At 36.8% G+C, this 144,179-nt stretch overlaps 7 protein-coding genes and 1 long non-coding RNA gene across 8 annotated transcripts; 4 read left to right on the forward strand and 4 right to left on the reverse strand.

The window, feature by feature from the left end:
* The first annotated feature begins 6,054 nt into the window (after window positions 1–6,054).
* LOC140162948 (uncharacterized) lies at window positions 6,055–9,644 on the forward strand. The gene is made up of 2 exons (XR_011860383.1): window positions 6,055–6,856; window positions 7,939–9,644. It is a non-coding gene; the product is annotated as an uncharacterized lncRNA (long non-coding RNA).
* Window positions 9,645–26,314: 16,670 nt separating this feature from the next.
* On the forward strand, window positions 26,315–32,497 carry LOC140161932 (alkaline phosphatase, tissue-nonspecific isozyme-like). The gene is made up of 6 exons (XM_072185227.1): window positions 26,315–26,518; window positions 27,145–27,349; window positions 28,009–28,149; window positions 29,598–29,792; window positions 30,164–30,301; window positions 30,992–32,497. Exons 1-6 carry the CDS (start codon window positions 26,315–26,317, stop codon window positions 31,222–31,224), a joined length of 1,116 nt encoding a protein of 371 aa, XP_072041328.1. The 3' UTR covers window positions 31,225–32,497.
* A 10,371-nt stretch (window positions 32,498–42,868) lies between these two features.
* Window positions 42,869–55,071, reverse strand: LOC140162949 (alkaline phosphatase, tissue-nonspecific isozyme-like). The gene is made up of 7 exons (XM_072186266.1): window positions 55,043–55,071; window positions 53,791–53,966; window positions 52,967–53,171; window positions 47,515–47,655; window positions 46,927–47,118; window positions 46,106–46,243; window positions 42,869–45,582 (listed from the first exon to the last, which is right to left on the reverse strand). The coding sequence occupies exons 1-7, from the start codon at window positions 55,062–55,064 to the stop codon at window positions 45,359–45,361; spliced, it is 1,098 nt and encodes a 365-aa protein (XP_072042367.1). The 5' UTR covers window positions 55,065–55,071; the 3' UTR covers window positions 42,869–45,358.
* A 1-nt stretch (window position 55,072) lies between these two features.
* On the reverse strand, window positions 55,073–58,014 carry LOC140161934 (alkaline phosphatase-like; the record flags this gene model as incomplete). The annotated part of the gene is made up of 3 exons (XM_072185228.1): window positions 57,821–58,014; window positions 56,276–56,502; window positions 55,073–55,168 (listed from the first exon to the last, which is right to left on the reverse strand). Coding segments are annotated over exons 1-3 (387 nt in total), but the record flags the coding sequence as incomplete, so codon positions are not given.
* Window positions 58,015–61,415: 3,401 nt separating this feature from the next.
* Window positions 61,416–79,822, forward strand: LOC140162950 (snake venom 5'-nucleotidase-like). Its single transcript, XM_072186267.1, has 8 exons — window positions 61,416–62,011; window positions 67,069–67,282; window positions 72,059–72,256; window positions 73,037–73,255; window positions 73,973–74,233; window positions 75,519–75,668; window positions 75,881–76,087; window positions 77,203–79,822. The coding sequence occupies exons 1-8, from the start codon at window positions 61,670–61,672 to the stop codon at window positions 77,544–77,546; spliced, it is 1,935 nt and encodes a 644-aa protein (XP_072042368.1). The 5' UTR covers window positions 61,416–61,669; the 3' UTR covers window positions 77,547–79,822.
* Window positions 78,856–79,353, reverse strand: LOC140161935 (uncharacterized). The gene has a single exon (XM_072185229.1). It carries the CDS (start codon window positions 79,351–79,353, stop codon window positions 78,856–78,858), a length of 498 nt encoding a protein of 165 aa, XP_072041330.1.
* An 8,946-nt stretch (window positions 79,823–88,768) lies between the features above and the next one.
* LOC140162951 (snake venom 5'-nucleotidase-like) lies at window positions 88,769–106,012 on the forward strand. Its single transcript, XM_072186269.1, has 8 exons — window positions 88,769–88,934; window positions 93,718–93,946; window positions 95,855–96,052; window positions 97,635–97,838; window positions 99,071–99,340; window positions 101,880–102,026; window positions 103,337–103,540; window positions 104,699–106,012. Exons 1-8 carry the CDS (start codon window positions 88,908–88,910, stop codon window positions 105,034–105,036), a joined length of 1,617 nt encoding a protein of 538 aa, XP_072042370.1. The 5' UTR covers window positions 88,769–88,907; the 3' UTR covers window positions 105,037–106,012.
* Window positions 106,013–121,581: 15,569 nt separating this feature from the next.
* Window positions 121,582–123,747, reverse strand: LOC140161936 (metabotropic glutamate receptor 4-like). The gene is made up of 2 exons (XM_072185230.1): window positions 122,295–123,747; window positions 121,582–121,682 (listed from the first exon to the last, which is right to left on the reverse strand). Exons 1-2 carry the CDS (start codon window positions 123,745–123,747, stop codon window positions 121,582–121,584), a joined length of 1,554 nt encoding a protein of 517 aa, XP_072041331.1.
* Window positions 123,748–144,179: the final 20,432 nt, after the last annotated feature.

Below are 144,179 nucleotides of genomic sequence, written 5' to 3' on the forward strand. Positions count from 1 at the left end.
ATGGCATTTTCCATATACTCGGTAAGTTGTGTGGGGTTCATTATCGAACCCCGACGGTTTTAGCTTGTATTTACATTATTTATTAACATAGGCCTATTTGTTTGTGATATTTCAAGCGTTTTAAAATTTCAAAATAATCCCATTCAATTACACGGTTGACGATGAAAATTTACTGAATTTAGAGGATGCAATGCGACCACCACCTGGGATTAACGATATCAAAGCAATGTAATAATAAGTACATACCTGCACGAAAATAAAAGCAACGATAGACAGCTGAAGACATAAGATTTCCCTTTAGGTGTGTCCCTTGTCAATTATCAGTCGTTAATGATGTGAAATTGTTCGGACAGTTAAATAGCACTTGAGACCTTTTCAACTACGTGGGCAACAACAAAGGAGCTGCCCACCTAGATGAAAAGAATTTCACTTGTTATTTACCTCCCTGACCGTTATTTAAAACAATAGTGACAAAAACAAATTACGCAAAAATCCTGCGATGCGCTTATTGCATATCATGGGTCAAGTGTTGTAGGTCTTGGTCTGGAGAACATCTCCAGTACCCTTTCTTGCAGGTTCCGGTCACCGAGACCTCGAGTCTAAAGCCTTGACCAAAAATAGCATATTTGCCTATTGTTTTGTCATTTTAACGAGCAATCAAATTGAAAGCTTACCTTTTCAATGTTTTTAACAACAATTTTGTCTAAAATTGTGTTATATTTTACTATGATGTGCATGGTGTGGGTCTTGTAATCGGAGACACAGTTAAGAATTGTGAACTTCTTAAGATAACTTAAGGGTTTGGACAGTGACGTTATCACGTTTTTTGTGGGACCTGTGAGCACATCAGACATATCGAATTGCATTTTGAATAAGAGTGATGTCCTTCTGATATCAAATAATTTTGATCCTCTTCTCCGTTTGATATGAAATGAATTTCATGGAAGTATGATTTATTTACGCGAATTTTGATACCTCATTCGCCCAATGCCGTTAAATATTAAAACACAGTAATGTTTTTAAAGCAAACTACCCGAATTCAAAATTTACAGTTTACAGCGACCAATGGTTATTACGCAAGTATTGTGACATGTAATACCGACCCGTCATAAATTCCTGAATTCAAATCAATACAAATAATTGCAACTTTTAAATTCGGGTATTTTTCTTTAAAACACAGGCTGTGTTGTTATTCCATATCTATTATATGGTCTTGCATTTCATACACCATTAGCCATCCCAATACTAGTTTTCAGATGTAGTTCGTTCTAATTGCGCTTTAAATATTGACCGCAATTGAACCATGTTAACACGACTTTCATAATAGAATCCTTATATTAGGGATGACCATCAAAATTTCATGTTGCCCCTATTCCTATTTTCTGGTAAGAACTCATCAGCAGAAGTATTTTGGTGGTTAAATGGTCAAAATCGGTCAAAAACTTTTCGAATTATGAATTTTCAAAGTTTACCATTCTGACCGGTCATTGGAACGAAATAAAATGACAAAGTCCAAAAATAGCAATGGGAGCAAAATTGATATAAGCATATGAATACATGAATACAAAAGCCACCTAAGTCCATGCGAAGTTATTTTGAGAGAAAAACCCGTGTATCATTTTAATTCCTTCAGTTAGATTTACCTGGTCAATATGGTAAGTTTTACGTGCAAATGAGTGGATTAACCTGTATTAGGTATGACGATTAGCATTTCGGGGACTTCGTGGGGTTCATTTTAAATTTTGGACTTTTTTTTTTTTTTTCTTTGGTTTTTTGAATCATATACAAAGACAACAATGTTAGAATGAGATTACCACTAGTAAGATAATACAAAATAAAGCACACAGGTATGAATAATGTTGATAAACATTCTGCCATGTAATAGAAACCACACACTTTCCTTTATTAAACCCATTTTTTGTTCAAAAGTCATTCTCTAGCAATGAATGTGTTACAAGTGGACTTTTATACATACTGGATTTCAATCAATGTGTTACAAGACTCAAATCATGGAATTGGGTGATTCTTTCATACATGCTATTTTTCACATGCCCAATAGACACAGAGAATGAATTTGATTTGTTCTTTCATGCATATGACAGGCCTATGTATAGCAACAATTTCCCATGCTTAACTCAATTTGGCCAAAGTATGGACTTAGGTGGCTTTTGTATTCATATATTCATATATTTACCTTTTATATTTCTTGATTTTAATATATATGCAAACATGAAACAAGCATATTGTGAAAGTATCAAAGGGTTTCTTATGAAATGGCACTTTACTAGTCAATAGCATACATTATTTCTTCAAACCGAGGCACTGAAATCATGCTTTTAGAAAACATTTGCTACAATTCATCCAAAATGGCTGAAATGGCACAAAATCAAAAGTCCAGGTGAACTTTTTTTCCACAACCATATAAATTATATACTAAACATAAAAAAATACTACTACAAGGGATTTTCAACATAGGAATCCAAACAATCAAGTACCAACATGCACAGCTTTGTCCTGATATCACTTTTGGGGTTTTAACAAAATGTTTAACCTCTACTGTGATTGGCAGCTGCATAAGGTATCTCTTTGATAGCTGATAATGCCCAGCCATTCAGCAAGTGGCTAATAACTGACCTTGATAGGCTTGAATGAACACTGTCATCTGCTTCAAAACCATCACAACTAGGACCTGGTCACTCCATAATGCTACAGGGAGCACAGTACGTTAACAATGGAGTGAAAGACTCATTATTGATTAGGCGCGTATTTTAAAAGTACAGCTCCTGTGCGTGTATAGCAGCAAGTCAGTGTAGATGGTATAAATATAAGAAAACGTTTGGGGTTGAAATCAGGTGAAAAATACATCAAATGAGCACGAAACTTCACATTTATGTTCAGAAAGGTATCTATTTAATATGACTCGAAAGATGTATGGAAATTCCAAAGGGAAGCTGGTGATTTATTTTCTAACTCTTTTTACAGAGGGTATGATAGAGGTAATAACGGCAACTCTGCCAAATTACAGCTCAGTAGGTCATGGTTTTCATCTGATCTTATTGATCTGAATATTTTGTGCCATTCTGAGCAGTGCTGTACTTGGCCACTGGCAATTAAGCGCACTGTGGCGATGGACCAACTTTGACTCACACTTACAGAAAAACCAAATAAGTTATGTTGTTGTAATTTACAGGATAGTTACAAAACATATGTGCCATTAACATCCCTAATTTTTACAGATGTTGAAAATAAAAGAATGAGCTCAATTTAGATATGTCTGTGCAAGCAGTGCACAGTTGAGCTCCCTGCATGTCTATGGGAGTGTTCTAATCAACTTGATGGTTCATTGGTCATCCCTACTTATATAATGTATGTACAGAAACAAAATAAAAAACCTTTTTAAAACATAAATGATATATGCTAAACATTACTAAAATATTATTATTTTATTATTTTGCTCATTTATATAGCGCCTCTTCAATAGATCGAGGCGCTTTACAAGATAAATACTAAAATACACAATTTAAAAACACGAAAGAATATACAGAATAATATAAAATACAATGCAAATATGATATATTAAAATTACTCATAAATAAAAGCATCAATTCAATATTACCGAATCAAGCATTAATTACAATCATTGTTACACAAAAGCAACAATATTTAAAAACATTATATACAAAGAAAGCTACTCTTTGGGGAAAAGATGAGTTTTTAATAACTTTTTGAATACTTTTACACTGGCAGCCTAACGGATCTTAATGGGAAGCTGATTCCAAAGCTTGGGTCCAAGAACACAGAAAGCGCTATCGCTAATGACGCGTTTAGTAGATGGAACTTCAAGGCGCAAAGTATCTTTAGATGATCTAAGGCCAGCTCGACCAGGCTTATAACTACGAAGAAGGTCTTGGAGATACATAGGAGCTAATTTATACACACAGTTGTACACATGCAGTAGGAGCTTGAAGTCTATTCTCTGCTGGACTGGCAACCAGTGAAGTTCGCGCAATAACGGCGAAGTGCTCGTGCGCCTATCAACACAGTAAATCAGGCGTGCCGCACGATTTTGAAGCCTTTGCAGCCGCTGTGCATTGAAAGCTGAAATGCCACCTAACAAAGAGTTGCCATAATCCAGCCGAGAGAGAACAAGAGATCGTACTGCATGTGCACATGTATTTTGATCTATAAAACGACGAATACGTGAGATATTGCACAAATGAAAATTAACAGTACGACAAAGTGAAGACACCTGTAAATCCATTTTGAGACAAGGATCAAATGTGACACCTAAGTTCTTAATAGAAGGCACAGGAGCTATCGCAGATTCACCAATCTTCAGGTCAACGCGCTGAATGGAATTTCTTTGTTTTTGAGACGAAATAATAAAGAACTCTGTCTTAGAATCGTTCAGCCTAAGTTTGTTTTTCAACATCCACGCTTTAACCTCAGCAATGCAATTTGTTAAGCGAGCTTGTGCAGCTTCCCTATCACCGGACACCTTAGGATCATAGCTCACATACAGCTCACATGAGTGTCGTCAGCATAGATATGATATGCAACACTGAAGCGCTTAAAAATGCTGGTAACAGGCTTAGAGTAAGAGGTGAAGATCGGTGGACCTGCGACTGATCCTTGTGGAACGCCATATTTAAGCTTATGTACAGAAGAGTAACTACCTGAGACACAAACTTTACTACTACGGTCTCTGAGATAAGAATTAAACCACTTTAAAACACAACCCTCGATACCATACTCATTTTGAAGTCTATTTACAAGAATGTTATGATCGATGGTATCGAAGGCTGCAGACATATCTAACAAAACAAATAATACAATTCTACCACAACAGGCAATACATATCAAGTGTGTTTAAGGGTATACGAGGTATTGTTGGCCGAAGCAATATCTGAATCAATATATTATTGAAAAATAACACTTTGATGTTTTTCAAAAGTTCATTCTACAAATCATATATATACTTTGAAAACTTGCCTAATTTATTGTTGGTAATGAGTTATGTACGTTTTACAAAAATGTTGTTGTTTCAGCGCTCTTTACAACATAACTCAAGAACCACAGGACCTACAAAAGTATATCTGTGATATTTGAATTCTCCTACACGCTCGCTATGAATTGAGCAATGCAATTTTTGCTAAAGCTCACTACCATTCGCAAGATGCTGTGAACTATATTTTTGTTTGCTGCTTCGACCAAAAATACATTGCCTTTTAAAAACATCAACATTTTCTTCTTCTTTTTTTCCACTTAGAACGCGAGTGTCCTGCTGACTAATTGTTATAAAAGGCCCAATAGATTCCTTATTCAAGGGCGTCAATTATATTTTTCATGGGATCAAAATTCCCCCCTAATTTCATGACCACGAATCGTTGATAGAGGATTTTATGGCATGTTTATGCCACATACACAACAAAAGAATCGGAATGTCTTGCCATGTTCATCGCATCAACATGACATGTTCGTGGCATGATTTGCATAGCAACCAGTAGTGAGTGAATTTTGGGAATACCCGTGATTTTTTGCCTAGTACAGCACATTCCCGTAAGAAGTAAGCAATGCATTATTGGACTTATAGTCAATGAGAAAAGATAATATTCAATCTTTATCAACAGCTAAAGCAGGTAATTAATTTGTTGTATAAAAGTGCAGTAACGAATTCTCGTTATGTTGTCTTCGGTGTATAAACACCTATATACTTATAATTCACACCACCTCAATGCCTTCGGCGAAATATTTCCCTAAGTTCAGGTGTGCCATTTGCGCATGCGCGAAAGTAGTTTGATTGACAGATTTCACCTCTGACCTCGATCAGCTGTTTTTGCGACAGTCATAACACTGACAGAAGTATCCAGTTGCGAAAATCGAATTATTTGCCTCATTTTAGCGACGTGCTTGGACTAGTTTGCAATAGTAATATTAGTATTCAATTTACTGAATATTTAGAGAAGCAAATGACATGAAAAAAAACACAAAATTGGTGTAAATAGCCATACTTAGAGCTCAGTGTTTTAGCATATACAATAATGCCTGGGAAAAAGGAGGAGAGTTACACCCCCTCAAATGATCACAAAACCTTCCTAACGTGTTTCTTGTATCTTAACAAGGCTATAGAAAGCATCCTAACTTCCTAGACATATATTTTGAAAAGTTATAACCGAATTTCAAAAAATAAAAATATATTTGAAGAAACCTCAAAAAAGGAAGCGGGAGGGGACGTGAAACATGTTTATTTTTTATTTGGCCTTATTAGGGTCCCTGCATGCACCAAACAGGTGTTGTGAGTGCCCAATTGGGTGGATTAAACCCGCTTAAAATTTGATGTGAGATTCTTTTGTGTTGTAAACTGTCATCATTCTTTTGTCTGCGTGTAACACGGGTGGTAGAATGCAGTTTAAAATATCCTTCAAGGGCGCATCATTTCACATTTTAGGTGAGATAGTTTGGTCCCCGTCGCGGCTATGGCCGCCATTAAGGTGCAGGAATGCATGAAATTTGATTCGTCTATAGGAAAATATGATTTTGACTTCATCTTCAGTCTCAATCCCAACCCACAGCAAGTGAGCAAACATAAAGTCTTGATTTTTGCAGAGTATGTAGGCCTACTATATGTTTACAAAGCAATCGTGTAAAAACAGAATTTTGAAAAATATTCAGGGCTTTACCCTTAGCAAATGTTACAATGGCTTTAATTACAATGTCATACTGTATTGTCTTTCCAGAAACTGGCACACGAAAGGTCCATTCAGCAAGGCATATCTTCCAAAAATCTGAACTATAAACACACGCTGAAGCAAAGCACCTGCAACCGAACAGCACAGCTTTCCTTATTGAGGAGGATGTAAGTAATTTCATTTACAAAGTTGTATCCAAGGGGGTGCAGCACACCACACAAAATGCCAATACCTTATTCCTATGTGTTCCTATATTTAATTCTCAGGCACGACAGGTATATATGAAATGAAAGTGCCCCTCTGACAAAAAATAAAAGAGAAAATCAGAAGGGCAAAAGAAAAGAAAAGGGACAAGGAACCATTTTCTACCGAAATTAACCTGATCATGACCGAAAATAGTGTAAAATACATGTACGAAATTTTTGCGTGCTACGTCCCAATAAAGCCTTTTTTAGAAGCTCAAAGACATACCTCTCTATGTATAATTGTATGATGCAACTTTTTTTGCAATGCAGAGTTTTTTTGTGTACCACCTAAGTTTTATTTTGCCCTCCTTACTAAAAAAGATGGCTATGCCCATGAAACTATGCACGACTAGTAGACTTAGTAAATTACAGATTAGTGCTTTAAATCTGTCTCCGCTCTCACAGTTCATAAAAAAATTAAAATTGCAAAATGATTGCAAGTGACTACTTTTGACTTTATGACCTTTGACCTCACACCTATTGAAATAGCATATCATGACTCTGCTACAATAATTTATTATTTTGGAAGGAAAATCTAAAAATTTAAAAAGATAGTACATTAAGGCTTTAAGGAGTACTACACCCTGGCCAATTTTGTGCTTATTTTTGCATTTTTCGCAAAATTATAGCACATTGGTGACAAGTAAGATATGTATAGGCAAGGACTCCCAACTACTGTACTGAAAATTCAGCAACTCAAAGCAAGTAGTTATTGATTTTTTGATCAAATATTGGTTTTCCTCATTTTTGACTGTAACTCCACAACTGTTGTCTGTGTTGATATAAAATTTCCAGTGCAGTAGTTGTAGTCCTTGCCCCTATAATATACATATCTTACTTGTCCCCAAGGCGCTATCATTTTTGAGAAAAATGCAAAAATAGGCACAAAATTGGGCAGGGGTGTAGTATTCTTAAGGCACACAAACAGCCTAGATACCATAATCCTGATAATAATGTGTAATAATTAATCATTGGCTATTATTTTATTTTATTCCAATTTCCAGGTGCAGCAGTACTACTGAGGATACTGGTTTCGTGAAAGACAAAGAGGATGATGGTTTGGAAGTCAACAGCTGGCATCTGTTATCTGTCGCATCACTCGCTAGCCGTACTATAGGGCTTTTTAAACACACTATATCCGAGAACTGCTAAAACCCACTAACCGCTCCACCCAAAAGGGGGAATTAACAGTCTGGGTTTAGCAGTTCTCTGGATATAGCCAGGTTTTACGATAAAGCATGGTTTTGGACCACCACAGTCAAAAGGCCGTAGTAGGGCTATCACTCGCATGCATTGAAAACTTTCCCAACATTATGTCAACAATTAAATTTTTTGAAGAAAATCTTTTCTGGAGGGTGAACATTTGATGAGAACTTAAATACTTGCATAGTAATTTATGTGGTGCATAAACTAACTAGTAAATGTTTGCTCCAATTATTAAAATAATAAGGACCTCAACAAATGACTCTGACATCATGTGATGTAATCGTAATGCATAGTTCCTTACAGGCTGTAAAAGTTGCATGGAATTATTGGAAATGTTCTAGGCACTTTTCTTTGGTTTGCCTCAAATTCAGCAGTGACGTCAATGTCTTTTCATGGCTGCGCCACACGAACCACACTTTTTTGCTACACAATTAACTATACGCACACGATTCAATACGGCGCCCACTAAAATATGCACCTACGTCACTACTGAACTTGAGGGGAACCAATGTATAGCCAAGGTTCCCTAGTCCAAAAATACGGATCGCTAGTCCGAAAAAATAGGAAATGGTTCACAAGTCCAAAAATAAATAAGGTTTACAAGACCTTAGCAATGGAAAATCTGCAGCCATTAGGACTAGCGACCATTTTTTTCTTGGACTAGTGACATTTATGACTAGCGCACCTTAGGATTAGCGGATGCAGGATAGAGTAATTGTAGACCAAATTGTTTAGTAGCTGCTACTGGTTTACCTTCATCCCCGTAAATATGATGAGTATCCAGTCCACTAATCAAGGGTTTAGGACCAGAAGGCCTAACTGCAATAGCTGCCCCATAGACATTTTGATAATTTATCTAAAATATGACACTTGGCAGCTATTGCAGATAAGGCCTCGTTAATGTCTGTTATTTATTAAATAAATAAAAGAAGACCCTACATGTAAACCCTTAACATAAAACTAAAATAAAAGAAGGTCCTACATGTAAACCCTTGACTTATAAATGCTTTTAAAGGAGTGTAAGTGTTCATAGTTTATTATTGGCAGACACTGTTTCTTTCATGAAAGCTGTGACTGTGCATCAATGCATTCACACCCAAAGCCTTCAGGAAAGACTAGCCGATGTCAGTCAATGCTACAATGTAGTCTTTTGTGAAGGCACCATATTAACACACAAGCTGGACTCGAATTTCAGTCAGGGCCATTGCCTGCAGTTTTTCAGTTTTGGCCTTTGTGCCCCTGATCTTTGTTAACTTCAAGGTGTTCTTCATTCCTCTTGACAAGTGGTGCCAAATGGCCTTGACAAAGGGTCCCCCCCCCCAAATGAAGGTCTGAACAAAAGCCTTCTCAAAAGACTAGTGGCTGCCAATAGACTGTAAATAAATGGTCTTTTTGCACTCATTATCTCATACTTCATTACTAAATGTATTTTTACACCTATTTCTCTGGTACATAATTATTAGAAAGACAAGAGTTCATGAAATAAACAAAAATGCATGGTGAATATGTAGCTTTGATCATTGTTTTAATTTATTTTGAGATCTGTAAGGAAGTGAAAAAATAAAAGCACTATTTTTTCATTAAAAAGTATGAAGAAGGAAGTCCAACAAACCAAAACAGTTGAACACACCTACTTAATAGATAATAAATGATGGGGATTTTTTTACTACATGTATCCTCTATTGTGTGATGGAAGATATCCAATAAAAAGTCTGCACAAAAAGTAACACAGCTGAAATATGCCTATAAGTTCAGAACTAGTAATCGTTTCCACAATATTTCTACATAGAAAGAAGGATGATTTATTTACGCTCATTTTGATACCCCATTTGTGAAATGTCGTTCAATACTGATAACACAGTACATAGTACATAGTGCTTTTAAAGAAAAACCACAAATTTAAAAGTTGCCATTTACAGCAATCAATGGTTTCAATCAATGACTTCATATCAATACAAATAACCGCAACTTTCAATTCGGGTATTTTTCTTTAAAAACACTGCTGTGTTGTTATTATTGAACGAGATTGGACTAATGGGGTATCAAAATGCGCGTAAATAAATCATCCTTCTTTCTATGTTGAAATATTGTGAACACAATTATTAGTTCAAACGCTACAGGCATGTTTATAACAGCTGCGTTACTTTTTGTGCAGTCTTTATTTTTATAATACAATTCAGCATATTCCCTCTAAGTGATTGTGATCTGGGACAAATCCAAAATTGGATCTAATCTATTAGAAATATTCAATCTAGAATTCAATCTTATTTGATTTTTAATCTAAAAACATTTGGATGGATTTTTAAAATCCAATTTGAATACATCTAATTTGATTTTAATCTAAGGGGTTAAAAATCAATCTAAGCAATTTTAATCCCATATATTAAAATTGAATTAGATTGAATTCTAATCTATTGGATTGAATATTTCTAATAGATCTTAATAAATTTTCACACATTCTGTTACACCTAATTTATGAGTCCCGACTTTCAACACAAGTATTGTTCTTCAATTAGTGAGATTGAAGTGCGTTTCTGAATCCGGTCATTATTTCAGTCCTTTTTAATATTTCATTATTTTGTTCCATGACTTCCATCTGCCTCCGCTGCAAAATGTGACATGAAATGGCTCACAGTGGCATTGGTTAATGGTGTCTGGCAGTTGGTTGTTACTTGTACAGTGTAGCTCTGACCTTTTAGTAGGCCTGAAAAAGAAAAAGAGGATTTTAGAAAATTTGTCAGGGTAAAGCTGGGACAGTGGCACAATCCCCCGCATGGGGCTGTTACAGCGGCTTGGTTTGAAATCCTTGCCCACCCACTTCCCCCAAATGAGCACATGCATCTGTATTCCCCAGCCCCCCCCCTTGGCGGTGGTGGCAGATTTACCCCAGCTAGCTGTTCCCTTGATTGCAATGAAAGTGTAGTTTTGCCACTGGTGCCCCAATCCCCCTCCACCATCGGTTGCACACCACAGGGTTCATTTATGTGCCATATTAGGGGCTGTGCAATAATTATCGGGGGTAATAAAATGTCCGAACGACCCACCAAAAATAGCTTGCCCCCCTCTCAGCCTGCAAAATAATCGCTTTCCTCCCTCTTTGGCCTGCCAAAAATCTTTGCCCCAACACATGCCAAATTTTTGGGATCCCAATTTGCAAACCTTAAAAGGTCTAGATATGTTGCGAGCACAACGAGCATGAAAATTTGCATATTTCAGCGTTTCCATACTGTTTTCCTAAGCCTTTTTAGAGCATTTTATTTAAAAGGCACCCCATGAATGTGTGCCAAAATTGCTTGCCCCCCACCCTCGGATCGCTTGCTTGCCCCCCCAATTTTACCCTCCTTCCAGGGCTCATAATTATTGCACAGCTGAGCCCCTTATAGGTATAAGGGGGCTATCATTTTCTTCAGAAGGGGGGTCATGAATATACTGGGGGGGTCATAGAATTTTAAGACCAAAAATAGGGGGGTTATAATTTTTGTAGCAATCAAAATAGGGGGGTTATAGAATTATTAAGGGCTGGCGACTGGTGTAACTTTTCTTACACTTTTTTTGAACAAAATGTGCACACAATCTATACAATGCAAGATTTTTGCGCTCTCCGTGCGCCTTCTTTACGCTTATGGTCAAAAATTTTAACGCGTTTCGTGTACTCCGCTCTAAAATTTTGACAGAAGGGGGGTCCTAAAATTTTTGACCCACGATAGGGGTCGTATAAATTTAGCCCGCGATCCGCGATGGAGGGGGGTCATAAAAAATTGACTTCAGTCACCGACATATTCATGACCCCCTGCCGAAGAAAATTACATCCCCCTGAAAGGTGAATTCAGTCAAATTTTGCCATCAAACACTGCATCATTTTATATCAAATTAAACTCCTTGATTATAAAGAAAGCCAAAACTGAAAATCGTTTTGTCATAGCACTTTCCGTAGCAAAATTACATCTTGTCACAGATTGACTTTCATGATATCATCAAAAACATTCAGCCAACATTAGAAGCTTCAATTGGCAAAACAAATCAGGATCTAGGCTCATGATGGAATTTCCGGCTCATGACAGAGCAGCTTTTCTACGGTGCGGGAACTGCTATCAAAATCCTCTAAAATTCCATGTGCGATTCTCTCATTACAAAAATAAATCATATATTTGGGTCAAGTGAAGTATTGACAACATATTCATATAGGTTTCCTTGACCGATCTTTTCTTTACGAGGAAAATTTACAAAATATTGTTGTATTTAGCCTAGTCGTAAGAGATTCCCATTGAGTTTACATGTACGAACCTGTTATTCCCACCTAGACCATGCCAAAAACATGCCCACATTTCAACTCGATTATCTACCAAACTGGTCATAGATCTCCAACAATTTTTTGATATGACATAAATGAAAGTGTTACTTACCTAATGTATCCATTTTCAGTCGAGATCTATGACTGGAATTCCTGTAATTCGTTGCCAAATATTGGTATTTTCCTCATTTTGCACCACACAAACCAATGGAAAAAGTTACTTCCGGGTTGCCGAGAAGGCAGGGAAAGTAGGCGGGGCTTGTGAGAACAACTTCTAGAATCGTTTGAGTCGGGACGGTAGAAACACCGAGTGCATTAAAAGTAACGAACCCAATGTGGTGGTGTGCTTATAATTTATAAAACAAGGATTAAAATCAGGTCCCCCACTGTAAAAATCGGACCAGCCAAATTTGCACGCTACAGAGCCTGAAAAATAGGTTCCCGCGAATCACAAATTGACACACGTATGGGAGCTGCCATGGGGTGCTAACGGCAACGCGGGGGTCGCTGGGGTGCTAACGAACGCGTCGCCAGCACAAGCGTCCTACGCGATCAATAACGCGTATAGGGCGCATTCAAGTTCGCCTACGCGACCGGTAGATCCTGGATACGCGATGACAGGGTCAATGGCCGCTTCCACGCAGTAACATATACTTCTGAACTTGCTGTCAGGGTCCTGTTAAAATGTTAAACTTTCTCGCACCTCCCGCGAATCAGAACGTAACTTCAATGAAGGTGTATACACCAGGCACAAAAAGAAACTCGTCAGTTATATTCATCCTTGCTGTTCAATAACTTCATAATTTTGGATTATTCTGAAATATACATTTTGTTAATTGGACTTTGCTTTCTCATGTGACACCCTGTTCGTGAAAAACAAACAAGAATTGACCAAGATATGCGCCTCCAAAGCCTCAAACCCCAAAATCAAAAGTTGCATTTTCAATGTGAACGCATCGTTGTATTGCACACAAGCACGGGCCAATCAATAAAGCACACAGTGTAACAGGCACAATTGAATCGTTAAAATTGTAACTTTTCATTTTGGGGTTTGAGAGTTTGGAGGCGCATATCTTGGTCAATTCTTGGTCAATGTTCACGAACAGGGTGTCAAATGAGAAAGAAAAGTCCAATTAACAAAATGTATATTTCAGAATAATCCAAAATTATCAAGTTATTGTACAGCAAGGATGAATAGAACTGACGAGTTTCTTTTTGTGCCTGGTGTATATACGTAGATAGCCATACATATGACTGTCATGTTGTTAGCTGTAATAAATTACTGTTTTGGTCCGGAGAGCAAGTCTAATAAATGAAGAGTTTGGTTCCAAATGGCGCTAACTCCAAAGGCTGCTTTGTGTAAAAATTTAATAACATTGGAAAACTGAATTCTTTGCTGCTGCATCCCCTCGTGCCATTAACTCCATTTCCAATGTTACGCTTCATTTGAGCAGCTCAGTCATCATCGATTTCTATCCGGAATCTGGGAATCATATTTGATCCTACCATGTCTATGCGTGACCACATTACCACCCTCGCAAAGTCTGTCAATTTCCATCTTCGTAATCTTTACCGCATCCGTAAATTCATTGACCAGGATACCTGTCACCATGCGGTTCGTGCTACATACTGTCCCGACTTGATTATGGCAATGCAATCCTCTATGGTATCACTCAAGGTGAAAGAAATAGACTGCAGAAGCTGCAAAATCGTGCTGCGCGTTTGATATTCTCTGTCCCTCGCTCAACTGGTACCTCCAACCTTCTCATTCAATTGAATTGGCTTCCAATCCAGGACCGAATTCTTTTTAAACTTCTGCTTTATGTTTTCAAGTGCTCTCAGGGCCGTGCCCCTAATTATCTTTGTGAGCTTCTTTCAGCCTATGCTCCCGGAAGAGAAGGATTGAGATCTTCATCCGATAAGACTCTGCTTAGTCAGCCTAGGGCACATAGAGCATCTGGTTTAAATACCTTCTCTGTCTCTGGCCCGAGGGAATGGAACTCCCTAAATCCATCAGGGAGTCTCCATCAATTCCAGTTTTCAGAAAGAAACTGAAAAGTTAGCTTCTTTCTTGTTCCTTCTGTGTTTCTTTCTTTTTTATTCCATCCTTTCTCTCCTTGTTCAGCGCTTTGAAATTTTTTAAAGGCGCTTTATAAATATCTTTATGTATGTATGTATGAAGAATAGTTATAACAATTTTTGGGTTATCTTAAAAAAATAATTGCAAGTCTCTTTAACCTCCCACGTGCAAAGAAGAAAATAATGGATATAAAAGATTTTTTTTATTCCGAAAAAAAAACCCCGCAAAAAACCCCCGCAGTGATTTATAGTGCGCTACGCACAGGCACAACACCTAGACGTTTATCCACAAACCTCCACAGGTTGTCGCTGACCACTACGGCCCCACATCATTCCATAAACCATTTAACAACAACTCAGGGACTTTGCTGCTACAAGAGCGCACACCCTAGACATTCCACAAATAACCATCGCAACCATGATCAGCTCCACGAGTTTCGTACGGGTTACAACGAGACAATTAGCAGTAAGTTCCTTGTCCAGGGGAATTTCAAGCTAACTCAATTTTCCACGAGAGCATACTAGGCACCGCCAGGGTTCGAACCCGCAACTCTCGCACCATAGTCGAACGCCTTAACGATTGAGCTAACTTGACTGCTAATAAGATAAATCCAATGGCAGTCTTTTTAAAACTTGGAGAATTGGTAGGGGATAAAATAATGTTGAAAATAGTTAGAAAATAAGCTAGAGTTACGAACATATCCATTCCAATCGTTAAATAACATCCAAAAAATTAAAATGTTAAAATATACCAGAAATATGTGACACAAAGCAGCTAGCGCCTTTTGAAAACAAACTCTTCAAATGTATGCCTCTGTGTATTAGTGGCCTTATATTGGCCTCATATAATGACTTAAGTTTACATCACTCATTTTGGAGATCAAAGATTAATTAACGAAAATATTACCTGCTTTTCGACTCGCAAATGTTCCCTTTCAGTCGTTTGGCTACCTGGCTACCAATGTCACGACTGGTTATACACATTATACTGAAAACGTGTAAAGCACAATGTGATTATTTGGATTCCCCGCTCCAAAGTAAAGCACATGCAGCACAAAAGATTTGTCAAGTTCAGGACAAGTTCAAGTTTTCCACGTTTCTTATGAAACATGGAATAAAACATCGAGTAAAACCCATAATAATTAAACTTTACTACGTGTCCTATATAATAAAGACAAATAGTAAACAGTTGGGCAACACAGAATCTATTTTTAAAAAGACCGTTCGGGACCAGAAAAATATGTTCTTTCCCAAATCATTCTATATCTACATCTACCAGGATACTCAGTAAAGTTGCCAAAAGGCAATATCAGACTGATGAGAATATAATACTGACGCCGGTCATCAGACACGAATCAAAAATAGACAAATAATAAAATTACACTTAAAGCCATATTATAACATTTACTGAGGAGAACGCCCTCAAAATATTTTTAAATTCTGGTTTTTAAACGATTGTAATGTACTTTAGTCAATAAAGATACTCTGCAAAAATCAAGACTTAAGGTGATGTAGTTTTGTCAAAATCCGAGATTTGGAATAAAACGATGGAACCGGCGTTTTATTATTACAATGGAAATATTAGTCGAACACGTATGCACAGTACGTACACGGCGTGCGGGATACACACACACCCCGAGGATCGTACCGTATTACAACCGCGGAAGTAACATGCATGGGCGCTAGTAGTAAATACCAATTTTCTATGCTTTACCTCACTTGTTCGGCTCAAAATTATAACATGGGGGAATGTTATCTTGTTGTAGATTATTCATCCAGTTGGTAAATCAAGAGTACATAAATAAATCAAATACTGGAACTTACGTTTCGTTAACACGACGTTTCGTCCGAAACCATCGGACATCATCAGGTGACTGAGTTAGGTCGATTGGTCACGTGAGAGACGGCAATCAAAACAGATTGTGGAATTAGTCACGCTTTGTCTCAAAACCACGTACTTCTCACACAATGGCAAATTTGGTTGTGCAATGGGTTCAAGTGTCAGTCCAATTGTTGTGAACTTGTATATGGAAGCATTTGAGCAAGAGGTTCTGAAAAAGTACCCCGGCAACCCCCCTAAGCTGTGGTTGAGATACGTGGACGATACCTTTGTGGTGATAGCAAAAAAGTGAGTCTGAACAGTTCTTCAAGTACATCAACAGCGTTGATCCTAACATTAAGTTTACGCAGGAAGAGTGTGAGAATAATCAGTTGCCTTTTCTGGACCTCCACAGTATACAGAAAGCCTACTCACACGGACCATTACCTTCAATTTGGCTCTAACCACCCCCTCATTTACAAACTTGGGGTTATAAGAACCTTGCAGTACCGCGCAGACACCCTCATTAGCGAAGAGGTGCACAAAGCTAAGGAACTCAAACACATCCAGAAATCTCTCAGCACCTGTGGCTACCCAAACTGGGCTTTCCAGAAAGCTAAGACAAAAAGATCAGACCTTGGCAAGTGCGCAGAACACAAATCAAATCACCAACTCAACGCACGTTACCATACCTTACGTCGCTGGCCTTTCAGAGAGGTTAAAGAAGACCTTAAAGACCTTTGGCATCAACACATCTTTTAAGCCCACTAACACCCTCCGCGGCAAATTAGTCAAGGTCAAAGACAAACCTCCAAAGGATAAACGTAGCAACATCGTTTATGGTATCTCATGTGCGGAAAAGGACTGTAAGGACTATTATATTGGAGAAACAAAACAATCCCTTAGAGCTAGGATTGGCCAACATCGCAGGCCTAGCTCTAACGAAGCCCAGAACTCGGCTGTTTTCACCCACAACAAAGTCACGGGACATACCTTTAATCCGGAAGACGTCGTCATTCTGGACAAGGAGGAACGCTGGTTTGTGTAGCGAAGCTGTCTGGAAGAGAGTCGAAAGCCCGTCGCTGAACAGAACAGGAGGGCTACGCTTTCAACTCTCGCACGCGTGGGACCAGGCACTGAAAGGAATTGATCGCCGTCTCTCACGTGACCAATCGACCTAACTCAGTCACCTGATGATGTCCGATGGTTTCGGACGAAACGTCGTGTTAACGAAACGTAAGTTCCAGTATTTGATTTATTTATGTACTCATGGGGGAATGTTGTTTGTGAATAAATTAAGGAGAGATACTCTAGTCTCTTGGTACAAATGCGAACATTTTGCTCGTAAAAAAGTGCGTACCTAAACTTCCTTTTTTATATGTTAAAATAGTGTTAATATGATTAATATAATTCTGAGTGTATAGGCGTATTGGTAACGGCTGAGTTACTTTTTGTCTTTATAAACATGATAAAAGCATCAACATCATGCATACGCATCAGTCGTTTGTTGTGTTGTCTTCCACATCCTTTTGCGTATGATCAACAGGACTCTGAAAGTACAAAATATTAACATTTTAAGTCCGTACAAATTGTATTGTACAAAACGAGCAAATGAGAGATTTTAATTTTTAGACCTAAAGTTTGTTCGGCTTATATAAGGAGGAAATTATTCGGCTTTTGTTACTGTGCGTGTCAATGAAGTTCAACTCTCGCTCGCGTTAATTCACAAAAGCGTGCGGCAGTCACGCATTACGCAACGCACAACTAGCGTAAGCATTGCGCCCAACTGCGTGCATGCCATTCTATATCAATACACGGTGTTATGAGTCTTTTTTCCGCCTTATATAAACCGAACAAACTTAAGGCCTATGCAAATAGGGACGCACCATTAGATATTACCAAGGGGGGGGGGGGCAGTTTAGGGAGTTAGGGCCAGGCAGGTTTTTTTTCGCTGCTGGCTACAATTTTTTTTTCGCCGCCGAAGTTGCGAAGTTTTCCTTTTTCAATTTTGTCCTTTTTCAATTTTAATGTATATCTTTATACAGAGATGGATTTCAACAGGACTAGTAAAATCTAGGACAAAGCTGAGCACACGTGCAAAAGATTCCTTTGACCCAAAACCAGATAAGTGGAGTTACATGTATTAGTGAATCCTTATTCATAATCTGAACCTCCTAAACTATTCTCCAGACATAGTCATACCTTCTTATCCGGGTTTGCTATCCCAATACATATTGGTATTTGTAGCATTCGTAAGGCGATATTAATTCCAAAGAGTGCATAGCGAATTTTGACGATATCATAGAGCCAACAAGCGCCACGTTCACCGCATGTGTACTGCCAGCCCGGACTGCCAGAGAGTACAAGTAGTATTGACTATTGCGCCAAAATATATGGGAGTTGGGAAAAAACCTGAAACATTAGGATAAGTGGAACAAAAACAAAAAGCACTGGGTGTAAGCAATGTACTAACTGTTCAACTTATATAGATAACATCAAGGAAGTAGTAGCAATACATTTCAGTAAACTTTGACCAGAAATAAGATTGGGATGTTTGCAAATTACCTGAATATGGAAGACTTCCTCTGTGTTTTTTTTTTATGGCTGACGGTATCTTATCCCTATTCCCTAACATAAACAGGGTTATCGCAGTTAAAATCCAGTTCATAACCATAATATCACACACAGGGAGTGAAGATTTCAAAAGAGTTGTCCATTCAGGTAGCTCCATTTGAAATTCACACTCCCTGTATGGGATATTAAGGTCCTATTTCCATATTGGGTGTACGATTTCAACTGCAATAGCCCAATATCACAACCATGATCTGACAGTCAATGGTCCATGGTTTAATCTGCGCATAAACATTCTTTACCTTTTTACTAATTTCTTGAATTTTAAAAGAATGGCCATGCAGTTATCATGGTAGCACTAAAAAAATGATCTAAGGTGTTGGGACAATTAGTATCCTAATGCAACAAGCTTTAAGAAGGGGCAGGGCATATTTAGAGAATAAATGATAGGATTTTGTCTTTTGCCTATCCAATATCGTGTCATAATGGATGGGCTGACCAATATTTTGAGTAGTGGATGCCGGCGCAGCCGGTATCCACTACGATAAAAATATTGGCCAGCTCATCCATTATGACACGATATTGATAGGCAAAAAGACAAATCTATCTTTATTCTCATTCTTATTCAGTTTTAATATAATTTTTGCGAGAAAAAAATGCCCTTTTTCAGAAAAAAATAAAGTTACTTTTGTGAGGACATCCCCGTTGTTTTAAATGAACGAAACCATTACGAACATCTAAGCCGCCGAATCGCGTTCTTAGTTCTCGCACGTGTATTACGCGAACGCACTATCGCGCGATCATTGAGGAGCAACAAGCGTGCCGCCGTTGCGTGGCGGCGTGCGTCCTAACTAATATCACTATCAACTATTGTGAGATATTATACACCAGAAAACCAATCAAATTACGTGAATTCTTTACAAGACGCACCCATTGAATAAGAATTAGAGAATAAATGATAGGATTTTGTCTTTTGCCTATCCAATATCGTGTCATAATGGATGGGCTGGCCAATATTTTGAGTAGTGGATGCGCTCATTCTTATTCAGTTTTAATGTAATTTTTGCGAGAAAAACTGCCCTTTTTCAGAAAAAAATAAAGTTACTTTTGTGAGGACATCCCCGTTGTTTTAAATGAACGAAACCATCACGAACATCTAAGCCGCCGAATCGCGTTCTTAGTTCTCGCACGTGTATTACGCGAACGCATTATCGCGCGATCATTGAGGAGCAACAAGCGTGCCGCCGTTGCGTGGCGGCGCGCGCCCTGACTAATATCACTATCAACTATTGTGAGATATTATACACCCGAAAACCAATCAAATTACGTAAATTCTTTACAAGACGCACCCATTGAATAAGAATGGTTATTATATTGGTCACAAACCTAAGAACAATATGCCAAAAATACAACAAATCAAATCAAATTACGATAAAATACAACACATTATAGCCAAAAACAATGGACAAAAGAAAAAATAAAGTAATAAATAGATAAATAAAAATTGAAAGAGGAAGAATGAAACGCAGAAATTGAAAAGAGAAAGAAAGAAAAAGAAAAAAGAACACATGGAAACAAACACACATACACAACCAGAAACAAAAACACAAACACAACCAACAGAAAAAGTTGTATGAATGATATTTACCAAAAATGCTTTGAACAAACGTGGTTAGTCCTAATGTTACAGTTCCCAGCAAACACAAAACGTTTTCGACATCATTCGCAAAAGGTTATAAAAGGTTTGTCAGAAAACGTTTAAATGTCGGGTTATATAAAGGGTACATTAATGGTATAAAACGTTTACATAACATTAAATAACATTTGTTGGTAATTTACTGCACAGCAAACACAAATGTTTTACAGAAAACATTTAAATGTCGGGTTATATAAAGGGTATAAAAACGTTTTAATAACATTCCAAAAACATTTTGAAAACTTGGTACAAATCATTCTAAACAGAATGTTATTTTGGGGTTGAAAAATATTTTACAAAAAAAAAAAAAAAAAAATATTTACAATAACGTTTTTAAAATGTTTTCACGACCTTTATATAACCCGACATTTAAATGTTATTAAAACGTTTTGTAAAAAACATTTTAAGAACATTTCTGTGTTTACTAGGTGCAAATATTTTAACATAATGTTATTTAAGTGTTGACAAAATATTTGGCCAAAAATGTTTGCAAAAATAGTTTACAATGACATTTCGAAAACATTTAAAAAATATTGTTGTAGTGTGTTTTCATATAAAACGTTTTAAAACGTTTTCATGATCTTTATATAACCCGACATTTTAATGTTATTAAAACGTTTTTACCTAAACCAAAAGCCAAAATATAACTTATTTATAACGTTTTAAAAACGTTTTTGTGTTTGCTGGGATGTTACAGTTCTTATCTCCGTCTCAGTGTTTCTGAAATATATAAACAAATAAGCAAATTAATTCATGACGTCAAAATTCGGATTTTTACACGAATGTAATGTATCATGATTGACTGAAATACCCTCTAAAACCAGGAATGCCTAAGGTACTGTATCTGTGATAAAATCTGAGATTGAACAATAAATAATCTTTTTATTCAACCAGATTTGATGATATGCATTCACGATCAATGATCAAAGCGTTGGAAAGAAACAGCTAATATGAATTATTATCTTCACTCATTATTTCGGGTTAAAATTAAAAGGGAACGTATTTAATATTGTGGCTAACTCATCAGATAAAAACAAGACCGAAAATTAATTTACCCCAGGAGAATCAGACTCATAGGCGCATTATCTTGGTAGCGACAAAAAGCAAGTAAACCAAACAAAAACACAGCGATTGATTTCACAACTACTCTCTCTATCACACAACCCAGATTTAGCACTGCCGAATTCGGAATCATTGTCAAATGCAGACACTGGTGGAGTTTGTACACATGTGCAGTCGCTGTACGTTGACGAATACTATCAATACAATAATAAATAAGAATAAGTAGAATAGCATAATGCGCCACGAAATAAATGCGTATAATGTTCCCAATCCGATTATTTTGCGTTAATTTGCAAAATAAATCATGACATCCCATTATCCATTATTACCATATGTCCCAATTGACCCTCTTCATGACCTACACTACGACCTCTGACATTGTTGTTGTTGTTGTTTTCCTACAGAATTACAGGATAGGAGATCACCCATTGATAAAATCAATTATAATATATTCTATTACCCCCACGACCCATTATTCAAAATCGCGCACTGTGATTTGTTGAAACGCATCACGTGAAAGACCATTAATTAGCAATAAAGTGGCCAGAGCAACGAACTTTATGTTCTTCTCGCATCACATCGCACAACAAAGCGCGATGCAGTGTATTAGCGTCGTTACGCATTCTACGCAAAGCGTTACGCTTGGTTACGCGTTCTGCAATACCTGATACTCACTATCACTTATAATATTTCGTCAAGGCTAATATAATGAAAGACAAAGATAAAGAGAATTTATCGCGTCTGACGTCATCTGTCAATCAAACTCGAGCACGGTTTGTTTGTGATGATGACTTGCTGAACGCGGATTTATAACCGGGCGCCTTATTGTTAATTTTGCACCTTTCGACATGCAAACCATCTCAAAAGTTAGGTCTTTATAGTAGGAAATTTTCTTAACCGAAGGCACCATATCCACATTGCCTAGAAAAGCTGCTTTTTGCCTTGTAAAAGTACGTAATTTTTCGCCATTTGCTGCTATTCCTTTTCTCCGATCAGCACCAGATAGATCGGTCTTCCTTTTACGCGCTGATTAACCTGTGTAAACCAATCAAGGATCGTAATTGACAGTGACATCAGACGCGATAAATTCTTTTTATCTCTGTCTTTAATTATAGCTTTACTACAGAATGTCGCACCAAAACTATAGGCCTATATTCAACAACAGCCTCTCAGCCTCACATGACAATATATCCTACGGATTGTATTATAAACCAGGTTGATTTTGATTAAAAAAATCACCTGCTCCGTGATGAATCCACTTTTACAGTAGCGTATTCGCGAACGCAGCGTGAGCGCATATAATTCGTCATGCCTGGAAAATATGTTCGCATACACGCGCATGTTAAGACTTCCAGGAGTCTATTAGAGACCATGGACTAAAGATATAGAGCACGTTGTGCGATGAACTTGAGACTCCGTTCATCGACGTGAGGACAGTGACAAAAAATAAGTCTTTATAAACACGCTGTTTACGTAGCCTATATCGCTGGTGGCAGCAGCATTTTTCTTCAATTATATATTTATTATATTCATTACAAAATGGCGGACCTTGAGTCAGCTCGCGCATCGTCTGCTTCGGCTGCGATGATTTTACAATTAAATACGGATCAAATGTGCGATTATTGTCGAAATGAGAGTCCATATAAAATATACTAGTGTTATTTAACATATAAAGTATTAATTATCATGAAATTGTACAATTTAAAGCTACGATATGGAAAAGACGACATAGAGTAAGTTTGATCAGTACTATGGAGCCTGTCATGGTATTACAGCAAATTTTCCCATAGCCTTCCGGTGTCAGCAGCATTTTTCTTCACTTTTCTAAAATGGCGGCAGACAGGGTTTAATTACACATTCTTCAATTAATCAATATTTCATGAAAATTTACCAAACAAGCGGATACAGTCATGACAGTTAATATTTAAGGTACATGTTTAAATGGTCATAGTTATATAAGAAAGAATAATAAGAAACATAAACAAATAAATTGTAGCAATATTCAATATTAATGGCAGCGCCCTGACTTATTAATGGCGCGGGCCTATAGTAATACACGGGGGAAGCCGACGGTGTCCACACCTTTTTGCATTGCTCTGGTATATGAGTTGCAACGGCCTGTAGAGACTATGATCACGTCTAATGTCAAACAGGTCCTCCCTGATGATACAGATCACAGTCTCACTCTCGCTGAAGAAAGATGAAGTATATTTTATTTGTTTGTTTTTTAATCAAAACTTTAACATTTCACAATTATTACAATACTTTCTGATTATAATGCTCCTACGTTAGCTGTGTGGTTAATGATTAGGCCAAAAAAATATTGTTGTGTTGCCCTCAAGTGGGAAAATGGGAAAGTTGGGTCGGACGGTCGGATTTTTTTTTAAGCCTTCAGTTTTTAAAAATCCCCTCAAATATTAAATAATGCTTATATTCAATTAGGTGACATTTGTGTCAATTTTGACTTCTGGATACCTGTTAGACATCAATTAAAGACTAGTCTTTCAATAAAATATTAATTATAAGTGAAAAACATTGCTTTTTTGAACAAATCTGTAAAAATCATCATTCAAAAAAAAAACCGACCCTGATTTTTCAGGATTTAGGGTCGGACGGTTGAGGGCAACACAACATTTTTTTTGCCTTATGTCCAATTTCTATATCCTTGTTAACATTCCATACTTATCACACATTTTGTTACGAGGTGTATTTGAAGACCTGAGCGCAAGACCGTAAGTCCACTTGGCCCCTCAACATATACACTTAAGTTACGTATAGTTTCTTAGTGTTTGATAATGTGTAATACATGTTTCAGGGTCAAAACCTCATGAAAGGCTGTGAAAGATCTGTTTTGGCCTCTGAACATGTATTAAACATTATCAAACTATAATAAACTATACGCAGCTTTAGTGTATACATGTTGAGGGGCCAAACGGACTTAAGGTCTTCTTGCGCTCAGGTCTTCATTTTATCTCATACCGTGTTGTTGGACAAGTCTTCTAATTGACACCCAGCGTTACAAGGCGACAGATAGAAAACGTCATCAGCGCCAGATACTGGACGAAAAATATTCGAGTTGCAGCCACAGTTGAAGTTGCAGTCCATGCCATCCAAGCTGTGAACATTGAGGGTTCATACCACTAAATCCGCATGTGAAGCGGTTTCCGGTAAAAGTTTATCACGACTATAGTCCCAAATTTGCATGAAAAATGTGCAAAATCGGTACAATATTAACAATTTTAGTATTGCAAATCGTGTTTTGCTAGAACTGGTGCATGTGATCGCTACTAATTTCAACAGAAAACGCGAAAATTTGAGTGATGTTTACGATGATGAGCGCATGAACACACGAGGTCAAAACGCGGTTAGCAGTCGGACGTAAACACGGGAAAATCGGGTCTTTTTATATAGCGCTATTTTTCTCAAAAAGTAGACCTAAAATATGGTGTCATTTTCAGATATGTTATGCAGAATTTAGTTCTGATTAAGATGATATCAAATATATATTTCAAAGTAAGACCTAACTCGACTTATAGCCTAAAACGTGACCCCTATTTTGCACGTAAAGTCTATGGAGAGCTATTTTGTGGCATGTACCCTTGAGTGAAATCGGTGATATGCGGTCAGAAAAATTTAAGTAAAATTGATTTGCAAAATTATTACACATTTTGCAATTCCGAATTTGTAATATCTTCCAGTGCAGTGCGCCCTCTCCAGGCTGAATGTCACTTTTAACAATTAAATCTAAAGATGGCAGCACCCACTACAGCACGCTGCCGGAGGACATATAATTTCCCTTTTAAAATATTTATGAAACAATGTTGTGGAATGTGGACAAGCTAAATATTAGTCAGGGTGTTAGTATAATACCTGTAAAACACATGGAACACTATTTTGGATAAAATACATACAAACATATTTGGTGTAGATTTTTGGTGTAGATGTGAAGGATGTGTTTCTATAATGAGTGTGGGGGTGGGTAGGGGTTGGGCTTAGGATGTGTTTGGGTATGTGGGTGAGTGTGTATATAAACATGTCTTTTACGCTATAACATGTTTAACTCTGATATCTGCATTCTTCACCTTTTTGTGTGACCGATCTGACACAGTGTTATGCTCATCCGGAGGATCGTAAAAATCATCAATATTCTAATTTTGTCACCTTTGTTAGCGTCACATAGATGTGTTAACATGGCCTGCTAGTGTTAAGACATTTCACATGAATCTGTATTTTTTCTATATATATACTTAAGCAGCGAAATTAACTACATGTTTTTGAACAGGCCTTCAACTTCAAAATTAGTTGATATCAGAAGGACATTCCTCGTATTCAGAATGCAGTTCGATAAATCTGGTGCACTCTCAGCTCCCACAAAAATACTGTGCAACGTTAATTAATATCCGATTCCTTAAATTACAGATATTTCATACCATGAAGTACATTTTTTCCGCCCTTTATTCTGCATAGACGGTCAATACAAACACTTCCAATTAATTGCAATCTGAGGTCCCGGGTTCAACCATCTCTAAATTCAACAAACTGATTGCTCGTTCAAACCTTTATACTTCCATCACGTCCATGAAGACAAATCAGTCCACTTCAATTTTGACAACCTCACTCAGTGACTGCTTTTGTCTTTCCATTGATAAATAACTAATGTTAGTAAAATATTCTTTTTTACCAGGAAAATCTGCTGGAATTGTGACGACGTCTCGTATAACGCATGCTACCCCGGCTGCTTTGTATGCTCATCTTGCGTCTCGTCGATGGGAGGATGATACCGATATCCCTTTACAGGAGAGATCTGAGGGCTGTATTGACATAGCACGTCAACTTGTTCAGGAAACTGCAGATGTAAAGGTATGACACTTCCATGCAGTTTTACAGTAATGTGCAACCCCTTGGTATGCAACTTCCTTTTGAAAATTGAAAAATTGATTTAATTTGGCGTATAGCATAGAAATTTTACCATTATTTACCAGCATCAAGCCACCACTGCAATTGAATAGCCTACCTAAGTGGAAGAAGGCCCAACACTTTTTTTGAGATATTAACAGAAAACTTTTAATGTTAAAATATTTGGAAAAGTTTTAGAAACAGACTGTTTTCATCTTTAGTACCGGTACATGAACATACATTATAACATGCATGTGATGTGATATATGTTTGAATGTTTCAATGGCAACGGTACAGCATACGTCCATGGGTACAGGTATACTAATACCGTACGATAAAACTCATTTGTGTAAAATGGTGAAGTTGAGCCGTTCTTCCACTTAGGTATTCAATTATAAATGTGAATTGTATTTATTCTGACAGGGCTAAAGATAGAGTAGCTTAAAGTGTGATAATTGACAAATGCGCATATACTTGGTGAAAAAAAATATTGTGCAGAATTCTTTTTTTTTTGTCGGCCCCAAAAAAGGACGTTGTAACTTTTGCAACTACTTCTCAAATTAGTCAGGTTTCATCTTTTTCTAAAACAGGTGATATTAGGAGGTGGTCGACAATACTTCTATCCTAATGATATCTCTGATCCGGAATATTCTAACCGAAATGGAAACAGAGAAGATGGTCGAAACCTAATAGAAGAGTGGTTGGCGTCACATGATAACGATTCTACAGCCCGATGTGTGTGGGACAAAGCAGGATTCGATGCCATTGATCCAGCAGAGGTCGACTTCCTTTTAGGTATACAAGCGTTGGTTTATTATTTGATGTGGACCAAACTGAAATTAAAACAGTGATACATGCCCAGGCTATTAAATCTTAGCTTGGTACCCATGCGGAAGGATGCAATGCAATGCATTGCAATGTAATTGCAATGCATTGCAATGTAATTGCTCTCCCCGTGGCTCATCTGGTAATGGCGTGGCAGATGACCCATGACAAAAGACCTCGTTACAGTCAGTTCCGATCAAGGTAATAAGCCTGATTGTTGGCTACACTTGACATTTCTACAAAAATTCCCCCGTTCCCCGACCAGCTATCTACGATGACCCCCTTCGTTCACCAGGTCACTTGTGCCTGGCCGAAGTTTCGTTTTTTAAATGCAATGAAATAAAATGAAATGAAATGAAATGAAATGAAATGAAATGAAAGGAAATGAAAACACAGTGCAGTGCAATGCAATGAAATGAAAAATGAAATATACAAAATAATGTCTTTCCTTAAGAAATCACAAATAAAGTATGAAATGAAATGAAATGAAATGAAATGAAATGAAATGAAATGAAATGAAATGAAATGAAATGAAATGAAAATGAAATGAAAGTTGACCACAAAATATGTCTTTGCTTAAGAAGTCACAAATAAATAAAGCATACTTTATATACAACCTTCTATTGCAGGCTTATTTGAACCCAGCCACATGAAGTATGAAACAGAACGTGAAGACGACGAAGCAGGAGAACCATCGCTTGAGGAGATGGTTGAGAAAGCATTACAGATGTTGCAGGAGAACCAAAACGGATATTTTCTGATGGCTGAAGGTATATAAGATTTATCATAAACTCCTCAACAAAAGTTTGGAAAGTTTTTCCAAGCATCTGTATCTCAAATTATTTGTGACATATTCATATCGTGTTGCATATCAATGGATAGCTACAATACTCCCGCTTTACAATGACACCCTATTTGAAACAATAACATTTTTCACGGCTGAGTACACGCCTTGTGAATGTAGTGGGATCTCAAACAGAATTCGCCAAATTGACCATTATTCTGTGCTCAAACAACCCTAGCCACTAACCTCAATAGCGGGTGGAAAAACAGGCAGCCACAATAGTCAGGCACCTTCTCCTCATGCTGCTCACCGACCTGGTTACACGTTACTGTAGGATGGCATTTCATTCTTCAACAAGGATTCGTCGCAGGTCATTCAATGTGGTTGCATATGGGCTTCTCTGGCACGCACAGCACGATCAAGCTGGTCCCACAAGTGTTCAGACCGGGTCTGGTCTGATGGCAGGCCATTTCGGCTCTACTCCCATGTTCTGAAGGTAGTCGTTGACTACCGTTGCTCTGTCAGGGGCGAGCGGTGCCATCTTGGAGGATTGCATTAGGTCCCAGATTGTGAAGATATGGGATTGCAGCTGAGTATTGTAGCTATCCATTGATATGCAACACGATATGAATATGTTACAAATAATTTGAGATACAAATGCTTGGAAAAACTTTCCAAACTTTTGTTGAGGAGTTTATGTAAATATAAACAACACAGTGAAGTGTTTGTATTGCATGCAAGACATGCTGTTTTTTTGCCGATTATAGTTTTTCCGAAGCGAGAACTTAGTTTATCAAGAAAAAATATTGCTTATCGAGTGAAAAAAACACACAGTTAATCATCAATAAACTAAAACTTACGTTTGCATAACCCGAGTTTTAAGGTTTGCTAACTACACCAAATAATAAATTGAGTTTCGAAAATTAAGTTCATCTAAAACCATAAGTTTTCGGGAAAATAATTTATGTCGGTCGAACAATATCTGTCGAATTATTGAGCAAGCAGTTGCAGGTGAATTAGAGTTATTCAGGGTGATGTGAGCAATACGTGGTAACAGCTCCAGTGGAAACGCATCGGGTGAACACTGAGTGGTGAAGGTGAATGCGAAGTGACGCGACTTACATGCGAGTGAACCTCACTGTCAAGGCGTCAACCATCTTTGAGGTTGTTTATATATAGTTCGGGTGAAGATTTGGCGGGTGACACGGGTGACACAGGAAGATACAACAATCAGCAGAAGCATTCAAACGGGCATTCAATCTCTGACGGCCATGAAAAATATTTTCTGGACTTCGCCTTTTCCACTATACATGAAAACACTAATTGAATTGTATTGTATTCCTCATGATCATTATACAAACATAAGTCATATGAATTCATTAATGTGTCGAACTATGACCAAAATGTTAATAACATTCGATTGTATCTTTTCAGGAGGCCGGATAGATAACGCCCACCATGCAAACAATGCTTATAAAGCACTTACTGACACGTTGGCATTTGAACGAGCAATACAGAAGGCATTGGATATGGTGAATCTCAAAGACACACTCATCATAGTCACCTCTGACCACGCCCAGGCAATGGGCTTTGTGGGAGCCAACACCGGAATAGGAAATCCTATATTTGGTAAACTTATTTATGTTATTGAAAACAAATGTGTTTTTTAATACGTTTAACCTGTTTTAAGATTCAAACATGCAATCTGCGTTATTTGTAAATTAAAAGAAAAAATGAAAAAGTATAACAAACTGCCCTAAAAATTCGTTCTTGTCCGAGTAACTCGTTAATAAGCACATATGTTCATTAACGAATTTGCTAGGAAAGAAAGAAATCGAGAGAAAAAAATGAATGAATGAATGAATTTGTTGACTCTTGGTTGACTCTTATAATCTTCGTGAGTTCTTCAAGACATTAACCTGTACCAAATCATGTTGAATTGTTAATGGAATTTCAACTTATCATCTATATAACAATCTAGTTATATTTGTGTTACACAGGCCTTAATAATAATGAAGTTGACGATGAAGGGATACCTTGGTCTACCCTTCAATACACCGGGGGACCAGGAGGAGCTATAGAAAGGGACACCTTCCGAGCAACTGACAGCAGAAGAGATCTGACCAATGTTGACACCGGTTTGTACACATAACTGTTTTATCTACACACTCTAAACATAAATATCGCAACATTTCCAAAATCGAGATTTTCAGTTAAAATGCACGAGTTAACACTCAATAGGCTTATATCAAGTCTACACTACGTAATATATGTCAAGATGCTTCCCATGAAACAGTTAACACTAGCCTAGTCGCATGGCAAAGTGGTTTTCAATTGGGGGGTTACGAGAGCGTAAGTCCAAGAAATTGTCTAATACAGAGAGGGTGGAGCTTTAAGTTCATAGAATATCCGGAAGGCTTCAGTATTATATAGGAGTCAAAAGGTTTGGCTTGGATAAGGTATCCATGAAATAGCAACGTTAGAAAGTTGCACTGGAAGAGGTGGTCAGAAGAAACAGACATTGAAAGAAGACAGAAGTATTCCAAAGATTGCGAGACTGAAAATCAATCTCCGGGACACTACGACCATGCTCATGACGTCATTAAAATCATTTGTGTGGTACTCACGTGACCTATATCATTGCATTAACTAATATGTTAATGGTGAAATAAACTTAACTATTGCAGTTTTCAGGGAAAAGGTTGTGTGAAAAATACTCAATAATTAATGGGGCTCTTTCAAGGATAATTTAGAACAAAATGGGTCTTTCGGGGCTATTGTATTAAATGTCATCATTCATTACCCAACTTGTTTCTTTTCTTTTTTAGCTGATCCAGATTTTGTGCAACCCGCACTTTTTTCCCGCCGGATATCCCCTCACCATGGGGAGGACGTTCCGATATATGCTATTGGTCCTTTGGCTCATATGGTACACAGCACTCACGAACAAAGCTACATTGCTCATGTGATGCGTTACGCAGCATGTATAGGAGACTATGAAAATGACTGTTCCCGTCAAGCTCCACGTAGAAAATTAAGAAAACAAGATTTAGATGAATAGTTGAACAGCCCTGAAAATAAAGAGACATAATTTGTACGGGAACCATTTGTTGCAAATTAATTAAGTTAAAAGAGCACATTTTCTAAGTTGTTCGTAGGAAATCATCATCATAATGAATTGTAATTTTGAACGTATTGCAAAAGATAATCATATTGACAATGCTCCTTGCATTTGAACATATTTTTTCCTTCAGAATTGTAGTTGTAATATCACAATGTTACTGATAATTATTAATATTACACGGTTCCTTTGGGTTTGATATTATTTATACTGATGATTTGTTTCACACTGTCTTGGTTAATGGTAAAGCTCTCCCTATATCTCATGGAGGCACTGAGATGACAGCTTTTCTCTCCCTCCCTATAAAGAAGTCAAAAAGTATTTTCCTGTATATATTTCATAAATAGATCAACAGGTGTATAAAGATATATAAAAATATATAATAATGATAAGATATAAATGATCTGTGTTAAAGTGTTGGTATATATTTTTGTATCCGGCCTTAAAGGATGTCTCCGGCAACCACAACATTATGCCTTACATGATAGAAAATTAATTATCAAGCACGAATCACGTGGTTTTATATGAAACCACAGATCCTGGAAAGAAACAAACTCATATTGACCATAAAAACAATTAATACAGCCGTCTCTCAACACGCGATATTCAAAATTCCCGGGCGAAGAAAGAAAGAAAGAAAGAAAGGCCCTAAATGCTATCTACAGAAAATAGCAAGCAAAGCAAAAAACATGCAAAATGATATTGTTTCAAAAAACATTGCCTAACACGCGTTCTACATGATGATTTTTTGCACTGCACACCAAGCTTAGGAATTCAAAGGTCAAAACCTCTGTTGAGATGCAGGTACCTGCTTATACCATGTATACGGAGTAACCAATCCAGATCTAGATCCAGATGATTCAGTACGCAAAATCTGAGGATTCAGTACGCAAAATCCCGGGGCAAATCGGCTATAATTGGTAGCCTTGTTCAAGGCCTCCTAAGATGGCCTCCTATGATTTCCTCCCTGCTCAGAACTATTTTTGGGCTCGCGAAGTCAGTGAAAAATCGAACTTGGGCTTAGTCTACGAACCGCCAAAACGAACCCCTACCCGGGCTCGCAGGCTCAACCCGAGTTCGATCGTTCAACTTACGCATGATTATAAGCAGCCGCAGTCTGTGTCCCTCATATCATGGACTTGGCGAGCCCAAAAGTAGTGATCAAGTGCTGGTCATGAGGGAGGAAACTTAGAAGGCCTTGAACATAACATAACATAACATAACATAACATAACATAACAGAATACTGTTGGTGCGCTGTTCCTTATGACAAGCTCGTAGCGCTTATAAAGTAAAAATAAAAACATCTTAAGGTACACAAAGCAAAACCTTAAATAAATAACATTATAGAGTGCAAACCTTTAAATTTACATAATACAAGTCATAAATATAAAGATCAACAAAGTAAAACACATCATGGAAAAAGATAGGTCTTAATTGACTTTTTAAAACTCGCGATGGAAGAGGATTCTCTTATTGTGATAGGAAGTTTATTCCATTCCCGTGAAGCACATAAAGTAAATGTCCTGTCGCCTGCTCTAAGGTGAGCCTTGGGGTAATCCAAACGAAGGAAATCATTGACCATGTTGACGGATCTGAGATTACGGGTTGGATAATAAATATGAAGACAAGTATTCAGATAATCTAGTGCTAAGTGGTTTAGAGTCTTGTAGACGTAGAGGAGCAGTTTGTAGATAATACGCTGTTGGACAGGAAGCCAATGAAGAGCAGACAACAATGGTTGCGAATCGTGCTTGAGAGGTACAAGTCGAGCTGCCCAGTTTTGAAGACGTTGAAGACGAAGGACATGTTTATGTGGAATTGAAGACAAGAGACCATTACAGTAATCCAAACGGGACAAAACAAGTGATCGAGCAGCATGATTACAAGTATCTTTATCAATATATTTACGTATTCTAGTTAAATTACGTAGATGAAATGTAGTTGTTTTGCATAAATTAGTGATGTGCGTTGTCATAGACATATTTGTATCAAAAAATGAACCAAGATTACGAACTGACTCGGATGGCAAGATGGTTGAATCTCCCATTTTGAGCGAAACATTGTTGATAAAGCGTGTGTTATGAGGAGACGATGCAATGAAAAATTCAGTTTTATCATTGTTGAGTTGTAATTTGTTTTGGATCATCCAAGTTTTGATTTCATATATACAGTTTTGAAGTTTTGCAATAGCATTATCTAATTCACCAGGTATCTTTGGATTACAGGAGACGTAGAGTTGGGTGTCATCAGCGTAGACATTGTAGGACACTTTGTGTTTACGGGCGATATCACCGACAGGTAGTGTGTATATTGTGTAGCCAATAGGCCCAACAATTGAACCTTGTGGTAGTCCAAATGTTGCAGTTACTGGTTGTGAAAGTTCTCCTGCTACATCAACGCGAATGGACCATCCAGTGAGGTAGGACTCAAACCATTTGAGAGCAACACCTTTGACACCAAGGCGATTTGAAAGGCGTGAAAGTAATATTCCATGATCGATGGTGTCATAGGCGGCAGAAAGATCGAGAAGCACCAATAACACAACTTGGTTCGAATCCAGCGCAAACATAATGTCATTTTTTACCTTAATTAAAGCAGATTCTGTGCAAGAATGTGATCTGTAGGCTGATTGGAAGGGATCAGCAAGGTTATACAAGTTCATATGATCGGTTAGTCGGGAACATGCAATTTTTTCAATGATTTTGCCAATGAATGTCAAATTGGCAACAGGTCGGTAGTTCTTAAGGACATTCCTGTTGAGTGATGGCTTCTTCAACAGTGGTTTGATTATAGCATGTCTTGCTGCATTTGGAAAAGTACCGGTTGAAAGTGATGAGTTTATAATGTTAGTGATCAGAGTAAGAAGATGTCCGTTGCTCAACAGTTCTTTTACAAACCACGTTGGAATTGGATCAAGTCTGCTAGTTTTGCTAGGAGATTTGCCAATAAACTTTCTAACTTCCTCTTCGGTGGCAGGTGTGAGCATTGAAAGTGTGTGAAGATCGGCATGATTGTCAGCGAATGTCACATGATTAATTGTAGTACTTGTAGTAGCAGTAACATTGCTATCCAGATTTGAGCGGATTTTCACAATTTTGGAGAAGACTTGGTGAATCGTGAATAGGTAGCACATGTGAAGTTTTGTTCAAAAGTGTATTGATTGTGCTTAGAAAAAATAGCTAAAAGATCGAATGCAGAGCATTATTAAGAAATGTTAAAATAAAGAAGCTGACCAAAATTTGAAACGGCACTTATATAGCAGAGATTATCAGGAATATGAAGGGAAAAAAATCATAAAAATCATTAAACATAAAGAAATGTAGCCCTAAATGCAATCTACAGAAGATAGCCCTAAATGCTATCTACAGAAGATATAGCAAGCAAAGCAAAAAACATGCAAAATGATAATGTTTGAATAAACATTACCTAACACGCGTTCTACATGATGATTCAGTACGCAAAATCTGAGGATTCAGTGCGCAAAATCCCGGGGCAAAACGGCTATAATAAAAAATATCCAATAGGCCGAATGCAGAGCATTAAGAAATGTTAAAATGAAGAAGCTGACCAAAATTAAAAACAAAACGGCACTTACATAGCAGAGCTTATCAGGAACATGAAGGAAACATTTTTTGTATGATGTGATGAGTCGCCTTTGCTACAGTAGAGATATGCTGATGAACGCACGGCAAGGTGTGACAAACTCTTTTATCTGCCGCCCATTTATTTCATCGATATGGGAGCACTTGAAATACTAAGATCGCTGACGTGACAAAACGAGGTTATCGCGGTGGAAAATTGCGTCAACGATTTCCCATTAAGACTCATGTTTCTCAACGACGTTGTTTACAAACATCGACGAGAAGTGACTGTTCGAGTAATCTAATTCACATTAAGATAGTGAAATCAGCTGATCATGTCAACAAACCCAAAGCGTTGTTTGGACTATGGAACGCTGCCTCTGTTAAGAAAAAGACACCGTCAATTTGTGACTTGATCATTAGCCAGAAATTACATCTTCTGTCGATAACAGAAACATGGCTCGAAGGTGATTCGCGCGATGGCTTTCCTATAGCTGATCATAAGAATACTCTTCCTCAATTTGATTTGCACCACCTTCCTCGAGTAGGAAAGAAGGGTGGAGGAGTTTGCCTTTGTCACATAAAGGGTTTGATGTAAAATGTAGCGACCCTCGCGAGTTTCGCTCTTTTGAATGTTTGGATGCAAATGTATCATCTGGACCTTCGGCTTTTAGACTGCTAACGATTTACCGACCGCCACCATCCACAGAGAACAAATTGACTCCAGCGATCTTCTTCAGAGAGTTTTCAAGCCTTCTTGAACAGATCATCATTCACCCTGGACATGTTCTCATGACTGGAGATTTTAATTTCCATGTGAATGATCCTACGGATCGACAAGCAGCAACATTTCTTGACTTGATTGACTCTTCCGGGTTTGAGCAACATGTCTTTAGTTCTGATGGAACCCACAAATGTGGAAACACGTTGGACTTGGTAATCTCAAGGAAAGATGAAACCCTGGTTGAAAACGTCACTGTTTTGAATGGCATGCCATCCGACCATAAGGCTATCACGTGTAAAGTCAACATATCTCGCCCTCAGCATGCTAAGATCAAGATTCGCTCGCGAAAGTTACGCAACATTGATGTCGCTCAGTTCTCGCATGATATCAGTACTTCTTTACCACCAGCTGATGTTCACAAGAATCTTGCTCAATCAGTGGATCATTATGAGACAGTCTTACGACAGTTGCTTGACACACATGCCCCAGTGAAAGAGCGCACTGTTATCCTTAGATCTAATGCGCCTTGGTACGACGATGACTTACGCGAAGCGAAGCAGCTGAAACGCCGGCTTGAAAGGAAAATGGTCAAGACTGGACTTGAGATTGACAAAGAATTGTATCTGAATCAATGCAAAATCTACCGTCGCATACTTGAAGGAGCCAAATGCAATCACCACCGAAACGAGATCGCAAATTGCAATGACCGCCAGCTGTTTAGTTTCGTGAATCGCATGTCAAATCCGTCTTCGCAAACGCATGCATTACCCGACTTTGCAACTGAGACAGACTTGGCAAATAACTTTGTTAAGTTCTTCTACAACAAGGTCCGCGATCTCCGAAATAAACTCGATAGCATAGTGCCTCCGGAAATCTCCGTTGATATCAATGACAAGTGTGATGTTACGTTCTCATACGTTTAATCCGGTCACTGAGGATGACATCAGGACACTTATCAGCCAGTCAACGTCAGCATCTTGTAGTCTTGATCCAATACCGACGAGCCTTCTGAAAAGTTGTTTGGATTCAGTACTACCCCATATAACTCACATTGTGAACAGCTCTTTGTCTTCAGGTGTGATACCAGAGACGCTGAAGTCCGCGCAGGTCAAGCCGTTGTTGAAGAAACATGGCCTGGATCGTAAGCTTTCAAAACTACCGCCCGATATCAAATCTCAAATTTCTCTTCAAGACCATTGAGAAAGCTGCTGCGAGTCAACTGAAAGACTACCTAGATGCTCATGGTTTGACGATCCCAAGCAGTCCGCGTATCGCAAGTACCATAGTACTGAGACGGCATTAATTCGCATTCAAAACGATCTTCTGAAGGCTGTGGACAAACACCAGGAAGCCATATTAGTGCTGATTGATTACTCCGCAGCATTCGATACCATCGACCATCAGATCATTCTCAAACGCCTGCGGGATCGCTATGGTATTGTCGACACGCCATTGAAATGGTTTGAATCTTATCTTATGGGCCGCGTACAATCTGTTGATATTGCTGGCGCCTTATCGGATCCTTGTGTGATGGAGGAGGGTGTTCCTCAAGGGTCAGTGTTTGGACCTACCATATTTACAATGTATTCTGCTCCAATCGGTGATATTACCAGTGCTCATGGTGTGGAGTATATGAAATTTGCTGATGACTCACAGCTCTATCTGATTCTTAAGCCTTCGGAGAGATCTGACGCTCTTTTACGGATCGAGAAGTGCATATCTGATGTACGTTCGTGGAGTATTGGTGAAAAGCTCATGTTTAATGACTCGAAGACTGAGGTGATTCATGTCTCTTCTAAGTTCATGCATTCACCTCCATTTCCGAAGGTGTCGATTGGTGAGTCTCTCATCGACATCAGTTGCTCCGCCAAAAACCTGGGAGTTATTTTCAATCATACTATGGACATGAAGGAGCATGTTAAAGCAGTTGTCCGGGCAGCTTCGTTTGCTATCTATAAGATCGGGCAGCTTGCTAAGTACCTGGATCGCGATTCCATCGAGCGACTGGTCCATGCGTTTGTTTCGTCGCGACTTGACTTGTGCAATAGCTTATTATACGGACTACCCGCAAATGAAATTGAAAAGCTGCAGAGAATACAGAATCCAGCAGCTAGACTCATCACACGCACTAAAAAATACGACCATATCACCCCAATCCTTCACCATCTGCACTGGCTACCAGTTCGTCATCGCATCACCTACAAAATTGCACTCATGACTTTCAAGAGTCTCCATGGAATGTCACCTGGTTACATCAATGAACTCATTTCTCGCCATAATCCTTCTCGCACACTTCGCTCATCATCTGCACATCTCCTTAAGCGCCCGGACATTCACAGAACCGTCACATATGGCAACAGATCTTTCAGTGTAGCTGCACCTACCATCTGGAATGCTCTGCCGGCAGACATTCGCAGCATCTCTTCTCTGCAGACTTTTAAAACATGCTTAAAGACTCATCTATTCAAATTGTCGTTTAATTATTGTACTTAATTTATGATATTGTATCCTTGTTTTTATGATATTTTTCTTGCACAGCTGGTTTGTACTTTTAAATAATTTGCATGTTCTTGCTTACATGTATTTTGCTTTGTAAAGCGCTTAGTGAATTTGCTTTTATTGTCAGGCGCTCAAAAATATATTTTATTATTATTTTTTATTATTATTATTAAACAATAATAAACAAAAAACAAACAAAAACAAAACAAAAACAAATACAAAAACAAAAACAAATACAGAAACAAAACAAAAACAAAACAAAAACAAAATAAAAACAAAACAAAAAAACAAACCAATGATGATTCAGTACGAAAGAAATTACCTTTTGTCTTATAAAACCCGCCGTAATTACTATCATCAGTAGATAGTCAAAATAATAATCATTAAAAAATCATTGAACATAAAGAAAAAAAATAGAGGTATTAATTATTTTCTCTGTATGCCCTAAATGCTATCTACAGAAGATAGCAAGCAAAGCAAAATAATAATGTTCTAAAAAACATTGCCTAATACGCGTTCTAGATGATGATTCAATATGCAAAATCTGAGGATTCAGTACTCAAAATCCCGGTTCAAAACGGCTATAATTGCTCGCGCGCTTAGAAAAATAGGCCGAATGCAAAGCTATCAAGAAATATCAAAATGAAGAAGCTGACCAAATTTTTTCCCCTGTACTTGGAACTGGTGGGGGAAAAAGACACACGACAGGGATGTAAGCCACGAAAAAAACTCCTGTGAAAAGCATGAAAATGCCCGAAAAAGAACCAACCAAAACAAACCCAGGAGGTTTCCCGAAAACTTACATCTCTGGTATAGACAATAACCACCAGCCCCCTGAATAATCAACTACTGTTCATATAATCAAATCACACAGCATGGAAGTTATTTAAAAATAAAATACACGGAGATGATCTGTGTCCAGAAAGAGAATGCACAAGGCAAGAAGCACGGGCAGCCAAAGAGCTGGGAAATGACAGACACAGATCAACCCAATAGTTGCATTGACATAATAAACAACAAAAACATGAAGGATTCATTATTCATAAGAAAACAACATATAATTTTAAAATTGTACACAGTAGTTGTAAAAAAGAAGTGAAATATCTAATATCCGGGAAGGAGACAAACCCAAACCCACCCACCCTAACACAAACAAGACAAAACAGGGGACACAAAAACACACTCAAACCAAACAAAAACAACAATCACAACACAACATACATGGTGTAATGATGTGGCCTAAAAAAGCTATAACAAAGAAAAACAAATATTAGAGGGGTAAAACAAATTAAGAGGCTTCAAGATCAAGGGTCCATTTCTTAAAATGCTTATTAAGCTTTCCCTTGCTTTCAGCAATTTTATATTCTGTGTTTCTCTTAATTTTAACCAAATTTAAAAAAGCAACCAAAATTTAAAACGGCACTTATATAGCAGAGATTATTAGGAACATGAGGGAAAAATAAGCGTATATAATCGTATCAAATGAGGTGTCAAAATGCGCAGAAATAAATTCTGCTTCCAATGCATTTTACAGATTTGGACTGCAATAGCCCGTTTTGAATAATGGCCATTATTTAAAGGCGATAATTACTTTTTTTAAAGATGTTTATATTCGAAACGCTAGCTTCGGGCGACATCACAGTATGCTGGTAGATGCAAGTATGAGTACAACATCATCCAAGTGTATAAGATTCAAGATTTATTTATTTGATATTCATCTTACAATAAGATATGATCAAGCAACGGATACAAATAAGTAATAGTAAACAATAGTTAAACTACAACAAAATGACTAAATATCATGTATAGTACGTTTATCAAAATTAGAGTCACGCGGTAGCTTGACCAGCAAGTTTTAAAAAACGACTGATAAAGAAGAATAAACAGATGCACCGCGAGACTATATTTACACGGAACAAAACGCTATTGTTCTATGATATTTTTCGCTGGGTACAAAATATATCTAAAACCATGCTAAATCGTATTTACTGTCCAAAGTGTCATATTTTAATAACTCTTTATTTAAAAAAGTTACACGAATCTTACAGTCAATCCGATTGTTTGATAATAAACAAACATTCTTGCTTTATTTCACGCGGTATTTCATAGCCAAAATTAGTGGCAAATCATAGCTAATCATACTGATATCCACAATCTTTCGACACTGCTACAGCCATACATGGCTGTCACTGTCGCACTAATTTTTCAGATTCACTTTCAAATATACCCAGGCATTTTCCTGGATACCCTACATACAAATTCTGGACCCCATTCGCCAAAAAATCAAGTTTTTCACAATTCTTTTATTCTTTCCGGACCACAGCATATATTCATATTAATAAATACTCCACTTTCACACATCGTAATAACGGGACGTCCCCGTGGCGAAGTGGTTAAGGCCATGGACTTCTAATCCATTTATGAATTTTTGCGCAAGTTCGAAACTTCCCACCACTTTTTTTTAAATGTTTTATTAATCAATTTATTGTCGTAAATCAAGAATAACACCATTTCGAACATCCATTGCTATTGTGATATTATTTTTTTTTCATCAAACAAACATGTTTGATTTTTTTTTTCACATTTAGGCCTAGGCCTTGGGCCTACTTTCACCATCCAGATGCTATCACCATGCCTGACTATCATGGCATCTTCGTCATTTAAAACACCGAAATGTATTTATTATTTATTATTTATTTATCAGTGGCTCTGTTCACAGCTCAGACTGAAATTATATTTGATATAAATGTTATAAATGAAAATCACAAACCGCGAAAGATCGCCAACAACTGCCGCTGAATATTGATATCCAACTAGATTTCCCCACAGGGCTAAAGGGCAGGACTTAATTAGGGAATTAAAATCACAAACCGCGAAAGATCGCCGACAACCGCCGCTTAATAGGGGTATCAACTAGATTGCCCGCAGGGCTACAAAGAACTACAAACCGCGAAATTTGGATATCCAACCAGATTGCCCGCAGGCATATCGATTATATGGATATCCAACAAATTAAGACCACAAACCGCGAAAGATCGCAAACAACTGCCGCTCAATATTGATATCCAAGTAGATTGCCCCCCAGGGCTATAAAGAACCACAAACCGCAAAATTTGGATATGGAACTATTGCCCCACAGGGCTTCAAAGAACCACAAACCACGAAATATGGATATCCAACAAGCTTAAACAACAAATTAGCTCCCGATAGAGAGCAGGACTTGATGAGGGAAATCAAAACCACAAAACACGAAAGATTACAAAGAACCACAAACCGCGAAAGACTAGATTGCCCGCAGGCCTATCGATTATAAAAAATCACAAACCACGAAATACGGATATCCAACAAGCTTAGACTATAAACTAGCTCCCGATAGAGGGCAGGGCTTGATGAGGGAAATTAAAACCACAAACCACGATATTCAACTATATTGCCCCGCTGGGCTACAAAGAGCCACAAACCCCGAAATTGGGATATCCAATTAGATTGCCCGCAGGCCTATCGATTATTCGATTATAAAGAACCACAAACCGCGAAAGATCAACAACAACTGCCGCTTAATATTGATACCAACTAGATTGCCCCGCAGGGCTATAAAGAACCACAAACCGCGAAATTTGGATATGCAACTAGATTGCCCCACAGGGCTACAAAGATCCACAAACCACGAAATATGGATATTCAACAAGCTTAAACTATAAATTAGCTCCCGATAGAGTGCAGGGCTTGATGAAAACCACAAACCACGAAAGATCGCCGACAACCGCCGCTTAATAGGAATATTCAACTTGCCCCGAAGGGCTACAAAGAACCACAAACCGCGAAATTCGGATAGCCAAGTAATTTGCCCGCAGGGCTACAAAGAACCACCAACATTAAAACACGATTATCTGGGGCATTTAGACGCTTCCGTAGTATAGGCTTAAATATATGCGCATTTACCAGTTCCGACATGAAGTAGGCCTAAATCGGATTTACTCTATGTGTGTCTCTCTGGCATTGTCAACATTGGGTGTGTGTTGTTCATATTTACATTTTATTTACATATTTACGTAGCCTTGAATAATTAAAGTATATTAAAATGTTTATTGATCATTGTGTACGCCTCTGAACATTACAGTCACGCGTGACGAGCAAGTTTTAAAAATAAACGACTGATAAAGTTTTGTTTAATTATTTATTGTCATGAATCAAGAATGGCAACTTAAAACATCCATTTTTCGTTTTATTCGTTTTATGGTGCACTTCATAACCTGACTTTCCAAGCTTGGAGCTGCTTGGCTACATTCATAAAAAGAAAAGAAATCTACCAAAAAAACGTTGACAACGTAAAGAAGCAGCAAGTTTAAAAAGCCCCCACCTCGGCTCACTTTTTGAAACTTGGTCCCATCATTTGAACACCAACAGCAAATCAGTGTTTTTATTTTATTTCAACAGAATACAGCGTTTCCAACAAGATTACAAACAAGCCTACTTGTTATTCGTTTAATTCAATCATTAATCATGATATTATAAAACAAAACACAAAACGATATTGGCTTATCATGCAAGAACAAGATAATAACCGTTCAGGTCGTTCCAGAAAGCTTACAAATTAATATCGCATCTGCACATTAAAGATACATAACACTTCTGGAAATGTTTTAAATTGATGTAAATATGATAAAGTTTAAATCAGTACCTTTTACAAATGGGACCAAGTTTCAAAAAGTGAGCCGAGGTGGGTTTTTTAAACTTGCTGATTTCTTTACGTTGTCAACGTTTTTTGGTAGATATGAGTTTACAAACTGAATAACTATAAGCATGATAAGTATAAAGATATCTCTATCACATAGACTGTCAAAGTCATAGATGCTTCTAAAATTATCAAGCAATCTTATCCGCAAGAACACTTCATAACAAAGTGAAACTCATCTTCAACATCATTACTATCACATAACTTACAAATCAGGCTTAATATTAAAATGACGACCATTTTCAAGCATTAGCTGATTTGTTAATTTACAAAATGAGACACGAGAGGAGCGGTTCACCATCACGACATAATTTTCTAACGAAAAGGTTTTTTTGAAAAGACAAAAAGTCCTAATTTTAGCCTGGTAACAGGTGATTTGTTTTACCCATTATACATCTTTAATACCACCATGCACAATATCATCAAAATTTGATAAAGTAATAACATTGGGTTTATCTCATATATCCAGCCTTTTTAGAGTCATTTTAAAACTATATTAAAGATACCAGATGACCATTAAAATGTGCCTGATGAGTGGAGCCTTCTATTATCAATTAATGCATCTGTCACAAGGTCATATTATTTTACTACCGTTATGGCATTTAACATTTATTTTCCACCAACTGATAAACTAATCATATGAATAAGTAAAGGGAAACTACCAAGTTCACCTCTAACAGCATGATTTGTAGATTTGTTATGCACACCCAAAACTCCTTTACAAAATTTAATATGAAGAGATTGACCTGGTAGTTTATCATATAATGACAGAAAACTACTATATATTATTAAATTTATTTAACAGAAATGGAAACCAAACCTTACAGCCATAACCAATTATTGGCTGCACTAATGTTTGGAATAACTTAAAACCACATTTTGTTGAGTCATCAAATCAATCATGACGTATTTTAATTAAGTCTGTTAATTGCTTTTGTAAACGAGCCAGAAGGTACAAAAATAATTCCAAGATAACATTATTCATTAGTGACATTAATGTTACAATTACCATACTTACAACTATGTTGACGAATTAATCTACCACCCTTGTTAAAATCATTACGTTAGACTTATTGACTACCAATTTCCACTTGTTACAAAAAAATGTGTAACCAGCAGCACGTACTCTCTGACATAAGAATCAGATCATCTGCATACATTAGTGAAATTTTCCACTCCAGCCTCCATTTCACTCTCTCACTCTTTTTTTTTCACTCTTTCCACTGACTCGGTGTACATTTAGAGAGTGGTTTAAAGCATTAAACGGTCAACGACCAAGACTTATGCCAAAAAATATCGAAGTGGCATTTTTTCAGGTCAGATTACTGCCAAATAAAGCCATACAGTCAGTCGATCATCTGGAATCCCAGGTCTTTTAAAAATGCAACTTTTGTGTGACGGCACAATAGACGGGTTGCAAAAATATTGTGAAGGTCAGTATCATAGAGTTGACTATGACAACAGAACGAATATTTGCTGCTGTCTCTAAGGCAACTGACACTAGCATAAAGAAGCGAATTATACTGACCAAATTTTTATATAATGGTGAAGGAAAAAAAAAGACCCATACAATTTGAACTTATTTTTAAGATTTTTAAAAAGGATGTCTCCGGCAATCACAACATTATGCCTTATATGTTAGAAAAATAATTATCAAGCACGAATCGCATTGTTTTATTTAAAACAAACTCATACTGACCATAAAAATGAATAAAAACAGCCGGCTCACATCACGCGATATTCAAAATTCCCGCGCCGAAATTATCTAGTGCAATGACGTCATGGTTACTTGTGCTCACTTGTCGTCAGCCTTCATTGTGTTACTGGGACGTCATTACACTGAACCATTTCGGCGCCCGGGAATTTTGAACTTCGCGTGTTGAGAGACGGCTGTATTAATTAGTTTTTATAGTCAATATGAGTTTGTTTCAAATAAAACCACGTGATTCGTGCTTGATAATTAATTTTCTATCATATAAGGCATACTATTGTGATTGCCGGAGACATTCTTAAAGGCCGGATACAAAAATATATACCAACACTAACACAGATCATTTATATCTTATCATTATTATATATTATATTTATATTATTATATATCTTTATACACCTGTTGATCTATTTATGAAATATATACAGGAAAATACTTTTTGACTTCTTTATAGGGAGGGAGAGAAAACCTGTTATCTCAGTGCCTCCATGAGATATAGGGAGAGCTTTACTATTAACCAAGACAGTGTGAATCAAATCATCAAACCCAAGGGACCGTGTAAATTTATATACAATTATCAGTAACGATGTGATATTGCAACTACAATTCTGAAGGAAAAAATATGTTCAAATGCAAGGAGCATTGTCAATATGATTATCTTTTGCAATATGTTCAAAATTACAAATTCATGATGATGATTTCCTGCGAATACTTAGAAAATGTGAACTTATAACTTTATTAATTTGCAACAAAAAATTCCGGTACAAACTATGTCTGTTTATTTTCAGGTAAAAAAAGTTCTTTACTGTTGAACTATTCATCCTAATCTTGTTTTCTTAATTTTCTACGTGGAGCTTGACGAGAACAGTCATTTTCATAGTCTCCTATGCAGGCTGCGTAACGCATCACATGAGCAATGTAGCTTTCTTCGTGAGTGCTGTGTACCATATGAGCCATAGGACCAATAGCATAGATCGGAACGTCCTGACCATGGTGAGGGCTCTTTGGGCGCAAAAAAAGTGCAGGTTGCACAAAATCTGGATCAGCTAAAAAAGAAAAGAAACAAGTTGGGAAATTAATAATGTCATTTAATAGGCCTATAATATGCCTACATAGTCCATGCTACATAGAGAATTGGTATTGGCGGTACAAGAGACTACTTCCTATGCCCCTCAAAGACCCCTTGCATTTAAACAAAATCCTCACCAAAGACCCATTTGTTCTCAATTATCCTTGAAAGACCCCCAATTAATTTTGAGTGGGACATGAGAGCATCAGACATATTGAATTCCTGGACACCTTATCCAAGCCAAATAAATCCTTTTCCTATAATACTGAAGCCTTTCGGATATCCTATGAACTAAAAGCTTCACCCTCTCTGTATTAGACGATTTCTTGGACTTACGCTCTCGTAACCAAGTTATGCCTACAACCAAATTGAAAACCACTTTGCTCTGTGACTATGCTAGTGTTAACTCCGGTGTTTAACTGAAAAACCTCGATTTTGGGAATGTTACAATACTAATGTTTAGAGTGTGTAGATATTACAAAACAATTATGTGTACAAACCGGTGTCAACATTGGTCAGATCTCTTCTGCTGTCAGTTGCTCGGAAGGTGTCCCTTTCTATAGCTCCTCCTGGTCCCCCGGTGTATTGAAGAGTAGACCAAGGTATCCCTTCATCGTCAACCTCCTTATCATTAAGGCCTGTGTCACACAAAAATAACTAGATTGTTAGATGATAAGTGGAAATTCCTTCAACAATTCAACATGATATATGTCTTCAAGAACCTCACAGAAGAGTCAACCAATTCCAATTCATTCATTCGTTCATTTGTTCGCTCGATTTATGTCTTTCTTTCTTTCTTTCTTTCTTTCTTTCTTTCTTTCTTTCTTTCTTTCTTTCTTTCTTTCTTTCTTTTCTTTCTTTCTTTCTTTCTTTCTTTCTTTCTTTCTTTCTTTCTTTCTTTCTTTCTTTTTTTCTTTCTTTCTTTCTTTCTTTCTTTCTTTCTTTCTTTCTTTCTGCCTTTCTTTCTTTCTTTCTTTCTGCCTTTCTTTCTGCCTTTCTTTCTTTCTGCCTTTCTTTCTGCCCTTCTTTCTGCCATTACAAGAGCCAGCACACAGCACCAGATTATCAGATGTAGGCTTCTTGAGGTCGATCCTAGCAGAACTCATTGCGGTTCCTTATACCGTAAAAATTCGTTAATAATAAGCATAATGGGCAAATTAACGAGTTGCTCGGACAAGAACGAATTTTAGGGCAGTTTGCTACAGGCTACTTCTTCATTTTTTTTTATTTACAAAGAACACAAATATTGCATGTTTGAATCTTAAAACAGGTTAAACGTATTAAAAAACACATTTGTTTTAAATAACATGAATAAGTTTACCAAATATAGGATTTCCTATCCCGGTGTAGCCCACAAAGCTCATTGCCTGGGCGTGGTCAGAGGTGACGATGATGAGTGTATCTTTGAGATTCACCATATCCAATGCCTTCTGTATTGCTCGTTCAAATGCCAACGTGTCAGTAAGTGCTTTATAAGCATTGTTTTCATGGTGGGCGTGATCTATCCGGCCTCCTGAAAAGTTGATATGATACAATCGAATTAGACTCAAATTAATGAGTTCATATGTCTTTAATATGGATAATAATATTTGAAATACAATTCAATCAGTCTTTTCATGTATGTGGTGGGGAAGGTGGAAGTCCAGAAAATATTTTTCATGACCTTAGGTCAGAGTTTGAATGCTTCTGCTGTATTGTTGTGTCTTCTACCCGCCAAATCGTCACCCGAACTATTTACGTTACCGCGTATGAACCACCTCAAAGGTGGTTGACGATTGATGGTGAGGTTCACTCGCATGTAAGTCGCATCAATTCGCATTCACCTTCACCCGAATTGTTTCCACTGGAGCTGTTACCAACACTTCACTGTGTATCATATTTATGTTTACAGATGTTAAATCTTATATACCTTCAGCCATCAGAAAATATCCGTTTTGGTTCTCCTGCAACATCTGCAATGCTTTCTCAACCATCTCCTCAAGCGATGGTTCTCCTGCGTCGTCGTCTTCACGTTCTGTTTCATACTTCATGTGGCCGGGTTCAAATAAGCCTGCAATAGAAGGTTGTATACAAAGTATGCTTGTGTTTTCTTAAGAAAAAATATTATTTTTTGGTCAACTTTCATTTCATAATAATAATAATAATAATAATAATAATAATAATAATAATAATAATAATAATAATAAGCATTTGTAATGCGCCATCAATCTAGTAGAACTATTCCGAGGCGCAGATTTTATTTATTCGTTGCATTTCATTTCATTTCATTTCATTTCATTTCATTTCATTTCATTGCATCGCATCGCATCGCATCGCATCGCATCGCATCGCATCGCATCGCATTGCATCGCATCCTTCCGCATTCGAGTAGTCTGGGCCCGAGAGCATGTTTTAGGCGAGTTACAATATGGGCGAGTTAGGTAAAGGCGAGTTAAAAAGGCGAGTTACCCCCACAGAGTCAGGCTATTTTAGATATTCCCATGGGTAACACTATGAAGTCCCAGTGGCGAGTTACAGTAACACTATGAAGTCCCGGTGGCGAGTTACAGCAACACTATGAAGTCCCAGTGGCGAGTTACAGTAACACTATGAAGTCCCAGTGGCGAGTTACAGCAACACTATGAAGTCCCAGTGGCGAGTTACAGTAACACTATGAAGTCCCAGTGGCGAGTTACAGCAACACTATGAAGTCCCAGTGGCGAGTTACAGTAACACTATGAAGTCCCAGTGGCGAGTTACAGCAACACTATGAAGTCCCAGTGGCGAGTTACAGTAACACTATGAAGTCCCGGTGGCGAGTTACAGCAACCCAGCAAACACAAAACGTTTTCGATATCATTCGCAAAAGGTTATAAAAGGTTGTCAGAAAACGTTTAAATGTCGGGTTATATAAAGGGTATATTAAGAGCATAAAACGTTTTCATAACTTTAAAAGGTTATAAAAGGTTTACAGAAAACGTTTAAATGTCGGGTTATATAAAGGGTATATTAAGAGTATAAAACGTTTTCATAACCTTAAAAAACATTTTTGATAATCTACTGCTCAGCAAACAAAAATGTTTTACAGAAAACGTTTAAATGTCGGGTTATATAAAGGGTATAAAAACGTTTTAATAACATTCCAAAAACATTCTTGAAAACTTGATACAAAACATTCGAAACAAAATGTTATTTTGGGGTTGTAAAAATATTTTGCGAAATATGTTTGCCCAAAATATTTTCAATAACGTTTTAAAAACGTTTTCATGATCTTTATATAACCCGACATTTAAATGTTATTAAAAGGTTTTGAAATAAACATTTTAAGAACATTTCTGTGTTTGCTGGGTTCAAATATTTTAACATAATGTTATTTAAGTATTGACACAATATTTGGCAAAAATGTTTGCAAAAATAGTTTACAATAACATTTTTGAAAACATTTAAAAATATTGTTGTAGTGTGTTTTCATACAAAACGTTTTAAAACGTTATCATGACCTTTATATAACCCGACATTTTAATGTTATTAAAACGTTTTTACCTAAACCAAAAGCCAAAATATAACTTATTTAAAACGTTTTTAAAACGTTTTTGTGTTTGCTGGGAAGACTATGATGAAGTTCCAACAGTGAATTAAAAATGTCACAGTGTATTAAGTACTGTTTTTTTTTAAAGCTGCTAGTCCAAAATCAGCAAAATCAGTTTCCATTTATCATATATTTCTCTCGGGCTTGCAATGATCTTGGGAATTAATATATAGAGACAGTGCTACTCTCGCCTGTGCATAGGCTGCCCTCTTCTTCTAGTATAAATAAAACCCGAAAAAGTTATACAAATAAAAGTCATAAAACTTTTTAAACACTTTAAAAAAAACACAACACAAAGGGGCACAACACATAATCAGTCAATTGATTGTACCATGAATAATTAGAGTCACGCGGTAGCCGTGACCAGCAAGTTTTTTAAAAAAGACTGATAAAGAAGACTAATAACAGATGCTCCCGCGAGACTATATTTACAGCTAACATTAAAACACTTGACTTCTATTGTTCGATGTTATTTTTCGCTGGGTACAAAGTGCATCTAAAACCATGCTAAATGTTATTTACAGTCCCAGGTGTAATATCTTGACAACTCATTAATTCAAAAAGGGCCACCAATCCTACAGTCAATCATTGTTCGTAATAAACAAATATTTTTGCTTCCATTTCACGCGGTATTTCATAGCGAAAATTAGTTGCAAATCATACTGATCCAGAATTTTTAGACACTGCTACAGGTCTACCTGGTTATCACCTTCACACTACTTTTTCAGATTCACTTCCAATTATACCCTAGCAATTTCTGAAATACCGTACATACAAATTCCGAACCCCATTCGCCAAAAAATCAAGTTTTTCACAATTCTTTTGTTCTTTTCGGACGACACATCAATTCATATAATAAATATTGTACATCGACACGCAATTTCGCAGCCGAGTCTCGTGGTGTAATGGTTAAGGCATTGAACTCCTAATCCGGGGACTCGAGTTCGAAATCCGATGACCAACTTAATTTTTTCAATATTTTATTAAACAATAATTTTATTGTCATTAATCAAGGATAACACAATTTTAATCATCCAGTGCTATTATGATATTATTTTTTTTTATCAAAGCAAGATGTTACCAATATTTTTCTCATTTTTAGTTCTGTCCTACCACGGTGCGATTCGCATGATAATAGGACAATAAAACATGTGATATGTATGAATGGTTGTTGAATCGATCTAGAGACCTGTCCCTTTGTCATCTTCAGCTATCGTAGAACTGTATTCCAACATGACTGTCATTTCAATTGTTATACCGTTCCGGTTGGTTTATTGCATACACTCTATAGAGGGTATTCATTACTACGTCATTGATGTGATTGCTCATGCATAAAATTCCTCCACATAGGTTGTTTAGCTTAATCGGGAGAGTGACCTCTTGAAATGATGATCACAGTTATCTTTGAGTTATTACAGTGAGGCCCACGTACAATGTTCAACACAAAGTGAACAATGCTATAACTTGGAGGACAAACAAACCAACACCGCCAAATTCGACTGACATGTGTACAACGTGGGAAGCTATGGGGAAATTGAACACTTGTTGTCTGATCATGCATGTGTTTATGGTTCGGGTAGCGGTTACTTAGCAACTCTCGTTCCGCTTGGGTTTATTGCATACACTCTATAGGTGTGAAAAATTATTATAGTATGAAAGACAGCAGGGACAAAACGTATCCAAAAAGATACAACCAAATATAGAAGGCCACTAAAGTCATAGTTACGTAAAGGCAAATAAGCAAAGCGGCAAAAATACCCAAATGCCTATTAAAAGGAGGGACTGCCCCCACCACAGACACACGGAACCCCCGATAGAGAGCAGGGCTTGAAGAATGAGGGAAATTAAAACTACAAACCGCGAAAGACCGCCAACAACCGCCGCTTAATAGGGAAATCCAACTAGATTGCCCCGCAGGGCTACAAAGAACTATCAACCGCGAAATTTGGATATCCAACTAGATTGCCCCGCAGGGCTACAAAACCACAATCATGGTTGACATGAAGAATGAGGGAAATTAAAACTATAAACCGCGAAAGACCGCCAACAACCGCCGCTTAATAGGGAAATCCAACTAGATTGCCCCGCACGGCTACAAAGAACTATCATCCGCGAAATTTGGATATCCAACTAGATTGCCCCGCAGGGCTACAAAAACTACAATCATTAAAACATAATTATCTTGCTAAGTCGTGGCACTTAGACGCTTCCGTAGTATAAGCCTTGCTACATAATCATACACGCATTTCTCAGCTTCAATTTGAAGTAAATCGCACTGACTCTGTGTCTCGCTGGCATCGTCAACATTGGGTATGTGTTGTTCATATTTACATTTTCTTAGTTGCCTTGAATAAAGTTTATTAAAATGTATATGTATCCCTATTAACATTACAGTCACGCGGTAGCTGTGACCAGCAAGTTTTAAAAATAAACGGCTGATAAAGTTTTATTAAATTATTTACTGTCATAAATCAAGGATAACATATAATTTCAAACATCTATGTTTCGTTTTATTCGTTTTATGGAGTAGGCCTACTTCGTAACCCGATGACTTTCAAAACTTAAAGCTGCTTGGCTACATTCATCAAAAGAAATAAAATCCACCAAAAAACGTTGACACGTAAAGAAAGCAGCAAGTTTAAAAAGCCCCCACCTCGGCTCACTTTTTGAAACTTGGTCCCATTTTGAATATCAACAGCAAATCGGTGTTTTTAACGTTTAAACAATAGCATCATTGCCATTAACATGCCTACTTATTATAAAACAAAACATATATAGGATATTGGCCATGAACAACATATAACCTTTCTGATCGTTCCAGAACTTTTATATCGCATCGGCACATTAAAGATACATAACACTTCTGGAAATGTTTTAAGTTGATAATTAGGACAAAGTTTAAATCAGTATCTTTTACAAATGGGACCAAGTTTCAAAAAGTGAGCCGAGGTGGGGGCTTTTTAAACTTGCTGCTTTCTTTACGTTGTCAACGTTTTTTTGGTGGATCGGATATACAAGCAACCACTAATATAAAAGAAACCTAATCATATCTCACTACTCTTGAAATAAAAAATCATACATACATTTTCATCAACATCAGTGGCGGTCACTGTGCATTCTACTGATACTGAAATCCTTTTGTTTTTACCATCAAAAACTAGTTAGGACATACTGCACACACACAAAAAAAAAATCAAATTGTATGTGCCAAAGTCAAAACACATAATGCCTAGGCAAATTTGTACAGTATTAATGGTATTTGTAATAACTATTGATTGCAGTATTTAAAATCAAGGCTGATATCTATTTATATGATAAAGTATAATATGAGTCAAAGAATACATTAATGGTATCAATTTTTTTAAATAATCATTTTTTGAATTTTGACCAAAACTGCATTTTTCACAACTCGCCACATGGACTTTCCGGAAATTCGCAACTCGCCACATGGACTTTCCGGAAATTCACAACTCGCCATGTGGACTTTCCGGAAATTCACAACTCGCCGCGTGGACTTTCCGGAAATTCACAACTCGCCTCGTGGACTTTCCGGAAATTCACAACTCGCCGTGTGGACTTTCCGGAAAACACTGCAGGGGGTAACTCGCCATTTTAACTCGCCACATGGACTCTCCGGAAAACACTGCAGGGGGTAACTCGCCATTTTAACTCGCCTTTTTCTAACTCGCCTATTTTTTAACTCGCCAATAACCTGTTCTCTCTGGGCCCGACTCCCGGGCCTGACTGTGACAATTCCAGTTTGGTCCATATTAATAAACCAACGCTCGTATACCTAAAAGGAAGTCGACCTCTGCTGGATCAATGGCATCGAATCCTGCTTTGTCCCACACATATCGGGCTGTAGAATCGCTATCATGTGACGCCAACCACTCTTCTATTAGGTTTCGGCCATCTTCTCTGTTTCCATTTCGGTTAGAATATTCCGGATCAGAAATATCATTAGGATAGAAGTATTGTCGACCACCTCCTAATATGACCTGTTTTAGAAGAAGATGAAACCTGACTAATTTGAGAAGTAGTTGCAAAAGTTAAAACGTCCTTTTTGGGGCCGAAAAAAATAATTTCGCTCACTATTTTTCAGCAAGTATATGCGCATTTGTCAATTGTCACACTTTAAGCTACTTTAGCTTTAACCCAAATACAATTCGCATTCATAATTGAATACCCAAGTGGAAGAACGGCCAACTTCACCATTTTACACAAATGAGTTTTATCGTATTAGTACCTGTATTGTTACCATTGGAACATATATCATTTCACATGCGTGCTAAATGTATGTCCATGTACCGGTACTAAAGATGAAGATGAAAACAGTGTGTCTCTAAAAATTTTCCAAATCATAGTCCAAATGTTAAGTTTTCTGTTAATATCTCAAAAAAAGGTGTTGGGTCCTTCTTCCACCATGTCTATGCTATATGCTTCCACTTAGGTACTTTAATATTCAATTGCAGTGGTGGCTTGCTGGTAAAAATGGTAAAATTTCTATGCTATACACCAAAATTAAGTCAATTTTTCAATTGTGGTACGAAACAAGTGAAAAGGAAGTTGCACACCACGGGATGCACATTGCTGTAAAACTGCATGGAGGTGTCATACCTTTACATCTGCAGTTTCCTGAACAAGTTGACGTGCTATGTCAATACAGCCCTCAGATCTCTGCTGTAAGGGGATGTCGGTATCATCCTCCCATCGACGAGACGCAAGATGAGCATACAAGGCAGCCGGGGTAGCATGCGTTATACGAGACGTCGTCACAATTCCAGCAGATTTTCCTGGTAAAAAACAATATTTGCTATTATAACATATTTCGTTATTTATCAATGGAAAGACAAAAGCAGTCACCGAGTGAGGTTGTCAAAATTGAAGTGGACTGATTTGTCTACATGGGCAATCAGTGGGTGGAATATAGAAATAGTTGAACCCCAGGACCTCCGTTTGCAGTCGGAAGTGTTTGTCTATGCAGAAAGGGTGGGAGAAAGCATAGACAGTAGCTACTGTCTATGGAGAAAGGTACTTCATTATATGATGTACTTTAAAGGCCCATTCAGAAAGTGTAAAAAATTAAAATTGTTATTCCCTTGCTTTTTTTCCATGTTGGGTTGTGTGCCGGTCAGAATTTGTGTTTATTTGTTGTCATGTTTAATTGTAACACTTTGGGCTGGTAAACTGTTCATTCGCTCTTATTAAATATATTCGGTTTCCTCTTGTAGCGAGCAATCGTTCCCATTGTTTTTATTTGTTCTTGTGCCGGATGCGTATCCCCATTACCTACTTTACTTGTATTATACTGGGGAAACGATTAAGCTTCAGTAATGATCTGCTACACTTGTGTACTTGTGTACTTGCGTAATACCGTATTTGTTTGTGTCTGCTTGCATTAGACCCAGTTTTAAAACCACCGTTTATCAGTGGGAGCTGGTAGCCTAATGGATAAGGCGTCCGTCTAGAAATCGGAAGGTAGTGGTTCGATTCCCATGCTGGCACATTCCCTTGCTTTTTTCAAGTTGGGTTGTCGGAACTTGTGTTTATTTGTTGTCATGTTTAATTGTAACACTTTGGGTAGGTAAACTGTTCATTCGTTCTTATTAAATATATTCGGGTTCCTCTTCATGCTCTTGTATAGCGAGCAATCGTTCCCCATTGTGTTAATTTGTTCTTGTGCATGATGCGTATCCCCATTACCTACTTTACTTATAAGAAGGCAGATATCAGAGTTAAACATGTTATAGCGTAAAAGACATGTTTATACACACACTCACCCACATACCCAAACACACCCCACCCCCAACCCCTACACCCCTCGCACCCCACACTCACATAGAAACACATCCTCTACACCCCTACACACCTGCCATGATTGATTCCTCCATTATATTACTTCCACACCAAGAGTTTCGGATTTGGTTTTGACTCCAAAAAACAAGGCGTTGGCAGCCGCTGATGAATCTACTACCTGCCCATCAACACTGTATGTCTGTGACAGTAAATATAAATTGCACGTAAGGAATTCGGTCTAAGCAACATGTAATTATCTACAAGTTATTTATCATAGACATCTGACTTCTAAAATAATAATAATAAGGATATCTTATTCAATAAGGGCAGGGCACAAAATAGCATGTTCTTCAGGTCATCATCACGATTCACGATCATGGTCATAGTTTTAATAATTAATAGCTAATAATAAGAATAATCCTGTTTGGTGTTCATGCCGTTGTCGTCTGCGACAGAAGATGAAGACAATGTTAGATCATAACAATGAATTTAAATAGAGATGAATTTATGGAGGAAATGTGTCTTAATGTTGTTTATATATTCGACTGAAATAATTATAAATACGGCATACCTCTTACAGTACTAGGGGTTTAAGGGTTTCTGGTTTACCATGTTTACCACTGATGATTGATTTACAAGTTCGTTTTACCAGACCCTGGATTACCAATGAATACCCTATGAATTAGACCTACTGTAGTAAACAGGTATTGTGTTATTGTTGATAGTTACTGGCCCGATTATTGGTGGTCCCTAGTTTTAACCAAGCGTGAACTTTTATATGATTTATATAAAATAAAAATTTGTAACCCATGGATTTGGAGTAACCTGTACAGACGAATCCAATTTCACGCATTCCTGCACCTCAATGGCAGCCATTAGCTGGGTTCCCGTCGGCTCTATCTCACTGAAATGTGAAATGATGCGGCCTTGGAGGGTATTTTAAACTGCATTCTATCACCCGTGTTACACGTAAACAAAAGAATGATGACAGTTTACAACACAAACGAATCTAACATCGAATTTTAAGCGGGTTTAATCCACCCAATTGGGCACTCACAACACCTGTTTGGTGCACGCGGGGACCCAAGTGGCCGACCAACTCCTGACCGTGACTTGGCTCGTTGGATTCGTCTATAGCTCTGTGTGTTAAAGGATCAGATGAATATAATTATGAGCAGTTTTGAAAACATAGGATATGGTCACAAGTTCCCAATTTCTGAGTCCAACTGACCTTTCCCCAAACCCGAAATCGTTGGGAATCTATAATCTATTAACACAATTGCAACAAGCTTTATTGTAGGCCTACCTTAGAAAATCCAACATGAGGAAATGTTTCAAAACTGAGCTGATCTTCCTCTCCAGGATTTCCTTTCAGCTGACCTTTCAATATTCTTGAAGCTGTAATGGTAGGTAAATCAAGCCCGTCACCGATGAACATGATCACATTCTTTGCCCGATTGGTGTTGTATTGTTGATCCGATAAAGCCTTGTCTATCTCCGCTCGACCTTTCTGTTTCCAGTACTCGATCGAAGCTAAAATTCAATTTAAAAAAACGACATTGTTTTCAATATCAAAAATACTCAAAAACAATTTTTAAGTAACATCATAAACACATGCCTCATCCCAACATCAAGATTTCATGAATCAGCCCAGGGTAGGGACACATACATATCATCTGAGCATAACAGGCAACAGGTGTCCAAAATGGAGTTCCAAGATAGAGACACATATTTTCAGCAAAAAAAAACAAAAAAAAACAGTACTCATATTTTTTTGCATTTTCACAGTTATATAGGGCTATCCCAGTTAAAATATTTTAAAATTCCAGGTGTAGTTTATATTTGCAAGGACACCCGGAACAAGGAAAGACTACATTAGAATGTTCTGAGCAAAGTATTGGTGATTTGCAACGTGACGCAACAGAGTTTCCGCTGTGTACAAAAAATCCAGGAATTGTAATGCGTGCAATTGTTTGTTTGCGTGTGCAGTCGCCCTCAATCGAGGACACACACGCACTCTACATTCCAACTGCGGACCACTCGGTAATTATAGACCTTCGCTCTGGTCCATGGATAACGACTGGTAATGTAGAATAAAAATCAACCTCGGACTGGACTTTCGCGTTCACTAGTTATAGTAGGTTTATTGCTGCATGGTCCGGCGTTTGTGCCCGCATTTGTGTCAGTGGCGTCGATTTGTGAAGGAAGAGGAATGAGTTTTTGCAGGAGTATATTTGGCACTGAGAAAACTAGGTGGGGGGGGTTACAGGACTTTGGTATTTTGTCATAGGGCATTATGTAATTATTTATTGTTACATTATACAGAGATGGAACCGAACCGAGACCATGGGTCAGTCTACTCGACAATGGGGGACTGTTCTCTGTTAGTGGAGGTCTGCACACGACCGCAATTGCATGTGTACGTCCTCTATCGTTATGTAAGAGATAGGGCCTAATACAATTTACTGTATATGTAGGGGTGTATCTCGTGTCCCTGGGACGTGATTGGGTTAGGTCTGTATTGTGTGTGGATATTAAATATATATACAAATTTTATATTTGACCATCCATGATTTTGTCCCGGGATTTTGTAAGGATATTCGTTGCCAAGAAAGTGTACTTTTCGTGCATGTGCCATGTGTCTTACGGTGGCTGAGGGTGTGCATACGAGTGGTGAGGGGAGGGGCAGGGAGAGGAGAAAGCCGTATACGTATGGCTTGCGTATAAGTAAAACGTTTAAGCTTTTATGACACAAAAAATTATGCATAGTTAGGTCATAGTCATGTGCATAATGTCAACCTTTGCAATGAATGAATGAATAAAGCAACTTATTAGGCCTATAAACACTAACCTGCATTCGTTACTGCACAGCTTGAGTAGATGATAAGAAGAATCGGTATAATCCTCATTGCCATGGTGGGCTCCTTGTTGGGGAATAGCTTTAAATCAGTGCCGCAATATAGGTCTCGTGATGTTTCTTGCTGCCCGTATTTAATATGATCAACAGGTAGCTAAAAACTAGGCTATAACTACGCCTATGATATAAACCTGTGGGCGTCAGTAGATTATCAACAATCAGGGGCTGTGCAATAATTATGAGCCCTGTATAGAGTAGGGGCCTACATTTGTACAATTTGGGGGGGAGGGGAAGAATTATTTTCTTCCTGGTTTTGGTGGGGTCACAGACGAAAACAAATTCCCTATTGCCTCATTTTGACCCTTTACATGTAAAGTCTTCGAGCTTCCTAAAAAGATGAAATTGCACCACAACCTTCAAAATGGGGTGCAAAAGTGCACCCAAGGTAAAAAAAATGCGAACACTGCGCTCGCTATTAATACGGTATATCTTATGCCCGATCTTACGATTTGCAGATTGGGAACCTAAGAAAATAATGCCATGTACAAAAGGTGGGGGGTAGGGTCAAGGATTTTTTGGCATGTCGAGAGGGAGCAATTGGCTCTTGGGCACCCTTTTGGCTCATAAGTATTGCACAGCCCCTTAGTTTGCCCATCCGACACTGGGATACTGACTAGTAGACCGTAAAGACACGTGCCTGGTACCATTCGCTAGAATGAATAACCCGTTTTTGATATTGACCCAGCAAACACAAAACATTTGACAGAAAACGGCAAATGTCGGATTATATTAATGGTATGTGCTACAAACAAACCAATAAAATATACATTATTTTCCCGATTTGAAAGTAAGCTTTCATATAGGCCTACACCAAATGTCAATGAACACAATATTGTTTTGGTGCGATTCAAAGTCATCTGGTGCCTTGGATAGCCATTTGTCCGATACCTTGCAGAAACCAATTAAACAATTTGGAGACAATTGCAAAGGCATCGGGATATCTTTTTCTCTAAAATTCTTTCGTGTCTGCAATCACACGGATTTCCGTCTTAGCTTTCCGCCATTGTTAGCACTGAGTCTGCTATGCGCACTGATGTTACCACAAGTGACACCGCCCATCCCATTTGTTAGCCTAAATCTTACTTATTTCATGCAAAGAACACTTTGTTTGTTTGTTTGATTTGAGACATTGTATGTATATTAACAATGGGGTGATCAGTTGTGCGTACAATAGGCCCTATACATTGGTATGTTTTTGTTAAGATTGACCAACTTTGAAATTTCACCCGCTGCATAAGTGCATGGCCATTTTGAATTTATGTAAATTAGGCACTGTTCCACTGCGGGGATTTTCGGGGACTTTTAATGTGTTATTCATGCAGTATGCTTTTCTGAAATGATTGGTGATTAAATGGATTCTGCTGTAATAGGGCCTAAGTGGTGGGTGATTTCATATAGACCCTACTTTGACTGGCCTAGAATATAGCATATGCCCGCAATGCTATCTTCAGTAGATAGCGAAAAAGCATGAAACATCAACGTATGCCAAAACATTTTCCGAACACGAGTATCTGCATGAGCGATAGTTCAACGGAGAAAATGACTTTTGCTGGCCGTAAGTAGGCCCTACTTGGGTTCCCAGAAGATGATACATGTTACGACGGGCCTACTGTGACTTCCAGTCTATTTTTTCGAATGTGCACTTCTCTCACCACAGACTTAACATGCTTAAAGATTGAAAAATCAATCTTTTCATTTCCTCAAACCTCATGAGGCTGTTCTGCTGCTGTGTGAAGCTCTCCTCCAGCAATTTATGTTCCTACTCTGATGCCCAAGCTGTTGTACTTATGAAGGAGGTGATGTCGTCTCAAACGTCTTTGTGTCTTCCCCTTCTCATCTTTCCAGTCCTTGGCTTTGAGTCTCTTCTTCCACCTGTTATCCTCAGTTCTTGATAAGTGACCTGCCCATCTCCATTTTGTTTCTTTAATCTTCTGCAAGATATCTTTGACTTAGGTTACTGATTTCTGTATGTCTGTTTTATCACGGAATGAAAGGAAGATGGAGCGTTTTCCTTTCCATACAGGGTGTCCCAGAATAATTTATATCGGGACATTTTTTTAGGTATGAAGGGCATTAGGCCTACTATTGGTAGTATTGTTTTAAATCATGCTAAAATGTATCATATATTTAGGAGTTTTAGATTTTAGAAATTGGACGTTTCTAATAGAAGTTACAGCTATATGATATTGCGTAAAAATGGTGAATTCCAAATTTTGACAAAACTACCTACCCCAATTACATTTTACATGTGTTGAACTAAATTTTGCCAATTTTCAGGTTTAAATATTTCATGTGTTACTGTGTATTTTGCTTTACCTAGAGCTGTAATTGTGCTGCTGTTAATGATGCCAAGAACCTGGAAAAGGAAGACAGAGAGGGGGAAAACACCTCTTAATGTAATGGACGGCTGCTGCCCAACGTGTGTTGGAATATGGTGATTCTCTGCGAGTTGCAGCGGCTGACCATAATATAAGAACATCATAGTTTAATATAAATGAACTTATTATAGAATAAAAATGATCTAAATGCTTCTAAAGGCCTATAAAAGGACCATAAAATTTTGTAACATTGTAACAACTTACCCCGCATGGTGTAACAACTTACCCGGTATGCGGGGTAAGTTGTTACAAAAAATTACCTTCATTAGTTAATTAGTAGTTAATTAGTTGTTTGATGTTTTCATGTTTTGTATGCCCCAAAGTTTAGTAAACATAATGGGCTAACCACAGACCCAAGATGGAGTGTTTGAGTTCTTTCATTGGAATTATATGGGGCAAAATGTAAATTTTGTAACGTCCATCCCCGGTCTCCCCTACAGTTGCACACAGTATGACTAATCTTATCAATATATGGGAGTTATTTAGTAGTCAGGAGGAACTTCAACATGACCGTGACATAGGGTACAAAGACAATTCGTTTTGCAGAAAGTGGTAGTCGAGGGTGTCTAGTTTCTGAATCTGACGGGTGCCAAAATTGGGCAATTTTTGTTATGGACGTTTTAATAGTACATTTGTCATTACTTAGTCATAATGTGCCCAATTGTATCCGTAAAAACATTGTAAATGTCGTCACTTTAGTCACAATATGTACAATTGTACACGGGCCCTAATTTGCATAATTGATAAGAGGTAATTATTTTTATAAAATTTTTAATCACAAATCACTATCCAAAATGGTTATAATAGGCCATTAAAAAAACGTTTTTCGTTTTTTTTACTCGAGCCATCTTCCTTCGTGTCCGAAGGTGATTTATACTGGGACTATAAATACACGATCCAACTATACAATTAATTTCTTGCGTGGGCTTATTAACAATTGCTCAAAGAAATTATCATTGAAAGGAAAATCCTTTTACTTTTGTTAAAGACAATCATTACCATGGTTTAGTGACTTTTGACACGTCCTTCACGTTGGAAATATCTCCAAACAGTCATTCATTTTTGTCGGGATTTTTGTTTTGGTATGCATTATTAACTCTTTCCACGCGGGTGTCGACTGCAGACGACAAGTTTCCAAAATTTTTTTAAAAACTCAAAAATTTCAGAATTGTAAATTTTCATGACCATATTTGCAATCAGCATGAAAAATGCATTAAAATGAGTACAAACAAGCCTAGTATTGGTTCAGTGGTTCTCAAGATAGCTCTTGATATTTTGACAAAATATCTCAAAACGTGGACTTTTTATGTTGAAACTGGCTAGCATGCAGAGCATTAAAGCGTCAATCGGGTTTGAATAACTGACATTCCGGTAGTATACGTTGTACTGGAATAGGAAAGACATCATGATGTCAATTCGTGTTCTTCTTTCATGTCTACTTCTTGCCACCTGTTGCCATGGTCATGAAGACTTCCACCTGACAATCTTGCACACCCATGGGGTGACGTCATCTTTCGAACAGTTTGACTCCTCCGGTGGGGAATGTAGCCAGGAAGAAGACCAGAATGGGGAATGTTTTGGAGGAGTACCTCGTCGTGGCACTGTCATCGACGAAGTCCGTAATGAACGAGATGATATCAATGTGTTGTTGCTGGACGCTGGGGATCAGTTTGTGGGGAGGTGGTTTGATTTTTATCTGGGAAATGCCACGGCTTATTTCATGAATCTTTTGGGGTATGATGCAATGGTGAGTATCATAATTCAAGACTTTTTTCGGGGGGTTGACAATCGACAAATTTTGCGCAAAATTGCCGCAAAAAGTAGAAATTTACGTAAATTTGGGGGGTTTGCCTCAAAAGTGGGGTTGGGGCAAACTGGGGTTGGGGCAAGAAAATATTCCCCCGTAGCAAAGCCACTGTTGCTATCAATCCTAAAATTATACCACCTCACCAAACTCTCATGGCTGAAAAGCGATCTTTTAAAACCGCAAAACACGCGATCTTGAAAAAAGGTCACTTGAAAACACGAAAAAAATATTTTAAAAGCCTAGAGATTTTGACTTTTTTCAGATCAAAAATAATTATACATTTTACACAGTATGATTCATTACTTTACAGCAGCGCCTTTTGCCCCAATTTAATTAATAACTTCCCCGCCGTCAACTAAAAATGTTTGTACTTAAATAGAAAATGGACACCCCAACAGTGATAACACTAACTTACAGGGTATACCGAAATAATATTATTATACATTTCCATGTTACAATTTCTATAAAATTTTCACAGCTTTTCGCCAGCGTTAGCTGGCTATGATCTAATTCGGAGATCGTCTTTGTTTGCTAAAGAGATTACGGGGTACTAGCATTGGTTTGAATTACTTTGCGGAACTTTTTATGGTGAAAATATATAATAGACCTGTTATTGGATTTGTAAGAAAAAGAAAGTATGTTTTGCCGTTTCAACGAATGAAAACGAGTGAGAATTTCAAAAGTTATGGTTTGAAGGAAATATGACATTAAAAGTTCATGCCAGGCCTATAATAGTTTCCACAGCATATCAACGAAAGAAAATTATAGAATCCTTGTTATCAGGCGTTCTTAGATTTACATTCGCAGACCTCCTGGAGATCAGCACAGCATGAGATGTGAGTGTATTGATAACATGATTAAAACCTTTATGGACGTAAAAGTCAAAATAAAAATATCCTATAATCTGTATCGTTTTATGGATAAAAATGACTCAAAATGTCATTTATGAAATACTTTATATCTTAAACATCAGTTTTGTCTTTTCAACGGGAAAAATTCGATGCAATTTCAGGGCCTATTTTTGATATGGGTATAATTTATATACATGTAGGCCTATTATAATTGAACAATATCAGTCTTTATACATTTTATAATGTGCTATATTAAGTATAAATTGCGAATTAATATAAAATTAATGTGCATGTATAAGGCAAGTAGGATGGCAGTTTTTAGCCAATTAACTAAAAACTGCATTTCTTTATATTAATAATGAGCTAAGGGTAGCCTAAAAGGCAGAAAAGACAAAAAGACAGAACAATTTGGAGTAATTAATTGACAGGAAGTTATAGGAGTTGTTTGGTTTGCTGTTTCTGTGTGCATGTTCTCATCATTGATGGTTTGGTGGACTGTCATGAAACATGATGGATCATAAAAAGAGTGATCCTAAAAATGCCACCACCCAAACTAATTACAAGGCATCTTCTGCATTGAAGCTGGCTTTCCCTTTAAAGGGAATTTTTATTATGACCATCATCATGATAAAGATGACAATCCTTTTCCTAAGCCATGGTCATTTGGCATTTATATGTGGAATTAAAGTATAATTCCCACCAGCAAGTAAAGGTACGGAACCTTGATTGTTCTTGGCATTTCAAAGGAGAGAGCTCTCGATTTGCACATGAAATTTACCCTAAAGTGCGCTATTAGGCGAATCGTTACGGTATACGATCTTCTTAAATACAATTTGATATAATAATTTTAAACTTGAAGTGTCAACACATCCAAATTCGGACCGTTTACAAGAAAACAGAGTAGTATTTCTATTATCATATAATTAGGACCATACCAGATAACAATACTATAGGCCGACATATCTAATTATTAACCTATTCATATAGCCTATACCATAACTAGGATAGCTCCACGCTTCAACTGTCAAAATATAATATTTCAATACTTTTAAAAAGGACAGAAAGCCTCGAAAGTTACTGCTAATAATATTACTGCATCTTTTTGTGTAAGATTGATAATACAGTAACGTATGAGCTATGTTGAAAATGACAGAAAAAGAGTTAAAGAACGTACAAGGTATGCTGAAAGTTCACTTTTGAATATCTGTAAGCTCAAGTTTGCCGTCAAGATCGCTTTACGGTATTTTGGTGTAGACATATTTTCAAATTTAGCAGGCATGAAAAATCGTAACTGTGCACAATAAGAAAGAAACGGTGCATAACAAAATGGAAATGAAGAGCCTGAGTTTCAATGACATTCAATGTATTTTTGTATTTGGCTTCCCGACATAAGAAAGTGTTTTGTGTTCAATTTTTGCAGCAATTTATTAAGACATTCAACATGCGCGACAAGGCGTATAAGATGACCCCCAAAAGTGTCACTGATCTGACAAAATGTCTTTTTAAGTTTTTGTTGCCAAATTTCTTTACTCGACTAAAAGAAAACAAAGCACAAAGAGCTCGTATGTTCAGATACGCCCAGTTGTCCCATAATCAAATTTAATTCATTTCAAAATACAGTTTATTTAATTTACATTGCTTGTATTCATTTAAACTCACGTATCTATTTATATTTATGCAGATTAATTTCCTAATAAACGTTTCAACTTTTTTTTTAATTAAAAAATATCATGACCATATTTGGTATCAGCTTGAAAAATGCATCAAAATGAGTACAAACAAGCCTAGTATTGGTTCAGTGTTTCTTGTTTCTTGTTATTTTGAGAAAATATCTCAAATCTTGGCTTTCTTATGTTGAATCTTTTTAATAAGTAAACGCGGTAAAGAAGATAATCCTCACAGCAATATATTATTATTACAGACATGTAAAAGTTAAAATTACAAGATGCAGGCTTTTTATTTACACCATGCATCGAAAACGTACGTAAAAACAAAATGCAAAAGTGTGACACAGATCACTTTGACAAGTAGCGGAATAATAAGTATATCTTCACTCAAAATCATAATAAAAATCAAATATAGAAAGCTACAGAAATTAGTCTTTGTGTGGGTGACATGTTAGTTATTTCATCCATTCAAAACCGCTGACACGATCGATTTTAGCAACCAGCTTTGACTAGTTGCTACTAGTTGCCACCGACAGTAAGAGCTCAGATGGAAAATATGACTTTAGGCCAATTTCAGTCAAAAATTAAAGAAATTTAGGCCTGTCTTTATCTACATTTTGTTCATTTCCTTGCTTGATTTTTGTATAAATATAATTATTGTATTTCTGTATTTTGAATCATGGTTTTTATAATTATCTTGTAGTTGATGATACCATTATACTTATTTGTAATACTAGTATATTGTAAATACATTGTTAATACTGTGTGCTATTTTTGTAAATATTGTGTATCGTAATATATTTTGTTGCTACATGTGTAACATGTATACAATGAGGGCCTGCTTGAATAGCAGTGTTTGTCACTGAAGCAGTATTACCCTCAATAAAGAAAGAATAAATAAATAAATAAATAAATAGCAAACCATAAATCTGCTCAGTGCCAGAAGTGGGTAAGTGCAACAGCTGTCATGTGTAGGTGAATATGCGAAACCTTAACCAAATAGGAAAATATTATTTTGCCTCTATTTGAAGAGTTTGTTTCCAAAAGGTGCTAAATCCAATAGCTGCCTTGTGTCACATTTTTCTTGTATACATTTTTAAAGTTTAATGACATTTAACGATTGGAATGGATATGTTTGTAACTATAGCTTTTTTTATAACCATTTTCAACATCATTTTGTCCCCTAAAAATACAAATTTTACAAATGGCTGCCATTGGATTTAGCTCCATTTGAAACAAATAAAATAATTGTCTTTTATATTTATTATTTTCTTCTTCGATCGTGGTCCAAATTAAGTTCTTGGCAAGGTTACTGCTACTCTTAGGAATATCTTCAAATGAATTTTACACAAAGCAGCCTTTTGAGTTAGACCCAAACTTTTCATTTATACGTTTAAATAAACACAAAATGCCAATGTCATTTCAAAAATACTGTTTTGTCAGATGAATATATACAAATCTAATCGTATAGCTTAACCTTGACAAGACTAGAAGTTGAAAATATATATTGTTAAATTAAAAGGTGAGTTATCCGATATTTTCAATGCCCCGATTTTTCTTCTGATCTATTTTATGTATAGCTGAAGACTGCGGTTAAGGTTTACAATGGTTTAGGCCATTTTTAATATCAAATCGAAGAAGACAACAGTCGGCCTATTTGCATGATATAAAACACCCAGCAATACAAAACATTTTATAGGTAAACTTTAAATGGTGGGTTACACTCTTAAAACAGCACTCAAATTGACGCAGTTAACTATTTATTCCTAAATTGTGGTCAAATTTAAACCACAAAATGGTCCAAATTTGACCACAATGTAGGGGTAAGGTGCATAGTTAACTACTAACGGGGTCAATTTGACCATGCTGTTTTAAGAATGTATGTAAAGGGTGAAAACGTTTAAATAACAATATGTTATTAAATGTTACTTATTCATTTTGACAACATTTAAAAAATGTTGCTGTAGTAATTTGTCATTATAAAGCAAAACCATAAAGCATTTATAACATTAAGGGTATAAGAGGTATTGTTGGCCGAAGCAGCCAAAAACCAAATCGATTTTTATTATCTAAATCAATATATTATTGAAAAATAACACGTTGATGTTTTGCAAAAAGTTCATTCTAATACTTGGAAAACTTGATTGATTTATTGTTGTGGATGAGTTAGGTACGTTTTAAAAAAGTGTTGTTGTTTCAGTCCTCTTTACAGCATACCTCAAGAACCACATGACCTACTAAACTATATCTGTGATATTTGAATTCTTCTATACACTCGCTACTCGCAAAGCTCACTACCATTCGCAAGATGCTGTGAACTACCAAATCGAAACAGTTTAAAAATAGTTGCTAACCTTAACATTTTTACAAACATTGTTGTGTTTGATAGACAAATCGTGTGACGCAAGATGCGACAACTAATGACACTAACAAGACTTTTTGTTCTGTTTTTCTTCTCTTTGTTAACACTATTTCTCAGACATTCGGAAACTTAGAGTTTGCACGTGGTAACGACATCCTAGCATCCTTTCTAGAAGACATCAATTTCGACGCGGTGAGTGCCAACTTAAACATCTCCACGGAGGAAGCTCTTCAAGGTCTTGTTAATAAAAGCATCATTAAGACGTTTGGTAATGATTCTGTGGGAATCATTGGGTATGGAACAGAAGTTATCAATGATATAGCTGTGCTCGGTAAGATGTTCTTTTAAACTCAAAAACCGGCCCCACCCCACCTCATATAACCACACCACCCCATCCCAGCACAGAGGGACCCGCGCATATAAAACCACCATCAATCAAGACAATTGTTTGAGAGTAATAATAATCGCCATTATTTGGATCGTCTTAAAGTATGTTTTTTAAAATATTAAAATATGCATAGGAATATGTGATATTCACCAAACCCATCCCAAACACCCCCCGCACCTCACACTCATAGACATTGTTCGTTGGCATTACTCAGTAAGTTGATGAAGTCGTTGCGTCAACTTTCCGAGTAATGCCAACGCGTACTCGATATCATTATGTTGGTCGCACTCATTTGCACTTACTTTATTGAGTTGTTACAACTCAGAAAATGAAACTAGCCTAGGTTAGCATAATTTTCTAGAGGTGTGCTATACTATACAAAATTTTGCACTGATTACAAAAATAAATATTTGAATACTGCTAATTGTGCAGAAAATGATCTAATTACGTGAATTAAGTAACAAAGTACCAAATTGGGATAACTCAAAACAATAAGTACCAGTAACTTAATATGAACGAGTTACATCAACTTACATGTTGAGTTACAATAACTCAACTAATTGGTTCTTTGAACCTTTTTATTTTTCTAAGTTCCCTGAACTTGAATTCAGAAGTTGGCATTACTTAAAAAGTTGACGCAACGACTTACATCAACTTGTTAAGTAATGCCAACAAAGTTGATTAGTTGACGGAACTTTTTTTTCTTTTTCATCATTTTTTAAGTTCGGATAACTAAAATGAATTTTGTTTTGGCAACTTTTACACTATTTTTGAGTTGTCCAAACTTACTCCTTTTGAATTGCGCCAACAAGGCGAACAAGTCATTTCTATGAGTGCAGACTCACACACCGCAATCCTCAAGCCAACCCTAGCACACCCCTCACTATTTGTTTTCCTTTTTTACTCACTTAAATTGATTTAAGTCAAATACTTTAAGGGGCTGGTAACGTAGTACCTTTTTGATTATCTGGGTTTATATTTGCATCTTACGTTTGTCTATGATAGATAACATACGATATATTTAGAGATGCCGACATCCAGAAAATAGGAAGGGTTTCAAAATTACATGCAACTTCAATGGGGCAAAATAACTTGGTTTTTAAAATTACATTCAACTTCAATGGCACAAAACTTGGGTGACAAAATGGACAAAAATAAGGAACCTCCCTCTAAAATAGGGAGGGTTGGCATCTTTGGGTATTTAAGGTTATCAATTATTTTAAACTGTTGTGATTTGGTAGTTCACAGCATCTTACGAATGGTAGTGAGCTTTGGCAAAAATTGCATTGCTCAATTCATAGCGAGCGTGTAGAAGAATTAAAATATCACAGATATACTTTTATAGGTGCTGCGGTTCTTGAGTTACGTTGTGAAGAGGGCTGAAACAACAACGAATTTGTAAAACGTACATAACTAATTAACAAAAATAAATTAAGCAAGTTTGCAGAGTATATGATTTGTAGAATGAACTTTTGCAAAACATCAAGGTGTTAATTTTCAATAATATATTGATCTAGATGATGAAAATCGATTTTTCGGTTGCTTCGACCAACAATACATCGTCTACCCTTAAAGATATTAATTTGTTAATTGTTTTCAAAATGTTCAAACGCGAGTTTGTGGCACATTTGTAATGTTTGCATATATCCCACCTAATTGGATTCAGCCAATTGCAGCCAACTGTATGATAGTGGAGCAAATGCTGAATTGATGTACCGGTACGTCTTTAAAACATATTAAATCCCCTCCCCCACAGAACACCACAGTTAAGAGGCTAAGTTTTTAAGAGGTGTTTTTATTTATTTTATTCATTTCATTCCATTCCATTTCATTTCATTTCATTTCATTTCATTTCATTTCATTTCATTTCATTTCATTTCATTTCATTTCATTTCATTTCATTTCATTTCATGTCATTTCATTTCATTTTATTTTATTTTATTTTATTTTATTTTATTTTATTTTATTTTATTTTATTTTATTTTATTTTATTTTATTTTATTTTATTTTATTTTATCTCATTATTTCAACTTAACATGACCTGAAAACCTTAATCAGGATCACATATGGTTCAACACATAACAAACTACACACATCAGTGACTTGATACACACAGTCCGTTACTTTCAAACGTGAAAGTAACGTACACTTTCCATACTTTGGAACTTTTTGCATTTTTTTAATCACCAGGGTTTTAATGTTACTTTATTTGCCTCATTCTTTTTTAGACCTTTTTCATTTTCATTGCGTGTTTTGAGCGCCAAAGTTTGTAGAACCTTTTAGTTGTGTTGGTATACATTGATTTTAGTTTTGAATAAATTAACACTCTTCTGGAGGGCTATAATGTTAGGACGAATTCATTTTGGCGTATGAATGCTCATTCCTGTATGCATTATTATAATAGTATAGTTGTCAAGTTGATAATCAATGGTTGATCTTAATACATAGTCAAACACTGCTCAGTGCTAGAAGTGGGTAAGTGTAAAAGCTGCCACTTGACTTGTAGCTGTCATGTATAGATGAGTAGAATATAATACTCTGTGTAAATTGCCAGATGTTCACAGGGCAGCTATAGCACGTATCCAATTCTGGTACTGAGCAGTCGTTACATTCGTATGGATATGAAGTAGCGATAGGTGGGGGGCCAATACGAAATAAACTTTCGCCTGCTGTAGATGATGATGTAGAAGATGACATCTGTCATTATGTCATTTTGGAGCACGTATTGCTAATTAAAAACCGATATTTTGTTTTACTTTCTTGAGTACAGTGGCGTAGCGTGGGTCATCATATTGGGGGGGGCTCCGACCATGATGGGGGAAGCGGGTCTGATTGGGGGGGGGGGGCACAAGCCGTTTTTTGACCATTTTCCTATGAGATTTTTTAAATTTTCCAATCGATGGGGGGGAGACACATTACCCCGTGCCCCCATGATGCTACGCCACTGTCTGAGTAGATTGTTAAACCAGTGACTTAAGTGAAAAGGCTGTAAGTGTTTTGTTATACTAGCAGATACTTCAAATTTATTTTGGAAGTGGATTGGATATTAAACTCAGAGTACTTCAAAGTCAAAACGTAGTTAAAGCCATAATGTACGATCTTATAATTATGAAATTGGTTAATTTTTTTCAAACTTGATTTTTTTTGCATATTTGTAATGTTTACACATGTCCCAACTTGCACCTAAATGGAATCGGCCAAGTTTGTTGTCTTTGTAGGTCAACAGAGCAAAGTTCGACATATTATCATAATTTAAAAATTAAATGGCCAAAATAACCAGTGGGGTTTCTTTAACTTTACCTTGTTATTTCAACCTAAAATGGACAGCAACCCTACCCGTCAGTTATTACTAATATTACTTCAATATTTTGAATAAAGAATAACAAAATCAAAATTTGACGGAAATCGTACATTAAGGCTTTAACGTAAACATGACAGTTCTGGCGTTAAGGAATTTTCAATTAAGTTCAAGTTGAAAAGTTTAATTACCAGATGACAATGCACATACATGACAATCATATGTCACACATGGGCGACAGTTCGAGAATGTTTTGGCTGTACGCTAAATAATTTCCCTTTTTGGTAGATCGGTAAATCTGATAAAAGTTGAATTAATTTTGGCAAATTTTTAATATCTATAGTTAAAAAATGTTTACTAAAAAGGTCTTACTTACTTACTTACTTACTTACTTACTTACTTACTTACTTACTTACTTACTTACTTACTTACTTACTTACTTACTTACTTAACTTAACTACCCACCTACCTGCCACCTACCTACCCACCTACCTACCTACCTGCCTACCTACCTACCTACCTACCTACCTACCTGCCTACCTACCTACCTACCTACCTACCTACCTACCTAGGACTGAAAATTGGGTTAGGTGAGTAAATTAATGGACAATTGGTAGGAGTTATTTCTAACCAGGATGCATGTCTAATACTGCTTCCCTATTACTACACCTTTATCTTAGAATCACACGGAATTCAAGCGGTCATGAAGGACCAATCTTAGATTTTAAAGGGTTGTGTAACTTACTGTCAGTGGCGTAACTAGGGGGGGGGGAGCGCCACCCTTAGGGGCGCCAAATTGACAAATTCAGCATCGATTCTGTGCCCCTCCAAGCGATGAAAGTCAAAATTTTCGCATTTCAGCACAAAATCAATTAAAAGAACATTTAAAGACCGATATTCAACTTCTGGTAACCCAAATTAATTAGTGGTAGGCCTTATTTCGGGGGCATTATGTATCCTTAGCCCTGGGTGCCACAACACCTAGTTACGCCACTGCCCGCGTCTAATATTCTCGGGTGGGGGGGTAGGGAGCCAATTTTGTTTCTTGCCCCGGGCGCTACCAACGCTAGTTATGCCACTGCTTTTTTCTGTATCTCAGAGCTAGCGCATTATATATTTAAACACCATATTGTGTTTATCAGAGCAACACTTAATAAACACATAATTCATGTTAATGGTCTAACACTAATGTTCATAAATTAACACTTGGTGTTATATTACAAACACTATGTTTGTAATATAACACCAAGTGTTAATTTATGAACATTAGTGTTAGAAAAATTAACATTAGTGCTAGCTAGACCATTAACATGAATTATGTGTTTATTAAGTGTTGCTCTGATAAACACAATATGGTGTTTAAATATAAACACTTGTTTTTGCAGTGTGGTCATGATATCAACTTTTATGATCTGTTACAGGTGATGCCTACTTTGAAGATGCAATCGAAGCCATCCAAGCAGAAGTGGACGTATTGACATCAATGGGTGTTAACAAGATCATAGTCCTAGGACACTCATGGGGAGATTTTAACGAGAACGAAGCTTCTAAGATAGCAAGCAGTATATCTGGTGTGGATATAATGGTGTTGGGTGGCTTGAATTTGTTTCAATGTTCATGTAAGTATGCTTGGTGCATTCCTGTTCTAGTCTGTTCAGTGTATTATGTGTACATTGTACATAAGATATTAGAGAGCCCATGTCACACTACTAGTATTGCAGACGGACTTTTTAATTTGAAAAAGCAAAGCAAAAGAAAAGAAAAGAAAAGAAAAGAAAAGAAAAGAAAAGAAAAGAAAAGAAAAGAAAAGAAAACAAAAGAAAACAAAACAAAACAAAAAAAACCCCCAAAAAACAAGCAAAAAAAAAAAAAAAAAATGAAAAAAAACCCCAAACAAACAAAAACAACAAAAAACAAAACAAACAAACATGTAATAGGCCCTACATAAAAAATAATTTGTATAGCTCCTTCTCGAAAACTAGTGCATTGCATATGTAAATGGCTTAATTAACATTTGGTGCCAATTTTATTACAAGCGATTATGGGAGGTGAAGATTAGAGACGGCAGGAACAGCGATACCTCATATTAGGCACTTTGGCGTAAATGCTCATCATAAAAAGAACCTCGTACAATCATCACAAAAATCGCAACGAATGCTACTTGAGCAAGTACAAATGAAGACCTGAGCGCAAGAAGACCGTAAGTCCACTTGGGCCAAGTGGACTTTACGGTCTTCTTGCGCTCTGGTCTTCAAATATAGTTCTGGAAAGGGTCCAATAGCATGATAGTTAAAACAAACAAATGTCCTATAACTTGAAATAAAGGTTGCCAGTGCTTGTACTGAGCAAGGTTTATGGGTAAAACTTTACTTTTCAATTATTTCCACTCTGGTTTGCAGGTTGTCCGCCACCAGAAGAAGATGTTCCTGGACGTTTTACTGTAGACAAATACCCCATCGTAGTCACTCCAGATGATGATCCTAAAGGAAAGGTCCTTGTCGTGCATGGGTATCTCAATGCGAAGCTTATAGGACGTCTAAATGTGATCTTTAATGAGAAAGGGAAAGTTAACGAGTGGTACGGCGGTCCCATTCGACTCGACAAAGATATTGAACAAGGTAGGACCATTTGTATTTATTTATTTCATTTCATTTATTTTATTTCATTTACGCACTTTCGACGAAAGTGTATGATCGCTATACATAAACAATAAAATACATTGAGGCAAAATGTGCATGGAAACAATGAAATTGAATGGTTTACTGACCGGCCCGTACGCAGGATTTTTTGAAGGGTGGGGGGGTGCTGATTTTGCAAAGGTGGACTTTTTGGCTGGGAGGGGAGGCAATTTTGAGAAAAGTGAATTTGAACCTTTTTGATTAAAAACATACAAAAACCCACCTGAGTGTCATATTTTGGGATTTTTAATATACTATTTGGGGTGGGGGTGGAGGTGGTGGGGGCGGTGGTGCGGCAACATCTCCTCCACTCCTCCCCTCCCCCTGCGTACGGGCCTGTTTACTGATAAGTGGGTGGAGTAGGGCGTGGAATCTGGATATAGGGGAGGAGCATGGTTTTGCTTTGACATAAGTGGAATTTGAGGCACAGCCTAAAAGTGCCCTCACGTAAAATTCCCAACAGCAAATAAGGACACAGAACCTTAATTTTTGTTCGGATTTCAGAGTAATAAGGTTTCTATTTGCACATGAAATTTACCCCAAGGCGAAGGAGCCCAATTGCGCCATTAGGCGAATCTTTACTGTATATTTGTTTCTTGATAGTAGTGTAAAGGTGTGCTTGTATTACATTTACCATGTCTTTTACTTTACTCGTAGATCCTGAATTACTCGATGAAATCAACAAATATGGTAAGCCCGTTCAAGAAGTCACTAATCGAGTGGTCGGATCAGCTGACGTCTTCCTGCAAGGTTCCCCACGAGGCCAGGTAGTCTGCCGTCAAGAGGAATGTACCCTTGGAAACGTCATTGCTGATGCAATGTACTGGGACTATGTAGAATCCCTTGGAGATGAAATAACTAATACATCTATTATAGCGTTAATGAATGGTGGTGGAATACGGGCATCTATTGACGAAGGTATTTTTGGTTTATTTATTTATTTGTTTGTTTGTATGTATGTGTGTGTTTGTTGGGTTTGATCAGTCAAGATTAATAGGTAAATTTTCACGGGAACATTTTCTGGACACGTGACTAATGCGAATCAATGTGAGTGTAACCTCGAGCAACATCCCTGACCCCCGGCGGTGACCTCGCTATTCAAGTCTTAGTTATTTTGAATTGGAATAGTATTTTTGGCCGCAGTTTCGATAGAAATTTGTGCATTGCAAAATTACTGAAAATTATGTAATCTTAATTTCTTCACAATATCATCAAAACGTAATTTCAAAAATATCTACATATGGAAAAAAATATTTATCTACGGAAACTCTTGTTATAACATTATTAACTTGCGACAAGTAACTTATTTTGCATCCAAGGAGAAATTTTTCCTCTTCGAATACATTGGAAGACCACCCGCTGTGCTCGGGGTCACATTCCATAATGCTAATATGTCTGCGCCCATGGGTGTCACGTGTCCAGAAAATTTTCCCGTGAAAATTGTCCTATTAATCTTGACTGTTGATGAAGGTAAGATAAGACACGATGTTTTACAAGGTGAGCTATAATCAGATAATGCAAACCAACCCAAGCAAGTAAACAATCCATCTTTGTTGGAGGACCGGACATTTCCTGACTATGTGGAGGAGGGACATTTCCTTATGTTGGAACCAATTTTATTGTACTTTATTTAAAAATGCTCAGAAGAGTCTGCAGAATCATTTCGGACATGTTGCCAAATTGTAAACCGCACATTATATTCCGTTTCTATGGCTCACAGTCAATATGATAAAAATTTAGTTAAACTTGTCAAGTCAGAAAACACATAATCAGACACCAAAATCATTGTAATTGGACAATCTTAACAGTATTTGTATCCCAGCCCAAAATGTGCTGACGTTTGACATATTTCTGCCCATAGCGTCGTAACTAAAATTTGCAGATATGACAAACTATACATTTTGGGAGTCCACAAAACCAGATAAATCATTTGACATAATTTTCAACAGGATTGAAATATGATTGTTTAATTTTGAACCATGACCCCCATCACAATTTGCCAGAACTTTGAAGAGAGCAGCCCAATCCAAATTTGTTCAGTACCCTTCAGGCAAGTCGTATATACTTGTACAATGAATCGGTCACGGAACATAAGCACTATGGCTCATGGTGTTGGTAAACTATGACAAATTGTTTGAGGAATCGATAACGTAGCGTGTGTGCAAGTTTGTAAAGTCTATTTTATTTAATATCATTCACGCAGGAGAAATACTCTTCAGTGAGGTCAAAGATGTGCTTCCATTCAGTAATACATTCGATACTTTAGAATTGGAGGGACGGTACGTACGAGAAGTGTTGGAACATGCTGCGTCAGCTGTGGAGCAAACATCTGGGCGTTTTCTACAAGTATCAGGTATAATGTGATATAATTGTTTTATTTTGAAAACAAAAAACAAAAACAAAAGAAAAAAAAAAAAAACATACTTTTCAAGATGAGCAAACATTCTATATAGCTATAAAGATTATTCACTAATCACTCGGTTCTTCGCCAAATTAAGTATAAAAAACGGATGAACACCTCTTTAGGGTAGTAAATTTCAAACTTCGGTTTTGTTGTCAAAACAGGAATGAAGGTGACCTATGACCTGTGTCAGGAACCCTACAACGGACGCGTAGCTGATGTGATGGTATTAAACCACGTTGATTGTCGATGTTCCTTCTACGAGCCTCTAGATGATGATAGAGTGTATACGGTGATCGTAGCATCATTCATTGGAGCCGGAGGAGATGGATACAGTGTAATAAAATCGCAAGGACAAAATTATGAAATAGGTACAATATACAGTATGCTTCGACTATATTTATAAATACGTATTTGTAAATACGCACGTGACCCATGGGTACGACATACCAAGACCAAGACCAATACCAGCAGGAACTCTTTAGATAAATGTCATCAATAGCAAAATTATTACACATTCAAATGTGTACAGGAAGACCGCCCGCTGTGCATTTGTAGAAGGTCACCTCGAGACTTACTGTCTACAAGCTGTTATGGCAGCGCGGTGGTGGTCAAGTGCGTATTTATAAATACGTATTTATAAATATAGTCGAAGCATAGTCAGAAATAAAGATCATACACGTAGTTTGCGTCTGATGTCACATGTCAATCAAACTCAGCTACGGGTTGTTTACAGTTTGTTGTGATGATTGAAATTTCAGAACGCACTTAAATAACAGCGTGCCCTATGATTAGTCTTTCACCTTCAAACAAAAAAACATACAGATGGGGTTTTGTTGTTGGAACTTATTCAGGTTTTGAAACCGGGGCCCCATTCACTTTTACACAGGAGATTTTGACGTCACTTTCCTGTTCATGTACAATGATGAACCTTCATGTCTTGCGGTAACTTGCATTCACTACTGCGCTTTACTTCTTGTATAATATGCCTACAACAGTTTTTTTAAATGCTGGAATTGTTTTGTATTGTCCATTAATTGCATTGTAGTGATGTTTTGTGTCGTAGTAGTTTTGTATAATTTTGTCCCGTTTTGGATACATTGTTTACATTAATTTATTAATTAATATATATATATATAATTAATTAATTGATACATTTGGATACATTGTTTACATTAATTAATTAATTAATATATATATAATTAATTAATTGATTATATAATAAATAAATAAATAAATAAATAAATAATTAATAATTTAATTAATTGATTAATTAATTATTCAGTTATTTAGTTATTTATTTATTCACTTACTTAATTATTAATTGATTTAAAACGTAATTACTTACATAATTATTCATTTATTCATAATTCATTTATTATTTATTTATTTATTTATTTATTTATTTATTTATTTATTTATTTATTTATTTATTTATTATTCATTTATTTATTTATTATTCATTTATTTATTTATTTTATTCCAGGTGATCTAGGTGAAAATATAGTAGCCGAAAATCTTGAACGTTATAGTCCAGTAGTCAGATACGTTGAAGGACGCATAAATTTTAGCCCAGAACCGTGCATGACAACAACATCAGCCCCAACCACCGATATGGCTATATCATCAACCTCTTCCACAGATATGCCCACATCGCCTGAACAAGCATCAACGCAGTCTGGATCCACTACGTCATCAATTACGTCGACAACATGGTCTGGATTCACCACGTCAGCTATGACGTCACCTATGCAAGGCACACCACCACGTACTACAACTAGGAGTGGAGGTGGTGGTGGAGGTGGTGATAAACCGAGAAAAGGACAATAGTTAAATTTGAGATGGGAATATGTTTAAAGCCATATTATAACATTTGCTGAGGAGAACGCCCTCAAAAAATTTTAAATTCTGCTTTTTACACGATTGTAATGTACTTTAGTCAATAAAGATACTCTGCAAAAATCAAGACTTTAGGTGCTGTAGTTTTATCAAAATCCGAGATTTTGAAGAAAACGATGGAACCGGCGTTTTATTATTACGATGGAAATATTAGTCGAACACGTATGCACAGTACGTACACGGCGTGCGGGATACACATACACGCACACCCCGAGGATCGTACCGTATTACAACCGCGGGAGTAACATGCATGGGCGCTAGTAGTAAATTCCAATTTTCTATGCTTTACCTCACTTGTTCGGCTCAAAATTAAAAGGGACATATCTGACAGTAAAAGCTAACATTTTATGGAAAATAAATACTAATCTAGTTTTATAGAAATGCTATAATATGGCTTTAAGGCTTATTGACCTATAGATCGTGGTTTTAGACATATACAGTGTGTAAAATTCAGGTAAAAACGCAACTAGTCCCCAGGACGGGCTGCTCCTAAATAAACCTGTCCGGGCTCAAATGTATAATTTTGATAAATCGGTGCTTGGGCTCTAGCCTCTAGTTATCAGTGGACAAAATTTCCAAGGTGGGCTATGTTGCAAAATCATCAAGCTGACCCCCGCTACCAAAATGACTTTACCAGAACGTGTGCGCGCAAAGCGTGCGAAAATTTACAATTTTATGCTGAAATTTAGTCAACGTTCGCCTAATGGCGTAACCAGGGCTAAATTGGGCTAAATTCCATGTACAGATAAAGAGCTCCCTGCTCTAAAAATCCCAACAAGAATTAAGGGTATGTGCTCATATTTGCTGGTGGGATTTTTATTGGAGGGCACTTTTAGTTTGTGTCTAAAATTCCAGTTATGTCAAGGGAGCCCATAGCCCCATAAGGCGAACGTTTACGGTAACTGTCGTCATCGTCGTGGTCCTATGGGTCATGACTGAACCTTTATTGATGATGGTATTCCAGTAGTTTCTGTCTTGAGCCAGACGGTGGGCTGAGACGAGAGGAAGGCCTGTTAATTGTTTAATTCTATCAGTCCATCTAAGTTTCTGTCTACCTCTTCTACGACTGCCTTCTACGTGACCTTGCATCTTCTCAATGTGGTCACCATCTCTTCTAGAAATACGCCAGTTTGAAACGATCTATTTTTTGGCACATGGAAGCATGCTCTCCAATTTGGTTTTTTACAAATTCATTGGTCTTATGCAATTTCCACGATATTCTCAGCATCTTCCACCAGCCTCACATTTCAAAAGCCAAGATCTTTTTCATATCTGTCATTCCAACCGCCCATAATATGAATCTTGGTAGCTTTAGAAATGACTCTGTCTTTCTATATGTCAAAGCAATTGCGAATGATCTTGCCATGGCTAGGCGTCTTCTGATTTCCTGTGAACTGCCCCCTGCATTGTCTATAAGTGATCCCAGAAAGTTGGAAGTGTCAACTTGTTCCACAACTTCTCCATTCACCTTCACTTGCTGATTTGCATCTCTTCCACAGATCATTGTCTTTGTTTTCTTGACATTGAGATGCAGCCCAAATTCCTCACTGCTTGGTTTTACTCTGTCTATGAGGTCCTGAAGCTCATCTGATGACTTTGCAATTAGGGTGGTGTCGTCAGCGTATCTGAGGTTGTTTATCTTTCGTCCTCTGACTGACACCTGACCTGTAACACCAACAAATGCTCTCCTCATGATATACTCTGCATTACGTTGAAAAGGTACGGTGACAGAATGCATCCTTGACGAACGCCTTGACCAATAGTGAACCACTCACTGTATCCACTCTCTGTTCTAACGGTAACTGATGTGGCCTAAAAAGGTCAAATGGAAGATAAGCATCACTCATTTGGTGAATTTGGTCCCGTACAACTATAGTTATACTAGTGGCAACAATTATTCAGGGCATCCGTCGGACGGGATGGTTACGAAAATAGCACATCCGAAGACAAAGTAGCCCGTCTCGGACGTGCGGGGTTGCTCTATTTTACACACCACTGATATACATGCAGCGTCATTACATTAAACATGTTAAAGACACTGTCCACTATCCCAGCGAAAGTGTAGAACAAATTAAAAATGGTAGGGCTAGCTTAAAACTGAAGGATAATTAAATAAATCTGTCATTGGGTTTTTTTTCATATAAAAAAAGATAGCAAAAAGGAATAATACAGAAGTGTTAATAAAATGAAGAGCTCTGTTGCAAATGCCCTTAGGGAGTGTTCATAAATACTTTGGGGGGATATAATGGGATTAAAAAATTTGGGTCCTAAAAAGGGGATAAAAAAAAATTCAGTCCTTAATAGGGGGGATCAAAAAAATTTGAGGGTAAAATTCCGGGGTAAAATCTTCGAGAAGGCATGTACATTCCGCGCGCATGAATGTTAAGTATTCGATTTTGTAATCTCAAGTTGTACAAATCAACAAAATGTGCGCACTTTACAATTTGGGCGTAATATGACTCCAATGAGTAATAACTCCAAACGGTAATTTTAGCTAATGAGTTAATGACCATAGGATAGGGGTATATTCCGGGGGATAAACCCCCCTCAATATATTGATAGGGGATGGTCCATACAATCATCCCCCAATGTTGACGCCTGTATACATGTATGGGTTTCTAACCAAAATTAACCCCATATTTGGTCATTTTAAAATAAAAAGTGCCAATTTCTTGGCGCTTCGCGCAAATTAATTCCGATTTCGTACTATATTTCACCAGTTTAGCTTCAATATGGCAATATTCGCGCGCATTTGTACCATAAACTTATTTTGTCGGCAAAAGGTACTGGATTCACTGGACTTCAAGAAATTTTCTCCAACCCCAATGTCAAAAGAAATCTATGCCACTGTTAATGATGTATATTGTTGGTTTTTTTTTAGGACATGAAGGGGGATCAAAAAATTTTAGACGATAAAAAGGGACTTAAAAAATACACCTTTTTTAGGGCGAATAAAAAAAATTATGACGTCCGAGGTTCAAACTTTTCCACCCCCCCCCACCAAAGTATTTATGAACACTCCCTTACATCCATTTTTGGCTGAAATTGATTTATTTTCATGACATTATAGTGCGGGTAAAAATACACATTTAGGTGGTTATTTGACCTTCATACCACCTTCCCTTCCAGAGATATCGTATATTTCCCGTTTGGGAAATCTTTGGGAATTTCTAGAAAACTGAACTTAAAATGAATATAAAATATTAGGAAAATAATTTTTGATGTATAATAGTAAGCTTGAATGTTCTTTAACTATTAAAACCAAAAGGAACTATTTTGGTCACTATCTTTGAAAACAAAATCATTGTAATTTAATAACAAAAGGTGTAGCTTCGAAAATGCTCAAAAATGGCATTTTGCCGGATTTTATTAAACATTCATAATTGAAAAAGTAAATGAGATATCTAAATTTTTCTTTTTGATTTTGAAAGCATTAGTCAAGTTACATAAAGTAGTGCAAAAGAATGGGCTCAAATTTGATTGCAAAGGTGATTTCTAGAAAAGGGGTAAATTTAAAATTAAGCCCTTACGTCCACAAAAGGCGCGATATACAATAAATAATAAAATAAATAGGAAGGCTTGAAAATTGTACCAAACCTATTCTTTTAGTTTCTTTTAATTGGTGATAGGTCTTTCAGTGTACAGGGTCCCAAATTGTGGAACATTAAACATCAGAGTTCCCCCACTGCAGATAGTTTCAAGAGTACTAAAAACTCACCTGTACTGATTGCTGCTCTGTTGGGCCTTTTTAAAGGTATTATTTGTTTTGTATATTTAGTTTTTTTGTAAAGTGCTTTGATAAGGTTCTGGAAATGCGCTATATTAAGTGTTGTTTTATTATTATTTATAATATACAGAGTGTCCCAGAAAAAATTACCGAGTGAATAAAATTGAACGTAAGTCACAATATAGACATCAGAATCAAAAAATTTAAAATGTAGCGCATAGCATATTTTGTTTTGCATCACATACGAAAATTTGATTTGATTCGGTTGACTGGTTCGAAGAAATAAATGATTGCATAATGCGTGCATCAATGCAGTTCATTCCAAGTTTGATCAACAGGGGCTTTTTTCATACTCGCTCACTGCTTCCTAAAGTTTGTGTATCTCATTAAATTTTGTCCACATTATCTATTAAAATCCGACGGCCAGTGGCGTAACTCCTATGGGCTCTGGGGGGGCGTGCCCCCGGGCACCCGGGCTAAGGGGCACCCAAGCCTGGATAGCCTTTGACACGATAGTACTTTGTTATAGGAAAGAAGTGGAAACCTTTACCCACCATGCATTGAATTACTCTTCATTTGGGTGCCCCTTCAACACAAAATTTTTCGCGCGCTTCGCGCTCGCATTGCAACATAGGCCTATAAATTGTCATTTTAAAGACCTAAATTCAACTTGATTAAATACCAAATTAGTGGTATTTATGCACATTTCGCGCGCCCGCACTCAATTGTTGGCAATCTGTTAGGAAGAGGGGTATTTTGTATTCTTGCCCCTGGGCGCCATATGCTACGTCACTGCAGCTAGTGACGAGTCTCCAAAAGTAAAGACATTAGAGAATATGAAAACATTTTGTTTTATGAACATGAACTGCATTGAAACATGATATAAATTTAATCTGAAACACTTCGTAAGTTATTCGGTAGATCTATGGCTTTCACTACTAAAATTGATTAGCTCTGCACCATGTTGGTCAGGGGCACCCGAACTACTTTCGCCCCCGGGCACCCTGACCCAAAGTTACGCCACTGCCGACGGCGTTATGTCATTCATGCTTTCAACGAAGATGAATAACAGTTTGTCTGAGAAAACTTTCATTTCTGGAATTGGAAGCTCTCCAGCTTTAATTCTTTAGGTTGTGCAAATATATTATATTTTAACTTTACAAAGAACATTTGAGCCAAGAATGACAATGATCAAGTAATTACAGCTTTACGTGTCTTATTGATAGCATGCAACCTTAATGTTGAAGTTTTAAAAGAATTTAAACTTTGCATTACAATTTCTTAGAAATATTCCGAAAACATTAATGTGTGTGAGCAATTTTTAAGCCAGTTGGAATTCTTGATGTAGTTATTCTTTATGCAACATTTATATCAACATTAACATAAAAAGATAATACCGAACATCATCTTACATGCAAGCCTTCATTTTCAATATCGTGCAGGTTTTCAAATTTGAACAAAACCTAATTAAATGTTTTTCAAGAAACATGTTGCTTAAAATTAAAAAGAATGACGAGGATTTCATAAAACAAAATATGAAGCCCATTGACAGTTTAACCAATAGTGCGCGTTGTGTTAAATGATCTTTCTTACGAATTTGGAATGAAGTGAATTGATTATGCGTTATGTAATCGCTCATTTCTTCGCGATCAGTCAACCGATTCCAACAAAATTAGCGTATAAGATGCAGAATAAGACGGGCTACACGCTGATCGTTAGATTTTGGATTATAATGTCTATTTCTCGACTTACGTCCAAATTTATTTGCCCGGTAATTTTTTCTGGGACACCCTGTATAACAAAGCACATAAATGTTTATGAAATAAAACTTGTCTTCAAACACTGCCCGGGATTCACTGCAACCATGGTCACGAAAACACTGCCAAAATAGCTATACGTTCGGTTTCTTTAACAAAATTACAAAAATAACTTTTTAATAAGACCAAGGTTAAAATATAGAAAAGGCAAAGAGGAACTGAGCATTTTACGGCCTTAACAAAAAAGTATCGATTCAAAGAAATAGCGGCGCTAATCTCGTTATTTTATTCACCGAGCCTAATTTTCCATACTGAAATAAAATAAGGGCGCTATTTACATTATTTAACGGGTTTTAACAGCATCAGGCAAGCATGGTAGGACTAATGGTATAGCTTGCAATCAAGGATGACAGTCATTAAGGGATCTAAAATGAGCGTTTATTGCGTTTCGACAGTATTTTTTGTGGGACATGAGAGCACCTCAGACCTATCGAATTGCATTCTGAATACGAAGCATGTCTTTCTGATATCAAATAATTTTCATTTTTGAAAATCACAATATAATACAAATTTTACGACAAATTATAAAAATTTGATATTTTTCAAATTTTTGATATATAACAGTCCTCGAAGTAAATTATATAAATCTAATGACATATTCTTAAAGTGTATGTAGCAGGGAGGAAAAGCCGACGGTCAATTGAAAATTTTGACCTTTCATATTGAAGATATGGATTTTTTCCCAAAAGACCTAATTTTTTTGGTGTTTTGGGAAAAAAATCCATATCTTCAATACGAAAGTCCAAATTTTCAATTGATCGTCGGCTTTTCATCCCACCTACATACACTTTAAGTATAAATCATCAGATTTATAAAGTTTACTTCGAGTACTGTTAAATATCAAAAATATCAATTTTAATCATTTGCCATAAAAAATGTGTATTAGGCCTACATTGCGAATTTCAAAAAATCTAAATTATTTGATATCAGAAGGACATTCTTCGTATTCAGAATGCAATTCGATATGTCTGATGTGCTCTGATGTCCCATAATAAATACTGTCCAAACGTTCATACCCCAGCCCTTAAAGCATTTAGTTACTGAGAATTCCATGTAACTCATGCGATGAATAATATACAATTGATCGATAAAGCCTTTCCCACAATGCATTGTTCTATGTATGAAGAGAACCATTAAAGCCACAAATATAGAAACTGAAACTCAAGATATCGAATCGTGGACATCAACCCGGGGGGGGGGGGTGTCTTCAAAAAAAATTGTGCCACCACGCAGACTTTCTATACCTACTTTTTGTTGTTTTTGCTACCCATCAGTATACCAATTTTTTCACAAAAACTCACTGACTCACTCAAAATGCACCCAAATTTTCCCTAATTGGGCGCTTTTAGGGGAATTGTAGACTTAAAAAATGCACCTAATTGGGCGCATTGGTCTCCACTAAAAACCTACCAACCGATATACTGAAATCGCTGAAAAGGTACCAAACCGTGGCACATCCCGTATACCTTCAATCAGGAAGAACCCCTCCCCCGAGACGTCAACTAACTTTGACAAATTTTCGTCAATAAAAAAAAAAGAGAGAGTATAGTAGATTGTTTACTCCATATAATCATGGTGGTTCAATGAATATTCATGTGGAAAAATCTAATATTTTTTAATATATTGGGTCATTTTTTTCCTAAATTCCGAAGATGAAGTTCAATGAATTATATGCATCATCTCATTTCGACAATTGCTTGTTATTTGTCTCTTCCTTATACCTCGTCCTCTATAAACAACAACACTTTTGTAAAACGTACTACTCATCCCCGAAATAAATCAAGCAAGTTTTCAAAGTATATGATTTGTAGAATGAACTTTTGCAAAACATCAAAGTGTTATTTTTCAACAATATATTGATTTAGATAATGAAAATCGATTTTTGGTTGCTTTGACCAACAATACCTCGTCTACCCTTAAAGACATAACTTTTCAGTGTTACGTCTGTACAATATTAATTTGTCCACCATTTTCATGACATCTCAAAACATGTCCTCTATTTAAACATTATACCAAAGAAAATTACATGTTACTCATTTCGGTAACAAATGGACGGTTAATTCTGCCCTCAATAAGAAAATGTAAGTGACTTTGGGGTATTATAATTCTTCCACTCTTTCTCATGTTCTTGCTTCATGATATTTTGCTACCTCTTCATTTTCTTCATCAAACTATTACTCTTCTTATTAGCAAAAATAATAATATAATTTTCAAATCAGGTTAACGACATAATAAATAGATATATAAATACATAGATAAATAACACTACATAAATGGGATTGTCGAATATCAGCAACGCAGACACTCTACACTAGACATTCATTATGTGTAGGGATTGCCTTAATTTGCATGCAGATTTCCAACGGTTCGCTGCGCACAAAGAAATACTTAGTAGTTGAAAAGTTGAAAAGACTTATTGAAAGCAAGGACAGACTGGAAGAATCGAATTGCAAACGTGTGTGGTGCTGAAATTTGCTGACCCGGCCCTGACAAGCATTGCAAGTTATATAGGACGTGGTATAGCTCGGTGAGTTTTATTATTTAGAAGAATTACTAGTAAATTATAATAATTTTGGCTGCTTAATAATAGTAAAAGCTTCAATATTACTATAGATGTGATGCAACGTAGGTTATCTTTCTGGTATGGGGGTGTGGGTTTACGCGGGGCTAATCGTAGTCACAACAAAAAGTAAGTAGCAGAACCAATTACCATGATTACTACAACTTTTCGTATTACCCGAACACCATGAATATCTGTAATTGGCACATTGGCACAAACTCATTGAAGGCAGCACTGGTTACCCGAATTAGCCAGCGAAAGGAGCAGGATCGACTTAAAGGGGGTACTACACATCTGGCCAATTTTGTGCCTGTTTTTGCATTTTTCTCAAAAAATATAGCGCATTGGTGACAAGTAATATATGTATATTATAAGGGCAAGGACTACAACTACTGCATTGCTCGAGAACTCTAGCCAAGAATTTGCTCACCGATAGCTTCACATTCTAGGCTAGAGACCTTTGCATTCAAAATCTAGTCGGATCCGCTGAAGCATGACACCGTGTAAAGCAATGGAAGGTCAGAAGTAAACACAGCCGATCACGACAGGCGATTGCATCAAAAATGTTGCTAAAATTACACTTCAGCAAAATTTTAGACTGTCCAAAATACGCAAATCTTGCTCAAAAGATACAGTTGACTCATCGAAATAACTTTCATTCAAATTTCAACATTAACAGAATAAATAACCTCCGGCGTTAAAAATTGCACCGCTGTCCGACCGAAAAACCATAGTAAAGTACTCTAGCATCGAATGCGTAACTATCGTGTGCAAATTCGAAGCTAGAGTTCTCGAGCAACTACTGCACTGGAAATTTTTATTTCAGCACAGACAACAGTTGTGGAGTTATAGTCAAAAATGAGGGAAACCCAATATTTGATCAATAAATCAATAACTACTTGCCTTCAGTAGCTGAATTTTCAGTGCAGAAGTTGTAGACCTTGCCCCTATAATATACATATCTTACTTGTCACCAATGCACTATAATTTTTGAGAAAAATGCAAAAATAGGCACAAAATTGGCCAGGGGTGTAGTACCCCCTTAATAGCCTATTATTATGCGTACACCATGTTCTTCTGGGTTGGGTTGAGAATATATCAGTCTGGACACATCACACTTCATGTGTGATGTGTCCAGCTAATCTATACAAAGACAGTGTACACGGATAACCTGGAGGAGCTGTCAAAAATACACATCTTTCAAAACAAGGATAACTGCACCCATTATGAAAATTCACACAAACCCATCATTTTCAAAATACATTGAAACCCCTTATTCCATTTTTGAAAAATATGATCCCAAATGTTTTTCTTACTTTGTCAAGCAAAAACCAATTTCCAGTTTGTCAAATTCATGTCTCAGAATGTTTATATTTTGTAGACTGATAAATGTTTCCATATATTGCACCCAAGTGTCAGTGCTAAACCCCTCATGTGGAGCAAATAATATTACAAGAAGTCAATTTGACCAAACACATAATAGATTAGGCTGTTCTTCCCCATCCATAATGTGTTTTGAAGCTTGACCAGGCAACATTTTCCCATCTACTCAAGGCTAGATGACAGCATATATCATAATCTGATTGGCTTGACACCATACATTATACACATGGTAGCCTAAAGTCAAGCTCTTTCAGTGAGTATAGAAATCTCTGTTTCCAGTGTATTGAAAAGCACATAGTTGGTGAAGTGCATCAAAGAAATAAATTGGTTTTTTTTAAAGACTTGATACAGACTATTAGGTTACATGCTGTACATAAAGGCCTACAGGCTGCAGTTTACCAAATGAAAATGGTGGCAAGTTTGATCAGAAGAATTTATGTGGTGGAATTAAAACATTTATACATCATTTTTGACAACAAATGTCAACCAAATTATTATTTTAAAAGGATATTCTTACAGAAGGACTTCTCCTTAGCAAGTTTAGCCACAAAAGACATTGGTGAGTAAGTAAGTAAACCTGCTGCACATGGCCATGTCATGGAAAGCATGATTTCCTAGTTTCCATGTTGATACCATTTTCCGCGTGTAGGTTGTTCTGGCTGATTGTCTGGCTGGGATATTAAAATATTTGAAAATTATGGTGAAAGATGGAACTAAGGCTATATTTGCATCAGGGTCCCAAAGAAATTCATATACCTCAAGTAAATAAACCCTTAGAAGCCGTCTAAAACTTGCATCCTCGTAGGAGTAGCGTAAAAGTGAAAGTGAACTAAGAGAGTGTTCAGTTAACTTTGGTGTGTGGGGGTGTGTGTGTGTGTGTGTGTGTGTGGGGGGGGTGTTTGACGTCCCTCCATTAAGAGCAACATCTGGGCACACGCTGATTTTAATGCTTAAGACTTGTTTATCATGGGCGTAGCCAGCTTTCTTGGTGGGGGGGGGGGTATAAATTTCGGGGCAAAGACATTTTGAGCAGGTATCAGTGGGATACATACATATACCCTTTTCTTATAGAGACTGTATAATACATGTAAAGTCGTGCGAGCTTAAAAGAAAATTGTATATTACACTATTCTTGCCCATGATAGGGGTAAAAAGGGGCTTTATTGTATTGTATTGTGTATGTTCTGGATTTTTAGTGTTTTCTTGTTAAAACATTTTGACCCCTCCTCCTTTTTGGAGCACTACATTTTTTTGACAGCCTCCATTTTGCCCAGCCTCCAAAGTATTTCCGACCACTCCCTAACACTGAGAATGAGATGGTGGCTCTGAAAAGAGTTGTTTAGGAGGACTGTTCACTGAAACTGAGTTGGTGGCTCTGAAAAGAACCCGCCTGCTGAAGCTTGCCAGTTTTATACTTGTTCAATGGTAAATCCGTAATCTGTAGAATCGTGTTGTATTTTGTTTCTACAGAGCAACACAAAGACCACGATGTGTTCGAGACTCCTCTTCCTCTGCGTCTTACTGACCGCAATCTCGGTCACTCATGGTCATGATCTTCATCTAACCATTCTCCATACAAGTGATATCAGCTCCAGATTTGAGCAGGTCAACAATGAAGGTACTGAGTGTACAGATGAGCAACTCAAGAACGGTACGTGTTATGGTGGAATGGCGAGGATTGCAACATATGTGAATGCGACCAGAAGGGAAAGAAAAGGCAGGATAAATGTGTTGCTGTTGGATGCTGGTGATATGCTGATAGGGGACTTCTACAACGTGTATAGAGGAATGCCACTGCACAACTGATGAATAAAGTGGGCTACGATGCCATGGTAGGTATTACTCCATATTCCAAAATAATACAGTGCAAGAAATAATTTTGGTATACCCTGCGCACAAGTATAACCCTAACCCTAACCCTACCCTACCCTAACCCTAACCCTAACCCTAACCCTAACCCTAACCCTAACCCAAACCCTAACCCCAACCCCAACCCTAATACTAACCCTAAAACACATGATGCGCAGGGTAAACCAGAATTATACCCAGTGCAAAATGGTTAAAACTATGATTTTCTTCCACTGTGTTGCCAAACTCCTGTTTTGGTATGCGATTTTGAAGGTTTTCACTGCGAAGTTTAACACAGACACCTTCGACCATAACACGACTAATTCACAGTTATTTGTTATTGTCCAATTAATGAATTATCCAAAGTTAGCAAACCGTGATGTTTCGGGTCAACTATCATATACCTCTAGATTCCTATCCATAAAGTACAAACTGATTGTTTAGCTTCGAAGCAGTGTTTGAAACACTTTGAAAGTACATGTAGAAAGGCTGTCACTGCACGCGTTAAAGAGATTTACAAAAAATCTTATAAAATTATCAATCATTTCCATTGAAAATTCGAATTTATATCGTTTGTGATATCATTGAATCATTTAGTGAGTCTGCTTGGTTTAAAAGTAATGTAATCCCGGGATTTAATCCGAAAACAGGAATTGCATGTACATAATACTATATTGGTTTTATTTTGAATTTAGTAAGATTTCCACATCTGTTAAATTTGCGGGATTAATGGTAACGTAAAAAAGGGTATATTTATCATAAGGAATATCACATACTTAGACACTGCCCCAATCAATACAAGACATTTGTTTCGTGAAAAATCTGTGACCGGTTGAAAAAGCCGTGAAAATTCTCCGTTGGATTACATACATTACACGGAACACGGATGTCTATCCCTTCCTAGTGAATCGATAAAAACGCACACTTTCAGGGAAATTTCAAAATGTACCCAAAGGTCTCATAACAGTAACAAATGGGGCACTTTTACGGCGATAAATCCTGCCATGGTTCTGATAATAACATCACGCCTTCTCACCGATCCGGGGTGCGTAGGGGTGCGTACGCAGGTGTGGAAGGGGGTACATGCCTCCCCACCCATAAAGTACGTTACTACTTGTGTACTGACCCAGATATGAGTGTTTGAAATCCTACTCTCTGTGATGCAGAGTGAATTCTCCTCAAAAGATGCCCACAGTGATCGCGGTGATGTAGTTAAACTGGATTTCACTTTTTCTAGGCACCATTTTAGAGCGGGGAATTCACTCTTTTACTGTACAGTATTATACTTTTTCCTAAGTTGAGTAAGTTTGACAATTTCTCATTACGTTTGGGGTTTGGAAAGAACCTTCTGTTAAATCATGCATGACTCAATTACAAATCTCTACATCCCTTTCTTCTTGTCTATTGATATTTTGAATAGTGTTTTTCTTTCTCTAATAGATAGCACCCTGATCGATTCTTCCTGCATATCAATATGCTTCATTTACATTACATTACAGAGATCGGACACTAATCCCTACCATAACAAACCATGTAAAGGTGATATAACAGGTCTATATTACAGGATTAGATTAGTAAACTATGATCTATTTGCAAGTATTATAATATATTGATTGAGCAGGAAAGATGTGATACTATTTTTTTTTTTTTTTTTCTAGTTGCCGGCGTGCGATATTTTTTTTCCTAGTCAACATTTGCATCACATAATACATTTACATGATATAGGCCTATGAGGCTGGATTGAGCTGTGTTCAGTTTTATACGGCGGATTTATTGCCATAATTATTACCTCTTACTTAAGGGATCTAAAATGAGCGTTTATTGCGTTTCGACAGTATTTTTTGTGGGACATGAGAGCACCTCAGACCTATCAAATTGCATTCTGAATACGAAGCATGTCTTTCTGATATCATATAATTTACATTTTTTGAAAATCACAATATAATACAAATTTTATGACAAATTATAAAAATTTGATATTTTTCAAATTTTTGATATATAACAGTCCTCGAAGTAAATTATATGAATCTAATGATATATTCTTAAAGTGTATGTAGCAGGGAGGAAAAGCCGACGGTCAATTGAAAATTTTGACCTTTCATATTGAAGATATAGATTTTTTCCCAAAAGACCTAATTTTTTTGGTGTTTTGGAAAAAAATCCATATCTTCAATACGAAAGGTCAAAATTTTCAATTGATCGTCGGCATTTCATCCCACCTACATACACGTTAAGTATAAATCATCAGATTTATAAAGTTTACTTCGAGTACTGTTAAATATAAAAAATATCAATTTTAATGATTTGCCATAAAATGTGTATTAAATTGCGAATTTCAAAAACCAAAATTATTTGATATCAGAATGACATTCTTCGTATTCAGAATGCAATTCGATATGTCTGATGTGCTCTAATGTCCCAAAATAAATACTGTCCAAACGTTCATACCCCAGCCCTTAACAAAAGAAAAACAAATTTATTCCAATTAAAATTCTACCAGGGTTCGAACCCACAACCTTTTGATTAACAGTCGAGATCGAATACCACTACGCCGTGAGTGCTTCTGCCAGAAATGCGTTTGTTCATCATACTTATTGATTACGGAATAAATCGCAAACACACGATATATATATATTACTTGTCTATTACTAATAAATACGTATATAATCTCCAATCTATGCGGTTCCTATGCAAATGTTGACTAGTAAATTAATATAGGCTGCCGGCGGCGTCAGGTATACATAGAATGTTTTTTTTTATGATGATGACATGTATGATGCAAACTCATAGGTTTTGTGCGTTTGGCAATTTGGGAGGGGTGGGGATGGGGGTTCAAAATGACCCCATAGGATTATAAAATCAAAATTTCAATTGCTCAAATACCTCTTTCAAATATATCAAATTATTTACATAAATAAACATAAATAAATAAATAAATAAATAAATAAATAAATAAATAAATAAATAAATAAATAAATAAACGAAAAAAATTGAACAAATTGTAGCGTAGTATTAAAATCATAAATATAACCATTGCTGGCAGGAGGACTCGAACCAACGATATTGACATTAGCAGTCTGATGCTCTACCATTGAGCTATGACAGGATCTAGTGATAGGGGTCGAATTTTTAGCTTATACAGTGTTTGTCAGTGTTTGTCCGCCTCGTGAAAGAAAGAAATATAAAATCTCAATTTTTAATTTAAATTTATTTGATAATTTTCTAACCTATATTTTCTTTAGAGCAGGGACAAATATTTCCCCTTTTATCTAATTTGACCGCTATATAAGAATCTACTTCTTTTATTACTGATTTAATTCCACGATTTGTTCCATTAAGCAATATCAAAGATTAATGTCACACATCTCACAACAGATATTTAGTTGGCTTAGTGGTCTTCCACAGTGCTGTTTAACCTGGAGGTACCGAGATCGATTCCCACCTCTGCCTGCAATTTTTTTTAAAGACTGGGAAATAATAACCTGACATTCGCCGCTGACATTCGTACTTCAGAAGCGGAGTTATAACTTGTTAAACTTTGCTCCTTCCGTAAAAGGGTACATTATTTTGGCACTACATTATTTCTTTTTTTTTTCACATTACTGGTATTAAATATCAAATGGTCATAATTGGCGGTCACTTCAAATCATCCCCAACTGAACTAGGTTCAGGAATTTCCTCTCATTGTTAATTGTTGGTTAACCCACCACTTGAGAATAAAGGACTATGATAGGTGCAACAGGATTACCTACGGGATTATCTCAAGGATATAATTCTGTTCTCCATCCTTTTCTTACATCTTCTCTGATATGTGCTAGTGTCAATGGTTATTGTTAAAAGGCAATAAGGTGTGTAATTACAATATTTCCTCTGAATAGGAAAGACTCTCTACATCGAGTTATGTATGCTGGTGGTTCACAATACTGTTATTTAAGAGAAGGTATCTTCCAAATCCAAATCCAAATGTTCTTCCCAAAGTTTTCTTTGGTCACCCATTTCTGCTCAGGAGGAACTTATAGATCATCCGTTACAGGTCTCTTATAGAATGTGTCTTATGCCACACACACAGGCAGTATAAATAACTCATTCAATCAAATTGTACCCAACATTGTTTCCACCAAAACACCTGTTATCAACTGTTTTAAAGTTAACATTTGACAACTATTAAATGAGTTGACTTCTGACGTCATGCGCACGCATCATTACAATTTCCGTTGTGTTTTGCCTAGCAGTATGCGTGTGCATAATAGTTTGTTCTGGGCCCGTGCTTTTAAAACTCCCGCCACATCATAAAAGTAAGGCTATTAAACAGTTAGTGGTTGTACGCAGTTCCCTTAAAGGCCGCTATAAATATCTGGATAACACATTAAGTTGGGAGCTGTACAAAGTTTGGTGGTATAGAGGTGAACATTGACTTGATTATATTTTAAGCCTACTTAATTGGGTTGTCCTTGAAAGTTTGCCTGGTCAACTGGATCCCCCTTTAAGCATATCGAAATACCAGTCCCTTGCCTTTGTTGATAAACATTGAGTTCAACTCATCTAAATTATCATGATTTTGGGACTGAACACAGGTTATTTCATGTTTTATACTGATTGTCCCATCATTGGCATTATACTGCCATGCGCATGGCTTTAATTGAAAACTGTTCAAATGGGTATAAAAAGGAGAAGGAGAAAATTACTATTGGAGGTAACGCTGTCAAAAATTGCTCTAAAACTTTAAGTGCCGTGTAACGTAGCGTTTTCATTGTTTTGTGATTGCAGACAATTGGTAACAGCGAGATAGCAATAAGCCCAGACGATTTGGCGCCATTTCTGCAGATGGCAAACTTCCCAGTGGTTAGTGCTAACTTGGACGCATCACAGGAACCCAGTATTGATGGGCTCTTTAGTAAGAGTGCAGTTAAAACGTACTTGGCTAAAGATGGCAGCGAGCTTAAGGTCGGCATTGTCGGGTATGGCATGGAGCGTATCAATGAAATTGCAAATGTCAGTAAGTATAATGTTCGTCATTGAAAGGTCTTTCAACTATTATTAAACTTTACCATACTGTCCGAGGCTAGCTATAATGTAGTCATTAATCTTTACCTTTAGAGGTGACAATCCTGTTTTGTTGATGCCCAACCACAAATCCCCGAGCATTCCCTTGGAGGCACTTGCCAATTAACAGTTTCCAGTTGACATACAGGGCAATAGTTCATGCAACGATATTTTATGGCATAGCCTATTTTGTAAAATAAATTGCTATATGCACAAAATTGTCAGAAGATAGAGGTTATCCGTGTTCTATAAGCTGCATATCCTATCAGCGACTGCTATACCTTGTTTAGGACTTTCAAAAGAAGTACCTGCATGTGCAACTATGAATGTTTCATGGTCATGTCCCAATGTCATGCAGGTAAATCCCAGGTCATGCATTGAATTGGTTTGAATGAGGAATACTACGGGAACCAGCTCCTTGTTAGAAGTCACACACTCTATTGTGAGCAATTGGTGTATACTTTTCATGTTACCTCGTTCATTCATTCATTCATTCATTCATTCATTCATTCATTCATTCATTCATTCATTCATTCATTCATTCATTCATTCATTCATTTCCTTGCCCCTACAACATGCATATCTTAATTGTCACCAATGCGCTTTAATTTATGAGAAAAATGCAAAAATAGGCACACAATTGGCCAGGCGTGTAGTACCCCCTTAATGATAAATTGGAAAGATAAATTTAATAGTTGACGGTGGCAGAAATAAGAAGAAATAGTGCATTATGCATTTTAACTTTATTTGTTTAAATGGGAAATTAATTACCAAGTAGAACCTGAAAACAACAACAACAACAATAGCAACACAACGAATGGGCGACCATGCGAGGTACCATTTCATATGCAATACAGCACTGAATGCCTTTTGGCATGCGGCTATACTGCAAAAACAGCAGAGTAACACTTAATAAACACTTGAACACTTTAATAGCTAAGGTTAATACGGTGAAGGTATAGAGGTGTTAATTTACAAACACTAAAACGTAAATATGAAGGTGTTTATGTTTTTTAATACAACTACACAAGATAGTGTCAAAAGCGTGCTCTAACACTATCTTGTGTTAATAATAACAACATTTTTCATATTTTCACACGTTTTAGTGTTATCAAATTACTTGTTATCCTATACTTTCACTGTACAAACCTTAGCTATTAAAGTGTTTATTAAGTGTTGGTTTTGCCTTTTGCAATGAGTGATCTAACTTTCTCATGAACAGATGTTTTCCTAATAAAATAAGAATCCATTCTTTTTTAATAGTGAAACCGAATATTAACCCTTTTTTCTTCTTTTTTTCTAAAAAACAACAACAAACCGACAAAAAAAAAGCGCAATGATTTATAGTGCGCTACGCACAGGCACAACGCCTAGAAGTTGATCCACAAGCTGACCACTACGGCCCCACAACATTTCACAAACCATTAAACAACAAAACAACACAGGGATTTGCAGCTAAGAAGCGCACACCCTGGACATTCCACAATCGACTTGCGCAGACAGGATCAGCTCCCCGAGTTCCGTACGGGTTACAACAAAACAATTAGCAGTTAATTCCTTGTCCAGGGGAATTTCGAGCTAACTCAATATTACACGAGAGCATACTAACCACCGCCAAGGTTCGAACCCGCAACCTCTCGCACCAAAGTCTAACGCCTTATCGATTGAGCTAACTTGACTGCTCCAAGTGTAAAAATAGTACATGTTATGTTATACATGTAGAATCTACAGGTATATAACATAACATGTACTACAGTGTAGATACTATTAATCTAAATACCATTAATACTATTAATCTACTTGGAAGAATATTGAAAGAAACCACATATTATTGAGTCATTGTCTTTTGCAATCTTGACAGGAAACGCTGAATTCACCAATGTCATCGAGGCGGTGCAAGCAGAGGTGAATGCTTTAACAGAGGCTGGAATAGAGCACATCATCTTGCTAAGTCATCTATGGGGTCCTGGAGATATCTCACTGGATCTGGAGGTTGCACGTACAGTTAAAGGAGTGGATATCATAGTCGGTGGCGGAGTCAACTATTTCCATTTTGATGGTAAGAAATACTTGAGTATAGTCGAATCCCATTTCACGCATTCCTACACCTCAATGGAAGCCAAAACTGGGTCCCCGTAGTGACTAAAAATATGAAATGATGCGTCCTTGGCGGGGATTTTAAACTGCATTTCATAACCCGTGTTACACGTAGACAATAGAATGATGAAAGTTCACAACACGTACACCATAACAAAGATTTTTAAACGGCTTTAATCCACCCAATTGGGCAGTCACAACACCAGTTTGGTGCGCCGGGGACTCAGTCATGGCCGACTAAATTCTGACCATCACTTGGCTCGTGGGATTTGTTTATATGAAGAGTTTGGTTCCAAAAGGCCTTAACTCTGCTTTGTGTAAAACTCATTTGAAGATATTCCTAAGATTAGCAGTAACCTTGCCAATGTAATAATATTGGAACACCAGAATTATATTTTTTGGTTATCTTTAAAAAAGATAAAAGCAAATCTCTTTAACCTCCCATGTGTGAAGAAGAAAGTTGTAAATGTAAAAGATTTTTTTTGTTCCAAAATGAGCTAAATCCAATAGCAGCCATTTTAAATCTTTGCATTAGAGAATTTTCAAATGATGTTGAAAATAGTAAGAAAATAAGCTAACCGTTACAAATGTAATTTAAACGTTAAAATGTTAAAATATACCAGACAAATGAGACACAAGGCCGCTATTGGATTTATTGCCCTTTGGAAACAAACTCTTCATATCATGTCTTCTAAAGAAAACTTGCAATCTCTGCTTTGGTGATTACCAGTAGCAGTAGATAATCTTTTTTATTGCTTTGGTAATGATTACCCAGCAGATACAAAACATTTTACTGAAAACGTTTCATTGTTGGGTTATATAAACTTTTAATAGCATTTAAAAACACATTTTTGAAAACGTGATACAAAACTTTATAACATAATGTTATTTAAGAGTTGACAAATTATTTTGCAAACTTTGTTGCCAAATATATTTTGCAGTAACATTTGGACATTTGTTAAATGTTGGTCTAGTGTTTTTTAATATAAAACGTTTTAAAAATGTTTGACATAAACCGACATTTAAATAAAACCAAAACTTGTTTTTTAATACGAATCAGGCGTAATATGATTTTCTCTTTTTGTAAAATAAAATTAAATGTTGGTATTTATACAGCGCCTTTCACGTGTGTACATGTACCAAAGCGCTTTACATTTATTCCGCTGTCGTTAGAATATGTCAGCTGCCATACAATACCCAAGGCATGCTCATACCTTTGGGTGGCGCTCAATGGACAATATTCATAACAGCTCCCCATTTCACACCTGGGCAGAGAGAGGCAGGTAAGGTAAAGCGCCTTGCCCAAGAGCACGACACGATGGCGCCGCCGGGGCTCGAACTCGCAATCCACCGATTACAAGGCAGAGCCCGTACCGCTGCGCCAACGTGCCCCTAACGTGACCCTATAAGGTCACACACAGGAATCTGATGTTTTTAGAAGGTCATTTTCTGCTGCCTACCAACTGCTCTGCAACAATGTCGCTCTTTAATTACACAAAGTTTAAAAACGCTATTGTTCTCATTTAATTTTTTTCTACTATAAGGTTGTCCACCAGATATTGAAGAAGCTTGTGATTCGTATCCCATAATAGTTACTCCCGATCACGATCCCGAAGGCAAAGTGCTCGTCGTCCATTCACCAATTTGGGGCAAATACATTGGACGTCTGAATGTGATGTTTAATAAGAATGGCTCAGTATCTGAATGGTATGGCAATCCTGTGCTCTTAGATTCGAGTATTGAAGAAGGTAAGTATTTAGGGACCGTTCACAAACACTTGGGGGGGCTGATGCAAAAAAAAGGGGGGCTGAAATTTTTGACCCTCCTAAGGGGGGCCTTAAAAAAATTGACCACAAATTTTCCTGGGAAAATTGAGTTTATATGCTTTTCTATGGGGTTGACCCATAATTTTCATGTCAAAAAAGGGGTGGGGGCCCTGAAATTTTTGAGATCTGAAAAGGGGGGCGAAAAATTTTTGCGATGAATTTTTTTTGCATCAGGCCCCTCCTAACAAGTGTTTGTGAACGGTTCCTTAAATTGAGATATTTGCGGTTTCTTACTTGAAAGCTTATACTTTTATACTGACGCTGGTTAAATCGATTTAAAATAACTCGACTGTTCATTAATAAATCTCTCCTGATCATGCCGATTTTAGAAAAATACTGCACTACTCGATTTTGCATTAAACGAACCATACTTATTATGTTTTGGCAAATGAAACATAGCGAAATCTTAATCCTTTAATTAGAGGCAACTGGATTGAATTAAAAGTCTTATTTTGATATCTGGCCAGTGTTTGGAAATACATGCAATAAAACTTGCAATTTATAATTAAAGAATTAAAAAGACCAGTTTGAGTCTGACGTCATATATCAATTGAACTCGGGCTGCGGTATGTGTCGTGGCGATGAACTGCTGAACTCGACGGTAAATCAGGGCGCTGTATGGTTAATTTTACACCTGCAATATACAAACCATCTCAAAAGTTAAGTCTTCATAGTCGGAAACTTTCTTTTCTGAAGGCACCATGTCATGCCTAGAAAAGTTGCCTTTCTTACATAATTTTTCTCCATTTTATGCGATTCCTTTTCTCCGATCGGCACCAGATGAATCGACCTTTCTTTTATGCGCTATTTACTAATCAATGGTCGTTGGGAGTTTAATTGACAGTGACGTCAGACGCAAACAAATCCTGTCTTTATTTATAGCATGCTTACAATTACAGTCATTAAATTCACAAACTTGGCGCAAGGCTATAGCATTTAAAATCAACCCGGGGAATTGGCTCGAAGCCTAACAACAGGATATTGAGGGCATGTAATGCCTACATGAATTACCAGGGATTGGGAAATATACTTAAATGTATTTTAGCCTGAAAATGTACAAACCTGATCATTTCCCCACGTCCCCCTGGATGGGGGAGTGCTTTAATGGAAGTACTAAATATATAATGCATTTCGAATTCCAATTTTTGTTTCAGATCCCGAGTGCTTAGCCGATATCAGAGAACTCATTGAAGGAGCGCCAGCAGAAGAGGCCAACGAAGTAGTTGGTCGTACACACGTGCTCCTGGAAGGTTACCCCCGGTATTCATGCCGAATGGAAGAATGCAATATGGGTAACCTGATAACGGATGCCATGGTGTGGAAATGGGCCACGTTATACGATGGAGAGGAGGAGCTGGAAGGATGGACCAAAGTTGCTACTGCTGTGTTTAACTCGGGTGGAATACGAGACTCCATTGAACAAGGTAGTGTGCTCATCTCTTTCAAAGACAGGATTTGTTAATAAATACCTACTTACATACCTACCAGATAGCATCATGCATTTCTGGACCTGCTGTCTGATGTAGCAGGTAATTTCATATGGACCGGTCCTTGGTAGCAACTTCGGCTTCCTCCACAGACCACCTGCTGCCAAGTCTATCCTGGTTTTCCAAGTTGCCCTAGCGCATCCATGTCTCCTTTTTCCGCGTATGGAATTATAAAAATAGTGTTATTGGGATGCGACTCTCATACATTCTCAACAGATGAGCAAACCACTGTAAGTGGGGCTTTCGAATGAGCTTCTGTTGCTTTGTCATAGATCTTACGAAGTCGTTGGTGATATACTGATATGCTGTGTCAATTTCCTTTGGGTTCTCGTATCAAATGCAGCGATATAATAAATGACATATAAAATACTGACTGTTTGCTTGAAATGGGCAGCAGGTGTTTTTGAATATTTTGTTTCAAAACATAAGTAAATAAAAAATGACATTTAGCTGCAGTTAAATAAACTGGTATAGTTTTGTTGGGAGGCAGATATATTTTAAAAATTAAAACAATTTCTAATTGCAATTTACAAAGCAGATTTGTTTGACCTTTTTCATCAAAGTCAGAAGAAATTGGCCAATGTTGACCTTTGACCTTTCACTAATAACTACAGACTGATAAGTCGTAGATAGTTCAAACTATGTAATTTCTGCAGATAAATTCTCGAGTATGTTTTAATCAAGTTTGAACAATTTTGACCCTTATATAAACTTTGACCTCTGAATTCTGAGATTGCACAATATGGCTCAATGTGGTTTTCCTAACAAGCAATAGGAGTGCATACTTATACCAATTATATTGCTTATATCACATTTTTGCGGTCAATTGTTACTTACAAGATGACTTTTTCTGCAACCTCATACTCTAATTTCGGTTATTCCTTCATGTAATTTTACACGATATTAGGGTTAGGGTTAGGGTTAGGGTTAAGGTTAGGGTTAGTTTAGGGTTAGGATTAGGGTTAGTGTTAGGGTTAGGATTAGGGTTATGATTATGATTAGGCTTAGGGTTAGGGTTAGGATTAGGGTTAGAGTTAGGATTTAGGTTACACGAAATAATTACATGAAGGATCGACCCTAATTCCACACTATTTATTGTTCTGAATGGAGTCCCTACACATTTATTTTTGATCCTAAAACTATTCGCTTTGATGAGATAATTATTGTTAATTTTTATTAGGTTATATATATTATCACTTTGAACAGACAATCTTATGAAAATGAATAATTTCCTTTTTATTTTAACAAGTAACTAATTAAATTGAAAAGATCTCCAACTCATTATTTGACAAGACTATCCATTTCAATTAGAGAAATATCATGTCCCCCTTCGAATAATCTTGTTAAATTTGAATGGGGGAGGGGGAGGGGCTAGATTCCAGTTTTGGAGTGCGTAATACAGTACTATAATATGTCAATACCGTTATACACTTCTGACACCATTGTTATGTTAAGGGATGTGGAATGAGCGTTTCGACAGTATTTTTTGTGGGATATGAGATCACATCAGACATATCGAACTGCATTCTGAATACGAAGAAAGCCCATCTGATATCAAATAATTTTAATTTTTTGAAATTCGCGATACAACACAACTTTTATGACAAATTATTAAAATTTGATATTTTTAAAATTTTGATATATAGGCCTAACAGTCCTCGAAGTAAACTCGAAGGTCCGTATGCACAAAAGAGTTAGACCGGGTCTAAAGTTAGACCTGGTCTAAGTTGATTTTAGTTCCATCAGGAATGGTCCTTTACTCTTATTTCCTTCCTAAAGTAGCTAGCAAATTCTAAAGATTTAAATGCAGAGTTCAAAAATAATACAAAATATCTTAAGCAAATGTAAAGGAAAATGTCCTTTCTCCTGGGACTAAATTCCACTTAGACCAGGTCTAACTTTAGACCCGGTCTAACTCTTTTGTACATACGGACCTAAAAATCTAATGATATGTACTTAAAGCGTATGTAGCTGGGAGGAAAAGCCGACGATCAATTGAAAATTTTGACCTTTCATATTGAAGTTTATACATTTTCCCCCCCAAAACACTATTTTTTTGGTGTTTTTGGGAAAAAAATCCATATCTTCAACACGAAAGGTCAAAATTTTCAATTGATCGTCGGCTTTTCATCCCAGCTACATACACTTTAAGTACATATCATCAGATTTATAAAATTTACTTCGAGTACTGTTAAATATCAAAAATATCAATTTTTAATCATTTGCCATAAAATGTGTATTACATCGCAAATTTCAAAAAAAAAATCAAAATTATTTGATATCAAAAGGACATTCTTCGTATTCAGAATACAATTCGATATCTTTGGGGTGCTCTCATCTCCCACTGTCCAAACGTTCATACCCCATCCCTTAATATCGCTAAACATAATTCTACATATAATAAGACACGAAATTAAACACTATGTATTTTCTAAGCACCATTATGCCATTTGATTCTGTATTTTACTTTGCACAGGTAACATAACGTACCATGACCTGGTCAATGTCCTGCCATTTGGCAACACTCTTGATATAGTGGACTTAGAAGGGAGGTACATCCGGGAAATGTTGGAGCATTCTGCTGCAGGTTATTACACTTCAGGACAATTTCTTCAAATGGCAGGTTAGTGTGTATACACTGTAAAAATATTTTACTGAACACTGAATAAAAAGGTCACAGCTCAACAGTTGAGTAAAAAAATACTCAACATTGAACTCATTATATAGGTCACAACTCAACAAATGAGTAAAAAAGTACTCAATGTTCAGTAAGTTTTTACTCAACAGTCGAGTTGTGACATATATGAGTTAATGTTGAGTAATTTTTTACTCAACTGTTGAGCTGTGACCTTTTTACTCGGTGATGAGTAAACTAATTTTACAGTGTACTGAATGAGTCAAGAGATCATATCATGATATAGATGTTTGAAAAGTACATCATTTTGCAAACACTTGACAGGTTGTCGCTAACCACTACGGCCCCACATCATTCCATAAACCATTTAACAACAAATCAGGAACTTTGTTGCTTCAAGAGTGCACGTCCTAGAAATTCACAAATAAGCTTCGCAACCAGGATCAGCTCCCCGAGTTTCGTACGGGTTACAACGAGATAATTAGCATTAGCAGGGGAATTTCAAGCTAACTTAATTTTTCCACGAGAGCGTACTAGGCACCGCCAGGGTTCGAACCCACAACTTCTCGCACCATAGTCGAACACATTATCGATTGAGCCAACTTATCGATTTGAGCTAACTTATCGATTTGTGCTAACTTATCGATTTGAGCTAACTTATCGATTTGAGCTAAACTGATTTATACAAATTATTTTTGTATTCAAGTTCCCGACATTCTAGAATTTTTGACTGTTCTAGTCAAACTTATTAACTGGAATGTCAAATTATTTTTTAACCCAAACACTCCCAGATACTACTAAATACTTCGTGATATATCCACTGCGCACACATGTATATAACGTGATGCCATGACGCAATCACCATAAAATGATATATACACATGATTTCGTTGGCCGGGCCAGCGAAATTCGTGGCTGCCGATCACCGCTTACTGCAAGCCACATGAGGGGTCTCGGGTTCGAATCCAGACAACAACTTCTTTCTTCATCTTTTCTCTTTATTCCTTCTTAGGGCGTGAGGGTTAGAGTATCAAATATTTTGAAAAGTGGATGTTTTATATTCATGGACGTACGTTTGGTAGATCAACTGTATACAACACAAATCCACGTGCATGCTCTCTCTTTTTAAGCCGTGTGCAGGGAAAAACACTGGGTCAATAGCCTCTTCAGAAAAGTAAAAAGAAATAAAAAAATCATAGTATTATTTATTTATTTTTATATTGCATTTATTATCATTGCATTTTTACATCTCCTGTGTCAAATGCTAACATAATTTACTGTTTTGTTTATTATTGTAGGAATGCGAGTAACCTACGACGTATCAAAGGACCCGTATGACGACAGGGTCGTAGAGGTCATGATAAGCTGCGCAAAATGCGAATATCCTCAATTCGAGCCTTTGGATGACGACGAGACTTATACTATCGCCCTCCCATCATTCCTTGCGGATGGTTACGACGGATATGACGTCATTGCAGAAAATGCTGTTAACCGACAAACAGGTTAGAAAATAGCCATCATTACGAACAGACGATCGGAATGTTTTTGTGAATATTCCCAATTATCCAGGTTGATAAAGATAAAATTAATATTGAATCTATTCATGCTGTATGGACCCACTAAACAAAAAAATGTCTTTAAACCGTTATAAATGTCGGTTTATATACGTTTAAGAGAAAAATAAGAGGGATGGGGAAAGAAATTAGGATCAAGAGGGAAGGAAAAGCAACAGAGAGGAAGCGTCCCCTCAGCACAATCTCTCTCGATTGAAGTTTATTTATGTTTATTAAGTTTAAACACACTTCAATCGAGAGGGAAATTGCACTCTAAAAAGATTGAAATTTCACTCTTTGCACAGTGAAAATTTTACTATATGTGATTTTCACTCTTGGTAGATTGAAATGTCAATCTTTTCGATTGACCCGAAGAGTCACTCCGAGGAGGATTGACTTTTTCACTCTTTGGAATTAAGAGAGTATATACACTTCAGAGAATTTGTGATTGAAATTCAAATAACTCAGAAAGTACGCTTTTTGTGAATACGCCCGCAACAGAGATGTTTTTGTTACTTGTCATGGCAAATGAGGATGGGAATAGAATTAAATTGTCAGGTTTTATGCTTCTATCAGAGATTCTTCAAATACAAGTGTTTAAAATCCAAAAGCATCAATAATTTAGAAGTTCTGGGTCCTGAAAGTCTCTGAAGTGTACTACGGAACTGCCTCTTATATAAATTCGGCTATTCCACTTGAAATTCACACTACCGCTGTGGGAGATTTTGGAAATATCCTCCACAGGGGGAGTATGTTTTTCAAATATAACTGGTCAGGGTTAATAATTTTGAAACCCATACACCCTTGTATTATGGCTTTATACCTATATCTTCCACAACTGGAGTGAGTATTTCAAATGGAAGTACCCAAATTGCTATTCTATTCAAAACTCATACTCCCTCTGCAGATGACTTTAGTTAAATCTTCCACAGGAGTAGTGTGGATTTTAAATGGAATAGCTTGCTCAAATCAAGTCCCATCTGTGGAATCCTTGGAATTTTCCTTTTGAGTTTAATTTTAAGAAAATGCCTTGTATTTAAATGTGACAATAAAATGTTGTGCATAATTTACTGTATTGTGTTTCTTTGTTTATTCTTTGATTAACAGGAGAAGGAGATGTGGAATGCCTCATCGATTATATCGACAAATATACTCCAATTTACACCCCCCTAGAACGACGAATCACCATCATTTCACCCATAGTTGCACCTGTAGATTCATGCCTGGCACCTACCGAAACCAACATTACGACCACCGCTCCTCCTGCGACTACATCATCGGATCTGACGATGATGTTGATGAGTACGGCTGCTGATGCGGCAACATCGACAGCAGCAGCAACGTCGATGCCGGCGACATCATCGATGGCGGCTACGACAATCTCGACCACCACCACGAGACGAAGTGGTGGTGGCGGTAGACCCGATAAGCCGCGGAAAAATTAGACGTTAAAAATTTAAATTAATTTAGTCAAAACGTTGCACGACTTACGACACGAAAATCTTGAAATCGATTAAATTAGAGAGTTGTTTAAAAGAATAAATTAATATCCGTAAGCCGTATGTGCTATTTTCCTCTCTTCTATGAAGCATTAGGCTATTCGAGTTGAAATCCATACACTCACTATAGAAGACATAACCTTCCACACAGTGAGTGTGAATCTCAAATGGGATTACCTGAATTGGTGACTCCATTTAAAAAATATCCCTTGTGTGGCTGATTAAGGTCATGTCTTTCATAGGGGGTGTATGGATTTCAACTGGAATAGCCAATTAGGCCGCAAGTTTCTTAAAGTTTTCAGAAATTCATTTTCACAGCTTTAGTTTCCAACAGGGTTCGTTTAATGTCCCTGATTGCCTGAAAAATGTTGGTAATAAGCTGGTATCGACTTTTTCAGCTAAAAAAGTATAATAGGAATGAATTTGTTTAAGGAGCCTGTGGCCCATATGGCACCATTTCAGGGGTACTTCCACCAACATCCAAGTTTGAATGTCGACTTCCAGACACGCTTTAAAATTCATGCACGGAGATGAGGCCTAACAATATAATTTTGTATTGCCTTTTTTGATCAACTCTTACATTTTTGCAAATGACGTGTCCACGGCATTAAACGTTTAATTAATGGGTTCGGCTGCGTCACACCTATTGTCTCGGACACAATATTTGGTGTAAAGAATAGTGCATTAGCTTTTATATCTTAAGTATAACAGTAAGAAAAAGGCAAATGAGCGCTTTTCAATTTTCAACTTTCATAGTAGGCCTACCATTATTATTAGCAAACTATACTGTTAAAGGTGTATAATGACAAAAACTCGTATTTTTCTAATTATCGTATTAATTAGTGATTATTATATTTAGTGATTTTAATACACAACATAATAATGTATTATAAAAATAAAACACGCTGCTGATTTCAATCAATGTATGTTGTCTATTGAGTTGGATTGTGTGAAAAATATACAGCTATAGGATGTTAATAATTTTATGTAATACTTCGTTGCTATCAGTGTTCTTGTCGCTTAGAGAAACTTTAGTGACCACAACGCAAGTGTAAAAATAAATAAATAAATAAATAAATAAGTTGTTTATACATTAATTGCTTAAAAGTGAAGGATAAGTCACGCAATTTGTCATTTGGTATTTTTGAAATACAAATACAAAATTTGGCAGTAAGGGGCAAGGGTAGGCAAATGCCATGAACGTCGTAGGGGATACCGACCAATTCAGCGCCATCTAGAGCGATTCTGCGCAACCTGTGAAAGTCGTGTTTTCCTTTCTGCTTACCATGCTTACTCATCGGTAAAATAAAAGGCTCGGCACATGGAAACAGTATTACAAAAATCGGAGTAAGTTTAAATTGCTGACCATTTAGAGGTCAACCCTTGATCGTTGACCCTTTTGGTAATAACTCAAAAACGGTACAATCTAGATATGTAAACTATACATTTTCTGACAAAATTTGAACAGGGTGTCAAATGAGAAAGCAAAGTCCCAATTAACAAAATGTATATTTCAGAATAATCCAAAACTATCAAGTTATTGAACAGCAAGGATGAATATAACTGACGAGTTTCTTTTTGTGCCTGGTGTATATTCAAAGCTATAATACGTAGCCAGGAATTTAGTACGAGGGATAAAGCCATATTTTCGTCCCCATTTGCAATTTTTTGTCCCATTATTTGGCATTTTAAGTACAACGTTGCCGTCCCCATTTTATCCCTGGAAATTTGCTGAGGGAAGGCTACGCCGCTGATACGTAATAAAGATTCAGGCTAAAGATCCCTTCGACTTTATGTTTGTATAAAATGACTTTTAAAACGACGCAAACACATTCTGCACGTTATACAATCACATAATGTTCAGAGTTACATGTATTATAATAATTATGATAATAAATACAAGGTGTGTTATGCAAATAGTGCTAGATTCGAGAAGATTTGGGCTACAGAACCCGTAGACGATTTAAAAAAACCCCGACGCAAACATATTATACGTTCTACACACCAATATTATGTCTAAAGCTATATAATACTTTAATAGGGACTAACAATTAGGGCTGAAGATCCCTGCGACTTTTATGTTTGTATAAATCGACTGTTTAAACGACGCAACCATATTATGCACGTTATACAATCACATAATGTTCAGAGTTACATGTATTATAATAATTATGATAATAAATACAAGGTGTGTTATGCAAATAGTGCTAGATTCGAGAAGATTTGGGCTACAGAACCCGTAGACGATTTAAAAAAACCCGACGCAAACATATACGTTCTACACACCAATATTATGTCTAAAGCTATAGACGAATCCAAATCCACGCATTCCTACACCTGACTAGCAGCCTTTAGTTGGGTAGCCGTCGGCTACAATGCACCCAAAATGTGAAATGATTCGGCCTTGGCGAAAATTTTAAACTGCATTCCATCACCCGTTTTACACCTTCCGCGAAAACACAGGTAGACAAAAGAATGATTAAAGTTTACAACACAATAGGCCCTATAGTTCCCTTCGGCAAAACACACATCTTCTACATGGTCTATTCGCTGTTGAAGTGACATCATGAATAATCGGATTAACTACACCATATCAAACGCTACAAATGGATGTACTTGCGAACAAAAGGACTATGTATGAATAGATGCGACGGGATTACCTGCGGAATTATCTCTATTGTATATATTATTCTATTATCCCTCCTCGTCCTTGCATCTTCTCTGGGTGTTAGGCGGCTTTTATTTGCACAATGGGGCGCTCAAAACACCAGGTTGGTACTAGTGGCTACCCAAAGATGGCCGACCAAATCCTGACCATGACTTGGCTCGTTGGATTCGTCTATATAATACTTTAATAGGGACTAACAATTAGGGCTGAAGATCCCTGCGACTTTTATGTTTGTATAAATCGACTGTTTAAACGACGCAACCATATTATGCACGTTATACATACACATAATAAGTCAAGAACTACATGTATTAAAATAATTATGATAATAAATACATTGTGTAAATTATGCAAATAGATTCGAGAAGATTCGGGCTACAGAACCCCTAGACGATTTTTTAAAGAACGACGCAAACACATAATACGTTATAGACACATCTATGTCCAAAGCTATAACACGGACAAACGAATCGGGCTAAAGACCCCTTCGACTTTTATATTTGTATAAATCAATATTTCAACGATGCAAACACATTACATACACATTATTTTAAGAGCTACATGTATTTATAATCATGATAATAAACAGAGAGTGCACAAATATGTAAATAGTGCTAGATTTGAGACGATTCGGGCTACAGAGCCATTACACGATTTGATAAAGAACGACGCAAACTCATTATGAACGTTATGTCTGATGCTATAATGCGGACTATCGATTCGGACTATCATTTGTATACATGGTATAAGCTTCGGTCTTAACCCTGGAATTACGGAAACTTTTTGGCCTCGTAACTGCTGAATTGTTGGTCTAAAGTATATTTAGAAAGGCAAAGACTTGATAAATTCATCTGTGAGGTCAAATTTGGGCCAAAATGCTCATTTTTGGCCCAACATTTTATTTGTTTGAATTTTGACCAACTTTGAGAAATTTGCATCAAAAATGGTAACAAATGCTTAATTTTCAAGAAAATCATAAAAAAGCCCGATTTTTGCCCAAATTTCAAATATTTTTGGTGAAGTTGGTCAAAAAACAAAACAAAACAAAAAAAAAAGGTTCTTAGATATTTTTATTAGTTTTTAAAAATTTATTAGTTTTTAAAGATTAGTTTTTATACGTTGAAGGAAAACGAAGTGGGGTTGATTTTGGGCCAAAAATGAGCATGCATTTGGCCCAAATTTGACCTCATTTTGACAAGTCTTTGCCATTCTAAATATGTATTCTTTTATATACTTTAGACCAACAAATATACTTTAGACCAAAAGTTTCCATAATTCCAGGGTTAAGACAACCCTTAAGAAGGTTTTCAATCAACGACGCAAACACATTTTATAGTTACTTTATACACTCATATGACTAGAACTATAATCATGGTAATGAACAGGGAGTGCAAAATATTTCTTCGAGAGTGAACGGGTTCAGTAGGGGCCAACAATTCCGCGCAAGTGAACGGGTTCAGTAGGGGCCAACAATTCCGCGCAACAAATTACATCAATTCTTTTCCCTCCTATTCCTTCCAATTTAATCCCGCCCAGGTCCCGATCCCGAAGAATGGTAGTACTCCTTAACATGACAACATTTTAACACAGCATCATGATACCCCTTAACCTACTCTAATACCCTGTAACACACCCGAACTTTGAGACATGTTTACCAAAAGTGGTGGAAAATGCTCAATTTTGTAAATAAATCAAAATATTTCTTAAGGAGTGAACGGATCAACTCAAACTTTTTTCTTCCTACTCCCTGCAATTTGTTCCCGCTCAGGTTCCAATCCCAAAGAAAAGTAGCACTCTTGCCTTCTTATTTTTGTACTGGGGGTCCCGCGGGGGCGGATCTCTCACGTGACTGGGAGTGACTTCTGAACATCTTCACTTTGATTACAGACCCTGGATTATCTACGCTCTGATAATGAATCGCGTAGATTTTTGGCAGGTATAAGCAACACAAAGAGAGATATGTATTATATAGCAACGGCACACTCAAAGCGCCAATCTTCTGTGCAACATCAGTGGCTGTAATATAGACTGGTATGGCAGCGAGACAAACTATCAATGTAGAATAAACGCTAACAGCGATGAACTTGGATTCGTTGAAATTATCTGGTACACTACGAGCTCTGAAGGCGTAGTAACAGCACGCAACGATTACAACGACATTGTAGGCACAAGATGCGTAGAAACCATACCCAAATCGGCAGAAGATTTCAAGATATGGCTTCCGTCGAGGAGGAATTAAAAGATCTGGTGTTGATGGAGCAAAGAAGATCAATGAGATTGCAACAAGTACCTGAAAGACAGGAAGGAAGAAACTTAATAATATACTCTAAACATGTTTTTGAAGCGCTAAACCGTGTTTTAAAACCTTTGTATGAGTAGTTTGTTCAGAGGCACCCCTTTTGAGCAAACGTAAGGCCTCACAAAAATTCGTTATAGATACATTAAGGTGGTACTACACCCCTGGCAAATGTTGTGCCAATTTTTTTTTTCAGCACAGACAACAGTTGAGGAGTTACAGTTAAAAATGAGGGAAAACCAATATTTGGTCAATAAATCAATAAATAACTACTTGTCTTGAGTTGATGAATTTCCAGTGCAGTAGTTGTAGTCCTTGTCCCTATAATATACATATCTTCCTTGTCACCAACGCGTTACAATTTTTTGAGAAAATACAAAAATAGGCAAAAAAATTGCCATGGGTGTAGTACCACCTTAAACTTTATTATTATTAATCGTCCGTTCATTAGCGGAGGTCAATACAGGTTGCTACTTCCGGTTAGATGACACAGTGTCCCGCTACCACCAACATATCAATTTGTAGGAGCTATTTAGCAAAGTCATAGAACATTGAATCTACAACCGTGTGACAAACAGGCGAAAACAGTAACTTTTTGCACAAGATTGGCAATTTAATGAGTTTTGGCAATTGCTCATTGAAACGAAGCTAGTATATGGACAATAAGTGTTTTCTTTCAATTGACATACAATTTGAAAAATATTGTAAGGAACACTTGCGGTTTTGACTTTTAAAACCTACATTTTGGTCAAAATTTGTGCTTGGATGGTTTAAATTGTAATATGAGAGCAACTTTTAGAATTCAGGTCTAAAAAGTGCATGTAACAAGTTGACCTTCGCATTTATGGAATCACGCATATTAAAAGTAGTGTTGTCAGGAAATATAGTGCATTTTGGCAAAAATCAAATACCGGGTTTGTTACTACGTGAATAATAAGGTTTGTACTGTGACATTTGTTTATTGCATCTTGTTTGAAAAAAAAATAAAACAATTAATTCTGACGGTACAGTTCTTTCAGAGACACTGATGGGCGTATACACAATTCCATAAACCGGGGGGGCGCAAATTATCTTTGGTATGACAATAATATATGGTCGCAAAGCGGCCATCGCTTCGCGTTTGCGTGACACAGAGGGTGTCTGAGTTGGGTGTCAGGGGCTATTTTAGGGAGGAAAAGTCACTGCACGCCGGTAAATGGAACGTTTCCGGAGTCACCTATCTGTCGCTGTTGTTAGCAATACGCAGATCTAGCCCAGTCGGAGAGGGGGGGGGGGGTTACCAAAAGATTATCAAATGTGTAAATCATTAAAAAAAGTTTGGTGCACCATTTTCGCACTATTAGTGCTATAAACAAAAAAGTGTATGAAGTACCGGTGTCTAGACCAGAAACCAAAATCTACACTTCTTTGTATCCATAACACAAACATATAATGTAGCCAAGGGAGTAGGCATCTTTCTTGGTTGTGGTGGTTGTGGATTGTATGGGGCAAAATCGGTGATACATATCCTTTAATATACCGGTTTTTTTAGAAACTGTACATTTTGTGTTTGAGCTTCTAAAAAAGGACACAATTTTGCCCCGAGATCGGTGGTGGGAAATAGGTTCCTTGCCAATTTTCTTGTCGATTATCTTCTCAATTTCGCTATCATTTTTTTGTCAGAGGAGGGCACTTTTCTCCTTCATTTTTTGACGTTTTGGGAAAATAATGTCTGCAATACGAAAGGTCAAAAAGAAATATGTTCAAATGATAGTCGGCTTTTCCTCCCAGCTACATATACTTTAATTACACATCATTTGATTTATGAAGTTTACTATGAGGACACTTAAATGTAAAAAATATCAATTTTTAATTATTTGACCTGTGAAATTTGTATTATATCGCAAATTTCAAAACATCTAAATTATTTAATATCACCAGGATATTCCTCATACCGTAAAACCCCGTCTACAAGCATATAGAGTGCTTCTGATAAAAGCTAAATTAATCCAGGCGCCATTTTGGAATTAGAGCAAATAAATTATAGATCCAAGCACATACAAACAAGTATTATTGTAAGACCATTCTATTGTATTTGCATATTTACGCATATATCGTATTAATTTAACTTTCATCAAAAACACTATATTTGCTTGTAGACGGGGTTTTACGGTATTCAGAATTTAATTTGATGTGTCTGATATGTTTTCATGTCCCACAAAAAATACTGTGCAAACGTCGCTATCCGATCACTTAATTCAGCAAGTTTTTTCACTAAAGAAGTGACAAAGCTCTACAAGCTTCATCGGTAGGGAAGCAAACAATTAACAATAGCGAAATTATATCTAATTCTTTGTATAGACGAATCCAACGAGCCAAGTCATGGTCAGGATTTGGTCGGACATCTTTGGGTAGCCGCTAGGACCAACCTGGTGTTTTGAGCGTCCAATTGTGCAAATAAAAGCCGCCTAACACCTAGAGAAGATGCAAGGACGAGGAGGGTTAATAGAATAATATACAGTGAGCCAAAGAATTAAGGTACCAGTTTATGTTCACCCATGTATATCTAAATAAAGACAAATATGTCAAAATTAAAACAAGCAGTCAATACCTGTACTCTTTAGCTCTGATTTAAGACCTTATTTGTTGAAATTGGTTAAAAATTAAAGAAAAGGTGATCTAAAACCTAATGAAGAAATGAAATCAAAAGTTGCACTTTTGTGTTCTAATCAATGAAAGCACGACGCTAGTTTTAACGTGTTAATCAATGGAAGCGCAGCGCTAGTTCTCTTGTTCACGAACACTTTGTGTACAAATCAATAGGGCATTTAATACAGCAAACTGCAACTTTTAAATTGGTATCTTCCTTGGGTTTGGGGATCGCCGTGACTTTATTTCTTGAACAATTTCAACGAATGAGGTTTTAAATTCGAGCTAAAAGATGCGGCTATTGGCTGCTGGTTCCAATTATGACATATCTGTCTTTGTTTAGGATATACAGGAGGTGAACGTAACTGGTACCTTCATTTTTTGGCTTACTGTATATAATATAGATAATTCCGCAGGTAATATCCCATCGCATCTATTCATACATAGTCCTTTTGTTCGCAAGTACATCAATGCATAGATACCGCGTGTAGTTAATCCGATTATTATGTATTAAGGTGTAAAACGGGTGATGGAATGCAGTTTAAAATTTCCGCCAAGGCCGAATCATTTCACATTTTGAGTGCATTGTAGCCGATGGCTACCCAACTAAAGGCTGCTAGTCAGGTGTAGGAATGCGTGAATTTAGATTCGTCTATGAGCTGAACTGAATTTCAGACAATGCAAAGTCAAACTTACGGTTTTTGTATATACTTGCTTTTAATATAGACGGAATAAAATTCTAAAAGCTTTTATCTGTAGTGTAACAATAGTAAAATTGATATGGAATAATAATAATAATGATTATAAAATACTAATAAATTACACCCAAATACAATGCATACTCTTGGTCCAATGCTTTTATTTTCTTTCCTTTGAATTCTGTCTAATGCATTCCATTGTTCAACTTAATTCAGTACAACTAATGGATATTCAAGGTCATGTCTAACCATTTTTAAGATAACAAAGAAAAGTTTTTATAGTTTTGTGTTCCTGATAAAAGCGACCAGGGTGTCAAACTCGAGGTGATTTTTCAACAAACATGACAAAAGGCCGAGAACCTTTGCTTTATTATCATCATTATGAAGGTGATTCGTCGACGGTTTTCAGCTCAGAGAAAAGGGTTCTGATTTAGCGAAATAAATCTGGAGAACTAGTCTTGTCACTCTGCAGCGTTGAGGTTGAAATAGGGTTTTTCAGACCAATCCCAAATTGTTCCTCTTGTTTCTGCTGAAAGTCAAATCCACATAAATGTATTTCCAATTTCGTCTTTGTACCAAAGGCTGCAGTAATATTAAAATGTGAAAACCTAGTGGACCTAATTTGGTGCCTTGCGGAACCCCCTATTGATAGAAACACTTATCCTCTACTCAGAGAATATACTGCTGTACTATACAACTTGAGACACGTTGTGTAACAAATTCCATATCCAGAGTGCGATGGTTCTACACAAACACCCATATCAATTACTCATAACACATGTATGTTACAGACATTTGATGAAATGTACATACGTCAGCGTATTTTGCTGGTCGCAGTAGTGAATCTCGTGCGTAAAGTTAATCACGTTGAGCGTACACTCACGTGTACAAGAGCACATTGATGCCACGCGTGCGGCCCAACCACGAATAGACATTGACGTCACTACCGAAATTGAATATTCCATTCAAGTAAAACATCCACACCGCATAGGCATAGGCGTCAATAGGGGGGGTTGTAACAGGGGGGCGTGCCCCCCAACACACCCCACACACATACTTTTCTGCAAAATGACCAATTTTGTTATTTTCAGCCACTTCTTTAACAATTTTGGCCGGTTGTCAACCCCCCACACACATTTGAAGCCCAATTGGTGCTAATGAGGACAAGGGTATTAAAATGCATGAGAAACAATGTACAGCTAATGTCCGTGTGTTATGTGTAGTTAATATATATGTGTGTTTATGTAGAACCAACTTATTGTCTTTGCGACACTCGGCGTGACGTTTTTAGCCACTAATAAATGTTGTGCAAACGTATAATAGCTCTCTGATCACTTAATTCAGCAAATTTTTCACTAAAGAAGGAACCAAACTCTAAAAGCTTCATCTGTTGGGTAATCAAAAAAGTAACAATAACGGAATAATATTTAATTATTTTTATAGCGCCGTAAGATCTGCTCTGAACTTTAGAAAATTCTAAAAGCTTTTATCTGTAGTGTAGCAATAGTAAAATTGATATTTCATTTGTGCAGCTACTTTTTAAGTGCGTCGTAAGATGTTCTTTGAACTGGACTTACTTTCCATAAGTTTCTAGCCTTGATTCAAGGCTTCTGCCTTTTTCCTCTTCTTTCTTCCTTTTTTAAAAATTACTTTACTTTTGCTCGAAATTGAACATGAAACCTTTAAATACCCAATTGACTATAAAAGGCCTATATTGCTTCAATGTTTTTTCTGAACTATTTCCAAATCATTCTTGGATGTCATTCTATCCATGCATGCACTGAGCATGCTGGTTTTGACCACAGAGGGGCCTGAGGGTTCATGTGTCTGACCATGGTCTGCCTTCCCTGATCTAACCTGGAAATCCCTGCTGGCTGCTTACAATAGCATCAAGCACACTGTATACAAGAGACAGGGTATTCTCACACTAAAGGACATGAGGCATGGCTGGATGATGTTCTGTGCATGTTGTGTGGCCATGGTTTTAAATAGGTTTATATACCAATGGATATAAATGAACAATTGATAGAAAAATGCATCAGTCTATAGAAAGCCTGAGGACTTGGAGCAAGTCTAATAAGTTTCTTGTAGTACTTGCTTTTAATAAAAGCTTATATGATATGTAGTGTAACAATAGTAAAATTTATCTTCGATTTCGTAGTTACCTGTTTTGTTAGATGTGCGGTGAACTGGAATTAATTCCGATAAATATAAAGCAAATATATTTAATTCTATCCCCCCTTTGCGAGCCTTGTCACTATTTATGATATTAGTTTGACTAGAGAAGATGAGAAAAGACAAACTCTTGACTTGATGAATTCCAAGAGCAAACAACGTATGCCGAGAATAGTAGCAATCCAGAAACCGCGCTATATCATAGAACTTGGCTATATCCAGAGAAATCCTTGAAAAAGCGCGCAAAATTTTGACTTTTACTGCTTGGACGGCGCTCAAGACACGTGCTCTCCCCAGGCGGTGATGGAAGCGATATCGCCAATTTTGAGGTCGCCATTGGATTAACACATAATCATGAAATCTTCACAAACAATTCTAAATTTGTTATGTGGCGTCAAAGCAAAATTATCTTACTCTAAAACCGTCGGGGTTCGACAAAGTACCCCACTGCAAGTATGTTAATTTTCCATTTGTAATTGCTAACCGTGTATTTTGAATGGGGCTGTCAGCCCTGTATCTTCGCCAGCCTCGTACGTCACATGTTGCGCTTCCTATGCCGCCTGCTCTCTCCCTTGCCCCCTTTGCTACACTACTGCCTGAAAGTAATCATAACAAAGGCTCTACTAAGCATCTCAACTGCATATTTTAAGCACGGATCTTTCATTGTCACTGCACGGAATTTTAATCTCGCTGCACGAACGTGCCAGGAGGCACGTTAAAATAGCCCATGGTTGGTGTCTTAGTGGGATGTGCCCCTGAGATGTTCGAAAATTTATTGAAGCCATTTGGTGCACCCTTTTTACACTTTTATTGCTTTCAACAAAAAGTGTCCAAATGGCTCTAAGAGTTACATTTTTTACCATGTTGCCACTCATGACGCATTACGCATAATCGTGTTTTTCTTCTATTGCTTTAAAATCACATGCAACACATGGCCCAAAATAACCACAGGCATATGTATACTCACGATCGAACCTACTTGTACTTGGCGGTTTTAAACATGAACCTATACACTGCAACAAAGTTTTTCTTTTAGTTGAATCTAATCAATCTGTTTTTTTGTTTGTTTTTTTGTTTTTTATATTTGGTTTTTTTTTTTTGCTGTGTTTATTTGTTATTCTGTTTTTATTGACGGAAATTAAATGAATATGAAAATATGAATCAAAATGTTTAAATATATGGCCGCGGAACGGTTCTCACACGAAGCAGGTGTGTGTCAGAGGGGGATGTGCCCCTCATAAGTTCGAAACTTTCACAAAATGAAGGTCTAATTAATTGGAGTGATTTGGTGCACCATTACACTATCACTGTGTAAAATTTTAGTTGTTTTTTAGTCTATAAATTAATGCTATAAACATAAAGTATACGGGTACGGGTGTCCAAAACAGAAGCGAAAACAGGGCCTGTTTAAACATACACGAGGGTATCTGAGAGGGGATGCCCCACACCCGAGAAGAATAATTGTGCAAAATGAAGGCCCAATCGAACCCATTCGTGGACAATTGTTCACTATTACTGTAATTATTGCTAAAGTGTACGGATGTCTAAAAAATAAGCAAATACGGCCACTCCGAAGTTGGATTGTTTTCAAAATTAAAGCCTAATTGACATGATTGAAGCCATGTGGTGAGATGGTGCATCATTTTTAGTTTTTTACCCTACTTTTGTGTTTGTTTTTAATGTGTGCGGGTGTCCAAAATAGAAACAAAAGCAGCAACCTTTTCAGTGGCGGATCCAGGAATTTGGTAAGGGGGAGGGGCCACACTGGAAGTTTTGCCACCACCATCGCGTCGCGCTTTTGTGTGACACGGTGAGGGTGTGTCTAAGGGGATGTGCCCAAAAAAGAGAGAGTCAGAGAGACAGACACGCAAAGTGATGAGAGTGAGAGAGAGAATGAAGCTAATGCTTTTAGAATTCATTGAGTAGAGAGTTCTTTTAAAAAGATGACATTATATACGAAAGAAAAATATCTCTTCATATTTTATGAAAGTCGTATTATTAAGAGAAAATTTGCAAACATAATAAGATTTATTTTTTGCCTTTAATTGTCTGAAATGAAGTCCAGTTTAGAGCACCTTATATGACCCAGTTAGCTACAAAATTAAATATCAATTTTGCTATTATCACTCTACAGTGCAAATGCTTTTAGAGCTTGGTTAGATCTTTTGTTCTATTTTTTTATATAGGTCATCATCATCATCAACAACTGTTTTCAAGATTGTGCTATTGCAGTTGAAATCCGTACACCCCCTATGGAAGACATGACCTTAATCTCCCACACAAGGGAATGTGGCTATGGTAACCCCATTTGAGTGTGAAAGCACACCACTCCACGCCATACATAAATTCTCCCAGTCACATTTCCCCAATATGAAATTTAAAAAAGTAAAATTTAAATTCTGCTTCTTTTAAAATTTGGCAGAGGCGGGGTTCGAACTCACGGCGCCGCTTATAATACTCTATGGGCCTAGCGCCTTAGACCACTCGACCACTTGTCTTCATGGAATTCATTTGAAACTTATTTGAAGATATAATCGCAACTTCAATATAGGCATACCACGTGACAAGCAAAAGCAGAAAACGTACCATATTTTGGAATTTTATTTGCCTAAATACATTAATGTGTATTAATAGCGCTCAATTGTTGTTAATCCGACCATAAACATGATAAATGCGCGTCTATATGGACAATACATGATATCGATTTTGACACGTGCTCTCACGGTGTCGGTACATTTCCATGGTCAGTAAAATACTATAGAGGAACCTACCATTTTTCTTGTATACACGTTCGATGTTTTTATCAATTACATAAAAATTCCATTTTAGACCCCAAATGTTTTTTCAGGAAATAAAAGATTAGATTACCATAAAAACGAAACAGTAATCTTTTGCCGGGTCTAATGTAATATTCACATAGGATTTTCAACGTTTTTTCTATCCTTATTCTTAAAAAAAAAAAAAAAAATTTTGGCGTATATAAAATTGAAATAAAATTCTCTGCCTCTTAAACGGCATCAAATGCGCCATAATTGGGTATCACGAATCGTTATATATGATGTGCAGTTAATATTCATATTTTCTTTTATACAGAGGATGCTTCAGTTTTGACAGGAAAAATATTTTCTTGAAAACCCTCTCACTCGGTTATTTTAAAAGGTAACCACGCTTCCCTAGAATGTGCAATAAATTAGCATTAAAATTTTTCTTATTCTAACAGCAAGCGTTTCTAGAATGTATTTTGGCGAAATGTGGTGTGGTGTGAAAGATTAAGGTCATGTCTTTCATAGGGGTTGTATGGATTTGAACAAGAATAGCCCATTATCATGATTATGACTAGAAGTAACAATAGCTATAATGCAATGGTGACAATGAGAAAAAAATATAGCTCAGTAACAATAGCTATAAGGCAATGGTGACAATGAGAAAAAATATAGCTATGTCCCTTAAGTGCTTTTAACTGGATTTAATTCAATTAATAAACGTCACACTTTCATACTTGTTTCTAATGCAATAACCTACATAATGTGATCAAGCAAAATCAGTCGGGAGTCGGATACATTGACTTTCAGATATAGCCAAACAAAGACAATAATTTCTTTTGTTGCATATTGTTTTGGAAACACTTCACCTGTTCATATCTTTGAAACTAAATGTTCAACTTCAACACGGGATTTCTGCAAAATGTAGCTTTGCAATTGCTTTATATGACCATGTAAAAAACTGGAAATTGAATATGCCCGACTACAGACTGATTTTGCTTGATCACACCCCATTTTCATTATTTTATCTATATTTTGTCCATACAAATAGAAGGAAGCAATCATATTTGACTTTAAGTAGATTACATAACACTGTAATAAGGTGTTCTTTGTGTGTAGAAGAAAAGAGAAATTTCCCCTCTGCATTAAATATTGCCAATTTGTCATTATTGAAAAGGGTTTTTGATTCTATTAATTCCTAGATGTAATCATTATAATAGCCTTGTTAATCTCATTTGGCACACAAGATCAAAATCTTCTTTCTTTCCCCCTAATATGCGGTCACTTGTGGTATATGGTGGGGCAAATATGCTTACAAGCACCAAATTGGACCATCCTTTTCCCAGAAAAAATATTTATCCCAGAAAAATATTTTTCATAAAAAAAAAAATATCGCTTCCCCCCGGCCCGCCAAAAATCGCTTGCCCTCCCGCTTGCCCCCCCTTCACCAGCTATTGATAGTATAAAAACTAGATCGCGATAGCCGAGGAAAAATGGATGTATAGTATTTGACGCAAGGACGCGTCTTATTTCAAACGCTATGTAGAATGCATTTTCAGTTCATTAGTAACTTACAAGTATTTGAGCATTTCTCATGAAAGGTGAAGAACTTTACAAGATTCAGAGCCAGAGTCACTGTTGACAAAATACCATAAATGGCCGCCATTTTGGAATTCCAGATGCCCGTCTATCTCATCGTTCCTCTAGCAATCTGGCACCATGTTTTTTAAACTTGTAGGTATTGACAATGTGGGTATTACCACTCAAATGAGACTATAATGGAAGACAGAGATAAAAAAAACTTTGCGTCTGACGTCATCTGTCAATCAAACTCGAGCATGGTTTGTTTACAAGTGTCGTGATGATATGAGTTGCTGAACGCGGCGGTAAAACCGGGCGCCTTATTAATAATTTTGCACCTTCAAACATAGAAACCATCTCAAAAGTTAGGTCTTTATAGTAGGAAACTGTCTTTCCTGAAGGCACCATGTCAACAATGGCTTTTTACCTTGTAAAAATGCGTAATGTTTCGCCATTGCCTGCTATTCCTTTTCTCCGATCGACACCAGATAAATCGACCTTCCTTTTACGTGCTTTTAACCAATCAAGGGTCGTAGGGAATTGGCAGCCATTTTGAAAATCATGATGTCTTATTGTTCCACTAGCAAGTTGGCACCATGACTGGGTGGATATTTTTGGGCAAGGAGCAGATTCTGGATGGATTTGCCCACCCAGTTTGCTTGTAAATTACATATTGAAACTTGTTTTAAGGGGGGTCGATCTTTTGTGCGTAATTATAGAAGGCCAGCGGATTCACGCTATCATTAAAAAGATTATTTGAAGAAGTCAAAGAGCCCTAGGAATAAAAACTGTAGTGTAATTCAGGCCAGATGCAATTTCTTTATACGACAAAAATTAATTTTTGTAATCGATCAATCGATCGCCCGAACCATTGTTGAAGCTATTTCACATACATGTACACATACATGTACAAAACATTCTAGAGAAAGAATGAGGACATATAGTGTTGAAATATCTTTTGTTGATTTCGAATGATAATGTTATGAAGTCGTAAATTTTAAGGTCAAATTCCTAAAACCAAAACAAAACATTGCGACGCAGATAATTCCCGACTTACGCAATTTCATCATCACATCAGTGTCTTTATTATTTGTTTGAAACCTTTCCCAAACGTTCGTGCTATTTATGCATAAAACGGCTAATCTATCTTTACAAAACGCGTCTTTTTTAGTAAACAAAAGGCTAAAGATGGCATTATGAGATTTATCTTTTATCATTACACTCATCCGCTCAACTGCCACGGTGGCCGAGTGTTAAAGCGCTAGACTCGTAATCGAAGGAAGTTTAGAATAGCTGGTTCGAGTCCCAACGAAGCCTGTGAAAACTTTTTTTTCTTCAAAATTCATGAATTCCGAAATGAGTCACTTGTCGGTAAATCATGTATCGTACCCTTAACGCGATGAACGCTTTTTGTTTAAAAACTATTATATGTTTGTTTAGTAGCAAACTACAAGCATAGCAAAACAATTAACTCAACAAAAATAAATAATATTTAATGTTGCAAAATGCACTTCGATCATGATTTCAATATTTTCAACTTCATTTTAAAGATGGAAATATACAACCATGACTTCAATATTTCCAACTTCGTGTTAATATGAAAGGGCGTACCCTGGTACTCTCTAAATGTAAAAAAAAGAGAACAAAAGAGTGAGTATTTATGCACTACAAAAAGAATGAAACTCACTCCAAAAGAGTGACATTTTCACTCTTCAATGAGCCATATGATGAACCACTCCAAAACAACTGCAGCTGGAACAAATTTTCACTCTTCTTTGGTTCACCTTTAAAACAAAGGTAACTAAAGAAGTATTTGAATCAATTAACCCTCATCCAAGGTTCTTTTTTGGGTTTTTTTCATGTCGCCGCAAAACGCTAAAACAAAAACGGCTCAATGTGCACTCAACTTTGAGGGGCAGGGGTCGGGTACATGTATTGTTTAAGCACAGGTGTACATTTTCGTCAATTTTTGTAAAATATTTTAATATGATGGGCATAAAACTTTATAGTTGTTTCCAATATATAAATGATATATAGGAAAAAACCCTCTAATAAATACTGCAACAATGCAAAGTTCTACAAAAATGCTTGAGTTAGACCAGGGTTAAGAGAACAATGATAATACAAAAACAATACCTCTACCGTGATGATGCAAGAAGTGATGATGATTTGGGTCTTTGGATTGCCATACCGGAGTGTCTTGCCGAGCTTCAGGCTAAAAATCCTCCAAATGCGATTGACCTTGAGGAGTACCGGTGCAAAGGAAATGCAAAAAGACGTTGATATGCAGACATCAATTACCACGCAGGTAACGTTTGTTGGTGTAAAGAAAATCAAGGCGACGACGATGCAGAAAAATCCCAAACCGATTAAGTTAATGCCACACAGCTCTCTACCGCTTGCTTTAATTAGAGCGTGTTCAGAGTAGTAGCACAGTCCGATAGCTGCTAAGGCAGTAAGAATAAGTCCTAAACCTGCACCAGCTATTGATAGTATAAAAACTAGATCGCGATAGCCGAGGAAAGATGGATGTATAGGTACACATGCTTTGAAATCCTCATTTGGCCACTCTGTTACGGGACAGTCTTGGCATACTGAAGCACCGTTCTGATTCACAACAATCGCATAGTCATTGCATTTCTGACAGCCCCAACAACACTTCTTCTTTAGTGGGACCTCGACGTAACCAGGTTGACATTCTTCGATACAAAGAGAAATCGGCACTTTTCCATTCCTTGTTCGCCACTGAATTTTATCCTCTTCAACGTGAAGATGAGTTTCCTGAAGCGAATCCCATTTGCCAACGTTTACAAACTCATAAACACCGTTTTTAATTTGAAAATTGTTGATTTGATAGGTTCCAAGTACCTCCCCGTTGTCATCAAATCGAAAATAATTGTTACTTGTAGATGGTATGGAGACTTCATGCATCTTCCTTTTCAAAAGCCACCCATCGATGGGCCGGTCAGTGGATCTGTTAAGACCGCTATAATCTTGCAAACTCGCGTTTAATGCATAGGCTATCGCGTAGACTGCACTTATCACTTGTTGCGTGTTCCAGTGGACCTCAGGAATGGGACATGAAGCCCAATCGGTACAATTTTCTTGGACTTGAATTTGACGAAGTCTATCTTGGTACCACTTGCTTGTGTACTGCTGTTTGTTTGGTAGTTTACGGTAATACTCTGGGAAGGTATCAGGCAATTCACCTCGGAACTGAACGAAGATTCCACCAATCGAAACACCAACAGACGCGTCTGGTAAGCGCCGAAACCCGGCGGCTGTACCATCGCTACCGACGAAAGTAAATTGCCTGGTTGTTTCTAACATTTTAACAGCTTTGAGAACAGCCAGTGCACCATTCCATACTGAGAATGATACAATTACCGTTACTTTTTTGTGTTCTGACAGTCTTTGCGCTATTTCTTCAATTTCTCTCTCCGAGGCAACAGGCATAATCATTGCAATACAAATATCATAGATATCGGCCAATTGTACAATTTGCCGTGTACCGTGTATCCCGTAGGAATCTAAAGAATAAAACAACGCAATATACTTCCAGTTGTAATGTCGTAGAATGTCAACAATCACTTTTATAGCTAATTTATCGGGAGGAATAGTGCGGAAAAAGAAGGGAAATCTTTTCGAATCGCTCAGTTCGTCACTCGTAGCCCAGTATGAAATAACCGGTACCGTCACTACTCTTCCGGTGTTTGCAGCCAGGATACTTGAAGAGCTTCTTTCTGTACCAATGACCCCTATGACTTTGCCTGAATTCATTCGCTTTTGATCAGGATCAGGACAAGTTTCCGCATATTCATATCTTCCAACCGAAGAAGTCATCGTCATCATTGTCCACAATGCAATATTTTCATCATTGCAATCATTTCGTACTTCATATCCCAAATCAACACCATATAACACACACCGTCGACGTCCTATACGATAAATATAAATTTAATACTCCGTTGGTGAGCGACGGGCGAGTGGTAGTGAGCGACAGGCGAGTGGTATTTCACTGAACGCAAGAAAAGGAGTTCTATCTGATTGGCTAGCAATCGATCGCTTAGGTCGCTCAGTAGTCAACTACAAACTCATGCATTCAATTCGATTGAAATCGATTATTCTATTATTGACGAAGATAAAGAGCGTGATAGTGTGTCAATAATGTACATTGTACTGCAGCTGGATTTTACATACATTCCTTTATATTATTATTTCTCAAAGAGTTGAATATGATCACAATTTTTACCCAGGATTTCAAATTTTTTACCCGCAAATTGCAGTTAAACATATCCACAGCAAAATACCGGTCCTCACTAATTAGTACATTTAATTTCCAGTTAGTACATTTAAACGAAACCTGTGATTTACGTGACAACAAATAAAATTTTCTTACAATAGAAATATCATATGGGATACTGATATGGTAGGCCGCAACCGCCACAACGTGGAGCTGCTACGCGTAGCTGACTTTTTGTTCCGTGGAGCCAAATTGACCAATCATGTTAGAGTTTTTCATTACTCGGAGGTAAAACTGACCAATCAAGTACGACTTACTCATTACGTGAAGCGAATTTAGTCATTAAGAATTTGCCAGACGAGCTTCACGTAGTTGCAAGATATCCTCGGTCACGATAGTTATGGACATGCACTCACAAGAAACTCATACAGTATTGTACACAACTATATAGCTAGGCAGAGTGGTGGTAAACCATGCACACAATTCTGCGATCTGCAGTGTACGCCGGGAGCTGATTTGTACATCTTGTGCGGCGTGGCCTGCGGAATTCGACCTTCAGCAAACCAGTTCGGATTTACTTTATATACTAGTAGTAGGCCATACATACTGTAGTTACGGTACTGCCCGTTTTCCTATACACAATACTCAGTGCGCTCACCATTGACGCGTGACCTAGTGTATGTTAGAAGTATTATGCCATTGCCTATATGACGTCACTGTGTAAAAAATAACCAGTCAATATTTAAAGTATTCTCTGAAATTCTAGAAAATATAGTTTTGTAACATTTCCTAAAGTTTTAGCTAATTTAGGTGTTTGGAAATATTGGTACTTTTGTGTTTTAGGAAGGATATGTAAACGACAGATAACACCAAAAAATATGAACAAATTATTTCTAAACCGTGTTAAGTCTGCAAACCATTATGCTTCTCATTTTCAAGAACGCTGGTTAACAATAAGCAGACTATTGTCTCATTTCGTAAACAAAAGCCCAGACAGTATTGTTACCTTGCGTTCGCTTTCTAATCATTCACCCAACTGAAACTATAATACCAGCTCATTGTTCATTGCACAGGTAAAACAGACACAAGTGCAGTGTGTATTTAACCAGAAAAGATCTGATGTAACATAGTTGAGCTGTTTTCATTGAGTGTTATCTTGGTTTAATAGCTTTTAATGGGGTTTAAGTCCTTCAAAGGTCGTGGTGAATTCTACTGTAGACATGACTGCATCATGATTATTTTAAAGTCAACAACATTCAACAATATGATCACCGTGATAGTATGACAGTATCAGTACCGTGGGTGTCAGTGATCCTGGCCTGACATAGTAGACAAACAAACAAACACGCCATACACATGGCACATGCATGCAAGGTAACATTGACTATACACTAATCAAACAATGGTATTGATCCTGTACAACTGTTTGTGGTTTATTTACATTCGATTCATTTAAAATCCACATAGTAAACATTAATTTTGGCAAGAGTTTTTCTCTCTGGAACGATGATGCATCAACTGGCTCCGCGTAATGAAAAGATCTAACATGATTGGTCAATTTAGCTCCGCGAAGCGAAAAGTAAGCTACGCGTAGCAGCTCCACGTTGTGGCGGTTACGGCCAGCCATATACTGATCATGTGAAAATCGTAAAACATAGAATAGAAACAGTGTGGCCGGCTCTCAAAATCTCAAATTGTATGCATAGCCTGAGTCGCACGGCCTATCTCGAACAAAATAGCTCAAAATCACCATGCGTAGTTGTTGAAAAACGTGAGGATTTATCGTACTACCACGGTAATTTTTAACACGAAGATATAGGGATGTTGACGGTGTGTAACAAATCACTCCGATTGTTGATAGATTCTATAGCATAAGTCATAGATTCAATAAAGCTCATGACAGAATTCATTATTTCTCCATCACAAGTTGTAGAACGGTAGCCATAGGGCGTGAATATTCCACCGATGATGTAATCACCGTCCTTTTGATGAATTTCGCAAACACCTTGCGCAAAATTAGTGTTCAAACTTTGTATGGTCTGAAGTTGAAAGGAACTTGCGATTACAAGTTGTAACCACATTTTCAAATATATTTTCTCCATAACTAATTTGTGACAATTCAAAAGAATCGCCGTCAGGATCAAAATAGCGGCAACTTTTTCATGTCATCGTCGTTGGTTGATTTTCTTCATGGCTGTGATTATTTACTTTTATATCAAAATCATGAATATGCATGATGTAACCGTGCTTGCTACCAGGAGGAACTATTTTGGTGGAGGGGTGGTTATCGTGTTATAGTAGTCGGATAAGAGAATATTAATTCATCTGATTATATTTAATATTTTGTTTATAATTATTAGTTTTATTATGGTTATATTATTTGTTGTTTGTAGCGCATACGGGAAAGCAAGCGCAACTACGCGTTTATCGATAGCGCATAAAATTGGTCATACCTGGAACTTGTGCGCGTATGCAAGCTTTAGTATTTTTCAGGTAGCGGTTAAACATTACCGTTTTATTCTGTACTTTTATCGCTGATATCAACAGACAAATCACCGAGGTTTTTGTAAGGCTGAATGGCAATGGCTAACTGACATTCCTCATGAAATAATCATGTGAACTAGACGATATTTAGCTTGTTTTCGTTGTTGAAAGGGATTCAATCATGTTTCACCGTCTAACAACTCGCGTCCAACAAGTCGCGTCCGGGGCGTCTGGGTGGTTTTACTTCACTCGGGCTGCCCTCGCGAAGTAAACCACGCAGACGACGCGGACGCATCGCCGTAAAACGGTGATGAACAACGGTGAAACATGATTGAATTCCCAATAGTAGGGTGTGAAGATTCCACCAATAATATAATCCCCGTCTTTTTGATGAATTTCGCAAACACTTTGCGCAAAATTATTGTTTAAACTTTGCGTGGTCTGAATTTGAGAGAAACTTGCGATTACAAGTTGTAACCACGTTATTGTCTCCATAACAAATTTGTGACGGTTCATGTCTTGTCGTCACACCTGCGAGAAAGTATGTGGGTGTGTGTGTGTGTGTGTGGGGGGTGTTGGGGTGGGGATGTGGTGGTGAGGGTTGGGCGGGTGTGGGGTGTGTGGGGGTAATACCCTCTATTACCATTCCTTGAGTATTCCAAACGGAACTTAACGACATATTCGCTACCGTATCCGTAATTCTTCTATCGGAAATGTATTAACAGGCAACACACATAGTCATGCTGGATCTGTCTCTCTCTCTAACATGTCTAAGGTCACATTGCATACACGTATGCAGGTGTGGTTCGTATGAGAGTATACCATCGAATGCGGTCAGCGGCAGCTTTCCACCTTTTCAATGAAATCACCCTCTAAGGAAAAGTTTGCATCTGTGTCATTTCGTCCTGCGTCTACAATCATGACTTTCGCTGGATCTGTAGAAATTCGTATATCTATATAATAATTTAAAGATTGAGATGTTTATAACGAACACGCGGGAGAAAGTCTTACTATATATTAATATTATTTTCTTTGTAAGAAACCATTATAATGAATTATATTACCGCCACGACCCATTATTCAAAATCGCGCACTGTGATTTGTTGAAACGCACGTAAAAGACCATTCATACACTCCTATATCAAAGCAGCCAATCAGAAAAGCTGTTAGAAAGTACGAAACATGCATTGATTGTGTATATTGTGCACTCCGCGTACTACGCGCAGTGTTTCGCGCGCGTTCGCGTCGCGTAGGATTGATTCATTTTTCGGGCGGGTTGATGCATTTATATTTGGTTCTGTTTTCCAACATTTTTAGTGATTTTGTTATATAAAAAAAGTTTCTTCTCGTGTATGAAATAGAGTAATAAACTTGTATTACTTATTGCTCGAGAAATTAGACAAAATAATGCACTTGCGCTGATGTTGATGCGTCTAATGCACTCCCCTCTTCGGGGCTCGTGCATTAGACGCATCAACATCAGCGCGCGTGCATTATTTTGTCTAATTTCACTCCCAATAAGTAATACGCGCTCATTAACCTATAAATAATGAACAATAAAGTGGCCAGGACAACTTCATAATAATTCGTCTCTCATAATACAGTGCACAGCAAAACGCAAAGCAGTATAGCGCCATTATACATTCTCCGCTTTGACTGCGCGTTGGCGCTCCACCTTGAGGTAAACAGCTTCAAATATTTGGGCAAAAAAGTAATATTTTCTCTTTAAAGGTCCGTGACCCGATCGACAGTATCATCCCCCCGATTTTTCTCATTTTTTTTTCTAGGGTCTGTGGTTTTTGGTATCATTTAATAAATTAAATTTTTCTCATTACCATCCTGAAATTTGACGATCCAATTTGATGTATTTTCGGAGAAATCAAGAAACAAACAGGCTATACTTAGGTATGTCACAGTGGCTGCACAATAATTCTGCTGCACTGTGCATGCAAGCATAAGAATTGAAAAGGGCGCGCTTCAAATTTGGCCAATTTTAGAAAACATCCATGTCATTAAATGAATTTCTTCATATGCTTCATTTATCCAAATTGTTTAAATTTATAATATATGGTGTGTGAAGCCTTTCCGAGGCTAACATCGGGTCCTCAAAAATTAAAAATTGTTTTGTTTAAGAGCTACTGACTGTTTTTATGGATTTTTGAAGATCGCTCATAAATCAGTAAATATAGGCCTATTGAAGTAAAGGAACTACCACCATTTAGCTGAAATACTAATCTTTCTTAGCATGTAAATTAATTCCGTCGACAACGAATGAAACACTTCTCTAAAACTAGTTGAAGCAAAACATTAATCAATGATATTTTTAGGGAGTAATTTGCCAAACCACAATAGCACTAAGCCATTGTGTGTGTTCAAGGCCATACTATTTTTTATATACGCGGTACAGTAAAATGGCTATTGCTTTTACTGATTGTCCTCCCATGTTAATCCAAATGACAAAATGTTAATTTAAAGTCTCATTGCAACTGAATTTTAATTTTTACTTTTCGGACTTGGCTTTGAGTAATGGTGACACATACCATGTTTACAGTAAAAATTAAGATTATATTCCAGACATCGTCAAAATGTCAAACTTTTATTTTTTTGTATTGTTTTTAAATAATTAACTGCAGTTCATTTATTCAACCTCATAACAGGATCATACTTAAAAAATTTATGATGAATCAACAGACGTTCATTAAATATTGAAAAAAAACCTAAAATTACTCATGCCTAATTTGCATAATAAAATCATAAATACATAATTAGCTGTTATTACCTAATTTGCATAATTAATTACTTTTTGTGTATTTTTGTTATCAATTGAAAGAACTTTGCATACATATGTGTGCAAAAAACCCCGCACCTTTATATCATGTACGGTTTTCTATTGGCATCAATTTTGCATATTAATTAGCTGAACTTAGTCATTTTTTGAGATTTAATTTGTCTGCAGATTGGCCGAAATTGCTAAAATAGTATATTTGGTTAATTTATTATAATTATTCAATGGTAGATTTTTAAATTTTGTTTTCTGTAACGAAGTCAGGAAAGATAGGCATTTAACATGTGATATTTATATTAATGCTGCTTTTTCAAGCAAGCGTCCAAATATACCTTCAAAATCTCGAAATGTGCCAATTTTGTCATTACAGCCATTTGTGGCAGGATTTCATTCCATCTACGAGCATCTTTAAATTGACACTACGTGACAATGCATTGACCGATTTCAATTCTGTTTTTTGATTTTTGGTGCTCTAATAAAGCTCAATAATGTAGGAACATTAAATAACGTGTTTCTGCTGCGATTATTTTTGAGGTGATATGCCTACTATACTGGTAACCACCTTCGACATTCTGGGTAGGAAAAATGATTCCGTGAATAAGAGCCGTTTTACTCCCATGCCAATTCGCACGAACGGAAATAGGTCCGAATCAATGAGGGCGCTATATAACAAAAATAAAGAAAAACATAAGGGATGAAATAAATACAAAACAAGACCTTATCTTGTAAAGTATGATATGAGGAATATGAAAAAAAATATGAGAAAAAATGTCCCCCACTATAAAATTAATTAATTAATTAATTAAAAATATTATAAAAATCCCATTTTTTCATTAAAACAGTTCCTAAAATAAAAGATAAGTGTAAAATGTACGTGATGATAATATACAAAATTAAAAGGAAATGTATCAGGGTCAAATTAAAATAAAAAGAATGAGATAGTTTGTCACAAGAATGATGAGCATAGTGGTATGGCGAAGCACTCGACGGGAGTGTTGTTTCTGGATGCCGGACCATAATGCAATTCAACCGTACCAACGTATTGGCTTACTAATTGTGCTAATTATTCACTTTTACGCTGAAAATGTTCTCGTTTTCTCACATAGATGCATAAAGGGGACAATATTTAAAATTGTACGTAAGTTTGAAGACAATCCATATCCTAAACTGATCGGGTTACCCCCCTTTAAATCGCACTATTTGTGGTAATTAAACAGAAAAAAAGGAGCAGAATTATCCTTAACACGACAGTAAAAACATTAAAAAAATGGATTGGCCTTATCATTTTACTGCATCGGACACATTATTTGGGTGTAAAGGATAATACATTATATTTACCCTCACAACAGCGAGCTATGAACATTTGATATTGATGCGCGCGGTTTATATACGTACGTGCTTATTGTCCATTGAAATGCATGTGAGATCGGCCGTATTAAAAAGATTGCCATGTGCCTTTTTGATACAAACGTACGCTGTGTATGCACGCGGTGCATGCACGGAAATTGCCATTTTGCACTGCTTCACGTCGGTTTATGCAACGTGACTAATATTCCCAACGAAAATATATAATTTTAAAAATAAAGTAATGATTGATATAATGCATGTAGTGGTCCTAAATCTATCGAACTATTTTTTTTTGCAATAATAATATTGGGAATCACTGAAAAACTATTCATTTTAAGCGGTATGTTAAGCATGTTTTAAAATCAAACGAAATCGGTATTTCAGAAACCATCAGAGCCATCGTTAAAATCTTGTCTACCGCCATCCCTTTTACCAGGTTTTGATTACAATCATTTCAGTCACAAGAGGGTCCGATACCGTATCGGAAATAATTGGTTAAGTGTACAGTATGCCAAAGAATTAAGGTACCAGCAATGTTCACCATATATCCTACACAAAGACATATATGGCATAATTGGAACCAGTAGTCAATAGCTGCATCTTTTAGCTCGAATTTAAGACCTCATTTGTTGAATTTGTTCAAGAAATAAAGACACGACGATCCAAAACCCCAAGGAATATGCCAATTTAAAAGTTGCAGTTTGCTCCATATCATGCCATATTGATTTGTACACAAAGCGTTCGCGAACAAGAGAACTAATGCCATACTTCCATTGATTAGCACGTAAAAAATAGCGTCGTGCTTTCTTTGATTAGAATATAAAAGTAAAACATTTGATTTCGTTTCTTCATTAGGTTTTAGATCACCGTTTAATTCTCAACCAATTTCAACAAATAAGGTCTTAAATGAGAGCTGCAGGGGTGAACACTACGGGTACCTTAATTTTTTGGCTTACTGTAGATACAGCCAATGCGATACAAACGCACGTCTAAACGTGTGTATTAAACGCACCTTTCTCTGTGCATTGTAAACAGTAGTCAGGTTAGTCATTGAGACTTCTGTGGCTCTGTCGTAACATCTGGTGAATATGAATAGATGGTTCCAGGCAGGGTTCGAAATAAGGCGCGTTGTTGCGTCAAATACCCGTGATAGTAGGCGTGGACCCGCAAATTTCCTACGGTACGGCTCCGCGTTACCCGTAAAAATTGAACTAGGCAAAAGAGCAGAACTTTTTGTTGTTCCACTGGAAAATATTGTTCACATAATACGTCCGGCTTCCTGAGTACACTTTCATTTTAGTTTCCCATCAATTTTTCAACCCGGGTTTTCAATTTTTTACAATGTACATGCCGTGATCGCCGTAACTAATTCTCTCTATTGATACCCTTGGATTGTTTTTTCTTATTTGGAGGCTTGGTTCCAGGTAAACAAAATAATTATCTGTTAAAGCCCTAATGTACGATTTCGTTCAAATTCTAAATTTGTTATTCTGCACTCGTACTCAAGACGCTGAAAAAATACTAGTAATAATAATCTTTGATGGCCGCAGAATGGAATAACCCACGGGGTACTCAACCGTGTAGTATTTTACAACTTCAGTGGCGTATCAGGGTCAGTTGTCCAAGGGGGCAAAGACAAAAAAAATCTGGTGGGCATTATTTTGGTCCTGTGTTAACATTTTTTTACCTTGCAGGCCAATATTTAGATTTACACCATTTTTGGTAAGATAAGGGTTAAATTGTGTGTTTACCCGGCTAGCTTTTAATTTTAAGTGGGGTTATGGGTTTGAAAATTTTAGGGGGTTGGTTTTAGGGTGTTGACATTTGGGGGGGGGGGGGGGTTGGGGATGATATTTTCTTTTGGGCGGTTGAGTTAAGAAATCAACTCATTTAAAGGGGTTCAACCAACCACCACCCCCGCAAAGACAACAATGGTACTCAGTACAAATGACCATACGTCATAAAGAGCCGCAAAAATGGGTCTCATTTGGGGTCTCTTGGTGAAAAAAAAAATATCACAAATTTCACCTAACTGGGCATTTTTATGAGATTTTGTAACAATGCCGAGAAAATTGTTTTAAATTTGGCCAAAATATCTGACTATCGTGGGCATAGTACATCCTGACTATCACGCCCTCTGTGATGATAAGCTGGATTCGCGGTTGTTTGATGTGATCATTTATTATTTTTTTCTAACTAATAGTTTTCAATTCTAGGCCTAGACAATATGAACAGCTTTCATGCTAATATACATATTTTTAAAAACTATTTTAACATTTTCATTTTTTTCATCTTTTTCTGCCTTTTTTCTGTAATTATTATTCTATATATTGTATAGTTGTGTGTAAATTGAGGGCGCTTTTTACATATATTTTAAGTTTACTTTCACCCAATAATTTCATTTCAGGATGAAATAATTTTAGAATTTATTTTTTGCTATTTGTTACTCATTTTTAATGCAATTATACAAGTATCTACCACTTCTAAATATGCAAACAAGATTGAAGATAAATAGCGCCATCAGTGTAATAACTTTGCTTTAAAATGAATACAGTTCTACGTACCATCAACAACCGTGGATTGCTTTATCCGGATGGTAAGCCCCATGGGAATTTGGGTGTACTATAGCTTTTGTGATAGTGTATCATTTTTCATACATGCAACCAGGGGAATTGGCAATGGAGGAAACAGCAGGACAATGGGGCATGTAAATCCCCGTGTATGGGGAAATCATACTTAAAAATAAGTACTTTCCAGGACCAGTCGGATCGAGACAGTACAATCTACCGTTATCAGGTTAAAATAAAATATTATTATGATAAGAAAAAGAATATATTTTTTTTGTATGACGAATAAAAAAATGTAAAGAATTTATTTCTGTGATTATATCCAGCCACGTGGAGGGAATATTTATTTGGCACAAAACGTGCAATATTCACACAAGTCTTGAATCGTGTGGACATCCTGAAAAAGATATGTTTGAAAACATGCTCCCCCCAGATGAAAATGTTTATAGATTTGGAATAGTGTAGTAAAATGTAATTGTTACAAATATAAGGAATATTGTAAACAAATAAAATAACGGGACTTTGACTCTATAGTGAAATTTTGTATATTTGGATGGTAGGTCTACTATAATGCTGCTATCTACTGGAAGCACGGTGACCTAATGGTTAGGGCGCGAGTATCGTATTCGAAAGGTTGCGTGTGTTGCGTCTTTGAGCAAGACAGCATAAATTCAAATTGCTTCACACCACCCAGGTGTAAAACGGGGAGCTGCTGGGGGTACTTACAATCTAATGCACATCAGTTGCGTGTTTGGTGAAGCGGAAATGATTCTGATTTATCTAATGGCAGCTATATAATTGTTGACGAGTGCTGATACTTAAATGAAGCGCACGTTAAATCACCAACATTTTTACAAATGTTATACGTCACAGGGAATAAATATTGATAGATATATTGATTGACTATTGATTGATTGATATATGATCTATTGATTTGTCGATTTGTTAGATCATTCATTCATTCATTCATTTCATTCATTTCATTCATTTCATTCATTTCATTCATTTCATTCATTCATTCATTCATTCATTCATTCATTCAATCATTCATTCATTCATTCATTCATTCATTCATTTGTGTTTTGTCTATTAGCATTTTGTTATCAGACATTCTTAAATGTAGAAAGCTCCGCTATGAGCGGTTATTCTAATTGAAGATGATCACCCCCTCCCAATTCCTTTGTTCCCCCTCCCAGAATAAATAATGTTGACACCATCTGCATTTCGGGTGATATTATATACCTCTTATTATATACCTTTTCCTGAAGTGTTTGCCATTCAAAATTCTCATACTTTTTAGCTCATACTTTAGACCAACAATTTACCAGTTATGAGATTTTCATAGTTTCAGGGTTAAGAGCAACCAGTACACGAAAACTTTTCGTCGAGGACGCATACGAGACGCTCCACACGCAGAATACGCTCTTTTTTGCGAAATATTATTTACATTCACAATCTCATCAATGATTTTGTCCTCTATCTTTGGATCGAATTTCTTACTCGCCAACTTTACTCCTCGAAAGATGAAAAGTGGGTTACTGATTAACAATACTCTATTCTAGTAACTTACCCTGGTTCAGAAGTGACACAATGCGAGATACGCGCCAACTTATTGTACAAAAAGCTTGCTCTGACGTCACGTGGATTTGGGGCACTCAGCGGAAAATGTTTAATCCTAGAACTACGGAGGAAAGGAATTGTACCAACCCCCTAAGATTTTGCATACGTCATAAAAACGCACTCGTTTGCGCCCAAATGATATAGGCTACTCGTAGATCCATCATTTGCGGCCATCAAAGATGAGCAGGAGGGGGGGTGAGGCCAACATTGGTTTCTACAGTAAAATCAATTATTTCTCTCGTGTAAAATTATTCCAAGAACTACTGACTTTCTACTTATTAGTTAGGTTGAAATAGTCATTTACTTTTTTTATTCAGGAGAAAATTCGGTAAACATTATTAAAATCTTAAAATGTTGTTGTAGTGTTTTCTTCATATTAACACTAGAATTAATGTAGATTCAGAGCAAGGCTAAATATAAAAAAATTCAGTTTGCAACTAAATTTCAATTGCCTGGTAGCATAATGCCACAGTACACAATACATAAAGTGTATAGCAAACATAAGAATTTTTTTTAAATTGCCAACTACTCACTGGCTGTTGAATATACTGCTGTCACCCTCATTTTGCCCTTTTTACAAATTAGATTTTTTATTGACTTTGGGATATTTTATCTCGAATTTTCTTTCACAATTATGTTACAAATTCCAATAACTCTCTCATGACACAAGTTTTTAAGGAAATATTTCAGATAAATACTTTATAGTACTTTGTTGAAAATAGTTAAATCACCATTGACTTGATGTGCAAAATTAAAATGCTCGATAGGGACCTCTAAAATTTGTTCAAAACGCATAATTTTTTTCATGAGAAAATTCGGTGAAAATGGCATTTTTGTAGATTTTTTTAGCCGAAAACCAATTTTGCCTATACTTTAGTACATGTCCAAAATTACATTGGCGCCCTCACATTATGACGTCATAGCGACATTATGTGGGGAACGTTCGTACTTATTTTGGTATCACTGGATAGAGGAGACTCATAGCTATACATTAGTACCACATATATCTGTATACATGTATATGACGTTTGCAATTGAAAATTTAAGGGTGGGGTCGCAACAACCCCTCTCTTCGTATGGCTCCGTAGTTCTAGGGTTAGACGTTTTAAAACCCTTTTCTTTACCTTTATGTCGGGTGTTATTTAGACTTTAAAACATGTATGATTAACTGTCACTCAGCTTCAGGAGGTATTTTGGGTACAGGGCGTTAGTCCGACATGCCGCTAGTCCGACACGTCGCTAGTTCGAATACGAAATGCACTGCACCAGTCCGATACGCCGCTAGTCAGAAACTGGAGAAAGCTGCGCTAGTCCGAAATTCGAATCAGCGCAGAATTTTGCAGTGATGCCAAAGCGCAGGCCTTGTCGTTTCAACGTTGGGACTTCTTTTACATTTACAACGTGTTTTTGGTAGACAGAATACGCTGGCGAAGTTACGTAATTAATCGGATTAATTACCATAGCAATAGGTGAAAACAATTTTGAACATATCGCGCTGCACTACAAGCAAGTTACACTCATCACCTGTGTATGTCTGCAATCATAGATTGAATACAATACTGGTCTTTTCAAAGATACTAATCTTACAGGTGCAAGTAATCAGCATGATATGGTTCAATGAAGAGGTACCGTGTGAACGTATCCGTGCAGCGCGGTATATTCAAAAATTGTTTTCACCTATTGCTATGGTAGTTAATCCGATTATTACGTAACTTCGCCAGCGTATGGACCTAAACTGTGCAAATCAAAAAAACCAAATAAACACTATCTTGCTCAAAAGGGTGCTGACTCTTGTTAAAGATGTTCCTTGTAAGCACATGAGACAGCTTACACTCCATACCCTTTGCACTGAGATTTCGCGGCTTGCTCTTTGTTATGATAATAACTTTCCATATTTTACGTTTCTAAACAGGTGAATAGGCATGAAAAGATTCGCACGACTATAATATAATTACTTAATATCACATTAGTGTGCTCATAAAATGTAATGTCGCATTTAAGGCATGTGCACTTAATGGGAAATATCTGATTTGCTTCGCATATTAATACATAATGTATTGTTCACACAATGTTGCTATCACCATGTGTTGATAATATCTATAATGTACTTTTTTTAAAAATAACTTAACTTGGGGATTCATTTGAAAAAAATCCAAATTCTAAGGGGCATATCTCTCTTCACACACACCCCTTCTACTACGTCGGGCAAGCCTACATCCCAAATCTTATGGCTACGGGTTTGGTAAAGCCCCCTGGGTACAATGTTTCTTGACAAGCCTGCTTGACAATAAATGTGGTACAGGGTGTCCCAATAAAAACAGAACCCTCATTGCGCCCTATTTTTCTCCTATTTTGGAAAAGTTGATCAAATATATTTTGGTATGTAAAGAAACTTAAATCGTTAGTTTTAATAAGCCAAAACAATTATTTCAATCGGCTCGCAATTTTTGAAGATATGCCCTCTTTCAGAAATGTACCCGGTTTCACTCTGTCCACGGATGAGGTTTGGCTACATCAAAGATTAAAACGAAACATACGGTTAATGATATAGATAGATGACAGCATTAGGCTTTGGAACGTATTCACTATGAGCGAGAATTGCCAGCTAGCCTCCAACATCTTCGCAACAATACTACAGCTGCATTTGCAAGTATACGGCGTACAAGGGGGGGGGGACGCAATGCAATTGATGCAAAGGGATGAAATCTGTATTTGTCAAGGAGGCAACCAGGTAGAGGGCAAAGCAGCATACTAAACTCACTTAAGAAGAACCCAAGGACATACCAAACAGCCTTTTTCAGGCTACCTTTTATCCCCCAAAGAGAAAATGACACTGTAAAACAAGCAAGAAACAACAGAGTAAGGAAGTAAGAAACGTAATAAAACAAAGAGGTATAAATAACCAAGAAAAAAAAGTTTAATTGCGATTTTTTCCGTTTCGCATAAATGGACTTGACTTGACCTCCGGTAAATATTCATCGATGAAAGGCACAAATTCGAGAGGGTCTAATTTTTGTTACGTTATGCGCTTTTGAGGTTACGCTTTTGAAAAAGTTCTTTTATTAGGATTTTGTTTCTTGTATGGATGGACTTGTTAATATTTATCGAAGAAAGAAAGAAAGAATTAAAAGTGTCTAATTTTGTTTTGTTTTGTTTTATGCGTTTTAAAGGTTACACTGTCGGGAAAGATCTTTTATCCGGTTTTTTTTCGCATAAATGGACTTGACTTGACCCCCGATTAATATTTATTGAAGAAAGCAAAAATTCGAGAGGGTCTAATAATTATTTTTTGTTACGTTATGCATTTTGGTTACACTGTCGGTCTTTTATCCGGATGTTGTCGCATAAATGGACTTGGCAGGACCTGCGGCAAAGATTTATCGAAAAAAGAACAATTCTAAGGGGTATAATATTTTTGTATGCGTTTTGGAGGTTACACTGTCGGAGAAGTTCCTTTATCCGGATGTTTTCGGATAAATGGACTTGACATTACCTTCGGTTGATATTTAAATTTAAAATTCAAAAGGGTCTAATTTTTGATACGTTATGCGTTGTATATGTTATATTACATTGTCGAAAAAGTTCTTTTAGCCGGATTTATTTCACCTAAATGGACTGGTCTTGACCTCCGGTTAATATTCATCGAAAAAAGGCGCAAATTCGAGAGGGTCTAATTTTTTGTTACGTTATGCGTTTTGGAAGTTACACTGTCGGAAAAGTTCTTTTTTTGCATAAATGGACTTTACTTTACCTCCGGTTAATATTTTTTGAAGAATGAAAAAATCAAAAGGGTTTAATTTTTGTTACGTTGTGCGTTTTATAGGTTATACTGTTGGAAAAGTTCTTTTATTCGGATTTCTCGCATAAATGGATTCGCATAAATGGACTTGGCTGCGAATATAACAATATTCAATGTGGAGTGCCCCAAGGATCAATCTTGGGCCCATTATTATTTCTTTTGTATGTAATTGAATTTATATTGTTTGCAGACGATACCACCATCACCTATTCACATACAGACATTTTGTCTTAGTATGATCTAGTTAATAAAGAATTACTTGAAGTCAATAATTGGTTTAAGGCGAATAAGCTATCCGTTAATGCAAGTAAGACCAATTATATGGTTCTTGGAACTAACCATAAAAAATCACGTATATCAAATAATGCAAAAAGAAGATATCATATTGGACAATACTAGAACGGGTTGACAAGATCAAATTCCTAGGAGTGACAATGGACGAAAATTTGACATGGAAAACTCACATTGATAATATATCAAAGAACAATTCCAGAGGTATTGGAGTAATAAACCAAAATTGTACCAGAGAAAGTTTTATATTCACTATATTGCACATTAATTCTTCCTTATATAAATTATGATATTTTAGCATGATGAAATACATGTAAGAAATACTTAGACAAGATTTTTGTACTGCAAAAAAAAGCACTTAGAATCATTTCAAATAGTCATTATTTATGTCACTCTGCTCCTATTTAAAAAAAGTATGGATTACTCAATGTTTATGAATGAATTAAGCATATTTGTGACGTGTCATGTCAAAAGGAGACACTTTTGGGCAGGATCATAAATGGAGAAATAGCCAAATATCTGCCCGGGGTGATTTTTTTCACAATTTGGGTTTGTTGCGAATTTGTGATGTTATTAATGTTTAAAATATTATCTGATAGTTTCAGACCGGAATATAACTGGCATCTTATATTTTAGACATTTTTCAAGATAATTCCTACTCTCAACATTGTCAATAATATTTTTAAAGGCCGATATCTCAATTTCCAATTTTATAATACCATAAATTACGAACTCAATATCTTCGCTTAGGAATGTCCGATTTCATTGGGGAAAACGTAATTGTGGAGCAAAATATCTCTATATTTAAGGTATGTAAAAACCTCAAAATTGGTAACCTGCCCAAAAGTGTCTCCTTTTGACATGACACGTCACATTTATGTATAAACATTTTTCAAATCAGTTACCTGTAGCATTCGACAGCTATTTCATGCAGCAGATAAATCGACATAAGTACCACACAAGAAATGCCGATGACTATAATATATGTGATACAAAAACAGAATTTGCACACAAAACAATAAGAGCTGCCGGTCCTAGGATATGGAATATTACTGATAAATATATAAAGATGGCAAAATCAGTAAACCGGTTTAAGTTACAAATAAAGAAAAGTCTAATAAAAAATTACATCTAATATTTAGGCATTATTTAATGACCTCACCCATCCCCACCCATCTCGATCCCAACTATCGATTTCTTGCGTGAACTATGGAATGTCTATTTATTGAAATGTTATAAATATTTATATTGGTTCTTTCTTTGCATGTTCTTCTCCTCTTTCTTTTTTCTTTTATTTGTAAAGTTTGTGTAATTGTATGTTGTATCGTAGGGTAGTGTAAGGGGGTGCTCGCTTCAGGCCTTAGAGCATCTCCTCATTCAAATTTTGTGTCTTTTATATATATTTTGTATGTTGATTTGAATGAAATAAAATGATCATGTATGTATGTATGACTTGACATACGGTTAATGTCGGAGAAAGACAACAGTTTGAGGGGGTTATTTTTTGTTACGCATATGCGCTTTATGTCGGAAAAGTTGTTTTATCCGGACTTGTTTTTCGCATGAATGGACTTGACCTTATCTTCAGATATGTTATGGAAAAAATTCTAGAGGTTTTGGACCACTTCGGCACAAAAACAAATGTTTCGTCATGCGTCAGCCATGCTGAAATTTGCCGTAACGTAACAAACTTGTTGAACGGCACTTAGCAAACTCTGTAGATACTTTTTAATATAATATCACATTAGCTTACTCGGAAAATGTAATGCCGGATGCCGCATTCAATTAAGCCATGTGCACTTAATGGATTATATCTTATTCTTTTCACATAATTATTTATAGTTGACGCACTGTTACCTATAATAAAATCAAGTATATCACAATGTGTTGATAATGTCTGTAACGTACTGTTTTGCAAAAATGTTGCACTAAATGGCTTAAGGGATCGGATAGCAACGTTTGCAAAGTATTTGAATTGTTTTCGAAATGCCGATATAAAAAACACATTTTATGTCAATGTATTAAAAATGCATTATGTTAGCCGAAAACCTGAACGGGCTACACCGCTCAGTCCGACACGCCGCTAGTCCGACACGCTTCTAGTCCGACACGCCACTAGTCCGACTACACAAATTTCACATACTTGGGTGCGTCACTCCGAAAATGAAAACCACTGCACTAGTCAAAAAAAACATGCGCTAGTCCGAAAATGAAAACCACTGCAACAGTCCGACACGTCGCTAGTCCGAATCTGCAAACACTTTTTAGTCCGACACGCCGCTAGTCCGAATTCGACATACACTGCACTAGTCCAAATCTGGAAAACACTTCTGCAGTCCGATACTACACTAGTCCCAATTATTAAAACACTGCGCTAGTTCGAAGTTGAAAAACACTGCGTTATTCCGAATCTGGTAAACACTGCGTTATCTTCTAGCACAATGTTTTTCAAATTCGGACAAGCGCACTGGTTTTCAGTTTGGATTAGCGCAGTGTTTTTAGATTCGGACTAGCACAGTGTCAGACTAGGGGGTGTTTCCCAGATTCGGACTAGCGCAGTGGTTTTCAGTTTCGGACAAGCGCAGTGGTTTTCAGTTTCGGACAAGCGCAGTGGTTTTCATTTTCGGACTAGCTGCGTGTAGGACTGACATTGTGTATTTTCGATTCGGACTAGCTGCGTGTCGGACTGGTGAAAATGCATTTCAGATTCGGACTAGCGGCATGTCGGACTAGCGGAGTGTTGGACCAGTGGCGTGTCGGATTAACGCCTTGTACCCCTGCGTGTGTCACAGCCCCCCAAATAGCTAGAAAAATAGGATAATGATATAGATAAGCGTGGTACCAATTAAAGCCACCGCCACAGTGTGCGCAACGCTCTCCGTATATCAACATCACAAACGGCAGAAAATATCTGCTGCCAAAGGCCTGTCAGATCCCTCAATCTCCCTGAAAATCAGCCAGACATAAATGGGTTAGGTACCACTTGATAATTTTAGGGTTATCATCAATATCAAAATCAACATCATCATCATCATCATCATCATCACCATCATCATCATCATCATCATCATCATCATCATCATCATCATCATCATTATCATTATCATCATCATCAACATCTTCATCTTCTTCTTATTATTCTTCTTCTTCTTCTTCGTCTATATCTTCTTCTTCTTCTTCGTTTCTTCTTCTTCTTCTTCATCTTCTCCTTCTTCCTCTTCTTCTTTGTCGTCTTCGTCTTCTGCTTCTTCTTCTTTTCTTTTCTTCTGGGTAGAATAAGTGTTAGCGCAAAACTTTCATTGATCAAGCTCATTATATCAAACTTGGGTTTTGAACTATATATTTAGCAGCATTTAAAAACATGATTTTATGCTATATTTTAAACAACTGTTGCATTTTATTCTCAATTAGCACGCAGATTTAATTTGTTTTGAAGTCATGAGATCTTGTAAAAAACTATCATGTGTTTGAAATGATCTCATTATTTTTTTTTATTTATAGCAACTTAAATGAGTTTTAATGTCGTCATTCACATTATCTTTTGATGCAAAGCATCGTTAAAATTACATTTCTAACAACTGCTGTCGTTTCGCACGCACGTTGATTTAATCTACTTTTGATGTATTTCTTGAATTTTTCCCTATATCGTTATTTCCATAAAAAATACATTGAATTTACAAATCAGATCAAACATAATACAAAGACAATATAAATATATACATTTGATTAGGCTGCATACAACTTATTGTGCTAATATATATATAAATATATATATATTGGTGTATTGAGTTGTGTGTTGGCATGTGTAAGGTTATGTTGTGTGTTTGCTCAACTTGTCATAGACATGTAAAAAAGTAATCAAAGCTGGGAAATTAAAATATACTGTATGTAATAAGCATAACTATGAGTGAGCTTTACAGGGGTCAAAAATGATTTTTTGGTTGTTTTTCTCTGTTAACAGTTTTTTTCTATTCAACTTGACCTATCACAACATGAAATGACAACAGTTTTGGATATAGACCGAACAAAAGTGTACAGCGCCCTCAAGCGTCACCATACTTTATCTAGTGAATGAGTAAATTATGCTGCAAAATCCTTCAGATTATTTATATTTGGGTATTTTGATATGCTTTTGGTGTCTAAATATATGTAAAGAAGTTGAAATATCAATTCTTGAAAGTTCCATGAAAATTGGATGTTGCGTTTTCGTGAAAATTGACATTAAAGGTCAAAATTGAGAATGAGGGCGCTTTTCAAGAGTTTGCGCAAGTTTTACTTGCAACGGCTCTGGGTTTTGCTTACAAATCTTTTAGAATTATATCGTTTCTTTGAAAATAGAACAGTTTTAGATACTAATTTAAAAAATAAATATGAAAATAATTTTTTGATCCAACTGTATTTCTAACTGATGTAAATGGTACGAGTGATTCTTCTTATTTCACTGAGATTGATATTAACAATTTACAGGAAAAAACCTGTCAACGGAGCAAAACCTTATCTAATTCCCTTTTAAAATAATCCATATCCTCGTATATGTGATCATGTATTTCGATTTCATAATTTTCTTTCTTAGGTCTGTATACGTTAAGATCACTTACGTACATGACATTTTAGTGGAGTGTGCGGGTGTGAGTGTGATGTGAGAAATCAAGTACGTAAGATTCTTTGTTACCTACTTCTACTTCTTTGTTACCTACTGTATAACTCTACATGGAGACATCAGTAGGAACAACCTGGGGAAAGTAGGTATGCAGTAACATCGTAACCAGTTTTTAATACTTTGGTTAGTCAACTTTTTAACAATTATTATTCGTCGCTGTAAACAGGTGTGTAGGTAAATATCTATGGTATTAAGATAAGAGTGGGTTGGCGCAGTGGTTGTTCCCCCACCTTGCACCACTGAGGTCCCGGGTTCAAGTCCAGCGGCCGTGCCCAAGGATTGAATTGGATCTCCGGTTTTCTACTACTTTCAAAAAAATCGGTGATTAGTTGTTTGGTTATCAAAAACTTCTTTCACCCGACATAATGTTAGGAGCTGCACAGCTAATTGGTGCCTGTTACAATCTAAGTGCAGATAGGTTTGCGCCAGGTTCAGACGCTACCTAGTTGATGCGATATAATTGCGATGATGCCCAAAAACAACAC

Source organism: Amphiura filiformis, chromosome 10 (genome assembly GCF_039555335.1).
Source record: "Amphiura filiformis chromosome 10, Afil_fr2py, whole genome shotgun sequence".
NCBI lineage: Eukaryota > Metazoa > Echinodermata > Ophiuroidea > Amphilepidida > Amphiuridae > Amphiura > Amphiura filiformis.

Bases quoted from the DNA above. Each gene is read 5' to 3' on its own strand.
- LOC140161932 (XM_072185227.1), top strand. From the start codon at position 26,315: ATGTTAGTAAAATATTCTTTTTTACCAGGAAAATCTGCTGGAATTGTG. The intron at 26,519-27,144 runs GTATGACACTTC...TTTCTAAAACAG, and splicing joins AGGAAACTGCAGATGTAAAG to GTGATATTAGGAGGTGGTCG. The intron at 28,150-29,597 runs GTATATAAGATT...GTATCTTTTCAG, and splicing joins ATATTTTCTGATGGCTGAAG to GAGGCCGGATAGATAACGCC.
- LOC140161935 (XM_072185229.1), bottom strand. From the start codon at position 79,353: ATGCATTCTGTCACCGTACCTTTTCAACGTAATGCAGAGTATATCATG.
- LOC140162949 (XM_072186266.1), bottom strand. From the start codon at position 55,064: ATGGAGGAATCAATCATGGCAG. The intron at 47,119-47,514 runs GTATATAAGATT...TCAACTTTTCAG, and splicing joins ATATTTTCTGATGGCTGAAG to GAGGCCGGATAGATCACGCC. The intron at 45,583-46,105 runs GTTTGTACACAT...TTTCTTTTTTAG, and splicing joins TCTGACCAATGTTGACACCG to CTGATCCAGATTTTGTGCAA.
- LOC140161936 (XM_072185230.1), bottom strand. From the start codon at position 123,747: ATGACGATGACTTCTTCGGTTGGAAGATATGAATATGCGGAAACTTGT. The intron at 121,683-122,294 runs GTAGAGAGCTGT...TTTGTTTTAAAG, and splicing joins CGCTCTAATTAAAGCAAGCG to GTGAACCAAAGAAGAGTGAA.
- LOC140162950 (XM_072186267.1), top strand. From the start codon at position 61,670: ATGATGTCAATTCGTGTTCTTCTTTCATGTCTACTTCTTGCCACCTGT. The intron at 62,012-67,068 runs GTGAGTATCATA...ACTATTTCTCAG, and splicing joins TTTTGGGGTATGATGCAATG to ACATTCGGAAACTTAGAGTT. The intron at 74,234-75,518 runs GTATTTTTGGTT...TCATTCACGCAG, and splicing joins ACGGGCATCTATTGACGAAG to GAGAAATACTCTTCAGTGAG.
- LOC140162951 (XM_072186269.1), top strand. From the start codon at position 88,908: ATGAATAAAGTGGGCTACGATGCCATG. The intron at 93,947-95,854 runs GTAAGTATAATG...CAATCTTGACAG, and splicing joins CAATGAAATTGCAAATGTCA to GAAACGCTGAATTCACCAAT. The intron at 103,541-104,698 runs GTTAGAAAATAG...TTTGATTAACAG, and splicing joins TGCTGTTAACCGACAAACAG to GAGAAGGAGATGTGGAATGC.